Source organism: Podarcis tiliguerta, assembly GCF_965153285.1.
Source record: "Podarcis tiliguerta genome assembly, chromosome: 6".
Lineage (NCBI taxonomy): Eukaryota > Metazoa > Chordata > Lepidosauria > Squamata > Lacertidae > Podarcis > Podarcis tiliguerta.
The window spans coordinates 28,831,157-28,961,292 of NC_139539.1; the positions used below are offsets into that span (position 1 = coordinate 28,831,157).

Consider the following 130,136-nt stretch of genomic DNA (forward strand, 5'->3'; position numbering starts at 1 on the left):
GGTCAGCATTATCTGATTTAGTTTATGGAGGTTCATAAAAACAATGAGAATTCTTAATGTGGTCTGTGTTAAAACCAAGATGTACTTTATCAAGAGTACAATAATGCTGCGTGCTTATCCGGGGGGGGGGTCTGTGTTAGCCCCTAGCATCCTTGGGCAACTTCCAGGTCCTCATCATCTGGAATGGTTCGCTGCTAACACCTGGCCTGGACCCTTTTATTTTAAAAGATGAATATGCCCTGGTCCTATGAGACCACCTGGTGGCTGGGTCTCACTTCGTTCTAATTTCCCAATATGCATTCAATATAGTACCACATATTAGGGCATTGTGGATTAAACAGTGGTACTCAACAATGCTTGGCGTTCTGCTGCCACCAGGGCCCATGAAATAGATGCGGAAGGTCACCATGTGGCACTTTGTCCTGGTCCAAGAGCAAGAGAAATCTTAGTGGTCTAAGGAAACCATTCATGAATTTATTTAGAGTCTAGGTCCACCTCCTTAATTACTCTGTAATTACATTATACAAGGAGTGGCCCGTTTTCATCAGCTGAAGTATTGTGGATAAGGCATTTACCTAAAAATGTGTAGTTAGAAACAAACACAGGATATCTGACTGTAGAGGACACCCAAAGGAGTGTTCTGATCATAGATGATTGAGGGGGGTTGCTCTGTTCAGAATATAGAATTCGTCACCGGGAGCTAGTCATATTCTCTCCAACAAGGATAGTAACAGGAAACGCCTCACTCCATCTAAATACAGCTAAGTCTGGTGCCACCTAATGTGTAGCCATGTAATGACACTATCCACAAATCACAGAAGGCACTGATAACCACACCACTACTTATCTGATTGCATAAAACCCTCCATAATAGCCCTTTAAGATTTTAGGCTATCCATTTATTTTTTTGTGCAGTTTTAAGGATTGGGGCTTTAGGAGATATCTCCAATCAGGCCCAGCTTCGACACTTGGCTAATGAACTCATCCAAGAGTATGGAGTCGGTTTGTTGTCCCATATCCCTGACTTCACTCCTACAGTCCATGTTCCAGTGGTGCTCTGCTTCCCTCTCCCCCTCCCTGTCTCACAGCACAGTGTGTCTTTACTTCTAATTTGCAAAGCAGGAATCATAGCCTAGATAATTAAATCTGTCTTAATTAGTATGTGCTGCCACACGCCATTGTATTGCCAGAGACGGTTTTCTACGCTGCCACAGAATGCTTGCCACGTACCTAATGCCTCATTTCCATCACTGCAAGCACAATCTGTTGAAAGAAACATTGTAACCCATCTCAATCGGGCTCCTTTCAGTGAGCCGATTAAGTACAGGGGATTTTTATGCAAACATGCATCAATAAATTATCAAGGTAATGTAGCACAACGCATGGTGGAGCTGAGCATGAAATTAACTGTGGGATCGATTTACACTGTAGCCTTAGAGTTATTGGTGAGTCTGGGAGGTGGTGTGGAAAAGAAAGAGAAAGAGAGAGCAGGGGCCAGTGAAAAAAATAATCCAGAGGGTTAGGCACGAATAAATAAATAAATAAATAAATGCTTTTTTTAATTAAAAAAAACTAACATGCACATACTTTTGGCCACACTCTTCTTCAGCAATAGTTAGATCAACGAACCTCAAAGGAACGGAATTATTTATATATTTCTTCATATGTAAGCAATATATATAATATTTGTCTCCTTCAGGCTGCAAAAACCACACTTTATCAACCTTGGGTTCCCAAATGCTCTTGAACAACAGCTTCCATCATAACTGACCACTGTCCATGCCAGCTAGGAATGGTGGGATTTGGGAGCTGTGGTACAAGAACATCTGCGGACCCGAGGTTGAGAAAGACTGGGCTACACATTTACCTAGAAGGATGTCCTATTGTCAAGAGCTGCTGGTTCTGTATGCAGATTCCCCATGTGGTGAATCACAGAACTGCAGGTGGCATCTTTTCTGTGGATAAACTTCTGGACACGGCCTGCCCATCCAGACTGGGCATGGGACCTTTCTGGACAGGAAGGGCTACTGAGTTTTGCTTGGACAATATAGTATTCCTGTGCTCTGATGTGTTCCTGGATTTTTGGATAATCTTTAGTCCTGACATGCTCTTCAGACCTGCCTCCTGATTTGACTGTTGGCTCCCAGGGCACTTGTCGCTCATTCCAAAGTCCACCACCAGGAACTTGGGGAGAAAAATATTTTTTTCAAAATTCAAATATCTATATGGTCCAAGCAAAATACATCACATTAAAATCACGCACAAGGTTGCCCTTCTGAGTTGTGTATCAAATAACACAACCAACTGCTAGTTAGTATATCAAATACAATTTTTAAAGCAAAGTCCAATGCAAACACAGCTGGCTTAAGCTATTGTGATTTTTATTTTTATTTTTTGTTCTTTGTGTTTTGGATAATACTTTTAACAACTGAATGCTCCACTGCCTCTTTGGTCTCTTCTTTCAGAAAATTAGGGTGCTTCAGTAATCTGCAAAGAAAACCATGCCTTCTCTCATTACACCATTAAAAGGACTACTTAGAAAATAATTTCTGTCATAGTTTTGGGTCAGGGGACACGATTCAACAACATTTTTGTATTTCTGGCAATGCATCAATATACTTTCTTGTCAGTTTTTCAGTAGCCTTATCAAATATACCCATGGTTGAAAATGGCAGCTCCTACTTCAACGATCATCTTCACCAAAACCCCAGATCGTCATGGAATAATGCAATGGTTGGAGCATTCTGTGACATAAAATGACGGCCTCCAGAAAAGGCCACAGAAGTTAGCTCTATTGATCAGTGCTTGAATAGACATGAATAGACACGAAGAAGAAGAAGAGGAGTTTGGATTTGATATCCCACTTTATCACTACCCTTGGGAGTCTCAAAGTGGCTAACAATCTCCTTTCCTTTCCTCCCCCACAACAAACACTGTGAGGTGAGTGGGGCTGAGAGACTTCAAAGAAGTGTGACTAGCCCAAGGTCACCCAGCAGCTGCATGTGGAGGAGCGGGGAAGCGAACCCGGTTCACCAGATTACGAGTCCACCGCTCTTAACCACTGCACCACACTGGCTCAGACCATTTGTTTCTCTGGATGTTAATTTTGGGCTACACGGCAATTAAGCTGAATGGGCTACATTCAATTTAGTGTTTTCATTCATTACAAAACAAATGAATACAAAACTAGGTATGACTACAACAGGGTAAGGAAATATTATTTCTTTTTCTTCTGCTCTCATTATGAAGAGCTGTTGGCACATCCACATGTCTATTCCTTGTGGCATCTTGGAGATAGTTTATGTTTTAGAAAAGAAAATTTAACATTCAGACTCCAGGTCAGCAGCCAATCCCAAACTTAATATGCTGCTAAGAGGCAAAGAATGGATTTCAGCTGCTCTCTAAATATTTGAGACCTGACAGCCTGGAATCCTAATGACAGGATAAGCCTTCTTGGAGGGAAATAATAATGAGATAAAATCTAAATGAAGCCCATAGTGTTTCATTACAGTAAAAAAAGCCTGCCTGCTTGAGCTATACACAGTGTTAATTCTACATCCATCCATTAGGACCAAAACACACCTGATGCAGAAGATCCATGATCAGATCTGACTTTTTTAAACCAAGGAGCCACAGACATCTCCAAATTTGATAGGAGCAGTAACATTGGTAGTTAGTGTTCAAACCTTTCATCCAAGGCTGTGTTCCTAATTATATCCCCGCTCTCTGAAGCTGCTCTTATTCACAGAGGGTAAAAAATGCAAAGAAACAGTTTTGAGCCTGTATTTTACCTCCTGGTCACAGCTCCAATCATGCACTCTTGTAGCTATTTTAAAGGCTTATTGTTGTTGCTATGTGAGAGGGGGTCAATGGGCTGAGTCAAACATAACTCTAAACCATGGCTTAGTGTTATGTGAACAAGCCTCAGGCTTATGCAGCCACCCCGCCCCTGTCTCTCTGTCTCTCTCTCTCTCTCTGTCAAAAGGCCACATTCACCCTTGACCAGCCTTCAATAGGTTGCGCACCAGAGGTAGAAGCACGGGTGGCAGAGCATCTACTCTGCATACAGAAGGTCCCAGATCCAATCTCTATCATCTCCAGGTGGGCTAAGGAGAGACTCCTGTCTGAAACAATACTGAACTAGATGGGACCAATGGTCTGACTTGGTAGAAGGAAGCATTGTTAGAATTCCTGATCTATGATTGCAGTCATAGGATTGTTGTCTTCTTTCACTCCACAGAGTGGGAAGTGATGGAAACAGGATGTTTGTGTTATGTGTTCCGTGAACTCCCATTGGGGCTAACTTCTAATTAGACAAGTTTAGGGTTGTACTGCTAGTTGGTTTCTGCATTTTTTATTTTGCAGCTGGAAGTTTGATATGATTGATGTGGTTTTGTCCTTGCCTTTGTTTTTCTTGTTTTGGTTTCGATACTGTTTTTAAACTGTACGCTCTGCTAGCTGCTTTGAGTTATTTTACAAAGAAAAGTGGGAAAGGATCTTGTCAAATATTTATTATTATAAGAATGTTCTGAGAGCCACTCATTATTCTACCTTATGAACCAAAGTGGAGCCAACCTCAAATAAACAATTTGGTGTTAGGGAGCTCTAGGCTGTAAGGACCCGTCACACCTTTTTGTAGGACAAGTGTACACAGGAAGGCAATGCCAATTCAGCAGCCACTAAGGCTATTTTACCTGCTATTCACACCTCAGGCTCCCAAAGCCATTAACACATTACCCAGCAGATGCCAGCTTCATTCTTAGTGCATTCAAGTTAATGGAACTGTGCACTGAAGTGCCATTGTGGTTATTTGTTTAACTGACAGGAGATGGGGATATTGCTTGAGACAACCGTATAAGAAGCACTCTAATTAAATTAGTGGCAAGGGAGCAGCAGCACAGGTAGAGAGTCCTCAAAGCAGAGTGGGAGAAGACTGTCCCCTTTCACAGGTTCACATGAAAATGTTGCATCACATGGTCCTTTGAGCTGATCCGGCGGGGCTACTTTCATATTCTTATCTTCCATTTATGTAAGAGCAGCATATCCTAATTGTCCTTGCTTCCACCCAAGACTGAACCTCAAAGCAAAGAAGTAAACTCTAATGGTACAAACTCGGTGCCTAGGAAAGTGCAGAACGTAGTCCAGGTACTCTTACAAGGCAGCAATAAATCTGGTCTGAGAACAAGGCCAAGGTGCCTGAGTTCAATATTAGTAGCAAGAGTTCCAGGACTGTATGGGAGCTGCAAAGCTGTCCCAACAATTGCCCCACCTACCAGCCAAGCTTTTAAGCAGAGAGTCCCTTTCCCTGTGGGAATTCCTGCTCTGAAGATGGGTACTCTTCCTGATGATGGGAGTCTCTTTGCTTGGCGACACCTTTTCCTGGGAGACACCAGCAGGAGTGCTTCTGTCAGGTGTACGTGCAGGAGCCAGTCCCTGTGACCAATAGGACTTTGAAGAACTGGGGCCTTCCTAAGTTTGTTCTGAAGAGGCAAGGCGTGGCTTCACAGGTGAGGCTGATTGGTAACTCACAGCACCTGGTGGCAAGAGCTGGGAAGGGATATAAGGTCAGCATTTCCCGTCGGCTCTTTGCCACAGCAACACGTTCCCTGCCCTGCTTTATTTGGCTCCTTGACTCCTTGCTTCTTGATCCTCGCACCCCTGACGTCGTGACTCCTTGCTTCTTGATCCTCAGACCCCTGACATCATGACTCCTTGCTTCTTGATCCTCGGACCCCTGACTTCATGACTCCTGGCTCTCTGACCCTCAGACTCTTGGCTTGCTGACTCCTGGCTTCTGGACTCCCGTTCCTGCTCCCACCCCGCCATCTTGCCCCCGGTCCCGACGTCCCCAGCTGGGACTTCGATCACCCGTGAACCGGACCATGACAGCTTCCTCTTCTGAACTCTCCTACTCTTCCCCAGCTAGCTGGGCCCATGAGTGTCCCTCATCCTCCACAGGCTGGGAAGGGGCAGCCCCTGGGACTCCCATCTCATGTCTGGAGGCAGAAGGGGGCCTTAGCAAGAGGGCTCTGCAGCATAGTCTTCCCTCCCTTTCCTACTACTAATTGCCCTCATCCTTAGGTGCTTCCCACACCTAAGGGAGCCCAGGGGGAAAGGGAACCTTGGTGCTATTACAGGGTTACAGGGTTACAGGACTGGGGAGAAATCTCACCTGTGCAATGCTGCCCCTCTTCAGAGAAGAAGCCCTGTTGTAAAAGAAATGTGATGATCTTACTATCAACCACAAAAATCTGCAAAATCTGTACTGTGCACAACTTCTTCCCCACTCTAAAAACATTTACGCACAGATCAGTGTATTCATAGTCCTCCCATTTATATATATATATATATATATATATCCCTCTCATTTGTGCGAAATATTCTTAGTTGCTACCCATGTCAGAGCCTTGCAGGCTGTAAAATCCAATGAGGGTGCTTTTTAAAAAGAGTGTGAGAGACAATCATTGTTAATGTCTCAAGGAGCAGAATAAGGCACTGCCATTTTATTCACAAGCCAGTTAGAGGCAGAGGCAGTGAAACTGATGGAGCTTGTTCAAGCTTTATGGGTTTGACAGGCACTGCAATCGTGGCTTTAGACTCAGCAGGAGTCCAGAGTGAGAATACCTGACAAAACAAACTTTTGTGGCTGTTTAAAGCCATTTCAAATAGCAGTACCAACCAGCCTATTAAACCTTCAACTTAAAGCAGACTGTTACTTTCATCTTCAAGGTTGTTTGTTACTCGAAGCAACCCAAAAATATGCTCTTCACTCAAGAAATCATTTTTCTCACAAGAGAACTCCACACAATCAAAAAAACCCAGATACTACTGTGATACATCTGAAACTGCCACTAGACCTAGCTACAAGTTTCTTGTGTAGCAAAAATGTCTTCCATAACAGCCACTGATTGTTCACTTCGACCTGAAGGAGGATCTGAGCTTTATCTGAACCAGCAACTTTCCACTTGATTCCTCTACTCTCTCACCTGACAAAGTGACCAAGTCAGTCATTCCCTGCTATGCTGTGCATGAGTGTGTGGTTGTGACTTCGTAATGACCTCTGGGAATGAACCTGACGGAGTGTCTGAAAAAGACTTGCCTCACCGACTCACATGTTGTTTCCACCGAAGGCAAAAGGATGAGCACATGTTTTGAATAAAGAATGTTCCAGTTCAGTCCTTAGACTCTCCATGTAAAGGCTCTCGGGTAGCAAGGCCTTGGTGAGTCGTGTTCAAAGTCAAAGATGGCTCAATCGTCTTATTCACTATAAATACAACTTTCCAGTTGCAGTTGCAATGTGTGTTAAGGAGAATATCCCTTCTGTGGAGCCTGTTTCAGACAGTTGAGCAGCCACACTTGAATTACTTCCACATCCATACTTCCCCAGAGCAAATCCAAAGATATACAGAGGATGTTAACACATGCCATTTTATTGCGCAGAATATGATTTGATGTGTCACGCTTTTATAGAAGCTTTCCATACAGCATGGCCATCACTTTGAACTGCTTTGTATACCTCAAAACACATGAAGAAGAAGAAGAAGAAGAGTTGGATTTGATATCCCGCCTTTCACTCCCTTTAAGGAGTCTCAAAGCGGCTAACATTCTCCTTTCCCTTCCTCCCCCACAACAAACACTCTGTGGGGTGAGTGGGGCTGAGAGACTTCAAAGAAGTGTGACTGGCCCAAGTTCACCCAGCAGCTGCATGTGGAGGAGCGGAGACACGAACCCGGTTCCCCAGATTACGAGACTACCGCTCTGAACCACTACACCACACTGGCGTGTGTTTTATTTTTCATATGAGGTTTACCTAAATAATCTAAAAATTGCAGAACTCTCCTGTTCCACAAAAAGATCTGTTTTTCAAACCAAGCTTCACATTTCAAGGCCCTTGAGAAATCATACAGTAATGGGCAAACATAAAAAAATACAGCCAGCTTATGATCTTCTCTTTATAAAAAGAAGAACCTTCCAATACATTCTTCCCAGAGTTTTTTCCAGGATAGATAGGTAGCAAAAGTACCATACTGCCATTATAAGTAGAATTGCCACACACAAAAAGATGGCATTACTGGAACGATTGTCCTATTTCCTTCCTTTTCCCATGTTTTCTTTCTTCTTGGTAAGTTGCCTGTGGGCTGGTGAGGTGAAAACAATCCGTAGAAATCTAATCAATCAAGGATTTTTTTTAAAAAAAAACCAACAACCACCTAGAGGTTTTTTAAAACTATCATACCCGGCAAGCACAATATTCAAAAACAGAGCTAGCAGAATGATACGCACATCTTCTGCTACCTAACATCTTGGAGTCCAGGTTTAACTGGCCATGTTTTCTTCACCCTTGTCCTTATTTCTGCAGAAAGCTTCACTTGCCTTGATCTTTCTGTTGCTCTGCAGGATCCACAGATAAAGAGGATGACATTCCAATAATCACTAAAAAGGTGCAGCCCATGGATGCACAACTCTCATTTTACCTTGAGTGGCAGCCCAGTCTTGAGTGAGGGTTCAGCCATCTACTGTTCCATCAGAAAGATGCATATAAGATATACATACCAGATCTGACTTTTATGCTCTGAAAATACAGAACGGTCTCCACCACCACCACCCTCCAGAAAACCCTGCATAAGACACCCATCATTTGAGCCCCTTATCACTGGTCACTGTACAAAACCTTAGCCCCAGGATGTTTGGAGGTTCCTGTCATTATCTTTCTATTAAGCATCTTTTTTATAAAAAACAACACACAAAACACTTTTGTTATTGCGTTTTACTCAAATGTCATTTCTTGGAAATGTCAGACATCTTGTTTATTGGTGACATTTCAGAGGTGTCTGTCACAGCTGCTTCAGTGGGTGTCCTGAGGCAATATTTATTACTCTCATATCTATGTAGTTAGGGAATTTCATCCGTAATGCCAGGATTCTCACACCTGCTGCTCCTTTTCATAGTACATCCTTGCAAATGCTATGCATTCTCCTGGGCCTCAGCCTCTCTGTTCTGGGTGAAGGAGACATTTGCCCGTCAGATTATTGAAGGGGTTCTTCATTCTGTTTTGCTTTGATGTGGCTGTTTCTACTCATAGTTCCTCTGGATTTCTCAGGCTGAATGAAGCTCCAGCTCTGGGCTCTGGGTGGCGCTGTGGTCAAAACCACTGAGCCTCTTGGACTTGCCAAACAGAAGCTCAGCAGTTCAAATCCTCACGACTGGGTGAGCTCCCGTTGCTCTGTCCCAGCTCCTGCCAACCTAGCAGTTCAAAAGCATGCCAGTGCAAGTAGATAAAGAGGTACTACTGCAGCAGGAACTTAAACGGCATTTCCGTGCACTCTGGTTTCTGTCATGATGTCCCATTGTGCCAAAAGCGGTTTAGTCATGTTGGCCACATGACCCGGAAAGCTGTCTGTGGACAAACGCCAGCTCCCTTAGCCTAAAAGCAAGATGAGTGCCACACAGGGCCAGATTTAGGTTTGATGAGGCCATAAGCTACTGAAGGTAATGAGGCCCTTTATAGCTCCAGCTGTCCTTTGTCAACAACAAATTGTCACTGTTTTTTGTGTCGAATATATGCTATATGGTAATTTATGGACCTAATAGGTATCTATTACTTACATCATAGGAGCCTACACAACACAAAACACTGTTGCTGTATGTAGGTTTTATTTTATTTGTTTTTTATCTTATATTTTAGAAATGTACATCCAGGGTTTTTTTCCTTTAATTTTTTTGGGCCCCACCAAGAGAGTGGGCCCCTAAACTATAGCTTGTTTAGCTTATACATAAATCTGGCACTGGTGCCACACCCCATAGTCGCCTTTGGCAGGACTTAACCCATATATATTGAGGAGGTGTTGATGTTGTGCAGGTCAGTCAAGTCCTTCAGAATAGTGCTTGATGGTGGCTCTTTGATATCATTTCTGGAATGACTTCATACCTCTTTTATAGTATTTTATCAATCCAAGTGCATTGCAAACCACCCAGGAGCCGCATGCCCAAAGTGGGTGGGACCCAAGTTAAAAGTGGGTGGAGTTATACACACAATATGTGCGTGCATGCATGCACACACACACACAAACTTATATAGACAAACCACGCATATTGCACAAATGCAGTTACCATAAATATGGTGTGTCCACACATCATAGTTCTCTTTAAAGAATGTGAAAGAAGAACTCATGAGAAATATCTCCTAATTATGAATTTTGTGTCAAATAGAACAAAATCACTCTTACTGAGATTTGAACAATTCCTGGTCAACAGTATCTGTTTGCATAAGAAGTGAAGTTTTCACAGTTAAGCACAGAGCAGTGGCTTCTCCGCTTTTATGGAACTGCCTCCCAATGAAGATTTATCAGGCCTAAACTGTCATTTTTTAGGTGCTCAGTGAAAACACCAAGCCTTTTATGGTCCTTGAACTTGCCGTTTTATCTCTTTGTTGCTACTAGCAGCTTTAAACTTTGTAGCTTCCAATTGTGCTTGATTAATTGGCTTGTTTTATTTCTTTATATTTATTGATGCCCTGTTTCTCAAGGAAGGCAGCCTTCCCAAAGCAACTTGCAATATAACCTAATCTAGTATAAAAGCTAGTATAAATAAATTGTAAAGCAATTTTCAAATCATTTTAAAAACAATTCCTTGGTACTTCCAGATTTCATGGCTGAGAGAGACTGGCCGTGGCAACCTTGAAATTAGTAAGTGTGCGGATATGTGATTGCTTTTGAACGTTTAAAATGTGTTTTGTTTTTATGTTAAACTAGCAGGGAGTGCCCAGTGCTTCCTGGTTATTTGTAGACATGCACAGTTTGCAAAGCTCCCAGAGCAGTCAGTGAGGATTTGTTAAGGAAGTGGGATGAGCTGTCTAGCCTTGGGAAATACAGCCCTTTCCAATGATCTAGGACTTGGAAAATGTTAGCAGGAACCATGCACAGCCTAGTCCCCGACTGGTCTATGCACTAATCCCGGGTAGTTCAACATGCAGGACTTTTTGGTGGCCCTCTGCACCATTTGACATCACCCCCGCTTTCACACTGCCTTCCAAAGCTGCATAAGCAAAGCACTGGGCTTTGGGAAGGAGTAGTGAGGGCTCTGGTAGGGTCCTAGAGGCTTCCTCCCTCCTTCCCAAATTCTAGTTAGTGCTTTCCCAGCTTTCAGAAGGAGGTAGGAAGGCTCTAGGATCCTGCCAGAGCCTCACACCTACTTCCTAGCTTAGCTGGCTTTGGAAAGGCAGTATGAGGGCTGGTGTTTGGGTGGGTGGGTGTGGGTGTGGGTGTCAGATTTTGGCCTCACTCCCTGCTGCCCCTGTGCAGCCCCCCCCCCACACCACATGACATGACAATGTGTGGTCCACAGGTTCCATGTCAAAGTACTCTTGTGGCCCACTGCACTAATCCAAGCACTTTGGCAGGATGAGGTCCATGTACTGTTCCTCAGGGAAAGGTAGCCCCATGTTGAACACAATGCTCTTGAGTTTCCGCCTGATCATGGCCACCTATGAAATCTTAACTGTATTGGTGCTTTACGGCATTTGTTGTTGTTGTTGTAATCTGCTTTGAGGGCCATTTGAGGTGGAAAGACGGCGTATTGATCTATCTAGCATCACATTTGTGGCATTCCACAAGTTTGGTATGCTGATTTCAACACTGTGCTCAGTCCCTTCTTGCATAAATGGTAGCCAGCAAGCAAATCTAAGTAACAGAAATGGTAGACAAAAATCTTGGCTTTACACATTGACCGCATGCATAACTACACACCGACTGCTTCTAACTCTGCAATTCTATGATTCTATGTACTTGAACAATGATGATTGCCCTCATGTGTAGTTTTCTCAGGTCCATGACCATTACTTGTGCAACTGAGTACTGGGTACGTTTTGCTACAACCTTCCCCATAATCACTTGTCAAGATTAGACCAATGAAGAAACAGCTATACCATATGAAAAAGCAAATAAGTATAGGACTAGCCTAACTGCTTGCCTTCAGACAGGTGCCTAAAGCTTCTCATAACAAGAGAGATAGCACAAAAAAACCAGGAAGTGACAGGAAGTGAAACAGGAAGTAGATACATTGGAAATCTTCTACTCAGTCCTACAGAGTTGTGGTGTGGAATAGGATGTCAAATTGTAATATGCAATCAACGTTCGTTATGAGCCAACAAACCTCCTATGAGAATAATTAGCTGGTAGACAATTTACTCCCTGCCAAAGTCTTCCTGTGGGCTAACAGCTCTGATTAGCTCCTCATCACACGATGGATTTGCACCTGGCAGATGGCTAATATCTCATTGGTGCAAGATTATGAAAATTATTGCAAACATTTTTTGTAAATAATTTGCAAATTTTAAATGAAAATCACATCTAGTTAGCATATCAAAGTTCATTTTAATTAAGAAGATTTGAACGGCAGCTAAAACAAATAAGCAAATGAGCAAATCCTTTCTCCCCCTCCCCCGGCAAAGAAAATGGCACCAAGTTAAAATGCTCCTTGAGAAAAAGATGCCCCTATTTGAATTCTCTGTTTGTAAGCAAACACATTGATTAGACAAAATGAACATTGTCCCTTAAGGCATTTTCCTCATGCATGTTAACAATGTAAAAGTTTAAAGGGCAGAAAACTTGGCAAATAGAGGAAGAGAAGGAGGAAAAGGAGAAAAAGAAACACTGATGTTAACTCTGCTGAGGTGTAAACCTATTAATGGATAAAAAAGCAAGTGTTCAGTCACCCTAAGGGCCATCCTTTCAGGTGCTCCCTGGGGCTTTCTTATTCTGACACTCTTGCTGTTCAACGTGTCTCTCCCCAGAGAGATAATGAAACACACCAGATTAACATATCATCAGTGTGGTTTCAGCAAGGTAAAGCTGTGCCACAGTCTCACACAGTTCATTTGGGGCAATGATGAACATGATGCATACCTGCTTGCACCATTGGCCTTTCTAGCCCCGAACTGAAAGTTAGGAGGGATCTCAAAGGTCTTTTAATCCAACCCCCTGACCCTGCCAGTGCAGGAAATCCATCACAGCATCTCTGAGCGGTGGCGACTCTGTTTCATCTCTCTCTCTCTCTGTACCTGCTCTGAAAGGTAGGTGGCTAATCTGTTGTCTACTCTTACTGGCAGCAATTGTCAGATTTTATAGCATTTGATGACTGGGAGTCACTGTTCTTGGCAGCTCTTGAGATCTTGGTTGACACATCAGGTCACCCTGCCCTGAGTTGATCTGGGGACTACCACCCTGCCCTAGATCCAACCCCCTGAATAAATTTGGGGGCAGCAATAATGTTTAATTGGGGTTTTAAAATGTTAATCAAACATATAGCTAGGAACTGAGACCAGAGGTCCATTCCCAATCCCAGCCAAGACCAAGGGTGCTGAGATGCCTCCTCCTTCTCCCTCATATCAATGCCGCTGTTCAGCAGAGGGGTCAGTCCTCTGGATGTGGTCACACATCCACAGGATGTGGATGATGCTCCATGAGCAGAGGGATCTATCCTGTGTGGGTGATGGGGGTTAATCCTGAGTAGGTGATGCTCCTAAAGCAAAATCATCTGTGGACCATCACCAGCATCCCTGTAGGATCAATTCCTCCAATGAACAGCTCTTGAGTGGAGAGGGTAAATGCTGGAGAAGGAGGCTTTAGGCAGGCTGGGAGTTGGCCCTTCCGCTTCCTAGAAGATGCATGAAACAATCAGAGATAGGTCTTGGGCTGTCTGAACCCATGGCTATCTGAACCCAACTCACTGAACACCCTAGTCACTCTGAATAGGCCTGATTTGGGTTGACACTCAGCCAAATCTGGTGCACAGCCGTAATAATGTGAGTTTGTTACCCTGGGCACCTTTGGAAGGAAGAGAGGAATATGAATTGAAAAAAAGAAACAAAACAGCTAATTCTCCTCTGCCAATACCCACCTTTCCTGTTTTCATCATTCTCCCAATTTGGGGGGGGGGGAAGAGCCTCAGATGCAACGGGGTACTTGGCAGGCACAGCAGGACCAAAGCATCCCTTCCTACTGCCAATTCTTTCTTTCCCACACATTTGGGTTGGTTTGTGACCAGGCATTTGCTGAATTAACGAGCAAAGGAAAAATACTACAAAGGAAAGCAGAGGATGCATTAACTTGACCTGCTGCATGGGATCCATGTTAGCTCTGAAACCTCAGGTGAGGGATGACATTGTCTTAGCTCAGATAATGAAAATGACAAATAGACTCAGTTCTCTTGACAGAGCTTCCCACTATTTATTTATGAAGCAGATTTTGGGCTTGCGAAGCAAGGCGACATTTTAAGCCTTTGAGCATACATTGCTTGTTCCAGTTCCTCTCTTAATAGCAGCAAGTCTTGGCGCTGAGTTTAAAACTAAGTTACACTGTGGTGGGATGTTCTCCAGATCTAAATCAACATGCCAAGGAGATGTGTGTGAGCTTCTGCGTGTCTAGTTTGTTTAAACCAGTGCTATGCAAAAACAATGTACCCTGTGTTTTGTTTCATTTTTAACCATTCATCACCAACTAACAAGAAAAGAAATGACATTCAAAAATTATCAAGGAGGAGAGAAAATTTCAGTGAAATATTCAGGAATGAGATCCAGGGGTTTTGTCATGCTTACTTTACTCTTGTGATGGCCAAGGGGTATTTCTGGGCGTCCTTGCTTTTATTCTAAAAGTATCTCTGCAGCCTTCCTGTCTTCCCACACTTCAATTAAATCCCATGGGAAGACATCATGAAGCCACTCTGCCCACGGCACTCTCCCCTGACAGAGGCCTTCCCAAGTTTCTCCCACCCTCTGGAGAAGCTGAGTTTCTTGTGTCCTCTCCTTGCTTCCTAGCCGGCCTGCTTCAGATTAGCCTGGTTCTTCTAAATGTGTCTGCTCTGCACAAATCCTAGGAGACCTTGCGTGGCCTTGCTTCCTATTTTCCAGGGAGTAATCCGGAGCCGCACTTTAATTGCAAATGTATATCACCTCTTCCTAAGAGCAGCACTTTCTCAGCCCGCAGCAGATTTATTTGCGTTGTTCTTCTGTTTAATAGAGACAAAAGAGGGGTTGCAGTCTGCTTGTTAAAAGAAAGAACCGTACAAGGAAATACAAGGACACAGAGAGCAGCCAGTGTCAGTCCATCAGGAGGACTGTTCAGATTAAATAGCTGCATCTTCAAGTACCAATGCTGACTCTGAGCCAAGTTTTTAGCTGAAAGAAAAGCAAATTGATGCCTGGCTTGCAGTGGCCTAAAAATAAAATACTTTTATACAGGTCTTCCTTCTTTCCTTTTCTTTGAAAGGGGGACACCGGTGCTCCTGTAACACTTTAGCTGTAATGGATGCAGACATCTTCCTTCCAGATCATGCCAACTTTGCTGTGCACTCCGCCATGATTAAATGTTGGTCAGTAATGGCAGCAATCCATTCCCTCCACCCATCCAGCCCTACTTGCCATTAAGCTGTTCTATACACCATGCAGCCTGGCTGGCTCTGAGCTTCATGCAGGCTAGGAAGGTGACTTACATTAAGTCAAACTATTGGCCCATCTGGTTCGGGATGATCAACACCAGAAGTGCAGAGCCTTTTCCAGCCCACTTTCACATCTCCCAGTTTCTCATTTTTCCAATATGAAATCTAGTTCTTGTTACAGCAGTTTGCAATTATTATCATTTAATAAAAATCCTCATGAAGCTTCTTCACCATTTTAGTGTGCATTTTTCCTAATAAATACCTTTTCTGTGTGTGCATATGTTTTTTTTTGCAAGCGATGCCTCCTAATATAATACATGTTTGTATGTTGTTTTCACTCATGCGTTCATTTGTATACACTTTTTAAAAATTACCTAATATATGCATTTTTGTAAACACTGGAGAACCATCACAAAATCCTGACAGCTCTGAATTTCAAAGGGCGGCTGCATATTTGTTCTCATATTGTTTCGGAAGGGACAAATGATTGATTCACCTTTAAACACCAACTGGTTTGAATTTCTCCCCCATCCCTGGTACAAGGCTGTGTTCTGTCCGGGGCGTTTTTCCAGGGCCTAAAAGCCAGAGATGGAGGGAAGAGGAAGATGTAATAGCTGCTTTCTATACACACTCACAGATTCCTCTCTTTCCTCCAATGAAACAAGCAAGAGGCATCATGCGAGCTCAAGGTCATATCCCAACCAGGCAAAAACCCTCAAGGAGGGTGAAGGGTGTGGCCTGGGAGTCCCACAAGGGCCAAATAAAGAGGTCTGGAGGGCTGCATTCAACTACCAGGCCTGGGGTGCCCCATCCCTATTCTACACTGACAGACAGCAGCTCTCCAAGGTATTAAGCAGCAGCCTTTCCCAGCCTTCCTTGGAGATGCCAAAAAATGATCCTGGGACCTTCTGCATGTTCTGTGACCCAGAGCTATGGCCCTCAGGGATGTGACCAGCTGGTGCAACACTGCGGCTCCCACTGCAGTCAGTAAACAAATGGGGACTCCTGTAAAATGGAGATGCGACTCTGTGCCATCTCTTACAGGGCTGTTGCGAGGTCTAATGAGATAACGCATTATGATATGGTGGCCTTGGGAAAAGAGCAGTAGAAATCCTAAGTAATAATATAAGTGGAGGCAGGATTAGCATTAGTCAGGAAAAAGCCAAAGGGAAAGTATCAGGGTTGCTCTTTAGAGCTGAATAGACCAGGAGGCACACAATGCGTTTGCATTTGCGAGTCTATGAGCTTCCTAATTGGGTTTGTGCCCCTGTATTGTCGCCAGAGACAACAGCATCATCTTAGCAGGCAGTGATGAATGGGAATGATCTGTGCTGCCAGCCAGCGCTTTCATTTGCTTCAGCAAAGTGCCGAATGGAAGATGGCAAAGAAGTTAATGCTGATGGAGAGGCAGGGTGTGGGAACAAACATATTGTTTGCTGGCGCCATGGGAGGGGAGGCGGTCTCTCCCCTGCTTGCTTATTAAGTAAAAGCTTCACCTCCAATTTGAATAGCATTAAATTCTGAGCCACATAAAGGGGCAATCTGTACATTTGAATCAAGAGGACCCCAGTCCACGCTCTAATCAAATGCATTTTTCTTTCTTTTGCAAGCAGGTGTAGAAATCAAGTTATGGCAAGTGGTAAAGAACAATCAGGTTAACACAAGTAATAAACTTGATACCAAGATGAAGGGCAAAATTAAAGCCCATTAAATGTGACATAGAATATAGAGGTATATTATATATAAAACCAAAGGGAGCATAGATTTATAGGCTGCCTAACACAAGGGCGCACAGTGAGTTACATATACATTCATATATTAAATGCTATGCTTTAAGTATACCCAGAAGGAAAACCAGTATTGGTTCATCTAGTTCAGTATTGTCTGCTCTACAGGCAGTGACACTCCAGGGTTTGGGGCAAGTGACATTCGCAGCCCTACACGGAGACACCAAGAACTGAACCTGGGACCTTCTGAGTGGAAGACAGATGCTCTACCACTGCACTACGGGTCCTTCACATACCACAATATCTCCGCCACTTACTTCCATTCTGCTTTCCTTTATGCTCAGTCCACTCCATCTCCAGTGACAAGCAGAGCCAATTAATTTTACCATTGTCCCCATGCTCCTCTCTGTGGTGTTCAACAATGGCAGTGCTGAGACTGAGGAGGAGGAAGCAGATGGGTGATGCTGCCATCTGGGCTGTGTGTGAGAATGAAGGCTGGTGGGAGGCTGGCTAAAGGCAAAACTGTGGTTGGTGGGGCAATGCCCTATGATCCCTAATGGATCAGCCTGTGTGATTTGTTTTGGAGTTGGAAAGCTTTTTGTATGAAACAGCACTACTCTCTCATTAGGTATGAAGGACAAGCCTGTTCATCACCACCCCTGCCATCCCACCATGCATTCATATAACATATGAAAAGGGCTTTTTAAAGAACTGTTCCTGGGGCCCCATGTCCAAGTGAAACTATATTCTCAGCTTCTGTAGCAGCTGTGATTAGTTTCCAGAAAGAGGTTTAATCTGGCAGTTCTCTGGTTTGGTGTCCCATGCAAACTGCTGCTATCTCATTATTGCAATATAATGAGATGGTTCTGGGCTGCTTTCCCCAATATGGTCATCCCTCTACTGGACTGATTTCCACAGCCTTGGCTGACCTGGCTCAGCTCTTGCTGCCTTTTGATCATCTCACATGGGTAACTTGCATGCTGCATTTCCACAGCTTCAGGTTTATCAGTGTTGTGGGGAAGGAGGGAATGGGAAAAGAAAATCCAGCCATCTTCTTCAACTCCAGGCCATACCTGATATCATTGTTCTGCTCAGCCAAAAGGATGAAGCAGCTTCTGGAATGTGTTACAGGGACAGAGGGCTGGTAGCCGAGGCATCTTCTGCCTCTGGGTTAATGTCAAAAGTCACTATTTAAAAAAAAAAAATTAATCAATTTTTCGATACAAACATCAACCGCAACAAAAACCATAATAACAGTAATAACACAATTTGACAATTCAGATTTGGATACACTGATATACCTATGGCTACACCTTTTTTAACAATATTTTCCCATCTCGCTCTCCTCCTTCTACTTCCCACCACTATCCACCTTATAACTTAAATGTTTATTCCAGATTTCTTCATATTTATCCATTCATATTTTGCATCGACATGCAATGTGCTCTTATGTAGCTAATCTGTCTGTATTATCAATCCATGTGCTCAATGGAATCTATGTCAAAAGTCACTAGTGTCTGTTCACCAGTCTGGTGCCCTCCGACAATTGGGGAGGGGGGCTGGTGAGAGCTGTGGTTCAAAAGAGCAGGGTAGCAACAGGTTGGGGAAGCTGCTCAGCTGTGAAGTCAACCCACCAAGGTCTAAAACAGAGATCACCTTCTGCAGCTCTGCTACGTAAGATCATTTAACTAAATAGAGCTCCTTCTTCAAATGAACCTGGAACCTCCTGCCTACAGAGCATGTTTTCTACCACGGAGCTAAGTTCTCTCCCCTGTGTATGTGTACAAAGCTGAGGAAAGAAGATGCATTTCAATTTTCTTACAGTGATCTTACTAATTAGCCCCATGCAATTTAGCACAGGCTTGCTTTTATCTTTTGCAGGCTTTCTGAAGTGAGAGTTTGATCCAACACCCGTTTCTTCCGTGGCACAGAATTTTACTGCCCAAAAAACTGACGAAAAACAAAACAAAACCTCCAACCCAACACTAGCAGCAAGGGAAGTTGCATTTTTCATCACATCAATTCCATTTCAAAGCATTTTCCAGTACCAGCTAATCCCCATAGTGATGCCTTGGTTGTCAATAACTTCTCAGCAGGAACCTGGCTGTGTAATTCAGGAACAAATTCCTTGGGCTATCTATCTTCCAGGGGCATAAGAGAAGCAGTGTGAGCTTGAATTACAGAATCCCTGGTTCTCCCCTTCACAGAACAGGAGGGGGGAAACTTCTTGTGCTCCAGGAGGAAGCAAATGGCACAGCTGTAAAGTGGGCATAACATACAGGTTCTGGCAATGGTTCCAGGTCAGGACTGTTAAGCACAATCAGAAGGGCAGAGAGTTTCCTTTTCCCTCAGGGATGGGGTGGTAAACACATGGTTGTCCAGTCTCAGTCAGTATGGCCAGTGGTGAGGGATGATGGGAGTTGTAGTCTTACAACATCAACAGACCTACAGGTTAAGTCACACTTGCGCTAGGGCAGGGATGAGGAACCTCTGCTTCTCCAACCAGTAGATAAATGACAAGGAATTATGGGAGTTGTAGGCCAACAACATCCAGAAGGCCAGAGGTTCCCCATTCCTGCTCTAAGACATCTCTACCCTGAAATTCAGAAGCTCCAGTTCATTACGGCACAATAATTAACAGCCTATAGACATTAAGTCCTGGACTGCTAATAACTGATGCCTTGATTTGGTACAAATGAGAAATACAGAAGCAGCTGTATTTCAACGGAACTCTACAAAAACTCAGCGGAGAACTTTAAATCTGGGTGATGACAGATTTAAGATTTTAAATGAGGAGGTAGTTTGAAAGCACCATTCCTGCTCTGAAAACATGTATACATTTTTCTGTCTGGGGGAAAAAGTGGTTCTGCAAGTTCCCAGTATGCTGGGGGAAGTGTTGGGAAGCTTATGAAAGGTCCCAGGTTCAAATGGCAGCATCTCTGGGTAGCACCTGTCTGAAACACTTCAGAGTCTCTGTCAGTCAATGTAAACAATACTGAAAGAGATGGACATAAGGCAGCTTCCTATGTGGAAAATCTTTTTCCTTGAATGTGTAGGGGAGTGCATTTTGAACTCTGTCCCTTGGTTTCCTAAGGGCAGAGACTGCTTTAAAAAAGAGGGGGGAGGGAGTATTCAAACACACAACACATATCAATTGGGGTCAGGTATTTGGAACACATAATAGCTATTCTGTACCACGAGAAGAGATGTAGCTCAATGGTAGGTAAAGGTAAAGGACTCCTGGACGGTAAAGTCCAGTCAAAGGTGACTATGGGGTTGCGGAGCTCATCTTGCTTTCAGGCCAAGGGAGTCGGCGTTTCTTCACAGACAGCTTTCCATGTCATGTGGCCAACATACTAAACCACTTCTGGCACAATAGAACACCGTGATGGAAACCAGAGCACACGGAAATGTCGTTTACCTTCCCAACACAGCAGTACCTACAGTGGTACCTCAGGTTAAGTACTTAATTCGTTCCGGAGGTCTGTACTTAACCTGAAACTGTTCTTAACCTGAAGCACCACTTTAGCTAGTGGGGCCTCCTGCTGCCGCCACGCGATTTCTGTTCTCATCCTGAAGCAAAGTTCTTAACCTGAAGCACTATTTCTGGGTTAGCGGAGTCTGTAACCTGAAGCATATGTAACCTGAGGTACCACTGTATTTATCTATTGCATTGGTGTGCTTTCGAACTGCTAGGTTGGCAGGAGCTGGGACAGAGCAACGGGAGCTCACCCCATCACAGGGATTCAAATCACCAACCTTCTGTTTGGCAAGCCCAAGAGGCTCAGTGGTTTAGACCTCAGTGCCACCAGCGTCTTTAGCTCAGTGGTAGAACAGTTTCATTGCACACAGAAAGTCCCAGATTCTGTCCCTGGAATCTCCAGGTAGAGATGGGAGGGGTTCCCTGCCTGAAACCCTATGGAGCCACTGCCAGTCAGTGTAGACAAAACTGAACTAGATGGACCGATATTTTGCCTGACTTTTCCTTTGTTTTGCCTGACCAAAGGTGGCAACACTATGTTTTGGTTTTATTTTTAACTGCTATTATCTCATTCGCCCTTTTTGTTCCACTGCTTGCTCTCTTTCATGTACTTCTACAGCAGCTCCAATGAGATGCAGCAGACACAAAACTAACTCTTCATCAGTGCCTGAATTAAATCTGCTGCAGTGTTCTTGTTTGCTTTCATTTATTAAATGTTTTTATATCCTGCCCTTCCTCCATTCTGAAGCACAGGGTAATTTCAGATAACTAATCATTTAAACACCTGTTTATAACGAGGCAGGCAGTTGACAACTTTTCCTCTTATCTTCTGGAGCAGTTCTCCAGCCCTCTCCCTCCATGGTGTTCTTCCTCCAGCAGACTTTATAATAATTTAGGAAGCTGACACACAATCCAAACTTTTCTTCTGGATAATTAGCGAATCAAATGGCCGAAAGACGAAGGTAATTTTCATCCTCCTTGGAGACTTCTTTGCAACAGACATTTTATTGCATGCACAGCTCCAGTCATTACCCAGATGAGCTCTAAAATACCTGAGACAATAACAGACTCGTTGACTTGTAACAGTCTGTCAGTTACCTATAATAAGCCCCTCTGAAGTCGAGTTAAATCCCTGTGCATGAAAATGTTTGCTGATTGTGTTTGTGAATTACAGACTTCTTCCCTGAGTCTGGTCACATGTTCTACAAAGCTAGGCAGATAAGAAGAGCTTGGCTGGATGAGGCCAATGGCCCATCTAGTCCAGCATCCTGTTATCACACTGGCCAAGCAGATGCCATCATCATCATCATCATCATTATTATTATTATTATTATTATTCCCATTTATATACTGCCCTTTATCAAAAGATCCCAGGTAATAAAAAAGCATCATAATAGACAGTATCATAATAAAATAATCATAACAACAGTCTCCCCACCCACAGCATTAACAGGCCATAGTTTATTTCATGGCCAAAGGTCTGAGTAAAGAGGAATGTTTTTGCCTGTTGCTTATCCTCTAATGGGACGCGGGTGGCGCTGTGGGTTAAAGCCTCAGTGCCTAGGGCTTGCTGATCGAAAGGTCGGCGGTTCGAATCCCCGCGGCGGGGTGCGCTCCCGTTGTTCGGTCCCAGCGCCTGCCAACCTAGCAGTTCGAAAGCACCCCCGGGTGCAAGTAGATAAATAGGGACCGCTTACTAGCGGGAAGGTAAACGGCGTTTCCGTGTGCGGCTCTGGCTCGCCAGAGCAGCGATGTCACGGTGGCCACGTGACCTGGAAGTGTCTTCGGACAGCGCTGGCCCTTGGCCTCTTTGAGTGAGATGGGCGCACAACCCTAGAGTCTGTCAAGACTGGCCCGTACGGGCAGGGGTACCTTTACCTTTACCTATCCCCTAATGATGATGCCGGCAAGCCACTCTGGGGAGAGCGTTCCACAGATAGGGAGCCATCACAGAAAAGGTTTGTTCTCATCTTGTCACCCTCTGAACCTCTCAGGGATGGGGAACATAGAGAAGGGCCTCAGAGTACGTGCGCTCTGGCTTCCATCACGGTATCCTGTTGCACCAGAAGCAGTTTAGTCATGCTGGCCACATGATCCAGAAAGCTGTCTGTGGACAAACACCAGCTCCCTCGGCCTGAAGTGAGATGAGCGCTGCAACCCCATAGTCACCTTTAACTGTCCAGGGGTCCTTTACCTTTTTTTTTACCTAAGGTATTGAGGAAAACCAAAAGCAGATGCACCATGGCATTTCTTCATTCCGCTTTATGGATACACAACCCGTCTGTCTATCTGTCTGCAGGCACTGCAGTCATCTGCAAGGGATTCCACAATGAGGGCAATTAAATTTATCTCATTGCCCTCAGGGGGCAGGCAAAATTTAAACACACCCCTGTCCTTGTGTGACTGCAAACACCTTTCAGTTCAGCAGGTTTATGGGCAGGGAAAAGGATTACCAGGGTGAAGAAGGAGGAGCCAGAAAGTAAAACTGAGCCTGTTCATTTCTGCCCAGGCTGCCCAAAGCATCCCAGTCTGAGATCCCTCTGGAAATGACAACCATCCTTCCATCTTCCCAGCCAATGTAGCAGCTTACAGAGAATAACAAAAATGCTAGCAGTCTTGCCACAGCCGAGAAAGGAGGAAAGCAGAAGCCTGCATACAGAAGCAAGTGCTTGAAAGGAGGGTTGCTTCTTCCCATCATTCGCTTGCTGCTTCCCTATTCCACATCCAACATTCTATTGGCAACACTATGCTGTTTCTTCTTATTGATTGACAGGGTTTCTCTGCTGCCTTATGATACAATTGAGCTCAAGGTAATTGAGCTCAATGGCTTGTTTGGGGTTTTTTTGTTTTTTTTGTTTAGAAAATCAAAGCAACCAATATAATATAGCATGGAGAAGAACATGACAATTACAAAGGTTATATTGGGGAGGGGGGATTTAAAATCTAGATAAGAAGCACTAAAAACAGCAGCAGCAAGACTCCAGCCATCAAAGAGGTGACCAATCATGTTTTATAACTATGGCACCACTGGGGGGGGGATATATCCTGAACGGAGCATCATTTAAATCAATGAAAAGATGACACATGGAGCAGGACCTCTAAGGATGCTCTTATAGCATAGGAAATCTAATGGGAAAGTAAACAAACACCTGGTGTATGGATGAATCTCCAACTAGACTTGACAGGCTCATAGGAGCCACAACAATTTTCATCTAAAAATGTCACTTGGCCTTTTAGAAAATGTGTGATCTCATGGTCCCTGGGAGGACATCCCAGGGGCCATAGGATATAAAGGAGCAAGCGCTCGCTTTTGCTTTCGCTTTCGCGTTCTCTCTCTCTCTCTCTCTCTCTCTCTCAACAAAGGGGAGATCTGCTCCTGGATGCCTGCCCAGAGCAATGGGGAAAACGTCTCCTTTGCCATCAGTGATCCAGCACAGAGAGGGGAAAGGGGGTCATTCCACAGGCAGGTTGGGGCAGATCAGGTGAGGCTCTGGATCCACTAGATCCAAACCCCTTCCTTTGCCAGAACCCCAACCACCCACCACCACTCACACACAAAAGAAAGGGGGAGGAAATATGCCAGGTCTGAGACTGGCATATGTTACCAATAGGAGGGGAAATACGCCCCCCCCCCAAAAAAAAACACACACCCCCACCTAAAGATAAGAATGGGCAGATCAGTAATAAACGGTGGTAGAAAAGTTACAAAGTATTCGCACATAATATTTCTGCCTTGCTAATGGGAGCCCAGAGACACTTTGCATTTAGCAGTTCTTCTGCTATGGATTTCCCCTCCCCATAGGATTGCTCTGTAAATATGAAGAACTTCCAGAACACCTGGTAGACTCTAATCTGCTCCTTGTACTTGCTAGCAATTCCATGTAAAGGAACTTCAGTATCAGTAGGAACAATTAGAGTGACCACTCAGGTTTAAGATTCTCTTACCAGTATCTCCATAGGCAGACATTTCTTAAAATAGTGAAAACTTAGCTTACAGCTAAACAGGGGGGAAATGCCCAGTGAAATTAACACTGGAGCTGTCCCAGCTCTGACTTACTCAATGGGTATAATTAAGCGGTCTGATGAAGACTTGAATTAGCTCGTTAGCCTGCACATCCGTGATGAAGTTCAGAAAGCATCAGGAAAATCTCTCAGTGGAAAGTCTGTCTGTCCTGAGATTTGAAAAAGGTAGAGTGTACTCTTCTCAATCAGGCACCTGATCACCCAGTTTTCCAGGCGGTGGCCTAGGCTGATTAAACTTTCGCCTCTCTAAAACTCAGTGATGAATTATTCCATCCACTCTCAGTATCAACAAAAGAAAGGACCGAGACAGGGAATTCCAAAACCCTGCAATGGGAATAGTTGTGTAGTGGCAAATCCAGAACTGCAGGGTCCCTTTATGACAGTCACAGCCACACACCCTCATAGCCATGCCCCCTTCTAAGATTACCCAACAACTGGATAATCATACAATGATAATAATTAGGGATGCCCTGCAGCCATCACTGCATATCGACTCTTTAGAGCTACACCAATGACTGGCAATACCCAGACAGCTTTAGCAATGGAGATGTGGGCATACCCTCATCAGTGAAAAGTCTAAAGGCAGGTCAATTTAAAGCAGAAACTAAAGGGTTTGTCTTTGCTATCCAAAGCTCTGTACTTGCTGCCAGTGAACAATGACAATGGATACAGATACCTGCAGAAAATGCAAATATAAATCAAGAACAATAGAACATGGAGGTGTCTTATCCTGTACATTATATCTTATCAGATATACTGAGGTTGCAAAGCTCATTCCCGATCAACTGGATAGGAAGTACCAATGAATCAGTTCCTTACTATAAATAAACTCTTCAGCCTGTTCTTGAGGAAAATGGTTTCATTGTGTATTTGTATAAACCTAGCATAACAGATGAAACTATATATTACAATGGACTAGGCATAATTCTAGTGCACACCCTACCCCCAAATACCCTACCATAATAGATATTGCAATATTTGTCATACATAACATGTGGAGCCAGGAGAACATAGAGATTTTTTTAAAAAAATGAAAATATAACACTAAAGATAAAGCACACAGAGAAACTCAAGGTAATTCATATACACCTGGAATATTCTATCCTGTTCTGGGTGCCACAACTTAATACCTGTGGGTAAAGGGTGGTATACAAATTTAAGAAGGATAGTGACATGCAGAGGAGGGCAACCAAGATGATCACGGATCTAGAAACCAAGCTTTATGAGGAACCATTGAGTGAGATGGAATAGAGGTGGCTGAGAGGAGATATGATAGCCATTTTCAAATATCTAAAGGGCTGTCACATGGAGACGGGATCAAGTGTGTTTCCTTCTGCTCTGGAGGGCAGGACTTGAACCAATGGACTCAAGATACAAGAAAGGAAATTCTGACTAAACATCAGGAAGAACTTTCTGATCATAAGAGCTGTTTGACAGTGGAATTGAATCCCGTGGGACGTTGTGGGTTCTCCTTCCTTGGAGGTTTTTAAGCAGAGGTTGGATGGTCATCTGTCATGGATGCTTTAGTTGAGATTCCTGCATTGCAGGGGGTTGGGCTAAAAGACCCTCGGGGTCCCTTCCAACCCTACAATTCTATGATTATTAGGGTCCACTCTTGTCACGATGTCCTAAACTGCCACCAGGAGTTAGGCACAGAAGGAAAGGATCCAGCTGAGTTCTTCTCTTCCACATTCCCAGCAGAGAAGCAGCATCTCTAGAACGCAGAACTCTTGAACAAGGACAACCAAAGAGAGTTCCTCCCAAGCCAGACTCCCCTCCAAGGAACCATGTCTCAGTATCCAAGAAGTGCCTTCAAGGCTCCAGACCAAGGATCACAACTCTTGAGCCATTGGGGTGGGAGGGGGATGTCTTGGAAGAATACAAGGTGCCCTTTGAAGCTTGGATTTCATTTCCATGCATTCCTTGCCCTCAGTGACCTGTCCATGGTCCTGCAAGCTTGATGACTGATCCACCACTTTAAGCTCTCTTCCCTTTCCTCCTCCCAATCTACAGGGCAGATTCCCCTGCCTGCCAGGCTATCTGTTGGCCTCACCAACTCAATGCAAATCAATTATACAGCAGTCATGGAAGCAGAGAATAAATACTTTCCCCTCCAACATTGCAGTGCCTTCCTGTGAAGCTATTCTGAGTGCTCCAGGCCTTTTTCCAAGGGGGCATGCAGCTGATCTTAAGGAAACTTCAGTGAACCCATTGTGAATTGTTTGCTAAGCACTGTGACAACACAGTTGCTTGAATCTGTCTTGACTTGCATGCCATCCTGTGGGCAGAACAGTCACAGCTAAGTCATATTTCTTTGGATGAATTTTGGTTATTGCAGCCTGAGGATGCAGAAAAGGTGCTTGGAAAGGAATGGCTTATTATTTGGCTGCTTGCCTACCTGACTGATAATATTGAGCATGAAATGAATGACTAGATGGATCCAGGAAGAGATTAATACTGCATTATGAAACTAAGTAGTCCCAACTTGTGATGGCCTGGGATTCGGATCCGGATGCTGAACCTGAGGAATCCCAGCCTGCACAGGATTCCCCGCCTCCAGAACCAGCTGAGCCAGGGCTGGGGCATGAGCATGAAGGGTCCTCACCTGCAGTGGCGTAGCGTGGGTTGTCAGCACCCGGGGCAAGGCAAGTAATTTGCGCCCCCTAACCCGTGGATTTGCGCCCCCTAACCCTAACCCCCAGATGTTGTGCCCGGTGCGGCCGGCCCCCCTGCACCCCCCACGCTACGCCACTGCTCACCTGTGCTGGATCCTCCGGTGCAGGCACCAGCTGAGTCTGCTCTGGCTCCTGAGGGGGTGGAGGACCCATTGCCTGCAGGTGCTCCACTCTCAGCCCCGGAAGCTGGGGTTGTCTCTGGGTCCAGGAACCCTGCAAAGGCTCAGGGCAAAGAGGTGGGGGGAACTAAGTTCCCACAGGAGGAGTGCTCGCCTCCAGGCCAGGAGAGGAGAGTCACCTGAGGATCGGGCTGTCCTGTGCCTCGGGGCAGATAAAAGCCAGCCAGCCTCAGTCCCAAGTTATGGGAGCAACTTCGTTGGTTGTCAGTTCCTGCCTGAACCCTGTCCTGCTATCCTGCCGGCACTCCTGACCTCACCCGACTACCTGCCCTACATCCAGCTTCAACTTTTATGGACTGCCTCCATACCGCACCTTTGACCTTGGACTGGTTAGCCCACGGGACCAGCACACAGCTATCTAGAAGGAGGTGATAATGATATTACTTCTGAAGAAACTCTTCTGGGACCCTAAAGATTTTTCTACTCGCTTATATCCTGTACAAGGTGTTCTAAAACTCTAGGCAATCTTGGGTGACCCTGATTATGTACATCCATTTCTGCCTTTCTTCTATTCTGGGTTTGGCAATGAACCTATCCTGGTTGCCAGTGTTGGATCACTTATATGGGGAGAGTATAATCCTATTTGCTCATCCTCAACCTCTCAGGAGCTTTCAGTACCATTGACAAAGTTATTGTTCTGGACCATCTGTCTCAGCTGGGAATTGGGAGGCGTTCAAGTAAGCTTTTCTCAGAGCTGACCCACTGAAATGAATGAACCTACATTAAACAACCTAAATCAACAACTGTCTGACTTTTGGAAGACATCTGAAGGCAGCCCTGTATTGGGAAATTTTCAATGTCTGATCTTTTACAATTTTTTATATATACTGTAAGCCGCCTCAAGTGTCTGGGGAAACCCAGCCAGATGGGCAGGGTATAAATATCATCATCATCATCATCATCATCATCAATAGGTTTGCTTTCAGTAAAAATTGGCTGAATAGCACCCACTGTGTTCCATGTGAGTTTGGGTATACTGTGCAATGTGTAACAACCAACCATCTTACTATCCTTCTTTGTTGGTGCTTCAAGCCGCAAGGCCATTTACTCCCCATTCGCCATTTTGTGTAAATAAACATTGTAGATTTGTTAAGATTGGTATTTGTTGGTTCTTGCCAATTTCCCCCAAATAAGCAAGGCAATGCTGGTGTTTCTAAACTAGTGATCATATCCATTGCAATATCACCTGAGGAACACAATCACTTCCAGCAGTTTCCCCAAATTAGTTCCATGAGCATGCAGGCAAAACACAAGCTCATTTGTTTATAGACACACATGCAGATCGGAATACAGCTTTGCTTTATAGCATTGTTTTTGCTGCGGTTTCACTCAGTTTTGTTTTGTATCTTGAAAGCTTTTTTAAAAATAATAATAATAATTGTAAGCCACCTAGGAAGGGGAAAGGAGATAGTGTGGAGCCTATGTTTGTAAAATACATATAATTATAAGGGGTTCTGACTCTTGTGAAACAAAATGGCTGTGTTCAATCCTTTGCATTTGTTAATTCAGCTTAATTCATATGCAGATCTGAAAGAAGTCCCATTGAAGTTAAGTGGGAGGTCAAACAAAACAAATCCCAACTTCACCCAATGCAGCAAGATTCTCTCTGCTGCCCTGGTGATTAGTCAAAAGGCAAGATGGATAAACTGGATGAACAAGCTTTGCAAAACCTTGGTCCCAGAAACTGGAAATAATTGCTGCTGGCTGAAAATGTTTCCTAGTGGGGCAGGCTAGCACCCCTCTTTGCCTTTCCCATCATTGCTTTAAGCTTTTCTCTCTTTTCTGAATTTGAGAGAAGGGGAAAAATGGTTTTAATTAACAGAGATGACTGGCGAATTTCTCTCCTGTAATGAGACATGTTTAAAACATTAGCCTCCAATTTATGAAAATTTAATGTGCTTTAGAAGAGACATTGAAAATATTTTACAGTTGCAAACATTGCCAGGAGCTCTCCTCAGTGAGTGGGCTCTTGCCAAAAAAGATGCTGCAACGTTCCAAGTCGGTACCACTAATAGGATTCCACCCAGATGAAAGTGTAAGGGTGGCTGAGCTCACACACTGGGTATTGAAGTGAAGGCCCAAGACAGGTGTTGATCATGATGTGAGCTGCACACAGGTGGTCTGAAGCGAGCGAGCGAGCTACCACCATTCCTGTGGAGCCTCCTTTTATTGAGACAAACATGCAAGCTAGGCAAATACATTTTTGGGCTGTGACCTTTACACATCTTCCGTCCCGAAATCGTGGGGTGGTGCAAAGTTATTTTGGCACCTGTTCCACAGTGTCATTTTCCCCTTGCACAGTGTATGACGTAGGAGACAAAAGGTCTCATGGAAAAGGGTTACAGACAGGACACCGCAAACTGCTGAGATTGCGAAAGGTCAGGCAGAGGTGGAATGATGTACAGACAGCTGTGGCTTGTCTTGGGGGCGGGTTGCCCCTGCACCCCAAGGTCACGCGTGCAGGCAGACTGTGGCTGCCTGCTGGTGGGGAAGTGTGCTCCCTCCGGACCCCACTTCCCCACTCTGCGATATCCCTACAGGTATTTACTCTGGGATTATCACTCTTTGTTTACTCCCTTTCTGAGGGCATCTGTATAACATCATCCTCAAATTATTGCTGGCCTGTGTTTCCCCTGTGGTTCTTCCATATCCTTGAGACTTCTGAATGGCTTTGGGGTACAGAAAGGATTCTCCACAGGCAAAGATCGCCTGAGCACTACTGCCTTCTTGAAGAGGCAAGGTTTCAACATGCACAGTGATGTTTCAGGCAGTTCAGCCTAATGCCTCTTCATTTCAGCACAATTTTAGAGGTGCGGGGTTCTGGAAACAATTTTTAAATTTGTGCTAAAATGTTTTTCCACCTTTTTTTTAAAGTGCCCTACACACTTAAAAGAAGTATTTTAAATGCAAAATTTAAAATGGCTATGCTGCTAAAATGACATACTTAGGTGCAGTGACACATGTAGAAATGTGCAAAGAAAATAGCAGGGTGGATGCTCACAATTGTACCTGGAGTCACCGGGAATTGAACCTGTGGCCTTTTGCATGCAAAGGATATGTCTTACCACTAAGCTACAGCCCTTCTCTGCCTTAATGTGAGGTGTACCAGCAGAAATGCCCTCTTCTGCGTAACTCCAAAAGGTGCAGCAGCCATGCTCTCTTTTGCTTCTGCACTGCCACCACCCCAGCTGAGCCGTAATGTGCTATGGGTGGCATAAATAGTGGCTTCTGTATGGATATTATAGAGCAAAATGGGATTTAAGATGCTGCAGTCACTCGTACTTATAGAATCATAGAAATGAACAGTTGAGAGGGACCCCAACGGTCAGCTAGTCCACAGCTTCTGAATCCCTGCTTGATTGTGATCTAACATCTTACTGAACCCTTCCAAAAAAGTGCTCTCTCTTTCCTCCCACAGACTGTGGAAAGTCAGGTGCGCAGCCTGGGAGTCATTTTGGACTCACAGCTGTCCATGGAGGTGCAGGTCAATTCTGTGTCTAGGGCAGCTCTTTACCAGCTCTATCTGGTAGGCAGGCTGAGACCCTACTTGCCTGCGGACTGTCCCGCCAGAGTGGTGCATGCTCTAGTTATCTCTCACTTGGATTACTACAATGCACTCTATGTGGGGCTACCTTTGAAGAAGACCCGGAAACTACAACTAATCCAGAACGCGGCAGCTAGACTGGTGACTGGGGGCGGCTGCCAAGACCACATAACACCGGTCTTGAAAGACCTACATTGGCTCCCAGTATGTTTCTGAGCACAATTCAAAGTGTTGGTGCTGACCTTTCAAGCTCTAAACGACCTCAGCTAAGTATACCTGAAGGAGCGTCTCCACCCCCCCTTCTACCCGGACACTGAGGTCCAGCACCAAGGGTCTTCTGGCGGTTCCCTCACTGTGAGAAGCCAAGTTACAGGGAACCAGGCAGAGGGCCTTCTTGGTAGTGGCACCCGCCCTGTGGAACACCCTCCCACCAGATGTCAAAGAGAACAACAACTACCAGACTTTTAGAAGACATCTAAAGGCAGCCCTGTTTAGGGAAGCTTTTAATGTTTGATGCATTACTGCATTTTAATATTTGAAAGCCGCCCAAAGTGGCTGGGGAAGCCCATCCAGATGGGCAGGGTATAAATAATAAGTTATTATCATTATCATTATTATTCAGCATGCAGCTTACAGCACAAAAGCAAGGACAGGTTAGCACCAAAGGTTGGCCACCGGAAAGCAGCCTGCAAAAGGAGGTGCTATTCAGCATCTCGAGGCATTGCCTGCAAAGTAAGCGACACAACCCCATGTCCAGGACTTATCATCTATAAATTACCATTGGGCAAAAACAAGTTCAACGAGGGGAGGGAATGCTAATCGCCAAATCTGAAATGAGCCAAAGGGAAATGGGAATTACTGTTGGAGCTGACATTCATTTGTCTTTATCTGCTTCACTCATGGCTCTCCCTTCTCCATTTCCACTCATTGCCAGATATGGACATTGATTATGTCCTCCTTTTGTCCTCCTTTAATCACCCTGTTGTCCAAGAGAGATTGTTCTGAATTGTTCACTGTGAGCACATTAATTCAGCCTAACAGACCACTACAACTCTTCCTCATGTAACTTGCACAGCTGCATGAGAAATCCTTATTTGTGCATGCAGTTCATTTAACAAGTGTACGATCTGTGCACACAGATAGTTGAGCTGTACAGTCCTACATTTATTCACATGTAAATTCAACAAGTGCATAGTCGGTGTACACAGTGATTGAGTTGTACAAATCAACAAGTCTACATTCTTTCCCACAGACACTTGCACATGCAAGGTTGTCCGTGTGTTCAGCGTAATGTGTGAGCAAGCCTCCTGCTTGCTGCCATGTGCTATGCACAATCCAGGCTGGTGGTTTTTTATTTTTTATTTTATTTATTTAAGATTTCACATGGAGAGGTTGCTTAAATGAACCTGAAACCCCTTCTGCACCTGTCTCGTCTGTCAAAATGCTTATGGGGACCAAATTCCACTGCAGTCAATGAGAATTTTATGCCATTAAAGTCTAAGTTAATTGCTTTTCAACAGCGCTCTACTTATTGTTAAAAGAGGAAACATACCCCCCAAAGGCTACAATATTGTAGGGATGAACTTTCTGCTGACAGAAGCCTTGCTTTCACATCACTGTTCCTATAATTACCTGACTCTTGCAATAACACAACGCTACCCTGTACTGCTGGGAATGTACAGCAGTGTACACAAGACAGAATCCCACTGCTAAAGTGAAGGATGCTGATATACAGCCAGGACACGAGTGGCATCTACAGGTGGTTTATCAATACTGCACATGTGCTTGTCATTACAGTAAGCCCACAACCTACACACATTTAACTTGTGCACATTCTGCTTCACGCACCAGGCAACAAAAATTAAAGAGGGGGGCAGAAAGGGGAAAAAGACCTGCCCAACATTGCACCCAATGTGTTTTGACTATACACAATTTTGGCTTTAGGCGTGGGCTTACCGTATTCTCATTTTGGTACTGCAGCAAGGATGTGAGTTACTACATGGCATGCACATTCAGATTCCATCTGTATCATGCCAACCTCTGAAACCTCCCAACAGGGACCAGACCCTATTTTAGTAGGCCATACCAAAATCCATTAAATAAACCAGCTTCAGTGGGAGTTGATGAGCAAGAAATCTAACATGGAGGAGGATAACAGTCTGTTGGATACAGGTGTCTGGACCAAAAATGGAGGGGTGGCTCACCCATGCATGTTTATGATTTCAGGAGCAGAGCACCAACTTGCATGTGTGAATGATGAAGGTCACACTTTTAACACTAACGTAGTAGTTTGAAAATATTTCACTATTAAGCCAGATCTCAGATCCTTCTAAACATAATGCTTTTCATCGGAGTTGGTTCACACAAACAGCTTCAAGTAATCAAGCAAGGTGTATGACTTTGAGGAGTAGCCTCAGTGCTCATTGATAGACCAAATGTTTTGCTATCAGACAGTCCTGGGTTCAATCCTCAGCATATACAGGTATGGCTGAACCAACTGAAACTCTGGAAAGCCATCACCAGGGACAATAGTAAGCTAGATGGACCTGTAGTCTAACTCAGTAAAGGGCAGATTTTGTGAAGCTGCTATTTGCAGAGGAAAGCAAGGAGTTTCACAGCCTAAACATGACAGTACATAGTACCATAGCTAAGCTATCCCAGTCATAGAAGGAGAATAGCTTATGAATCAGCTGTAGCTGGGCACAGACAAGGAGTGTCACTAAAGCTTCAAGAGCATTCCCAAGCTATGACCTTCAAGAGAAGGGTAACACCATCCAGAACAGACCAGTATGGTCAAACCTTGGTTGTCAAATGTAATCTGTTAAGGAAGACCGTTTGACTTCCAAAACGTTCGACAACCAAAAACTGAAAGCGGAAGCCTCAATACAATAGGGAAACTCAAAATGGAAGCCATGTAGCATGTTCCACTTCTGAAAATTGTTCAAAAACCGGAGCAGTTACTTCCAGGTTTTTGGCATTCAGGAGCCAAAATGTTTCAAAACGGAGGCATTCAGGAACCGATGTTTGACTGTAACTCAACCCCATGGACCCAGGAAATGCTCCCCAAGAGTACCTTCGTCTTATCAGGTACTGTCTTTCATCTGGCCCATTATTGCCTCTAGACACTGGTTGAGCTCCTAAACAGCCTCTCCTGATTCAGATGGAAGAGAGAAGTTTGGTGTCATGCTGACGACACTGCATTCCAAAACCCCAATTACTCTCAGTGGCTTCATATAGATATCAAACAGCATTGACAGCAATATGGTATCCTGCAGGACAAGGGGCAGGGGACTGAGGAGCTTCCCAATTCTCTCTGGTATTGATGTTGTAAATAAGAGCAGAACCACCATATTACAGTGCCTCCAACACCCGGTCCACAGAGCCTACTGGTACAGAAAGATCAAGAACCAGCAAGGTTGCACTCCAGCCCACCTTCCAGTAAAGGTCATTTGATCAGGGCAACAAAGGGAAGGGATGCAGCTCAGTGGTAGATGCAACCACTTTGCATGCAGAAGGTCTGAGGTTTGACCCCTGGCATCTCTATATAAAGCTGGGAGAGACTCCCTGTCAAACCATGGAGAGCCATTGTCAGTCACTGTAAGACTATACTGCGCCAGATGAACTAACGGTCTGACCTGGCAATAAGGCAGCTTCCTACACACCTAACTATTGCAGAACAGATTGAAAATGTGCAGTCGGGAGAATTTAAGACTCCACTGTCAACACTATTTCTTGCATAGGACATAAGCATATATCAATAGCACAGATCATGTGAGTTGGTTGCCCATTGGTACTAGCCACAGTGCAGTGCAGATCATGGCAGGTAGTTGTACAAGTGCGGCAGAGGATTCAACAGATCTCTAAATTACACATGCCACTAGTCACACGTTATATTCCAGAGAGTTTCCGTGTGCTCTGGTTTCCTTCATGGTTTTTCGTTGCCCCAGAAGTGGTTTAGTCATGCTGGCCACATGACCCGGAAAGCTGTCTGTGGACAAACGCCGGCTCCCTCGGCCTGAAAGCAAGATGAGCATCGAAATCCCATAGCTGCCTTTGACTGGACTTAACTGTCCAGGGGTCCTTTTCCTTTACCTATATTCCTTGATAAAAAAATACTCCACTTGAGCTAGATTAATATACAACAGCTAATAACCTGACTCCCCTAAACTACCTATATTGAGGAACTACAGGAACATAAAAAGAAAATAATAATATATGAGCTTTCAAAATTCATCTGATTTCCTAAGGAAGTACAGATTTTACATGGAATGGTGTAAGGTTGCCACCCAGTGTTCAAATACAGGAATTTCATTTCTGTGGCTCAGTTAAGCATTCCATTGATTTGTGAATGGCCAAGGCTGAAATGCAGATGCGTACATGGACCATCCCACTGCATATCTCATGTGAAATCTTAAAGCTTAAGCATTACACAAACCATCAACAAATAAGCATCAGTGATTACTCTGAAGGCTAAAATTCCCCATTACCAACCAGCTCTGGTAAGTAAGATAAATCAAACTCTGAAAAGTGGAGAGGCAGAGAAATAAAATGCTTGGAAGAGCATACAGTGCCACAACTATATGATCTATTCTGAACAGCCATCAAATTTCATAGTAAGGAAGGAGACTCTCATATATGAGCATCAAACCAAGAATACTACTTTCCTGACAAAGGCATTGTAAACAGAGATCATGTTTGGGAGAATGATTTTCTGAGTATCTCATTATTAATTAAATTTCTATACTGCCTTCATTCAAGGATCACAGGGTGGTTTACAATATAAAACACAAAAATACATAACAAAGTAACAAACAAAAACAGTGACCACCCCACACATTTTAAAAGGCCATAGATTGTTTAAATAGCCAAAGGCCTGGGAGAAGAGGAATGTTTTTAACTGGCGCCTAAAGATATGTAACAAAGGCACCAGGCAAGCTTTCTTGGGGAGAGCACCGCAGGGAGCCAGGGAGCCACCGCAGAAAAGGCCCCTTCTCGTGTTGTCATCCTCTGGACCTCTCATGGAGGAGACATGTGAAGAAGGGCTTCAGATGATGGTCAGATGGTCCACATCAGTTCATATGCAGAGAGGCAGTCCTTGAGTTATTATAAAATATTGCGGGAAGTATTAAGAATCAGCATGTTCTTCTCTCTCTCTCTCTCTGTGCGAATCAGCTTCTATACCCTTCTGTGTGAGACTCACATCTAAATATACACTGGTAGGTTGTGGTAGTCTTCCATTTTTAGTTTACTTTTTTAAGCATTGTATTGTATTAATATTTCGGCCCTGTATACCATATGATTCATCTGTTGCTTTGCTGAGGATGTAAGAGACCGGGGGCGGGGAGAGACTACAAATGCAAGTAACTGAGCAATAGGTAAAGGTAAAGGGACCCCTGACCATTAGGTCCAGTCGTGACCAACTCTGAGGTTGCAGCGCTCATCTCGCTTTATTGGCCGAGGGAGCCAACGTACATGTGGCCAGCATGACAAAGCTGCTTCTGCCGAACCAGAGCAGCGCATGGAAACGCCGTTTACCTTCCCACTGGAGCGGTACCTATTTATCTACTTGCACTTTGACGTGCTTTTGAACTGCTAGGTTGGCAGGAGCAGGGCCTGAGCAATGGGAGCTCACCCCGTCGCGGGGATTCGAACCGCGGACCTTGTGATCGGCAAGTCCTAGGCTCTGTGGTTTAACCCACAGCGCCACCCGCGTCCCTGAGCAATACTAACCCCCAATAGGACCAGCAGATTGATCACCACACCCAAAGGCCTGCTAGGGCATAGCACATGTATTGCCGGTGTGTGTGCTCTCTATATTTTGCTGTGCCAATTCCATGCTGGCAGAGCTGAGGCACCCAAATTAGACCCATCTCAGGGGAATGGAGTAGCTTAGGATACAGAATATTCCTTGTCAGCTGTAATTTGCCCTTGCCCCATAAAGCCTTGCTATGGAGTTGTAGGTTGGCTAACACGGGTGAAAACTCTGCAGCAGAAGTGCTCCATATGCTTTCCATAGCTGCAAGAACAGAGCCTCTCTAACAGCAGGCAAGTATGCCTGCCACAGCCTTCCAGCAACAAAGATCAAAGGGTTGGAATTGCATTTGGATAGTCTATGTTCACAGTAGCTAAAGATATATAGCACATCCCTTAAGACTAGACTACATGCACCTAAACTGTATGATTTGTTTCATACAGCTCTTGATGAAGCTGTTAACAGGATGGATCTATATTTGAGAAGTACAAAGTCACTGATGTTATAGAGATGTACATTCTAGAAATGCGAAGTTGATTTTATTAAACTGTCTTACATTTGTAATCCAGAGGGAGGAGGACATGGGATAATTTAATACATTGTGCCATTTCTGTTTTTACTGATGTTTCTCAGGAAAATCAATAAAGTTATAAATTCTTTAAAAATTGCTCATATCATGTACTAGGATGAAGAATATAATCATCTATAATCTTCTACAGTCAAACCTCAGTTGAACATAATGTGTTCCAGAAGCCCGTTCGGCTTCCAAAACAGTTGACAACCAGGGCACAGCTTCCAATTGGCTGCAAGAGCTTCCTGCACTCAAGCGGAAGCTGTGTTGGACATTCAGCTTCCAAAAAAATGTTTGAAAACCGGAACATTTACTTCTGGGTTTTTGGCATTCAGGAGCCAATACGTTCTAAAACGGAGCTGTTCGGGAACTGAGGTTTGACTGTAGTAAGTTGTCTGCAAGATAACATATGAAGGGAGCTTGTAAACAAGACTTAATTTGAGAAGCCCTCCCAGCCTTTGATTGTACTTTTCCTCATAATTTTTATAATGAATTTTGTATTATTTCTATTTAAAGAGAGAATTCCAGGTGAATACAATAGTTTAGGCAAGAAAAAGGAGAAAGGAAAAGGTAGAAGAACTGTGAAAGCCATATACAGATGTGACTCTGGGACTTAGTCCACGGAAGCAGAAATAAGGGGTTTAACATATTCATTATATTGATTAGACTTATTACAGCTCTCTGGTTCAGAAGAATCTCATTTAGGCACTCTGGCTAATTTTCTAAACCCTTGCAATCACAGTCCTCAATAGGATGATCAGCTTTAATAACAGAGTGGGGATTACTGCAAGTACAAATCTACAAAAGGGACCGGCAATGTAGCGTATCGCTGTATTCCAGCCATCTTTGAAAGAGACAAAATTAGGCAATTTCCACAGGAAGCCACGTGACAGGGGTTCAAGATGACCAGACAAAATTGTAGCTACTTCAGAACTACATGGAAGGAATATATTTCACATTAAATCATACTGAGATAGACTAATTAGAATCAATGGACTTTAAAGTCCATTCATTTTAATGGGGCTACTCTGATCATAACTAGCATTGGAGTTCAGCCCTTGACTTTTGGGGGGCGGGGGTTCGCACATCCCCTATGGTGCATGGCGGCAGGGGAATGCATGAGAACATTAATTACAATTGCATAATTTACCATTCTTGAGAAAATGGGCACACAATCCTGAGGAGCGGAACATCCACAGATATAGGAAGCACAAGGACACCATTAATAGGAAACAAGGGTATGCTGAAAACAGCAGCAACCATAATGCATATCAGACTATAATCTTCAGCTATACCCCAGGGAAATTTTCAAATGAGATTTCTACCATATTATGGAGCAGAGAAACTGCCAAGACAGCTGCCTCAGCCAGCATTTGGACTAAGCCTTTCCAAAACCAATACTAAGATAGTTACTGTGGGATGTTGTGTATTTTCAGTAGCGGTTGTCTGTTTTCTTCCTTTTATACAAATACTTGGCAGCAGAGTTCCATATAGAATGCTGAAAGGTTGAATGCTGAAAAACGTATGATGTACTTATGCAGAATGAAGAGCAAAGGCCCTTCTATTATTAACCAAGGCAATGCTTCTGGCTCTGGCACAGAGTTGTTGTTTGTAGCAAATTAATGAACACCATGTGGCAAATGGATTCAACATCAGATGGGCTGACACAGCAGTAAGCTTTCAAAAACAGGCACTGCTTAGCACTATTCAAATTCTGTTCATTTGGGGGGAGGGGAGAATGTATTAGTATTTCTAGCATATACTATTCTGAATATTCAACTTAAGAACCAAAGTGGCACATACTTGGATATCTACACTTCTGCCTCGAAGGAAGACCAAAGTACCAGAGAATACCGATGTACAAATTGGGGTGGGGGAAATCCCAACAAGGTTCTCCAAGTTTCTGTTACATACATGCATAGTGAAGACATCAGACAGGTACGAAAATCAATCAAGGTATTTAATACAGTGCAAACCATAGATCCTTATTTAAAATAAACGTATGTTTGTGTCTGAATGGGAATTGGATATCACAGATAGCAATCAACATTCCAGGTGCTATGTAGAAAAATGTACAGCTAGTGTCAATTTCACCTACTTCCATCATAGAATTACTTCAACATTCCAAATCCACCTCACCAAATCCAACTGGGAACAGCGACCAAGTGAGTGTAATGCGGAGAGAGGAGTGTCAATGCCACCAATGGATATAAATAGAGACTTTAAAGAACTAAAAGCCTAAGTGATGCATTTGTACATCTAAGCATAATAAGCCAATAACGGCTTAGGACTTTTCCTTTTGAAATACTTTACAAGACTTCTAAAAGCGTTTCCATCAAATTAAGTTACAGGCTTCGTATCCCGAGTCAGATTCAGCATGGTCAGAACTCTGAAAGATGGTGATCCAGCAGTGGCATTAGCATAGTCCAGAAGCTGAATGTTGGAATTTTGCCAATAAGGTTTATTATTGAAAGTAAGTCAACACCCTAAACTGCAGGCAACTTTCTTTGGAAACTTTGTTTCCCTTGCTCAGACCATGCTATGCAGAATGCAATTCCCACAACTATGGGATTAACGAAATAAAGGCGTTGCGCTTAATGATGTCTCCCACCCATACATGCACCTGTAGCAACAGGTGAGCAGAGTCTCAATTGTTTCTCCAGCTGGGCAGCTGGTGTAGTTATATGTTTTCAGCCCAGGCTTCTAGCTCTTTCATGTCATCATCCTCTTCTTCTTCTTTCTTCTTAGCTAGAAAAAGACACAACACCACAAGATTAAGCACTGCGTTGTGATTGTATGCAGTTGCTCAATGTATTTATTTTATTTTAGGTATCTATACACCCACTCTTCATCTGGCCAATACAAGAACAGTTCCTGGCATGTAAACATAATACAAAAAATAAAATAAAATAAAAACTAACATCATCAAATATTTAAAATCACAACAAAATTATGTCACGCAAATACACACCCCATCCCAAGTAATTATTTTAGCAACCAACAAATACCTGAGTGAACAAGTACTAAGCATGTTCTGAAAATTCAAGAGTTGCTTGCCTTATTTCAGAAAAGAGGAAGCTCTACAAGGCAGTTGCCACTAAAGACCCTCTCCCAGATTGCTGCATAATGTACATCTGTGACAGTGGCACAACCAGTACAAGGATCTCAAGAAATGGAGAGGCCTAGTTGGGAGCCTAAAAGGGATGCTTTCAGGTATCCAAGCCCGAGTTCTCTAAGGATTATGTCAATAGAATCTCCTTAAATATGGCTTAGTAGCCAAATGGCAGACAGTGTTTTGAAGTGGTGCTTGCTTCCCTGGGGTGGTACGCCAGGTTATATGGAAAAATGGAGGGCATGTTTAAAAAGCTCCTTGCTGTGTTGTCCACACATGGGCAACATCTGCATGCTGCCATCAGAACAGTGCAATACTACAACACTATGGGCAAGGGAATGTAACCAGAACCACATCCATTTGTTCTCATACCCAAGACAGTGATTCTCAAACTAAAGGTATGGGGGAAGAATTTTGTCACCCAAGTTCCTTTTCTTCGAGAGAGAATTGTTCTCATCCCTGGGGGAATAAAAGCAAATGAAATATTCCAACCTGGAAACCATTGATTAGTTGGAATAGACGATCAGAGAACTGCTTATGGGGTCTAAGGTGTCAGAGATAGATCCTGAGGAAGCCCTCCCCCCCAGCTTTGAGAACCATGACTTTAGATCTGTAGATAAAGACAACTAGGGAACTTAACTGGCTTTCCTTTTGTGAAACAGATTAGTGTGTGTAAATTTTGCACAGTAGTTGAGAAATAAAATCACAAGAATGGCATATTACAATGCTTTTTTGACAAATGCACTTGTTATAAGATGCTCCTGTCTTTAGCATTTGCAAGGCACTCACCTGGTTTTGAAGGTATAGATATTGAGGGCACATTGGGAAGTGGAACTGTTTCAGGACCACTGATCTCCAGCAAGTTTTTATCCAATTCTTCCTGTTCAAGTTCCTCTAGTTCAGCCATCAGTTCATCCTATTATTGAAGGAGAGAGACAAACTGCGGTTACAGGTGCTAGCACCAGAAATCACTGTTGCCAATTTTGTAACATCATATAATTGTAAGAAACCTTCATGTCCAACTCAACACAACTGGGCATTCTAGGTGTCTCAAAACGTTTACATATCCAAATTATTCTGTTGTTCCTAAGAGCAAGCCAGAGTACTAAACTCACATTTCTGTTGTTATTTAAGATGGAAAATCCATGAGTTTGTTCTCATTACATAATATTTTGAGTCACAAGTAGTAAGTGTGTTTTGAAATCCTTAAGTTTGTACGTGTACAAACATCACTTGTCTTCAACTGTTTGGTTCTTACCTCATCAAATTCTTCACCGATTCCCACAGGCTTGGAGATAGCTGTTGAAATTTCTTCTGCTAACTCCTGCTGTTCTGCAATGTCTTGCATTAGTTCATCTACTTTGTCAATATCCCTGTAGGAAAAGGATTTAAGTTATTTGAACCATACACCTGTTTAGTCTTGGAGATCATTACAAGTCTCAATAGCTTTAAGGAAATATTCAGCTAACCACCAGGGCAAACTGATTCAAATCATCAAGAAAACAAAAATGCTGATTTAAAACAACTTCTTCCTTTGAAATCATTATTTCTTGAGCAAGAATTCAGACTAATTTAAATAAAAATTGTAACAGTAATAACTGGTTGCTCTAATAATTATAACTTGTTTGCATCTATTCAGTTGCATAATCTGGAGGTAAAATCCAAAGACTTTGACCATGAAAGCCACATGCTTTTCAAACTATATGCTGCTTACAGATAAAGCATGTCTACATGTAAAGATCCTTAGCATGATCAGTTACAGTGGTACCTCGGGTAAAGCACTTAATTCATTCCGGAGGTCCGTACTTAATCTGAAACTGTTCTTAACCTGAAGCACCACTTTAGCTAATGGGGCCTCCTGCTGCTGCTGCGCCACCGGAGCACGATTTCTGTTCTCATCCTGAAGCAAAGTTCTTAGCCTGAAGCGTATGTAACCCAAGGTACCACTGTACTTGAAAGCTTATACCACGTCTGTGCATACTTTTACAGAAACAAGTCCCACTGCACAATGTAGAATTTGAGTTACTGTGTGCAGACTGGTTTATAATAACTGTCCAGAACTATCCCAAAAAGAGGGACTATGGGCAAAGAATGAATTTGTCCCTTTGTACTGCACTCAATGAAAAGCTGGACCATTCAATGAAGCAATGATGAAGAGCATCTTACATGTTGTCGTGAGCAGCTTTCATTGCTTTGGCAGCAAATCCCATATTCTTGAGCACTTCTGTGTTGGTGTTGGCATTTTCCAGGGCTTCCCTCTGGAATTCGATTGTTGATAATGTGCCATCGATTTGTGCAAGCTGCTTCTCATACCTCTTCTTTCGTTTTAGGGCTTGAAGTGCAGCTGGACAAAAACAAGACAAATGATGATTGATATACAATGTGCATCTAAAACTGTTTCTACAAGCATGATGTTCAGAACATAAAACCACTTAAAATTTATGCTACCAATTATGCCTCTCGCATCTTTGTTACCAATAGGTGTCTTTCTCTAAGCAAATCAATTTTGTTGCTGAGTTGTTTGTCTACTCAGTATCAAACTGCAGGATCTACGGCCAACAGCCAAGTACTAGAAGCTTAGATGCTCAGCACACAAGGCATGACAGGCTTGTTGACAAATAAACCTTCATTCAATCTTTCTAATATGGTAGACTAGCAGGTAATGAGAGAGAAGGCTCAAAGAATTATTCAAACTACACAAGAACGTCAAGTAAAATGAGCACAGGAAATGCATAAAATCTGGATGTTTTGTCTTAGTCACTATGTAAGAAATGGAAGCACTTTATATGACCACCATCTAAGATACTTTGGGGGCAGGAAAGAGAAGAGAACACTCTGAGTAAGCAAGGACATATGGTACAGGGCAGGCATAAGTAGCTGCAGGAGAACCACCCCTAGGGCACCTTCTCCTCAGGGAAAAAGTGAGGCAATGAGGATCTCCCATTTCTTGGTGTCAATTAAAACTCAGCTTGGCGGGGGCACTTCAATTTTTTTTCTCAGCATTGGAAATTTCACACACACCCCCCTACAATCCTGCACTTCTTCAGAGGATGCTATGAAAGGAGATAAGCATGTTCAAGTACAGTGGTGCCTCGCAAGACGAAAAGAATCCGTTCCGTGAGTCTCTTCGTCTAGCGGTTTTTTCGTCTTGCGAAGCAACCCTATTAGCGGATTAGCGGCTATTAAAGGCTTAAGGGATTAGCGGATTAGCTGCTAAAAGGCTATTAGCAGCTTAGTGCCTTAGAAAAAGGGGGAGGGGAGCAAAAAAAAATCGCAAGAATCGCAAGACATTTTCGTCTTGCGAAGCAAGCCCATAGAGAAATTCGTCCTGCGAAGCGCATTGGAAAACCCTTTCGTCTAGCGGGTTTTCCGTCTTGCAAGGCATTCGTCTTGCGGGGCACTACTGTACTGTATTTTCTGGCGTATAAGACTACTTTTAAACCCAGGAAAATCTTCTCAAAAGTCGGGGCTCGTCTTCTACGCCAGCTACAGCAGCAGCTCCTGCAGCAACTCCCCACCAAAGAACAAAACGACAGCAAATTAAATCGGAGGACACCAAGCTCTCTAGATGAAGCAGAAATACACTTGGAAATTGGCCCCAGAAGCCTCCCCAATCACCAACAATAGAATGACCCTAACCATTCCCGGTAGTAGACCATGTGGTCCAAAATGGCGGCCTCGCATTGCCCCAGCAACTAGACACATGGCCGCTGCCTCAGCCCAAGCAGCCTCCGCAGTAAAAGAAAAGGAAAGGCTCACCACAAAGGCAGGGAATCAACAACAGCATTAAGCACAGCAGAGCGTGGCACAGCCGAAGGGGCAAGCAAAGGTAGAAAATGGCTGGGAGAGGGGAAGGAAGCCGATTATCAAGCCACGAGGGCAACGACGAAGGGAGCAGTTCGGGCAGGGGAAGCTGAGAGGGGGAGGTGGCCGGGAACAGAGAAACCTAGAAGCTTTCTCGCCACAAGGGCGGCAAAGTTGCAAAGCGAGAGCGGCAATTGAGGCAGCATTCCCCTCAAATGCCCTGCTCCCCACGCACAGTGATGGACTCACCCACTGCCAATTGATCGGGGCGTCCGATAAAGGCTTTTTTCCAGCCACCCTGGGTTGCAATGGCACCTGTCAGCTGTTCCACGTCCCAAGCAAATTCCACGAGAGCGGCTCAACGAAAGCAGTAAAAAATCCCCCCAAAATGCTTCAGCAGGTCCGACAAAAGGAATAACTGAGCGAAGTTCAGCGACGTCCTAGCGATTGAGGAAGTGAGCCAAAGAGGAAGCCCTCCAGCTCGCTCCTCTGTTTAAACGGACCCGGCCATGCCCCCCCCTCCCCGGGCCACTGGGAAGTGGAGCGGATTTCCGAGCCGGACTGAAGACTGGTTTTTCTAATTTTTATTTGGTGTGCGTTAAAAGAGGGGTAGTCTTAAACGGTGAGTATATCCCAAACTCTAAATTTTAACTGGAAAAGTCGGGGGTCGTCTTATACGCCCAGTCGTCTTATACGCCAGAAAATATAGTACTCAAGCAAGGCGTATGACTGTTTTGTCTTTCTTTCTCTGTTTTTGTTTTTATTTAGATTAGTTTCTTTTATTGTATTGTATTATGAAAAACCTTTAATAAAATCTTATATATATATAAAGGAGGCAATCTTCTGCATAGGTGTAGATTTTCTAGTTCACTCTAGCATGTTATCATAGCGGAGAACTGGAAAATGCAAGCAGGAATACTGAACAAGATACAAGAAACTAGGCTGCCTGGTACACATGGAAGCGGATCAGTTTGGGTCAGTTAGAACTGATGTAGTAATTGGTACTCAAGCAGAATTATAGCCAGTTGCAAAACTGAAATGGCTATACCAGGCTATTCACATTAAATAGTATGCAATCAGGTGTCCGTTTTTAATTTTGAGAGCTAAACATCTATAGCAAAGGAAATTTCATTATACCATTAAAATTAAGATGCAACAGTTACCATTGTCCACTGCCCACTGAAAGTTCCTAATTAAATGAATTTATCGTTTAAAACCTTAAACAGGAATTATACTGAGCAGGAATACAGCTCCGGCCATCTGCAGTTTGTGAAACCTTTTCAAGAAGTAAACAAAACCTACATTTAGAAGTTTCCCTCATCTGGCTGCCCTCTATGAATGCTGGAATTTGAGCTGCTTTCCACTGTAAAACATTCAAACTGTAGGTCAAGTGTTATGGTAGAGCCACTGCACTGTTTCTGCCAGGATGAGTTCCATTATCTTCTAAAAGCCATCTTTTCAAAGAATCATATGATGCTATTCTACAAATAGCAGCCCAGTTTGTTGCCTAACCCTATGCAACTTTACCTATTTTCAGCAACAACACAAGTTAAATTAACATATGACGCAGGCCAACACTGAAATAGATCTGTTCATATACCACCTGGGCAGAGTGTTGTTTCTGGGCATTTAAGTGTCAGGTGGCAGTAAGTCATTTTGACCATCTGAATCAGGTAATTGTGAGAATATAGTGTTCTGTTACAATGAAGTTTTCAGGCACTGAATTTTTTTACAAGTCATTTCCAGCAAAATTGTTCTTGTTATAAATTCCCACTGAGCTAAAAATTAATTGTATTTATTACCAGAGCATTATCTATCCAGAGGTAAAAAGATAACTTCTTAAGAGATGATAATAAAATTTAGCATCTTCTTTACAATATTATGAATCTGAACATTTCACTAAGCAGGGAAAACAGAAGCCTCAACATCCCAGTCATATGAAGTTATGCTCCATTATTTACACTGTATGTTTCACCAGAGATGACCCTAATCTATTATGCCTCTTAAAAGAGACTTGCAAATTAAGGAATAGCAATTCTCCTTTATAGCAAAAAATTCCTTTTAGCACTCAATAAACTTGAATCACTAACTCGCATCATCAGAAGCACTAAACTTCACTCATTAAGAACTGCATGCAGATTCTTGTGGAACTCTTAAGATTAAACTCAACGTAAACAGCAATCTGCAGTGGAAATTGGGATATTGACAACTTTAGTGCAATTCCATTCATTTTGATGGGACGTAGACAGGTTTCAAATGTGCTACGTTGCTGCTCAACAGATTCTTTCTTGCAATTGTCATTTCTGTGCAAAGGACTGAAATGCAGTTTTAAATGCACTTGTACCAAGATTTATAATCAACTGGTACCATAAAGGAAGATCAGCTTACAGTCACATTTCAGCCTATGTTTTTTGTATCATCCTCTCTAAAAATGCATCTTTATAGTATTTGAAGAATCTTCGGTATAGAGTTGTTGCTGACATCCATCCGTCTCAAGAAACAATGGACTGCACCTCTGGGGTGAAGTCAAACCGAGCACCAAAGTAACCTCCCCAGGGAACAAGCCTGGGCCGTATGTATGGAGGTCCTGGGCTGCCCAGATGACAAGATCCTCCTCTCTGCCTTGCTGATGTGGTCCAAAGAAAAGCAGAGCAATACATTTGGCATCAGCTTGGCTGTAGTTGACCAGAAGAAGGCGTACAAGGTGCCATCCCACCACCTTAGGGACTCCACTCTGGATTTGTGTAGGGTTTGCTCCTTAGCCTTTTCTTCTCCGAAGTTGTCCCACAAGGCAGTGGAGATTTAGGACCAGAGTTTTCCTTCTCTTAGATGGACTACCTTCCCAGGTTGATGAGCCCCATCTGCCCCTCACTTTCCTCTACAGCACGTGCAGTAACTGCCATCTTGACTGTGGGACACACTATTAGCTCAATCTGCTGCAGCTTTCTTCACATGAAGGGAAAGTCCTTACTCATCGAGAGTCTGAGAGTTGTATACATCAGGGAATAGGTTTTTCAAATTTTAACCTCCTTGACCTCACTGCAAATGTATTTTTTACTATTAGCAGATACAGTATAGTGGAGCTCTATTGCTCAACTTTCATAATGGTAGGCACTTGCAACACGCAATGTAGCATTGTACATACACACACCATGATTTCTGCTGAAACTGGCAAGTTTGGGGGGACAACCATAGCAATTTTTCTCTAATTCTATGCACGCTAATCAGCATGAAGGGATGCAGTAACACTTTAATTTTAAGAAGAATGACAAGATATTGCTGAAATGTACATCTGTACCTGACATTTTCCTCCTGGAGCTTAGGGAATGATTTAGATCAGGGAAATAGCATTAGATTTTTGTTTGTTTGTTTGCTTGCTTGCTTGCTTGCTCATTTTAAACACCTTTCCTAGTGTTCCTTCCCCATAGATGTTTTGAGGTTTACAAGCATACAGGAGATTCTGATCTCAGACCTTCAACATGCCCAAGCTGGCCCTCAGTCTAGTCTCAAGGTAGTATGAACTACTGTCACAGGCAAGCAAGAAGCAAGTATCTTCTCCCACACTGACTAGTGTGGTTGTTGTTGTTTAGTCGTTCAGTCGTGTCCGACTCTTCGTGACCCCATGGACCAGAGCACGCCAGGCACTTCTGTCTTCCACTGCCACCCGCAGTTTGGTCAGATTCATGTCTGTAGCTTCGAGAACACTGTCTAACCATCTCGTCCTCTGTCGTCCTCTTCTCCTTGTGCCCTCCATCTTTCCCAACATCAGGGTCTTTTCCAGTGAGTCTTCTCTTCTCATGAGGTGGCCAAAGTATTGGAGCCTCAGCTTCACGATCTGTCCTTCTAGTGTGGTACTTTAATGAAATATTCCTATTCAGAAATTATTTTGTTGTGATCTTTACAACCATCCTGCAAAGCAGACCAGCATTATTCTACGGCTACCTAATGAACAGTAAGAGTCAAACAGGGGACATCTTGATTTGTAACTCAATCTCTTTACCACAACACCACATCAGCTGTCAATAAATTGCATTACAGCATAAAGTGCAGCATTCTTTTGTAACTATACAACCAATCTAATTTCCCATTGATAGAATGAAGCATTTGCCAAATCAGCAAACTAAGCTTTTCCAACTAGCCAGATGATGAATTTAAGAAACCTATAGCGTTCTCCCTTTATTTTGGCATTTTTTACAAGTCATGATTATAAAAGCTGACAACAGAAATAAATGGTAAAGAATGTACATAAATTGTATACACAGAAACATATTCTGCTGTGGAGATAAAAAGTTCCAGTATTACTGTAAGGAGACCCTGTTGCTTCTAAATACCACAAGCATGCACAGCACACTAAATAGCAAAACCATGATAAGAATGAGACAGTGTCAATTAAAGGAAAATAGTCCTGAGCAACATAACATGAAACATATACTGCAGCTTCATAAATGAGATAAGATAAACAGCCTCTTGTTTAATATCTTTTCAATGTGCCTCAGGTTCAACTAATAAATAAGGAATACTGACCCTGACAAGAGATTAGTTTAGAACTTAGCCTCAGCAAGGAAGCCTCAATGAGGAAATACAATGTCAGTGCTAGTTTAAAGATTACAAATCACTCTGCACAAAGTGCAGGTTCCTACTTAGGTCTAGGCTTCAAATGGATGCAGCCAGGCCCATGCAGAGCTTGTCTGAGGCCTGCGGGAGAAGTCCTGTTCTTGACATGACAGCATAAGTCTGGCAGGCCCCAAGTACCCCTCTCCCCCAGCCAGCTTAGTCCTCTGAGGCCTGGGGCAAGTGTACCCAGCTGCCTCCCTGCCCTGCACAGGTCTGGATGCAGCCCCAAGGAAGCAACCCTAAACTGAGCAGCCTGCTGTATCTAGAGGCTAACCCTAAGGTACTCCCTCGCAGAATCCCACTCAAAATAACCCCAAATCTGAGTGCTACAGCAGAATTTGAAGAGCAAAACTCAAAGAGGGATGGGAAAAGAGTAAGTCCAGGATAGATGTACAGCAAATTGCTGGCGTCAAGAATTAAGTCCAAACTATAGAAACACGGCATCTGCTACCTTACACTTTTATGTGTATATAGGCCCCAAACCCCTTAGGACACGGGTGGCGCTGTGGGTAAAAGCCTCAGCGCCTAGGGCTTGCCGATCAAAAGGTCGGCGGTTCGAATCCCCGCGGCGGGGTGCGCTCCCGTTGTTCGGTCCCAGCGCCTGCCAACCTATCAGTTCAAAAGCACTCCCAGGTGCAAGTAGATAAATAGAGACCGCTTACTAGCGGGAAGGTAAATGACGTTTCCGTGTGCGGCTCTGGCTCGCCAGAGCAGCGATGTCACGCTGGCCACGTGACCCGGAAGTGTCTCCGGACAGAGCTGGCCCCCGGCCTCTTGAGTGAGATGGGCGCACAACCCTAGAGTCTGTCAAAACTGGCCCATATGGGCAGGGGTACCTTTACCTTTACCTTTTTAGGCCCCAAACCAAGAGAGTTCAAGATGCAAATGCTACTAATGGCCTGAGAAAAATGCAAGAGACTTTAACTGTAGGACAGGCACGCTGAACTCCCAAGATACTGATCTACTCACAGTATAAAAAACTGGCAGTGATCTACATTGCCATTCGAGGGTGAACCAAAGTTGTCCCAAGATTGACCAGGATCAACCAGGGCCACCCCCCAATTGACCAGTAGATCACGATCAACCTGTTGGACATGCCTGCTATAGGAGATGGGCACATGAAAACAAAGCACACCATATTTTTCAGATATACTACAATAATGTTCCCATTCTGAAAACCAGCTGCCATTTATTTCACTATATTGAATAAACTTGTACACCTCCAGTGTAGTTCACACAACAGCCCCCTTTACCTCCCCCCTCAACATCTGAAGTCTCTTTTGTGCTGAAAGCAGTGTAGAGAAAAGCCTGCAAAACTTATCTGCATGCCAAACTCACAAGAGGCCCACAAAAACAGGAATGGAGGAAGAGCTCTGGGCTGGGTACTTTTAATTACGGAACTGTAGCCTTATAACAATGATCTGGTGAGACCAGGCAGGCCACCCCAATAATGGAAATGTGTTTTGCTCCTGTCTTGTGTGTCATTTCATTGATAGTTGCTGCACGTTTAGTTTATCTATTTTGCGTTCTTAGTAGGCTGAACATTACCCTGGAGGCTTTTAAGGCAAAAATGCCACTAATTCCGCAATCTTAGGCACATTTAAATGAAAGTAAAAATCTACAGATTGCAAGGTGTCTTATCTCTGAGTAAACATACACAACATTGTGAAGCAAGCTCTTTTCCTACCTATTAGGCTGTGTTTTTACTTTGCTCTAACTGACCCCAGCACCATCCTTTCCTTTAGAAAGGTCCAAGCACCTTTCTGTCTCTACACCCCTCTTGCCACAGGTAGATTTTAGGCTGCTGTGGCCCCTTGGAGTATGTCCATCACTGGTCACGTTGGTCTGCTTTATTTATTTAGGTCTGCAAGCTTTTATTTTGTGCTCTGCTTGTTAAGTATCAAACGGAGTAACTATAATACTGAAAGTCTTTATTTACGGATTTACATCTACCTATCTCATTTTGCCTTACTTGAATGCAATTGATGTGTTCCGTAAAGTTGCTTCCCCTTCCCCGAAGATGTTACGTATTTTGACAGCGACTCCGCTATTGGTTATTACGAGGCGCTTTGGGCGCAGTTCACTGTGTGGGTGGGAAACCAGCATATAAATAAAGGGAACTTTGAAAAGAAGTCCCACCCGAGGAAAGAAGCCACCTCTTCCTCCCCCGCCCCCGCTCACCGCGCTTGTTCTTGGTGCCGTGTTTGCGGGCCGCCCCCAGCTCCTGCTCGATCTTCTTCTCCAGGAACTCCTGCTTCTTGCTCAGCATCTCCTCCGTGTCGCGAAGCCGCTGGATGGCCTCCTGGGGGGAAGGCCCCTTGCCGCCGCCCTTCCCCCCCGTCCCGAACAGCTTGCCCAGCAGCCCCGACATGGCTGGGCCGCAGGCGGAGAAAGCGGCAGCGGAGAAACGGCGGCACCCCGCGACCTCCCGGTTACGATAGGATCAACCGTGAGGGAGTGAAGCGGGGCCGGCCGAAGACCGCCGGTGCTGAGGTGCTGAGGCAAAACGCCAGGAAAGTGACACCACCTCCGCCTTCCTCCCGACCGGAGAGGCCCCTCCACCAGCAGCGGCGGCGGCGGCTGTACGGCCTCTCACAGGCCCGAGCCCTCACGGTGACCACTCCCTGACTGACACACAGATGCCACACACGCAAAGCCCCCGGCACGTCAGCCTCGGCTGCCCCTTGACTGACTCACGGCCTCCCGGTAGGACCGCCCGAGATCTCTCTCACGTCACTCCGGGCACCACGGCAACGGCGGCTCCGCCCACAGCCTTCTTCCCCATCCCTCGCTACTCAAGAGGCCGCGAGTATGTAAATAACACGCAAGGGCTGCCGGTTGCCGTAGTTTTTTCACTCAGAGGATTTCCTCTCGTTCTCTGAGGGTGACGTCACTTGGCGACGCGCGCTCGCACGAGCCTGGGTGTTTTTTTGTTTTTGTTTTTAACTCTCTCTCTGTGCTCAGTTGAACGCTGGGAGATGTAGTCCTGCCCTCCGCCAAAGCATTAGGAGATGCCCCATACTGGGCCGGCCCTACCATGAGGGAGAGAGGGGCAGGTGCAGGGAGGGGAGAGCCATAGTTATGAGAGCCATGTGCTGGGGAAGACACTGTCCAGTTCACCAGTATTGTAGTAAGATTCAACCACCAGTTTGTGGCCTTGGGGAAAGGTGCCACCTCGTCCTTCGCCTCAGGTAGCTGATATCTTGAGCCACCCCTGAGCCCACATGTTGAACCTTTCGGAGCCTCTAATAGTGACTTGCTTGAATGGTGGGTTTGGATGTGGGCCGATATTAAGTGACCTTGAGCAAGTCAGTTTCTCTTACCTAACCTACTTCATGGGGTTGTTGTGGGACTAAAATGCAACTCTCAGCACTTTGGAGGATACACTGTAATAAATGATACAAAGTAATAAATGATAACAGCAGCAGAAATAAAACATCATTGTTAAAGATTGTACTTGAAATGCCAGGTGACTCGGGCTCAGGCATGAAGCTTTTCCAAATACAGTACATTTGTTTTTCTGAGGTTCGTGGTCTGAATTTAGGTAGCCTGGCTATGGCAAAACTTGAAAAATGTAACATCAGTTCTATGGGTGGGTGAGGATGTTGTTTTAGTGAGGATGTTGTTAATTGATAAAACTGTTTAGTTAAACTTTCCCTGCTCTCGCCTCTGTCTCTCGCGTTCCTTCTCCAATTCTTCATTAGGCATTGTTGATTACACAGAATTGAGCAAGAATTGCTCATTATTTTTCTCTGCCCTTCTTCACAATGCAGTCACTAGCTGCCTATACACTTGCATTTCGGTATGTATCCTTTTATATGAGGTTGCTGCTCATCATATGCTAATTCTAGTAAGTGTATGAGGGAAAGCTCAAATTTTAACTGGACCATGATATTTGTGCAGAACTGCGTCCCTTTTCTAAATACATCAGAGTCATAGGATGTTTCCGTTAGGAGCATTTATGAATGACATTTCCAAATGGAGAACATAATGGACTTACTCCCAGTACGAAGGATTGTTTGCTTACAGCTGGAAAGACAAATTGTCCAGATACAGGGTATTGCAAATTTCAGAAAATAATTACAAATGGGGTGCACTACAATTAAAAATAAATAATCAGGTCTTGTATGTTATTTCAATGTTCTGTATTGTGTTTCTCACTGGATTCAGGAATCATCATAAATTAGGTTAACCAATAAGCATCTTTCAAAGAAAAGCATGCAACCATACCTTTCAGTGCTCCGCATGATTAATTCATCTGGATAAGGGAAGGTACTCTCAGTTTTATCAACAAAATTCTTTATGAATGCTGATCACTGCATCATGGCAGCTGAAACATACACGCACACATACACATTCCATTCATTTCCAATCTTCTGCAGCAGCATATCTCCATCAAACAGCAGAGGAATTATTTCCCCCATTAAGTCACAGTACTACTTAGTTATTCAGTAGCCTGAATGTAAACAGGGACTGCTAGCATGGCGCATGGGCTCTCCGATCCAGGCTGCAACTCGGCCAGAGCAAGGTTGGATGGAATGCCACTGCATTGGGTAGGGTTGCCAAGATCAGAGTCTGTTGCTGACACGGCCGTTGATCTGCCAACCACAATGGACAGGACTGTGTCAGACACAGGAAACTGTTCTTTATTGGGACCACCTTTCTGAGGGTTTCCTCCATCTGTGCTGTCTTTCAGTTCTGTCAAGGTCAACTGAGCTGAAACAGGAAGCCCCACTTTCCGCCCACGAGTCCCCCACTTCTTCTGGGATTTTCTGACTGGCAGCTCTTTGTCCTTGGCTGAACTCAGTCTACACTTGTGGTCCTTCATGTACTTTTGGCGTGTAAAGCCTTTGCTACATGTAGGGCAGCGGTATTTATAGTTTCCAGTGTGAGAGCGCTGGTGTTCCACCATGTGAGCTCGCCGGCTGAAGGCCTTGCTGCAGTATTGGCACTTGTGGATCTTCATCCCTAAATCAAGAAGAACACAACAGTTGCAAAAGGGCTCATGGACTAGGAACGTAAAGAGAGCCCTGCCAGGTCAGAACAAAGGCCTAGCTAGTCCAGGATCCTGTTTCCCATAAAGAGCCTCAGACATATTCTTGAGCTACACTGTCCCCGCCCTTACCTGCAGCTGAGAAACAAAAAAACAAAAAAGAACAAAGGCCTAGCTAGTCCAGGATCCTGTTTCCCATAATGGCTAATCAGATTCCAATAACCAGGACAAGAGGATGATGGCACCCTTCCACTGTAGATTCCTAGTAACTGCTATATGGCAGAATGGTACCTCTTATCTTGAAAGTTGTACATAGCCATCATGATTGGTAGGCATTGATAGCCTTATCCTCCATGAAGTTAGCTAATCCCTTTCTAAAGCTATACAAGTTAGTGGCTATCACCAAATTCTGTGGAAGCCACTATGCGTTCTGTGAAGTAGTTCTTTATGTCTGTCCTGAATATCCCACCATTCAACTTTATCTATCTACTCTTTATACATCAAGCATAATTTTATACACCCTTTATTTCCGCTGCCTTATTCACCTCTTTTCTAAACTGAAGAGCCTCAGACATATTCTTGAGCTACACTGTTCCCGCCCTTACCTGCAGCTGAGAAACAAAAAAACAAAAATATCACTGTGGTTCAATAATTAGGTGAGTGAAGAAAATTAAATGAACCTGTTTATCTGCAGCATAGGGGAGAGCATGAGCCAGAATTTGATTTACCTGAATGGGAGAGAATATGAGCTTTCAATTTGTCCGGTCTGTTGAACTCTTTATTGCAGCCTGTATGATTTCTGTGAAAATTTTTTAAAACAAATTATTTAATCAGATGTTGAATGATACAGATAGGAGTCTCAGATGTAGTTCTGTTTCAGCAGTGTGCAAGTAATGCTGGGTGTTTCTTATGATTTAAAATAGCAGAACAATCACCAGAGCTTTCTGATCTCCTTGTCATGGTACCAAAAGAAGAAGAAGAAAGCCTGCATAACATTGCAGATCAAATTGACCCGACAACTGAAAAATGCTTTTTGCTGTTTTTGCCTTTTGCATAGCTTTTGGAAAACTGGACTACTGAAAAAGAAATGCAAGTATTGTGCCAATAAAGAGCTGCAAGTTTATCCTTAATTGAAGAGTTGGAAGGAACCAAAATGACCCATCAGATCTAACCCTCCATCATCCTGCCAATTCATACCAAATATAAAGCAAATACATTAAAGCTGCATTCTGTTAAGATGCCTGTGCAGCCAATGACTCAAGCAAATAAGCCAAACGAGCCACAAAAGGGAGAGGCAAAACCAAGTAAACCCCTTTTTGCTCTAAGCAGAAGTATGGCTTGCATGATAACAAAGTTCATTGAATTGAGTATGGGCCGGGGGGAGGTTTAACCAGAAGTCTGTGTCTAAGCACCCTATGCAATGTGTGATGATGCCATCTAGAAGTGCCTTTAGAATTGCAAGGCACCACAATTGTCTGCCTAGCTCTTTCATTTCTAAACTGCCTTCCAATGAACAATGAAAAGAGAGAATGTGGTTAATCAGAAGAGGTAACAACTGCACAGAGACAAGATCCCAGAGCCAGTAAAATCAGAAGGCTTTTTCCCCTCCAAAAAGGCTATTCCCTATTCAAAAGGCCCTATGTTAGCCTATAAACAGAAACTAATCAAAGATGAATTACACTTTACATCTAATGGCTGCAAAGCCAGTGCCATTACTGGCTGCTGTTGAAAACATGATACTTACGAGAAGGGGCATTTATATTTCTTGAAAGGCTCATGGATCAGCATATGCCGTTTGAGTTTATCTTTCCTGTTGAAGGCTGAGTCACACACAGAGCATTTAAAAGGCTTTTCACCTGTGTAGTACAGAGACATAAACTCAGCAAGGGAGTTGCAGGCTAAGCTTGGCTTACAGATATTCTAATATCCCTTGCTTTGGCTGAGCTACAGAAAACAGATGCAGCAGAACCAGGCTCTTAAGTTCCCAAAGATCTCTCATCTATTTCTCCCTGTTGGCCACAATCCTTGAGAGTCATATGCCTGGATGTTAACTACTGAGAACTGTGTAGGCAGTTGGATGCATTTTAAACAGTTTCAATACTACATCTGGTGTTAACAGAGAAGTCACATTTCTGCATAAAACTTGCCTGTTTGTTCATCCAGGTGATCAGTTGCATATACAGTGACCTCCTAACCCATGGGTAGGCAAACTAAGGCCCAAGATCCGGATCCAGCCCAACTGCCTCCTAAATCCGGCCCATGGACAGTCTAGGAATCAGTGTGTTTTTACATAAGTAGAATGTGTGCTTTTATTTAAAATGCATCTCTGGGTTATTTGTGGGACATAGGAATTCGTTCTTCTTTTTCAAAATATAGTCCAGCCCCCCATAAGGTCTGAGAGACAGTGGACTGGTCCCCTGCTGAAAAAGTTTGCTGACCCCAGTCCTAACCAATAGTTGCTGGCTGCAGCTATTCAAACAGCTAAGTGAAATGCAAACAATAAAATAATGACTATAAGGGGAGGGGTCTGAATGACTTTAAAATAATGGGCTTACATTACGAAGCAGGTTGCTGATCATCACTAGAAATGGTAGCAGCACACCCCAAAGAATGAATGGGTTCAACATGCAGGAAAGCAGTACTGTGCTATTGCCTACCCGAGTGAATGTGAGCGTGTAGTTTGAGGTAGTGTTCTCGGCGGAAGAATTTTTTGCAGATCTGACATTTGAATTTCCCTCCACCCCCATGTGTAGGTAGATGACGTCGTAAGTACCTCTCACAAGGGAACACCTGGAAAAAGAAGACAACACATGACTAAGAGCACAGCCATCTGGAAGGGCAGCAGCCCTTACTCCTGGGCTAAGGGCACACGTTTTTCTAAATGACGCTCACCATAAAAGCGTGCAGTGCAACTCTCATCCGGAGAGAACGATGACTTAACAGATCTCGGAGATGCTCTTTTACTTATAATTGCATGGTCAATTCCTGCAGGTCCAAATATGGGAGGAAGAGTCATAGGACAGAACACACCTTGTTAACCAGGGGCAATGTGGCCCATGCTTAGCTCCTGTGACAGTGCAAATATTGCACAGGTCAACTGGACATTAGCATGCATCCAATATGCAACCTCAACCTTTCAGTAGGCAGTCTTGGATAAATCTATTTTCTCAGCCTAGCAGATCTCACAAAGATAGGGTAGAAAAGAAGTCTGCACAAATAAATAAGAGGTCATAGGGAAAATAGCTAATAAAACCACCAATGGCCCAAAAGAGTAAATTGACTTCGTCAAGGCCATCATCTACCTACCTTCTGACAGTGAGGACAGGGAAAGTTGTGTGTTGCTGTCTGTAAGTGATGCTCCAGGGCTTCTGGAGTAGAATATTTATTTACACACTTGACACACCTGAAGCAGGAGGAAGAAGAAAGAATGCATTGTTAGAGGACTAGGGTCCAATTTTAGTATGCATTGATATTTATTACGAATATTATTAAAGAAGAAAATGAGACAATTTATAACCTTGAGTCCCCAGTGTGGTGTAGTGACTAAGAGTGCTTGACTTAGGCACAGGAGATCTGGGTTAAAATCTCTGCTCAGCCAGACACCAGTCAGTAACTAACTCCCTGCCTAACCTACTTTACAGAACTGGGAGGTTGATTGCAAGGCTAAAGGAATGGGGAAGGACCAGGTGCTTTGCTTTGAAAAGTGCTGGGATTAAAACTGTAATAAACAGATAAATCACTTCCTCCTAATTTTCAGTTCAAAGCTGTCCCCCGCTCCCGCATTGCTTAACTGAGGTAATTTAATCTTTAAAACAATGGAGGCAGGTGGAGTGGATTGGGGGATGGAGAGCTTAAAGAAAACTTGTTCTTGTACCCCCAAGTTGACCATTGACACCAGAGCTCCCAAAAATATCTGAGTAAAGCCTAGTCACCTTTTATAATTATCTGAGAACTTTCAAGACCTGAGGGCCATATTTTATTCTCAAAATGTTCTCTAATCTGTGACTAGTGACAATGACTTAATTCAATGGCCTAAAAATCCTTTATTTCATATGGACAGTGTGCAATTTCTGTTTCTGTAAGTGGTTTTGCTTTGAGAATCTTTTCTAAATCACTTTGAGAGCCTCTTGGGGCAACAAAGTGAGGTGTAAGAATTTTAAATAAATAAACAAAGATGCAACAGTTTGTCAGTACAGAATTAGTACAAGCTTCAAACAACAGAGATTAATAGCTTCTGCTTCTAGTTTTTAGAAAACCAGAGTTTTGCTATTCCATCAGAATTGCAACAAACTATAGTTTACTTACTCTCAAACCAAAATCCCAAACCACAGTTTCATCTGATATGTTTCATCTACCTACCTAAACATTGCACCAGTGAGATCTACCTACTTAAACTATTCAATCAAAAATAGTCTCTAAGTCATCACTTGACTGCTACAAACATGTTAACTGTTTGCCCTGACAATAACAAAATTAAGCTTAAAGTCAAAAGGTATAATTGCTCCCTCCAAACATAGACAGAAAAAGCACTTTCCCAACAACTACTGTACTTGTAAATGGCAATGTCCTTCTTGGGACTGTGTTGAGGGAGCAAGCTGTGGGAATACTGATGGACACCCAGTTCATAAAGGGAGGGGAAGTCCTTGCTGCAAAGGTGACAACGGTAGCTCAGCTCCTCCTGATGGTTCTTGATGTGCTCCAAGAAGGAATCCAGCTTCTGGAATGTTTGAGCACAACTTTTCACAACACACTTGTAAACCTGCACATTAATGGTGATAGGAGAATGATTAGACCGGTAACCCTTATCATCATGAAAACAAGCAAACCCTAGTGTACTGCGAGAAATAAAATAATAAATGTAATTAAAGATTCTTGTATACTCCTATAAAGGAGGTTGCCTCCTCAATCTCTGAATGATTTATTATTCTAAACTCTCTTTCCAAGCATGCTATACTGATGGTGGGCAGAGGCTCGTTCAGTTAGAGAGAGCACAGAATGACCTACCCTTAGAGGGAGGCTACAGGTTGTATCTCTGTATGAGTTACTAGTCTCGATTTGCCTCCTTCAAGTCAGGGGACATAGAAAGATGCCTTCTTCCAAGTCAAACCAGACTGATCTAGATTAGCACTGTCTATACTGACTGAGAGTAGTTCTTTGGGGGTTCAGACTTTCCCAGCAATACCTAGAGATGCCAGGGATTGAACCTGAGATCATCTGCATGCAAAGTATGCATGAGGACACATCCAAGACAGTGGCTCAGGCAGACATAAATGAGATGGACTTTTTTGCAGGCAGGTAATTCTTACACTAAAACAAACCTTTTGGGGGAGGGGTATCAAAAGGTACCTAAGCTATAAGAAATTTAGTGAGCAATCGTTTAGCTTTGCTGTGCTTTTCCTACCCAGAAGCTTGGATAGGAATAGAGTGTATTGTCTGCAGGAGGGCTGCAGATCAGTTGTACAAAAAAACATTTCTGTGTGCATAGTGTCTCAGGTTCCATCTCTAGCATCTTTGGCTGAAGCATTTCTGAGCCTTTGCCAGCCAGGCAAGATTTTACTAGACTAGACTGATCATTGGTCTGACTCAATAAAGAAATCAACATTCTGTGCCAAATTAGCCTGCATTTTGCACAAAGAAAAACTGGGTCCTATCACCTTTGTCCTTTATGCAAATTTTGTGCATCCATTTCTTACTTCTGTAAGTCAGAGATCGGTAAAGAGTTTAGCAGTGCGGGGGGAAGTCATCCTTTGACTTTGGCACCCACCTGTTCATGTTTGTGTTGGGTCATGTGGGATTTCAACTGGAAATATGTGCAGAATTTGTTGGGGCAGAACTGGCACTGGTAAGAACTGTCTATCAAGACCACTTGCTTAGCTTCCAGTTTGCAAGCCTCATGCTCTTCTGCAGGAGGCATGACCTGTGGCTGTGGGGGGCTGCTTCTGGGAACCGCGTTCAAACCTGGAGGAAATAGCCAAGACAAATATATATTAGAGGTTCAGCTTAGGGAGTTACTAGAGTTGTTGTTGCTGTTGTTATTCTAATTATAAGAACATACAACCAAGGTCAGCCGTGCATTTTCGTACAATACCCTATCACTCATCTCAAATCACAGCCAGCCAGCTCTCCCTTCCAAAATGCAAAGCCGGGGGCAGGGGAGGTCAGCTTCTCTTCGTCTTCCCTTCCCTGTGCTTTTCACTTAATATGCATTATCATTAAGGAGTGAGATCTCCGCTCTGGGTATTTTAGAGTTTAAATGACAGAGGAACTTGCTGATCAAAGCTCTAGTTCTTGGCAAGGTTAATGTGGGCCTGGACTGTACCGCTTCAAACTGCAGGTGAGAGCTCACATGATTGAATGACCCTCAATACAACAAACCTGATGCCAGGAAGGATTATTAGCTCTGAAATACCTGTTTTCTATGTGACATATAGAAACTGTAGTTTGAAGTGGGCATAACCTAGATACACATTTATTGCATCTGTGATAACTAGGTCAAGATCTACCCTTGGTTGGCGAGAGGAGATAGTACAGTGGGAAGACCAAATGTCATTCTCTGCCAGCTAGTCCAATTAGGTTCACTGTAATTTGCAGCCAGTATTCACCGAGTTCATTTTGCACTTTCAGACTTGTTACACATGTAGCTGATCCCTTCTGTTTTGGTAAACCCATCTATAGCTGGGATGGGAATGCCCTTCCCACCCAACTAAATAGCTGACAAGGTGGGAAAGAGATTGGCTAGACAGGATGGCAAATTGCCATCTGAAGTCTGGCTCAGGGCAAAGTAACTGGACCATCATGTACAAATGATTTGGAGTGCAAGGCTCAACTAATTCCTTAAGATCAACCATGGCTAGTACCAGGGATATTTAGGATGTCAGCTTGCAATACATGAAGTCACTGGCTAAACAGGCTCTGTTCCATGGATAGTTCTCACATGAAGCAACTAAATCTTAGGAATAAACCATGTGCTTCGCAAGTACAATATACTGACTAGCATCCCTTCACCTGCCCCATGTCTGGGGATTCATGATCCCTATCTAAACACATCCAAACAAGGTCAGAGACAAAGAATTATGGATTTGTCTCCTACTGCCAGATCCCACTACTGTGCAAAGCTTTCAAATTAGGAGGGCTGGGGCAGGGGAGAGATAACATGGATGGAGAACACAAAATAATGGATTGTGACCCAGTTATAGCTTGAAAACCTGGTCCCTACATTCATGATCCAATAAATTTTGAAGTCGGTAGTACACATAAATCTACTCTCCAATCCTTCCTAGTCCCAGGGACCAAGACAGGTAGAAGCAAGTAGAAGCACAATTATTCAGAGGTTTGGGGAGCAGGTCACCAGTCAACTGGCCATCCCACCAGTAAGTAATGCACCTGCATTCTCCTCATCCTCCTGCTGGTTGGGGTTGAGTGCCATGACTTGCACAGTGACAGAGCTCCGAGAGATGGTACACCCAATTCCTGGTGGCCACACCTTATGCGTCTGCATATGCTTTTTCACGTTGGACTTTTGGGCGAAGGCACGACCACATACGATGCACTGGAATGGCTTCTCCCCTGTGTGACTGAAGGAAAAGAGGAGATTGCATAAGGGAGGGTAAGGCGGAATCTCTCCACAGGGGAATAGCCACACTGCTCCAGCTCCTTTTCGGCAAAGGTAACAGGTTTGATTTCCAAAATACAGTAAAGAGCTTTTTAAAAACAGTGTCAAAATGAAGTGGAATTCCTGCCACTAAGAAGTCTATCCAGGGAAGCAAGAAGTGGTACTGGGACGCAGGAACTAATAAATGGCTACTGGCAAGAGGAGCAGAAACTTTGGCTTGGAAGCACAAAGCAAAAACTGGAAAACAATAATGTTTAGTCGCTTTGTTCATAAAAATGACTCAACGCACTTACAGACGCAATAAAAAATACTAAAATGAATTACAATAAACATAATAAAAACCTAACAAAGAAGCAAATTGATACAAATAAAAAGGACAGTCCAGCAGATCCTGCTCTGCCAAATATGTAAAAACCCTTCAAACCAAGGATGAAAAGCCCAAGTAAAATGGAGCAGGTGGACAGACTGTTTCTAAATGTTGGGATGCAAAACGGGAGGTGAATGTGGCAGCCTAGAAGCTATTGTTCCCAGCAGGATCACTTACGACCAGTCAGGAGAGTGACTGGCAGGCCCAATTTGGCAGGATGGCAACAGGCTGTGGTATAGCCCTGCAAGACCTGGTGGCTTTATCAGCTGAGAGCTGTGGCTGAATTTAGGTTTCACAAACTACACACATTTACCCACTCAGGCCATTCTGAGGCCAATGTTGAACTTTTTGGAGACCACACTGACCTAGCAGCAAGATAGTATTGATTTTCAAAGTCTTATCCAGCATGGAAGAATGGCTCAAAGGGAAGTGACCTGTTGCTCAGAGTGTCCAGCCAATCCCTCATCCTATCCAATTAGCCATAATCTGTATGCCTCATTTGGAATGCCAACGTTACCTTCTGATATGCTGCTGCAGGTCGAAGTTCTTAGTGAACGCCTTATCGCAGTATGTGCATTTCAGTTTTGGTGACTTGGGTTTTCCTGAAATAAAGCAGTAGGAAATAATCATGAGCTCAAATTGGGGAGGCCGCTGTCATGGATTCTTACTCCCTCGCTCTCCATTGTGCTAGAACTGTATTTGGGGGCAATGTCTAACGTTGGGATGAAAGTGAAGCATGGAAACAGTTATGGTGGCCAATAATCTCAGCTAAGAAGTAGGATCCTTAGTGGGCAAAATAAGCTACTTACACCCAGTAATCACGTTGCCCCTTGTGCTTATGGAGCTGCTTCAACACTTCAAACTCTGCATTACTAGGGTGAGAAACCTCAAACCAGGAATTCCTACTTTGGATTTTCCCCATATCAGTGTTAATAATCTGGAAGCTGGGATAACACTGGCATGGGCTCCTCCTGTGTAGTCGGGGCTTCTCACATCATCTGGTGGCACAGGAAGGAACAGCACTGCAGCAACTCCTCTACCACCAGAGTAACAAAAATGACAAGCTTTAATGGACTATAAGAAACATCATAATTTCCTGAAAATACTGATGAGAAAAACAGACATTCTGATTTTCTGTAGTGGGACATACCAGCACTTGCTTAGGCAACGGCTCTGAGTTCCCACTGTGTAAATCTGCAAAATCCCACCCACCACCTGCCCCCGCAGGATATGGAATAGTGACAGCAGTCAATCCACAAGCAGACTGCAAGCTAATTCCAGCGAGGAAGGGCTTTCTGTGTAGGAATTCCGCAATGTGTGAAGCACACCTGAAAAAACACTTAGCTGCAAAAACACTCATAACAGTCCATTAAGCCCACACAAGTATTTTAATTCATTTGTCTGCATCATCTAAAATATTGATTTGTATCTTCTATCCCCCCACACTGTGGAGATATGAACAAGCTCCCAACATGGGAAAACTGCAGATGAATCACCTTAGAGGTAAAAAGGTGAAAATTCTATTTCAAATGCTATATACAGAAGTGTGGAAAAGGAAGCATGAAGCATTTAACATCCATTTGCAAATAGACAGATTCTCAGATTCTGATGCCCACCTGTGGAAAAGGTTACAGCAAGCACTGGTGGTGAGAAGCCTTACCTTCCAGCAGGCTGCTGTCTGTCTTAAGACGACGGTTCTTGGCAGCTGAAGCTGGATCAAAATTGGTCACATTTCCTCCGCAGGCATTGTTCAAGGGGGCAACGGTGTTGGGGCTTTTAGACTTAAAACCTTGCTTCCCTGGACTGTATACTGGAGGGGAGGGGTACACTGGGGTTTCCACACATTGATTGGGCACCTAAAATGGAAATTATTGAGGAAAACATGCTGAAAATGTAGCGACAACATTGACAACTCTGCAAAGATGTTTCCACTTCTAAACATTTAATATTCTGCTGAACAGGCTAGATCCAGCCTGGTGTAGTGGTTGGGTGTTAGACTAGGATCTGGGAAACCAGGGTTCAAATCAACCACAAAACTTATAGGTGACCTTGGTTCCGTCACCATCTCTCAGAGTGACCTACCTCACAGGGCTAAAATGGGGTGAAATGAGAAAGGGAAGAACTGTGTATGCTACTTTGAGCTTCTTGGGGGAAGGGTGGGATATAAATGAAACAATAAATAAAAATAAATGAAGTGTGGTCTAATTTCAAACATGTGGTTATCATCCTAAATGCAGTGTGGAAAGAGAAGTGAGTTGTCTTGGCTTCTGCTCATGGTCCTCTCAAAGGGCTGAGAAGTCAAAAGCAAGGCACAAGTGGAATTATCTAGTGAAGGTCTTATGAATTATGACTTAACATTTAGGTGTATCAAATTACCATACTCCACCCTGGTTTACAGCTCTGCAGTGCAATGGATATTTACGTTTTCTCATGTGAAATGGAACTGAACAGATTCCAGAGAAATGCCAAGTATCCAGAGCAACTGCAGACACTCTTGAACCAGAACCGAGTCAAAACATTTAACAATTTTGACTTCATGATTGCCTTATAGAACTTGAAGTCACTTTTTAGAACTTGAATGCAGAAGACAGTGGGACTTTGTTTCTCAGACAAACTGAGAGCCCTTTGAGTCAAAAGGTGGGATATAAATCATATAAAGATCTATGATTAAGATTAGAGAATACATCAAATTTATTTTACATATGCAAAGTAAAACCAGTGTTATGGTATCAGATGCATAAGTAATTTAGTGCAATGGGGTTACAGTGCTTTCTAAAGAGCCAGTCGTCTTCACTGTGGCCCCTGCTTTATCTGAGGGTATGAACTCACCAAAAACAAAATTAGGCAAAGAGTCTTGCCACATTCTTTTTTTCTGTGTAGCATCTGATTATGCTTTTTCTATCTGCAAGATTTTCATTTTACTCCCAAATCAACAGTTACGTCAAAGATAAATGTTTTGAAAAGAGCTTCAGCAGTGTGTGCTCTTCAAAGATGCAATTCCGTCTTGGACTATTGTCTTAATACTCAGGCTAGGTTACTTACTAGGCTTTCCTGGCTTTGTCCTGTTACTTCATGAACTCCATCTCCTAGTAGCTTTCTAAACAAACCCTCTGCCTCCTGGTTTAGCGTTTACATTCTTCTACTTGTTGACAACTATATGATGTTCCCTTTTAATCACACTGGGCCAGCGACACATGTTTCATTCTAGCGACCTCTCCACATCCATCGATTTCTGTTGCCCATAAATCGTTTTCCTTGTTCCCTCAACTCCCTGCAGCTGGCTGACATCTTTCTGATCACTATTTTGCTCACAGAGAAAATAATCACTGATTAGAAGACAAGCTTGTTCATCTTGCTGCACCTCTAATTACTTTGATAAATAGTATTTTGAGGCTAAGTGAATCACAGTCTTTTTATCACAGTCTTTTTGTAGCCAGAGGCCATGCGCCCTTCAGGGGGAAAGGCAGTAAGCAACACTTGGAACCATACTGCACTATGTGGGTCAAAAAAACAAAAAAACAAAATAAGCTTTACCTCCATAGGTGGGTAGGGTTGCATTCCCAGATTCTGTATCTCTACTGTGCTATTCCCAGCCATGGGGGTTGATGCACTGTACACTTCCACCACTCCATTGCTGCCTGAGTTGGCCTGACCTGGTGCTCCAAGAGACTGAGGTGCGAGAGGAGGAGGCTGAGGTGGCGGTGGTGGGGGTGGGGGTGGAGGAGGAGGCGGTGGTTGAGAAAGGTAGCCAGCTCCAGTATGCATATTCAGGCTGCTCTAAAAAGATAGGATGAGAAATTAGCAAGCTTTGGAAGAGAGCATCAGATTTCCCAGACTCAATGACTCCCATTCATAAATGAAGATCACTTTTGTGGGTAAAACTACCTGTAGCACACAAGTATCTTTCCACATTGAGTACGGTTGACATGTGATGGAAAAAAATGTTATCTGTGTTGGTATCTGCAAAGAGCCTGTTGCAATTGTAACATCAGAGTTAAAATGTTGTAATAAATTTGGATTTCCTTCTTCGTGCCTTAAATGTTGTGCTTGGTGATGTGGGCTCTGACACACAAAAGCTTGTACTGTCTCTATTCTCCAGCTTTATTTTATTTTATTTCTTAAACGGAATCACTAGAATCACACATACTTGTGCTATTTGCACACCATGGATTTCTACAGTCATTATTTCCCATTCTTTTTACAATGCTTCATCATATTCTACTTGCCTTTTTTACCACTGACATACACGAAGTTTACTATGCAATGGCAATAACGTATCTTACCTGCTTCAACAGTTACCACTAATTTAGTACTCCACGCTATGTAGATTTTGCCGTCAGTGCAGAGATGTTCTGATAAGGATGAGTCTGAAGCCAGAAGCTTAATTTTTGTGTGTCATTATCCCCACAAAATTATCTCTAACCTCTTATATACTTTAATTTGCTAGAGCGTGTATGCATCATAAAGGACATAAAAACATTCTGCTTACCTGCACAGAGGGTTGTACTGTGGACATTGGTTGGTCCAGGGTTGTAAAAGCAGACATAGCTGACATCAAGACCTCATCACTCACTAAGATATTCCCCTGGACTAATGTCTGGATCAATGGAGAGGGTGGGACGGTAATATAGGTAGAGATCTGTTAGGAGGAAGAGATTCTTTAATATCCTTTATGTTGGATCTCAGCTCAGAAAAAATAGCTTAGTTCTTGTGAACTGCATTAAAATAGGCTAGGAAAAAATCCATTAATCAATGCAATCTTTCTCTCTGTGCTAGAAAGAGTGTAAGAAGAATGGTCTAAAAACCTTGTCATGGAAATCAACAGTTGACATTTATACTACAATATGAGCATACAAAGCACTTCACAAACATTGTATCATTAAACTCTTGCGACACCTCTGTCTCATAATGAGGATATTTTACTGTATTCAGATTATATGGCTCTACTGTGACATTCATACTCTGACTTGAAATGTCTCCAGGAGAAATTTAACAGAGAACAGACAAATTTAATTAATCCAAGGCCAAAGCCGTGATATTTGTAGTCAAACCAAAGTGATATGTCTGGATCCTCAATAGGCAACAGCTCATCTAGAACCCAAGTTTCCCTTCTCTGGGGTTGTTTTTGTTTGTCTGTTGGCTTTTTTTCCCTTTTCTCGAGAAATGAAATGGAATAATCATCTGCTTGCAGTTAAATTAAAAGGCTTTATATATATATATATATATATATATATATATATATATATATATAATTTTGCAAGAACTTAAGTTGTGCATTCTATCAAGTCCACATTTCAAGGAATATACAGAGAAGGTGCTGCCACAAAACACAAACAGGGAAGATATCTGGGGCTTACTCAAGTAGAGACAATTGGATAAAATACTGGAAGAAAGAGAGTTAAAACTAACTACAATGAATTCATAAATTCATTTTAAAACTTTCATGTAGGGATAGAATGCAGGTATTTGATATTAATGCATTTCTATTGAGATCTGGAAGTTTGTCTCAAATTCACAAGATCACAGAAGCAGATGGAAAATTCTTCAAAGGTAATCTAGTCCAAGTCCACTGCTGATGCAGTTATTATCTGCCACTACTACAACATCCAAGGTGTGTTTCACGGTTTGAGGTGCAATAGGAAGTGCCACCCTGCCCTGCTGCCTCTGCCATAAGTGATTTCAGCTGAGATCTCAAGCCATTTTGGGGGCGCTCCATCTGAGGCAGTGGCCTCACCTTGCCTAATGGTTGGGCCAGCCTTGATCCAAGGTAGGATACAAAAGTTTATGCCATTGCTACACAACTGGAAGTCAGAAATCCTTGCAAATCTCCCGGCAGTTCCAAATATACTTTGTACCCTCATCTCTTCTGGACTGCTAGTGCTGGTTTAGGGTTTTATCATGCAGTTCACTGTTAATGGCACGGAGATCTCAGAGAGTTCAACATCTATACCTGACGATTTGTGGTCTGAGCCTGCTGCACTGAGGTAATGGATGGTGTGTAGACGCTGTTAGTAGCCAGTGAAACTGTAGCCAACGAGGGTGTACTGCCTTGACACTGCTCTCTTTTGTGGGTCATGAATGCAGGCAGTGAGTTGAATTGCTTCTTACATTTCCCACAAAGAAACACATCTTCATCATCTGCAGTCAAAAAGAGAGAGAAGTTATTGATCCAACTCCAGAGTCCTTTTCAATTGCTGCACTCAAATAATAAAATAGAGTTTCAACAAGAGGAAGTAAATTTGCCTTTTAGGCCAGAACAGAAGCTCTTAGTCAGAGGCAAGTGAATTGTCAAACAGTGGGATTTCTCTTCATGGTTAGCTTTCTAAAAGCAGTTTCTACCTCAAGAAAAGTCACCTGTTTATACAGCAAATCACATTTTTCTGCCTATACAAATGAAAGAGCTGCATATCGTCAAATACTAGGAAATACTGAGTGGACAAGCACTTGGAAAGCAGGGTTGGCATGCCCACTGCACATTTGGAAACAACCATTCCCATTTACACTTTGTGCACAGGAAGCAAAACACAAATGCTACATAAAGTGCTACCTGAGGCAGGTGAGCTTCCCAATTGTGCTCTTACTCTGATGTAAGAGATGAAACAACGAAAATACAGGAAAATGCTCAAAATGGCCCTGTAAATTGTTGATCAAATATTGCTGATTGTGTGCTGTGTAGCATTTGCTGATGTAAGTTTAATTGTTTTGTTACTGTTTCTATTTAAAAATAAAACCCTCTAAGCCTTGATGCAATATCATACAAGAACAGTAGGACAGCCAGATCTCACGTTTCTAATTCTAATCTAATCTAATCTAATCATTTTAATACTATTCTAATTCTAAATTCCACCTTTATAAATTATGATGGAGCTGCAATGCAGATTTACTTGGAAGAGCCAATGATGTTTAGGACCAAATTGTACATCACCAATCTAGAGTGAGAGGAAGAAAGCAAATCAAATTCTATAACCGTTTGTAGGAGAAATTTAAAACAAGCAAAAAAAACCTAATATATTCCAAGGGCATCTAGCACCACAGCCAACCCAATAAACAGCAATATGCAAATCCAGACTTCATATCACACCCTGCAGATAAGTCTCTGTAGCCCTGGCAATTACAGGATTCGGTCAATGGGAGGAAACCACAGAGGGAGAGAAGGGAAACAGGGCTAGTCCTTCAGCTCAGACCTTAGTTTATCTTCTCCCTCAACAATCACCTAGCAATGGCTGCATCATGCTGAACTGTTTCCATCCCAGCTGGTCATCTTAACATCAGTAACTTTAAAAATTGGTGCCTAAGTTTGCTTTTCCCCTCCTCCCTTTCCATCTCCCTTTCCTTTGGTGGTATGTCTTTTTCATTAAGGCACTATAAGAGCGCTTTTCATTGAAGTGAGGAGTAAAAATGCTTTAAATAAGAAAACCAAAAATGCATGCCAGTCTAAACAACAACCCTGCATCCCATATGCAAAAATGACCAGATAAAATTAATACCCTGGAAATGCCTGCTGAAATAAAAATGCCTTCACAGCACCACAAAATCCATACAAATGTTGGCATTTAGCTATCCAGAACAATTTAAAACCAACAACTTAAAACCAGCAGCTTTGTGTAGAGACAATGCACATACTTTTGTAAACCAAAAACATGTTTAATATTTTTTTTAGAAAAACAACAACAGCGATATAAAACATTAAAAAGTACAGCATCTTAATTAAATGCAGCACAGAATTAATGGGTTTACAAAATCCATTTAAAAGTCAGCACGGAATGGAACAAGCATATGTACCCTAGGAGGGAGTTCCACAGATATGGGGCTCCCACCCAAAAGTGCCAGTCTAGCACATAGGGTGGCCAATCAAAACTGGGAGCATTACAGGCGCTCCCCACCCCCATGCCAGGGTTCATAGTAACAAAATCAAGCCCCAAGAGCCTGCAGTTTGCAATTTTCCATGCTGGCTAGGGAGCAAGGGAAGTCAGCAAAGAAGCTGGGGCTGAGGAGGAGATGCCCTTCTGCATGGGCACCGTCCAAGGCCAGAGATTCTTCATCCTTGCAATAAACCAAAAGTGGGGGATGGGACCTCTGATTCTTTTCTTTCCATCTCATTTGGTATGCAGAGAAGGGCTCACCCATGGACTGGATGGTGGTGGATGTGTTGACGGTTTGTCCTGATGGATCTGTTACTGCTCCCTGGCCATCTAGCAAAGACTGAACAGCCAGAACCGTCTGATTATCCATACCTGGAGAAACAGAAATGGTGGTTAGAGGGACTGTATTCAGAAACACTGGATTTGAATTATTTTAACTATCAAGCATATCATGCATTCTGCTGCAGGACCCCCATGTTCCAACCAGATTATAATATAACCTATTTCCTTCTCCTCTACTTTTTTTTAACCTTTTGATTTACAGCCACCTATGATATCAATAAGGACATGGGTGGCGCAGTGGTCTAAACCACTGAGCCTCATGGGCTTGCCGATCAGGTGGTCAGCGGTTCGAATCCCCGTGACAGGGTGAGCTCCTGTTGCTCAGTCCCAGCTCCTGCCAACCTAACAGTTCAAAAGCATGCCAAAAAGTGCAAGTAGATAAATAGGTACCGCTCCAGTGGGAGGGTAAATGATGTTTCTGTGCGCTGCTCTGGTTTCGGTGTTCCGTTGCACCAGAAGTGACTTAGTCATGCTGGCCACATGACCCGGAAAAACTGTCTGCGGACAAATGCCAGCTCCCTCAGCCTGTAAAGCGAGATGAGCGCCACAACCCCAGAGTTGTCTGTGACTGGACTTAACTGTCAGGGGTCCTTTACCTTTACCTTTTATGATATCAATACCCCACAATTTTTAAAACCTAACATGTTTTATTACTCTATTAAAGCAACAAGATTGACAAGATTGCTAAGGCTTTCTTTCTAAGATTCTACCAGTAAAAGCAGAATGATTATTTCTAGTACACAAGTGTAGGAGTAAGTGGGTTAAAAGGCTCATCACTAAAAAGTACTAAAACAGGTGGGGAACTGGAGCAAGCCTGCTCACTTGACAATCATCTAAAAACACCATACACAGTGCTTTGAAGCCTCAACAATCCGCTGATCGTCAGTGCATGAAAAAAGCCTGGCGTGGCACTTGACATCCCAACAATGTTGATTATCGGGGCTACAAAATACCACAATCTGCTCTATGTAGCCACTAATCAGCTGCTTGTCACGGCTTCAACAACCTGTGCATGGCTATATGCAAGACCCAGTGATTGGCTGATTGTTGGGACTTCAAAACACTGTATATGGGTATTTGCAAGTGCCATTGATCAGTTGTGTTTGCATCCCCCTTTTTAGCCCAGCTGCATCTTTATGACATCAGGTGTCAATCTCACGGGGGGGGGAGGGGTGTTACCAAAAAGAAATGTTAGAAATGCATCATCTATACTCTTGCACACATTTAGATTGCAAAGCTAAACACACTTACTACCGTAGGTAGTGAGCCCCACTTCTAAAGAAATACACATATCAATCAAGGCCAGCTAAGTTTTCTGCAGGTTCATGGGAAGTATTTTACTGAATCTGAAACACGGATTAAATCTAGCAAATAAACTGTACTGGAGAAACTTCCAAAAAATCACCATAACATATATGTTATGGTCAACAACTACACTATTATATTTGAAAGGGAAGGATGAATTTTAGGGCTAACTAAACCAATGCAGATTCTGTGTCCAGACAGGATAGGATACTGCACAGAGAAGGAAGTGATCACTGTTTTTAAATGGTTACCTTGGCCCTCTTCCATGCTTACAAAGCTATGCAGTCACAATGCAAGATTAAAAGGGGTTCTGATATAGTTGGGAGTTTCCTGTGAAGAGGGCTTGTTAAACCACTTTGAGAGTTTCAGTTCTGTGATAGGAACAGGCTCCCAGGATTGGGAAGCCAGGACTGTTTAAAATGGTATCATAGTGCTTTAAATGTTTTGTGTGGCCTTAGAATTAAATTCAATGTCATACTCATAGTAAGCCCACTCAAATCAACAGAGTAAGGCAAGTCCAGTCACTTCAGTGGGTCTACTCTGAGTATGCCTAAGTTCACCCTTACCCCTGTGAGTTTCAAGCATCCTTATTTCCCATTTCTATACAAGCCGTTGAGTTCCATGATATCTTTCTTCCTGATAAATATGTTTGTGATTGCAGCTTTCATATTCTCCAAAACAGGAACCCTCTGAATTTAATTTTTGTGTTGTAAATATTACCACACAGTTTTTCTTGCTGTCTTTTCTCTCTGGCTTGCTTAAATATGGCATTCACAAAATAAAGAGACAGAACCGGCAGAATGCATTAAAAGGTATACATCATCTAGATTCTGGACAAAGAACTACTTATTTTATTTGATGTCCACTTAAGACCTTACAGTTCTTTTTTCCATCAATAGAGGAAGTAATTCTATGATCCTGAGTTGTATATTCATCTGTATCCAGTCACAACACCCCTGTGAGGTTGCTGGAATGAAGGAAGCTAATCAGGAATGAACTTTTGTGTGAGAAGATGCAGTTCTGGTACTGAAATTAGATTCCTAAGATCAAAACATTTTCAGAGGCAACCTGTTTTTTCATTCTAACTGTATGTCCTTCACATATGACTCCAGTTCACAGATTTGGGGTTCTAGTTGAACACTAAGTAGACCCAACATGCCTGAAATCTGCCCAACCTGCTCTAAAACATCAGTACCACATAACAGCATCGCATGATCACTTAAGACAATCTGTGATAGCTTTTTAGCCCTTGTTGCTCTTTTTATGAACATGTGTGATGGCAAATTGAGAACGTAATTATGCCACAGCACAGAAAAATTGAATGTTTTCACCTCTCATTATACTTGAACTCAGGGTCATCCAATTAAATTGATCAGGAAAAGATTTTGGGCAGAAAAGCACTGATTTGCACAGTGCACAATTAATTTATAGAAATCAATGCCACAAGATGTGATGGCTACTTGTTCAGGAGGCTTAGAATTAGACAAATCCATTGAGAATAATGGCTACAAATCATGATCCTATATGCACTCTTCAGGTTCAGTGGCAGTTGCTGGGGGGCGGGGGGAGAGTAGTTAGAATTATTCCTTCAGGTCTTGGATAGCCAGCTGTCATCCAGAGGGTTGGGCTAGATGTCCTCAGGGTCCCTTCCAACTCTACAATTCTATGCAGTGTTTGAAACTCCCATTGTTCTAGGCATATTTTGCGACGGGGAATTTCATTAGCATGGGAGCAGTACTGCACCTAAGATTTCAGATTAAAACTGCAGAGTGGAAGGAAAGGAAGAACCTTTTTCTGCCTCCCCACTTCCAGCTACTATCTGAAAACTGTAGAAGAGACCCTCTTAATAATATTAGGGGGGTGGACAAGGGAAGGACTAGACCATGTGAAAAATGAACATAATAGCTGCAGTTCATTCATTTTCAGCTTTGTATTCTTGTTATAAAAAACTGAAGCTAGACATTCCGTTGTTGCGCCCATAACCTAGGCTTAAGGTGCCATTTAGCCCCTTGCTTTCATATCTCTGCTTCCAACACTAATTCTATGATTCTCTGTGAGATTTCCTGAAACATCTGACCATGGTAGAAAACCAGGGTGCTGGGCGAGTCGGATGGCGTATCTGATCCAGCATGTTCTTAAAGAAGACATTTTGGCCAAGATGAAGGTATGTGAATTAAGACACTGGGAACATAAAAAAACTAATTTTAAGCACTATTTGTGTAGGAACAAGCCCTAATTTACAACTGATTAACAAGCAGCCATCCACTCTGCGGGGCAACCTATCCAAAAGCGCAATACGCTCAACCAAGTTTTAAAGTCGCAGATGTTGAAAGAATTCAACGTCTCTGGGAATGATGGCTGTCATGTCCCCCAAATCACAATAAGCTCTGCATCCTGGAAGCAAGGGAGAAACCCTTAAAACGGGGTTTCCCAAACTTGGGTCTCCAGCTGATTTTGGACTACAATCCCCATCATCTGTGACCACTAGTCCTGCCAGCTAGGGATGATGGAAGTTGTAGTCCAGCTTTGGAAAAGCCTCCTTTGGAAGGAAGGGGAAACTGAGGTATCGTTGAGGGGTGTAGGAAAGTCTTTTTCCTTAGATCCTGCAGTACAAAATCCCACCCAGAAGGATGCCTCCCTGCGCCCCCCGAGTCCGGCAGCAGCGGGCAGAGCCGCGCCCGCAGGCTGGCAGCTTTTGCTGCAACTGCTGCTCCTCCGCGGGAAAGAGGCGCAGCGGGGCCGCCTGAGCGGCTGTTCCGTGAACCCTCCCTCGGCCCCCGCGCTGCCCGGGGGCGGCCCCGCGTCGTCCTCCTCTCAGCCCCTGCCCCGTCCGCAGCGGCGGGAGGGGAGGCGCCCGGCGTGGAACAGCCGCGTCTGTCCTTGCGGCGCCTCGGCGCCTCCCCAACCAGCGCTAGGCCTCAGCCCGCCCGACTACACGCACACCCCCACCCCCACCCCGATATCGAGATGTAGATACCTTCCAGCGCCTCGAATATCGCCTGCGCCATCTTGGAGCCGAGGCAGAGCAGCCTAAACGGGCATTGTGGGAAGGAAGAGGGAGGCTCGCTTTGCCGCCAGGGGGAGCAAGAGGGGGCGGGGAGGGGAGGCCGGCTGAGGGAAGAGCCGCTCCGCCTGTGCTGAGGGCGCTGCTTTATGGAAGCGGGTGGGGGGCAACGTCCAAGCTCCGGGGGGGGGGGGGGCAGGGAGCTGCGCCTCCGTGATGTAAATAAATGGAAATACTTAACTCAAAGTAGCTTATTTGCTCCTTTTACTACAGTAATAACTGAAAGTAGAAGGATTTCGATAGATTTTTCTGAGTCAACAGAAAGTAATTCGAAACAACTCTGTTTTTAATTGTTTTCTTGGGTTACAGAAGTACACGCATTGCCTCTATTTTCAGGTCCTTTCAGTCCTTTGTACAGATTGGTTGTATCCGATGGGAGAAGACGTGTCATTCCAAATCTGCAAGACAGAGCCAGACATAGGATGATGGCAGGTGGGTGTCCATACATAAATCCTGGCTCCTATGCCCATGGTCAGAAGCGGCACCTGCTGCTTAAGAAAAAAATTTGCACGACACACGGCAGGACAGAGTCTCAAACAGAGATGGGCTCTTCCAAGCCCACATTCCCAAGCATGTTCGCACTCCTGTCTTAACTACGTCTAGGCTGGCTTAGTCATTTTCACAGAATGGACGATGCGGGATCCTTAAGGATGTGCTCTATATGGGAACCTGGTTTCTGTTGGCAGACCAACTCTGTATTACAAAGATGTCTGGAAATGTGACATGAAGGCTGTTCAACATCAACCCTGCTGTGTGGGAATCCCTTGCAGATGACCACAGTGCCTGCAGAAAAAAAGTCAGGTCATGCATCCATAGCAGGACCAGAGGAGGAATGACTGCTGGGAGGGGCGCAGAGAGAAGAAATGCCATGGTTTAAGTGCAGCAGGGTAACCAGACACTTTCATTTACCTCAGCTGCAACAAAACATCTCTCTCCAGTATTGGTCTCTACAGCCACCGAAGGCTCTGTAACCTCCCAACAGTTTGATTTCACCCGCAAAGGCGCACTGCTCCATTGTCTCCTGAGAGATGGATATCAACGGGGGAGATTCATGCGGTTGGTCCTCCTAATGGCTGTGCTGGTGCAGGTTGATGCTTTTGTGTGCATGCACACTTCTTCAGATATGCACACGAAAGCTTACACCAAGAACAAACTTAGTTGGTCTCTAAGGTGCTACTGGACAATCTTTTTTTTTTTTTTAATATATATTTTGACTGCATCAGGCCAACACGGTTACCAACCTGAATCTAGATGCATTGTAAACGTGATTTGGCTCCACACCCTCTACATCCCTTTTTTTTTTTAATGCAGGAGCAAAATCAAGAGTTTATGCTCTTTCAAAAGCAGTAGTCTTACTGTGTGTGTAAGAAGGTAGTTCTCGAAGTTTTTGAAAATGTGCTGCAAGTGAAAATATAGTTCAGAGTTATTCTATCAACAGATGTGGGGCAGATTAGGCTGGGAGTCACTTACGACCACCTTTTACACAGAATCGTTTCCCACTAGCGCTGTGTAAAATAGAAAAAAAAAAGAAACACAGTGGGGGCTGATGCCCATTTGGGATTGGTAAGGGAGAAGGCAGAGAAGACCCAACAGTAGGTGGAGCCAGAGGTGACGAGAAGCAAAGCTGTCCCGACAGGTTGTAAGTAAGAAGACAAACGAAGGTTGTCTGAGGGCAAAGTGAGGCTGGTACGGCACCGCCCCGTTCGCCCTAATCGGACCAGTGACTGAACGGAGAGAAGCCCATAGAACTCCCCCCCCCCCCCAGTTTTTGTTGCCCTTCCCTCGGTTGGGCGGAACTGTAGTGCGTGGGGTTGAGTTTTCCACACCGACGCTCTTTGCTCAAGCTCCATTTCCATGCATTCGGTGCTCTAGGCAAAACGTCCCCTCGGGTTGCGAAAGTGCCGGGATCGCTGTGCGAGCGCGAGAGAGAAGGAGAGCGCGAGAGATTCTTCGGCCATGGGGGGCGAGACGATGTTGCGGACCCTGCTCTACACCGTCAACTCCCTGCTGCAGCAGCGCAGATACCAGGCGGCGTTGGCCGTCGTCAAGGGCTTCCGTAACGGAGCAGTGTAAGCCCTGGCTGGAGAGGGACGGTCTCTCCTTTCCCCCACCCACCGCATCCTTAGTCCGGGAATGGAGGCTGAGGGGCTCCCGTGTCGGCCGGGGGCGGAGCCTTTGGGCGGGCGCCGCTCCAACGGGGAGCACTGAGGGAGGACTCGAGCCCCGGCCGGGCGGGAAAGCCTCCGGGGTAGTTTGCAAACCACCAGCTGGGGGCAAAGGACTCTCTCCAAAAAGCCCTTTCCACGGGGAATGCCGTCTCCGTCAGTGTTAAACAAACACGATTCGTGTGTGTGTGGTGGTGGGAATGAAGGCTCGCTTTCTTTCTGGCGCAGGGCCGCCTTTGAATCGCCGAGGGTTTGTGCTAAACAAAATTAACTACAGTTTCTCATAGTGGACGAGTCTTTCCCTGAGAGGATTGACAGCCACGTCTTTGACGAGGTGGCAGTAGACAAGCGTGCCAACTTGAATTAAAATATTGGGAAGAAGGAGCAAGCAAGCCCCGCCCCACATAATCGATTACAAGGGCGAGGCGCAGGCACACCGTTTGAATGGCATTGACCATCAACTTTGGGAGAGGGCCCCTCAAATATTTCAAGGGGGGAGGCAAAGGAACCTCTCGGTCCCTAGGCGTTGGCTCCTATGGCAGTAGATATGACTGCCAGGTATTTGTTTATTTTATTACGGTTCCCATGAAATGTATACACCGCTTGATTGTAGGGGGGAACCTTGAAGTGGTTTATAAAAAAGTTAAAACAATAATAGGAAAACTCCACAACAGTAGTAAATAAATAAGTTTACTACGTCTCTTTAATTTTCTGTGTGCACCTCACTTCAGTTGAAGCCAAAACCCGGATTTATGGTTGTTTTTCCAGTGACCTGAAATCAAGGTTGAGTTATTAAATATTAAATCCATGATGCCTCCTGTTGTAGAAATAGTATGTGTAAACCACACCTTTGCTATGTTCTTTTTCTTAAATGTCAGGGTGTGGCTTAAACATGCTAATCCAAAACTATTTCTACAACAGGAGGCAAAACCTATCAACATAAGACAGCCAATAAACTAATACTGTCGAAATATATTTAATACCTCAGAAGTTATTTGTTGCCGTATCATGTTGCTTTCTACTTTACACACATTTCTAAAATCAGGTTTACATGCAAAGTGGAGTTACGTGTAAAGCGAGGAAGGGGGACTGGGGTCTTTGAGGTATTGTTGAACTCCAACTGCCATCAGCCTCAGCCTGCATGGATGGCCAGGAATTAGAAGATGACCAGAGCGTTTTAGGCCAGCAACTTCTGGAAGGCTAAAGGTTACCTATCCCCACTGTAAAGTGAATTGAGCTGCCGTTAGTGTAATCTGCATACCTGCGCATATCATACAGGCGTAAATAAATGGTTCTCTCTGAAAAATTGACTACGTTATGGCTAATGAGACAAATGCAGTGCTTTCTTCGGGGGGGGGCAAGCAGGGGGACACATACCCCTAAACGTTTTGTGAATCTTTGTACTTTTGGCCATTTACTGTATTTATTTTTCCCGATTTGAACTATAAAATGGTGGTTTTCTTGAGTCTAAATGAGAGTACATTTTAAAGAAAAAAAGCACTGGACAAATGAATCAATAACTTGATTCAAAACAACATTTGTACATGTGTGCAGTTTATTCTCTTCTTTCCGTTTCCCAGGTATGGAGCAAAAATACGTGCCCCCCATGCTTTAGTGATGACATTTCTCTTCAGGAGTGGAAGGTATATTTATCAGTCCCTTTCTTTTTCATATATATGTGTGTGTGATTATTTATAAGACTATGTGATTTGATAAGGTTCAGTACTGTACAGCTATTGTCCTCTGTGCATATTGAACCCAGTGAAACAGGATCCTCCTTATTTATTTATAAGATTTATTCACCATAAGGTCCCAGAATCAATTATAACTGTACAATCTTACAGTTATAAAAAGCAACTAAAAACCATTCCAACAAAAAACAGAACATGCTCTCTCTCTCTCTCTCTCTCTCTCTCTGCATTTCTTTGGAATAGAGCAACAAGATTAGAATACAAGGAGACTTGTATGTCTTCTTGGTGTTAATGAATAGTCATTTTCTTTATTTTTAATTAAAGGCTACAAATGACATGTTTAGTGCTATCCTATGAATATGCGCTCAGAAGGCAGGTTTAGAATGGCAGCCCAACAGCACAGCATGTTTACTGGGAAGAAAGTCTTGGTTGTGACCATTGGGGCTTAGGCTGCTATTATGTCACATTTACTATGGGATCTATTCATGCCCATATTAATATAATTATTAATAGATTGGCTAATCTGTCTTTAGATTTTATTGCTTTCTGAAACCAGGATAAATGATCACTGTGACTTTCTGAAGTAGATCATAGGTTACAACTTAGTAGTTAATGTTTATTCACTTCTCTTTTAGTTGAAGAGTGTACTATCTGTAATAACAGATCTTCATTTTTTTCTCTTAGTTTAAGGGAGAAATTGAAAGCAATTGTTCGTGCCACTTACACTCATTCCAGAAACCTGGCATACTTTGTATTCACATACAAGGGCCTGTTGGCCCTACAGTCACGAATGCAGGGAAAGAAGATCCCATTTCACTCTTTCCTCGCAGCCTGCATTGGAGGCTGGTTGGTGTTTGGAGAAAATAACAATATTAACAGCCAGGTAAATGATGGTGTTGTGTGCTTCTGGGTTTATACTGCTGCCCATTTGATGCAAAGTGAAAATCAAGTGATGTTAGTGATCCAGGTTGCTTCATATTTAATTGCCCTTCAAGTTAAAACTTGAGGACAATAAAATAACAGATAACAGTGCCCCAACACTTCTGCATCTTTCTCTCTCCAAGGTGCTCTATAGAATGGGGGAAAGGGTTGTTTTAGCTCAGAATTCTATTAATTCTGTCCCATCACCAGTTTCTGCTTCTCTCAGCTGCCTGTTTTGATCAGGTTTTTAATTAAATATAAGCATTGCTTTAACTAGTGCACCAGTGACCCATCTAGCTCAACATATTGCTTTTTCCTGGAGAAATGGTTTGCCTTTGAAAGCTGCAGTTAGTGATATTTTTTAATGTTTCACAGAATTAGAAAGGTGAAGTGGGAAGAGGTTCTACAGAAAGCTGCAGTGGGAAGAGGGCTCTCCCCCCCTCCCCCCGTATGAAAAGACTAGGGTCTCTAGGTATATTTGTGTTTCTCCCTAGGTTTACTCTGCATCAGCTTTGAAAATAATAATCTTTCAACTGAGCACACAAATTACTTTTTCAAGCAACTAAATTTTGCAATGCTCGATCATACGCTGTTGCTAAAAACGACAAAAAGCCCAGCTGAGAGACTACAAAAGCATTATGTTTTTAAAAAATGATTTGACATAAAACCAACTTGGTGATTGCCTAAATTGAGGGCTGTTGGAAATAATCACTTTCTAGATATGTTCCTTGCCTAATATTTGTTTACAATTTCCCCCTACAGATAAACATGTACCTATTGTCTCGTATCCTGTTTGGCTTGTCCCGACTGGCAGTGGAGAAAGGTTACATCCCAGAGCCAAAACAAGATCCCTTTCCACTCTTTGCTGCTCTGGTTTGGGGGATTGTTCTCTGGCTCTTTGAGTACCACCGACACACTCTACAGCCATCATTGCAATCATCCATGACCTACCTGTATGATGACAGTAATGTCTGGCATGATGTTTCTGACTTTCTTGTATATAACAAAAGACCTGCTACCAATCAGTCTTGAAAGATCTTTTAGTAATGGCACATTCCAACAGCAGGGCTTTTATGCTTTTATTTGACCACACTTCACTGAAAATTGTTAACATTGGATGTTGATCTCTACATGGGTCTGGCCACATTGTTCTGTGTAGGCTTCTGGTTTCTCTGGTTAGAGCTTGAAAAGGCCATATTTCAAGCAAACCATTTTGTAATCTTTTTGTAAGCTGTTCCTCTTGTCTGTAAGAGGCTGTTTCCTTTTCAGCTGTGGGTGGAAAAAATGCACTATAAATGCACTGATCTTAAAACTTGTGAAAATAGGGTGGAAATATTTTCTTTAATACTGAAATACCAGGTGCCATAGGTAACTTTCTGCCTACATATATGCAATACAACCTTCGCTGCTTCCTCAATTAGCCATAGAAGAAATAGGTTCATTCTCATCATAGTAAATACTACATAAAGTTCAAGTTTAGGATCTTTGTGTACAGATATGGTACTGGGAAACTTTACTTCCTATATGCTTGTTTGTTGATTCATCTTTCTTACATTAACCACCTATAACAACATAAAACCAGTAAAAGTGCATTTAGAAAAAGAAGATGACTTAGTTAAGCAACTAAGAGAGGCTTTACTGCAAGCACGGTATGTACTCTGCAGCGCAAAGGGCCTGTTTTAAAATTTCATCATCAATGACTTAGATAAATGCCAAGATTTATTCAAAGAGTTGAGGTTCATTCCTCTAGACTTACAGTCTAGAGAAAGCTATGAAACAAAAGAAAAAATGGAGTAGATGGATTGGTGAAAGGGGTAGATACAGTGGTAAATGAGTGATTTGCTTCTATTTTGATGTCTTCACTGTTAGGCGTATAAATACCTGAATAGTTTTCTTTGGCCCTTGTCTCTTCTAGCTGGAACAGAGGATGCAACTATACACTCTTACAACTGTGGTTGCAGTTGGCAAAATATGGTAACGCTATGTAAATAGACCTTTGATAAAAATGTATCTGATCAAGCATCTGCTGTCCTAGAAGCAAAGATGCCAATGGATTGTTGAGGGTGTTGCTTTTATGACACTGCCTTATCAGAAAATGTTAAATATAAGGTAAGCCACTGATTATAGCACAATTATAGGAAAGTGACATAAAGTCTTGCAGCCTAATCCTCTGGGCTTGCAATGGCAGCTCTTTTTGTGCTAGTTTTGCACAGGATGGGGGAAAAGCACTTGAGTTACGAATTAAATATACATAGGCAATAGGAAAATTCTGGGTAAAGAACACAGTTTTGTTTTGTTTTTTCACTTCTTGGGGTATTGTCATTGATTTTTTATTTTATCATTGTTTGGTAACTTGTGATGGTTTACTATTTAGTCCTATCAGTTGGAGAAGTTTTTTTAAAAGAAAAACTTATAGGGCCACAAAACTGGTGTATGCTTCTTGTTCTTTTGTCACATCTTTCAGTGGTTTGCTTGTTTGGTACCAGTGTATCAGCTTGTATCTGTGAGCATCTGTCTTGATCTGGCATGTGAGCTGCCACCTTCTTTCTCTTGAATCTTTACTACCATATGTAAAATATCCTGCAAACACCCCCCTCAAATTCCCTGTCCCATCAAGTCAGATATATGAAAGAACAAACCCACCAAACACCTTCAGAACATTGTTGATATTTTAAGCAGTAACTATGTTTTGAGCTTTTCTGGTCTCTCCCCAACATTTGGTTGCTTCAATGAAAAGGCACTATCTTCTACCCCCCACCCCAAACAACAGACAGTACAGTAGCTGTTGCAAACTACAGTGTCAGCATAATCGTAACAGTGCCTGCAATATATTTCCTTAATTTACATATAACTTCTGCTGCCCTCCTGTCCCCAGAACGCTAATACTAAGCTCTTCTAGCAAACTGTCTGAGTCTCTTATCTGTCTGCAGTTCAGAGCACAAAACTGCCATAAAACACATCAAACTGTGGTCCCACCACAGCAGCACCCTTTACATATCTGTCCGTGGCAATTAACTGTGCTTTTAAAAGATTGCTCTCCTGCTGTGTAAGGATAGAATGCTATGCTACAAAGTCAGTCAATTTCCCAGGGAGGTAGCTGGAATAATTTTAAACAGAATTTAACATCCACCACTGTTCCTATAGCTCGATTGGTGAGGTCAAATCCCTTCTGCCACTAATGTGATTGAACAATGCCAGTGTGTGCTGGGGAAGCGAACTAGAAGTAATGGGTCTGTCTGAAGACTCTTGGATACATAGGTTCCATTCCTCACCCTTCCAGATCGTATTGTTCGGCAAGCTAAGTGTTCTGTTTGGTTTTCATGCTAATAAGAAAGAAACACAAACAGGAATAAGGAGACGGTTTGAAAATCCACCTCCCAAGCAGCCCGTCACATCAAAATTAAGCAAGTCCCAACCATCCCCACTCTGAAGATCAAAACAGACATGCATATGTGTTTACAACAGCTCAATTGTGGCTTCTCATTGAAGGCTCAGCTCTTTTGTGTTTTGTTCAAGAGGAGATCTTGGTTCCCAATGCTGGGGAAATGTCTATCCCTATCTGATTTGCCATAACTGTTGTGCTTGAATAACACTGCTTCCACAGCGTAATGAAATAGTGCAAGGGACATCTACAAATGTCATGCAGACTACTTAATTATTTCAAGGAGTGGAGGGAAATTGAAATAAGTAAATAGCTGTACCATTCTAAAAGTTTAGGAAATATAATGTTGAGCTCAAATTACAAAAAAGAAAAGTTAAAAACCCCATGTATTTATGGTCCTGTACTTATTCTTAATTCAAGTCCTCTAAAAACCTGGATCTACAATAAGGTATTGTTTCTCCTGCATTAATAACACTATTAGCTTGTTTTATAAAAGTTATTTACAATAGGCTTCCTAACATATATTTGGAGGTCTTGATTTGTAGACATCTGCAACAGATACTTACAAGAACAAATTAAATAGAACCAGTGACCCCTTGACAATGCCAAGAGCCCGTTTTGCTGTTTACTATTTACTATTTTTAGTGCATACGGCTCTGATTTCCTTAGGCAGGATTAGTGGGAAATAAGTGCCTTTTTGTGAAATACATATACCGTACACACCTTCATGTGGGTGAATGTGCTTCCCCGCACCTTACTGCTGTTTTCCGAATCATTTAGATTGGTAAACAGCAAAAAGCCACTGCACACCTGCAACTTTGTCTTTGTCAGAGGGAAATGTGTGCCAACATTTACTGTTGCATTTAGTTTGCCAGCTCGCATGACCCCTCTCTCTTCCCACACACTCTGTTCTTTGGTTTCTCCTGACACCCCCAGAACCAATTTCAGTGGGCATGTCAGGAGTGGAGAAACCCCATTGCACAAGCGAAATCATTGTGCAGGTTTTTATTGACAGGGCTCCTTAGGTGAATCCTGCCCTGTGCTCCCTTCCTCTACACTCATGTAGGTGTTGTGTTTGATAGGAAAGCTTGTGGTGCTGTGGTCTAAACCACCAAGCGTCCTGGGCTTGCCAATCGTAAGGTCAGCAGTTCAAATCTGTGCAACAGAGTGAGCTCCCATTGCTCTGTCCCAGCTCCTGCCAACCTAGCAGTTTGAAAGCATACCAGTGTGAGTAGATAAATCGGTACCACTGTGGCGGGAAGGTAAATGGTGTTTCTGTGCACTCTGGCTTTTATCACAGTCTTTTGTTGCACTAGAAGCGATTTAGTCATGCTGGCCACATGACCCGCAAAGCTGTCTGTGGACAAATGCCGGCTTCCTCAGCCTGAAAGCAGAGATAAGCGCCACACCCCATAGTCAAATTTGACTGGACTTAACCGTCCAGGGGTCCTTTTACCTGTGTTTGATATGCTTTGTAAAAACTAGATCTTTTGACTACATAACTGCAGGCTTTGCTTTTCAAGAATGTGGTGGTGACTAATTGCACGTTTCTACTTTTGCCTTGTAAAAATATTAATTGCTGTAACTACCTTTACCTGGCACAGACTATCTTCCTATTCATGGTGCTACATATTTCAATAATTCTCTTCCTGCCTTCTGGTAAAACAGCCTGATGCTGTTCTCTGTGTTAAGTTTTTAACAGCAAACATAAGATCAGAAGACATCCAGAGATGATGAATGCCAACTACACTTCGTTCTATGAAGCCAAAACTGCTGAAAACCTTAGGAATCATTCCACATACAAGTGATTCTTCCTGGCGAGTTATGCCAGTAGTTCTCATACAAGCAACATATAAAAATGGGCATGGCATTCAGTTTGGTTTGCTGAGTTCATAAATCACGAAGAAAGTCTTAAATCCTATTATTTGGAAATGTGTGGCTTCATACCAGGGCTTTTTTTACAGCTGGAGCTCACCAGAACTCAGTTCAGGCACCTCTCAGGTGGGTACCATTGCCATTATAAGAGAACAAAGGAGGTGAGTTCATGGTGAGTTCCAGCACCTCTTCTTCTAGAAAAATAGCACTGACTCTGATACACAAAGAGATCTGTTGAGTGTTTGGAGACTTAGGTGTGCAATACAGTATTTGGCAGCGACAATGCAGAATTTCCTAAAAGATAACAGAATGTACATTTGTAACAGACTGAAATGTTGACTTGAGTTTTTTCAGGCAAGAGTGGATGCATTGAAACATACAGTTAAAGTAGCAGATTAGCCAGACTGTTTCAAATAAACTGCTATGTACTTTAACAAAATGTAGTAGAAAATTAACCTGTTAATTAGTAAGGTCTAGCTGCCAACACAGCTTTGCCACACCTTTGGTTTGATACTGAAGTATATGGAAACAAATTAAATGCAAAATATCTGCTTTAAGATGCACTTCTGTATAATGTGTTTTTTCTCATTTTAACCTTTTTTTAGGGATCCGACACGCAGCTTGTGAGAACACCTTACATTCTGACTAGATGTTTCTGTTCCTTAAGAATGTAAAGCTAAGTTTGCAATTGTGATGGAGATCACTAAGATACTGGGCAGAAAAGGTGATTTTAAAAATAAGCCTACATGAATATATTTCTAGAATCCTTAGTCTGTAATATCAAAATATTATGAAGTTTACTTAAGCTTTTCACGCTAAAAGAAATAATAATTTCAGTATAAGGATCTTGTACAAGTGTAACATGCCTGTCAACTGTAATTTGGCATCTGCCAGCTTCATTAAAATGATATGCAAATTATGGGGAGCAATTAAATATGCATATTAGCTGCAGCTGTCCAAGTCATGGCTACATTGGCAGTGTGGCCTTCACACTGACCAAGTTGTCTACCTCTGCTCTAAATGATTTATACTGTTAATTAAACTGCAGCTTAATTAAATTCATCTTCCTAACAACATGGAAATGATTAATTATAAACAAGTAATGTTGCTATTATCCAGTATCTCATATTATCACAGAAAATATAGTCATGGGTTAAACCATATAGATTTTGAAAGTATACTGGTGTCTGCCCTGGTATTTTTGACTACCTTGGTTCTAGGGGCAAGGGTGGCACTTAAAAGTATTGTGAATAGAATTATTATTATTATTATTATTATTATTAGACCATTAAATAATTCAGAATTTTGTCATTCACAAAGCTGACCAGCTAATCCTAGCCAAACCAGTTGCTGAAACATATTGTCACAGCTATCACAAAAAAGCCACAATGGAATAAGATCTTGAGGGCTAATGACATGTTACACGTTGCCATTTTAAGGAACTGTGCCACACTATGGAACCATGTTGGGTACTAATTAATACAGCATCTTCTTTCGTCTTGTCTATATGTCAGAAACACATTAGGGGAATCCCTGACTTGCCCCAGCTCCCCACCACATGTTTTTTGCATTGTAGAAAAGACGAGAGAGAAGTCAAATATGTACTTCAAACATTAACCTGTGGATAGATCTCTTTGATCTCCAAAGAATTATTTTAAGAGCTGTATTAAGCATTATATACAGATGTATGTAACATTCTCCTGTGTGGGTTTTCTTCCTATTGAAGTAAGAAGCAGCTTCAGGAGGCTGCAAACTCGAGTGTGCCTCTTTCCCATACTTGTTGTATTTCTCCTCTGCACACACACCGCAACCATGACAGAAAAGATTTTGACACCCATGTGGGGAAGGAAGGGAGGTGCCAGAAAAAGCAGCCAGCACACAGAAAGGTTAAACAGCCTCCCTACTCAACATTACATCATTCCTATACTATCTATCTCTCTATATGATGGGAAGTTACCTGTACATGTGTACATAACATCCAGTTTGTCCTTAATGGTTTCTAACCAGTTTGTTTCACTCCTGCTTGCAGAGAGACTGAGAAATAAAAATGAGATGGTGACAGACATTAGGTCATGCTGCTCTTGAATTGTTGATTTGGTAAAGAAAACAGAGGCCTTTCCCAATATGTCTCTATCCATTTAGGAGGAACAGAGTAATGCCCAGCCTGAACACCCAGCACTAAATTGAAATTAGTTAATTAGTCATGACTCTGTAGCTGTAGATAGGAGCCCTCCATGCCTTGTGTAGGCTATTCAGAGTCATGACGACTGGTTCGATTTTGTACAAGAAGTGCCAATAAGCACTGGGAACCCTGGCTTTGTGCAATCTACTTCTCAAATGAGATGGTTTGGAGAAAGAAGTGTATATGTGAACTGGGGGAGTATCTCTGGTGGGTTGCTGTACTGAAGCTGAGTCTTGTCCTCTTCTTTTCTTTTTTAGAAGTACATTCTTGAACAGCACAAAAGTAAAGGCAGTTAGTTCTGAAGAACCCCCCTCCCCAGAAGTACCTAGCAAGGATTGGCTTTGTTCATGTAAATGTCACCTCTGTCGTTGTCGCCCCCCCCCCAACCTTTAACAGAAGGTACATCATCTTGTTATGTTAGATTGAAATACAGATTAATATTGAAAGTTGCAAATCCAGGCCTGAATGTTCCCTCTTTTGGGTGTGCGGATATCCTTTCCAGTGTCTGCATAATTTGCACTGCACTCTTAAATTAAGGTTACCAGATTTTTTTTCAATGAATCTCGGGACACTTCAACTTCCTACTAAATAGATGGATTTTCTCAGGGGACTGATTTGTAAATCTGGGGACATCTGGTAACCTTATCTTAAACACCATTTTTAACCACCTTTGAAGCAACAGAACTGTGCTATGTTAAAGAGGAGCAACCTCCGTTCCCCTGAAGTGGACAGGCTGGTGGACGGTCTGGCTACCCTCAGGGATGGAGGTGGGGGGGTTAAGCGGATCTGTTCACCCTGAATAAACTTACTCCACGGATTTGAAATTAAACTTTTTAATTCCATTTGGCATTTCTGAGCTCCCTGCCAATGGGGATCATCGCCTTGCTAAAAAAAATAAAAAATCTTTTGTGACAGTAGGAGGAACAGCTGGTGCAGCAGCTGTGTCCAAAAACTGCACACTAAGAGAGCTGCAGAGTCTCCATGGGGGAAGGGGGGAGCAGAACTCCCACAAAACTCTGCCCTACTTTCTCACAGATTGGGGGTGGGGTGGGGTGGCGCGTGAATCAAACCACAGACTGCTTCCATCTGGTCTAACTGTTGCTCAGTTTGCAATGTTACAGTAACGTTAGGATTCGATTTGGCATTTGTAAAGTATAGCAACCTTCCACTAAAGGAAGGTAAATACCCATCTCAAACTGTATCTTCCCAGAACAATGAAACCCGCCAAGCTTTTATCTCTCTGCAATTTTAACATAGTATATATATTTTAGCACCAACAGTACGGGGATAGAATACAGAAACAAAAGGATCTCTGCCAGGTATTGGTAAGACTGAGCCTTTGACATCAGGACACAGTGGCACAGGAGTTTTTTCTCTGGCTGCATACATATCGTGCATATAAAGCACACAGCTTCCCCCCAAAGAATCCTAGGAGCTGTAGTTTACCTCTCACAGAGCCAATTCCCAGCACATTAACAAACTACAGTTCCCAGGATTCAATGGAGGAAGTCATGCTTTAAGTGTATGGGGTGTGCACAGTCTTTGTGACTCCATAGTGCTGTAGGCTATGTGAGAGTAACAGAACCCTGTAAATTTGGGAGGTGGGGGGTTACACAGCCCCATCCATGCGCTGTCTCATTTGTACGCACCTGAAAGCCATGCGGGATCGCACTACAATGATGCATCTCCTATGCTGCTGCCGCTAAGTGTGGATGAGGGTCTGGCACAGCAAAGTCAAAGAGGGAGCAGATGATGCAACAGAGGAGTGAAAAGAACATGGTTGGGGGATGTAAATGTTTCCTTTACTAATACGGACAAGCAGCTTTATCTGAAAGCAGTTGCTTCTTGTTAAAAATGGATTGTTTACTCAATAGACCCCACGCAGTCACTACAGGGGAAAGAAATGCACAGTAGTTGCCCCAGAAGCTAACAGAGATGGTGCTTCATCTTCATGGAGATGCCAGCACTTTCTGACTTCATGAAATTGCCCAAAGCTCACTCTGTGAATTGAAAGAGGGTTGTCAACACAGACACCGGGAAGTAGTTTTCGACACCATTTTGAGATAAGCTGCTTTACCCATATGACAATGCAAAAACATCTGCCATGGTAAAGGTGGGAATCCTAAGTGGTATCCCCAAGACTGCAAAAAGAGGGTGGAATAACCAGGGTTAGCATTCACGACTGCGCCATGATGAACCCACTCTACCACCAGCATTACCTTTCAAATACTGTCCTCCTTACTGATCACAAAGCTTTAAGTGGGGCTGGGGAAGACATTCAATTCAGTTCACACTTAAAGGGAAACCTACCTAATTAAAACTTTCCAAAACAAAACACAACCATCCTTGGAAATTTGCACTTCTCCCAATTTTACAGTGCAGTTCTCCAGGCAAGTAATTATACAAAAATGCACATACAAGGGTAAAGTGCATAGTAATGCATATATTTGTCAAAATTTTATATAAAAATGCATTGTATTAGGAGAAATTGCTTTGTGAAAATGTGTATTAGACAAAATCACGTACTAAAATGTGTATATTGGGAGAAATTTGTACTAATGCTAATTAATTTTCATGAGGATATTGGGGTTTTTAAAAACAAAAACAGGTAGAGATTCCAACTGACGATTGGAAGAATGAGAAACTGAAACTGACATATTAACTCACCCCTAGCTTTAAAGCACTATATTTATCATAAAGCAAAAGTGCCCCGTGAAGTGCATTCGCAAGCAAAGAGTTACTCAATACTTAGCACATTCTCTAACTATCTTTTCAAATGTATGAAAATATTGATGTTGAACTCTTGCCTAGGGTTCCTCCTTTGGCTAAGGACTGAGAATACTTATTCTCTTGCTATTCCCAGTCTGCAGTAGTAAAGGAATGGTTCTAACTTAGTTTCTTCTGGCTGGCAGAGTGACCTCAAGCAGTCTAGGCTTTCAACCACAGTTCCAACCTTTATGTGGCAACCATGAGGCTGTACTAGAGAAGCCGAAATACAGGTTTCGTTTCAAACCTAATTAGTGTGTGCAAAACCTGTTTTATGAATGCAACCATTTCACCTATTAGGCTCTTTTATCGAGATTTGACTAACATATACATAGATCCTCATCCATTCTTAATGCAAACAAAATTGCCCCGCATAATATATAAACACACCACACAAACACACATATACAGAGAGAGACACTCATATATTTGACTGAATCTCATGAAGCCTCTTGTTTAATCTGATTGGCTTTGTGTTTGCAGGCTTGTGTGTTTGAACAATTCTAGTGACTACTCTTCTGTTATATCCTATGGTTAAAACATTAAAGACTGACTACTTTTATATTAATGAAGTCTTAAATCGCATTGGCTTTTTTTGCAGTCACAATACACTGCTAACTTATGTTTAGCCTGGGTCATAGAGTTGTAGAGTCTGAAGGGTCTCTGAGGGTCATCTAATGCAGTCCCCTGCAATGCAGGAATCTCAATTAGAGCATCCTTGACAGGCAGCCATCTAACCTAATGTTGTCGTTGTCTTCTTCTTCTTCTTCTTCTTCTTCTTCTTCTTCTTCCCTCTGCTTGCACCTTCCAAGGGAGTCCAGTCTACCATCAAACAGCTTTTACCATCAGAAAATTATTCCTTGTTTAGTTGGATTCTCCTTTCTTGGAACCTGAAGCCGTTGGTTTGGTTCCTACCCTCCAGAGAGGAGAAAACAAGCTTGCTTCATCTTCCATGTGACAGCCCTTTAGATATTTGAAGGTGGCTATCATATCTCTTTTTGGCAGAAGAGAAATGATGACCTGTAAAATCTTCCCTGCAGTTTCACAAGGAAATTCCTAACAAGTGCTAACAAAGGGGATAGTTAATAAAGCTGCTTCCCGAGCCCCTCCAAGCAGGGCTTTTGTGCCTATAACACGCAGAAATCCAGCAGGTGAAACATTTCCTTTCCTGTCTCCATCCTGGGAAAAGCTCTTTGGTTGGCACTTGTGTTCACCATAAAGCTGTAAAAAGCACAAGAGCCCTACCTCTAAAAAGCTACCATGTACCACATTTCATAATAAGCCAAACCATTTCAGGCATGAGCTGTATGGCAAGTTGTATTTGATGTTGAAAGCCTTGGTTTGGTGGTAAGGAAAACTGTCCCATGACATTTAGGGCTTACATAACACAAAAGTGATCCAGACTGATTCCCTTCATCAATGCAGGATGCCAGCATGTCTAACACAATTACATTTTATTTTATCTAGTACACTAGTTTATCACTTGCAAGAAAAAAGATGAAACAAAGTATGCCATGCAACACTGTAACTTTTGCTGCCTGAATTAAAAGCAAGATGGCACCTACGGAAACCAATCAAAGTGGCAGTTGAACTTTAGTTTAGCACTGGCAATGGAACAGTGCCCTCCTCTGCATGTGAAGGTAACAGGCAGGTATAGGGCAGGCAGCATGGCACACCTAGCTCTGTTCTTGGAACAGTTTGCTTCCACCCCCCTCCTCTCAGTTACCCGAAACAGCTGCCTCACTCTGCCCAATGGCAGGATGGGCCCCAGCACTACAGGGCAATCAGGCCTTATGCATGAAAGCAGACCCGGTTCACCATCAGACATACACTCTACCATTTATTATACCAGAGTCTATATTTCAATTTTTGTGAGAATCTTGTGTGGCATATCATCACAATGCACATGGAAGGGACTCCACAATCTAGACCATATTTTGTGGGTGTTCCACTGTTATCTTCTACTGTTCTGTCTTTTAAATGCTGGCTTGCTTCTTTTTCTTTTTGTCATGTGCAGCAGGAGCCTAGAATGTTTACTCAGGGCCACCCTTTTCAACAAGGTTTAACCCAAAGTAAGCATGCACAAGGGTTCTAGCTGTGGTGACTATTTCATGGAAATAAAAGCATAGTACATGCAGTACAATGGTGATCACAGAAATAACATTCAAAGGGGACAATAATAGAAACAGAAACAGAGGTATTAATATAATACATCGATGAGGCCAATTATTTTCACTGTTGCAATAGTAATAGTGTACAATGCAATGACAAAGAAAATATTACAGTCTTATATTTAACAACTACTTGTGTTGCATAAGCCACCTTATCTTACAGTCCTAGCTAGGTGGCCAACACTTACACCATTGCCTGCTCTACTCATGAATTTGTAGTTGTTTAATTACTCATTCCCATCCGCCCAGAATTATGGTTTTATGAATGTGTATCTAAACATGTACTTTAAAAACTTGGCAGAGTGGCAGCATATATCTGGATTTGACAAAATATAAATATAGGCTCACTCATCCCTGAATGTTTTCAGGTTTCCCATTTAAATCAACAGTGTTTTAATGTGCTTCACTTTAGCAGGATCATGTCCTACATAAAAACTGAATGTATGCATGTGGTGAACACACTTATTATGCAGATTCACTTGCCAGGGCTACAAGATTGACTTCAGTTTCTTTCTGCATGTAGATGTAGGGGCAAACATACATCTCACGCTGCTTAGTAATTGAAGAAAACTTTACAGCACCTGAACTTTTATCTGTAAGTTGGCTTGAGTTCCATCAGGGAAAAAGGCAGGGTATAAATATTATTATTATTATTATTATTATTATTATTATTATTATTATTTCAAAGACTACGGAAAGTCTCCGGTGGAAGTTCTACAAACATGGAGCAAATACCCCAAGTACAAGTACTCCTCTCAGGATGCTTTTAACAGTATTTTTACATTTAGTAGAAGGCAACACCTGCAGGGTATACTAACTTTTGGAGGGTCCAGAAAACCAAGCTCTGGTGCAAACCTTAATTCATCCTCTAAGCCACTGTTCCAGTGTTTGTGAAATCATTGGGTTGTGTGAATTGAAGATAACAGAATCACCCAAGTCATCATGTTTTGTTGGGAAAAGCACAACTGTCTAGGTCCAATGCTCTATTGCAAAGGAAGGGAACGTGTGGACCTCCAGTTGTTGGCACCAACCTACTCCATCAGCCTCAGTCAACATGAGCAATAATCAGAGATGGTGGAATTTAAAGTCCAGCAAGAGCTGGAGGACAACAGGTTCTTCACTGCTGCCTAACTGCATCCAGACGATGGTTCCAAAGCAAGCATGCCACTCATAACAGAAGCGGTTCTTGAGGGCACAAGAAACTGGTAGGGAAAACGGATTGTGAAAGTCGGCAAGAAATGGCGGGGTGAGGGAAAGAGGCATATTTCCTGAAGGCCAACAAACATCACTATTAGTCTTATTATTAATGTCTTCAATATCAATGAAGACTTGTTTACAAAGTTACAGTACAAAGACAGAAATTATCCTGTGGCACCTTACCAGGCACCCCAAACTATTAGTTTGCAAACTAATATTTGGAACAGAAGTGAGAAAAGTGGAAGAGGAGGGAATGGGGGTTAGAATATGTGGTTGGCCTCAGTGGGGGATGAGTACTAAGATCCTTTCAGTAGAGCTTGAAGCTGCTTTCAGCAGCAGGACTAACTCGGTTCGTGTGAATTAGTCCTAGCACGAGCAAAGTTCCTTTTCATCTTTGCCAAGGCTCAGCAATCACAACCAGCCCCCACAAGCCTGGGATTCCGAGATAAAAGGCTTGTAGGCCAGAGGGCCTGGCTCTGCATGCATCCTTGAAGCTCTGCCCCAGCTCCCGCCAACTGAGAAATTAAAGGTGCACAGACCACAGCTTGGGAAACTCGCTGCACGCAGGAAAGGCAAGGCTGCCAAGCCATGCATCGTTAGGTTAGGTGAGAGTAAAATCCCATTTACCGTGTGTGTGTGTGTGTGTGTGTGTGTATGCGTTACTTCCGAGTAAATGTGCCTGGAAGCGACCTGAGTGTTCAGAGGCCAAAGAAAAGTCGGAGGAGCTACGCTGCGAAATGAGAAGAAAGTCGGAACAACGCAGGGCAGTTGGGGTGCAGGAAAGCGGCAGAAACTAGCGAAGGATGTACCTTCAGAAAACAAGCACTTACGCTGCAGCAGACGCAAGCGCCACTGACGCGCCTTGCGCGGTCGCCGAGGTTCCCCTCACAACTCGCTCGGCAACACCACCTCCTCTCCCACGTGCCCCGCCGCAGCGTCTCCCATCCCTTTCCCCGCTCTGATTGGCTGAGCTCCGTTCCCCCTTCCGCAACCCGGGCCCTAGCCATTGGGCGGCTGTCAGAACGTTCGGGTCGTCACGACGGCGCTCCGGCGTCCTCACTCGCGCAGCCAACGAGGCGGCGGCGCGGCGTATCAATCACGGCGCAGCATCCAATGGGGAGGCGGCGTCTGCTCTTCCCCCCGCCCCCTCGCCCACCCGGAGCCGAATGTTGATGCGGGCGAGCTGACCAATGGGAGCGACGGCGCCCTGCTCGTGCTGCTTTCGCGGCAAAAAGGATTTGGCGCGCAAACGTGTGCGGGGCCGGGACCAGCTGGGAACAATAACAGTGCCTGGAGCGGAGCGCGAGCGGAGCGGACGGGTTCGGCCGAGCGCGGGAGAGAAGGGCGAGAGGAGCCCGGCTCCGCGCGGGGCCACCACACAGCCGAGCGGGGCAGGGCAGGGCGGCTGGGAAGTCGGCGCTGACCGGCCGAGCGTAGGCGGAAGGGAGCCCTGCTGTGCGCCGTAGCGCCCTGCCCTTCTCCGCGGAGACCCGCGCCTTCGTGGGGGCCTCGCAGATGACCCGGGAAGCAGCCTCGGCGCCCTCCGCTCTCGGCCTGGCCGCCGCCGCCTCCTCTCCGCTCGCGGCCCTGGCCGGCTGCACCTCCGCGGGACACCATTTCCCGGGCCTCTGCCCTTAAAGGAGGATGGGGCGTGTTCCTGGCTCCCGGCCCCTGCCATCCGGCGTCTCCCTGCACCCCCGCGGCCAGGACGGTGGCCCCCGCCCGCTGACACGGCTCTGATTCCCGGGAAGGGGGAATCAAGACGGCGGGGTGGGGTGGGGGTGGGGGAAGAGGGATCCTCCGGATTTCCTGCGGTGCGTGGGGGAAGGGAGGCGGAGGAGCGGGCAGGATCAGGCCTTTCCCTCACCCCTACCCACCCCACCCAGTCTCCTGCGAGGCATGTGAGTGCCAGCGTTTTGTACCATGTCTCTGGAGGGCCTGGGGGTGACCCAGAATGTGGCGGACCTGGAAGCCCTCTTGAGGGGCGCGGAAGCCATCCATGTGATGGAGCAGCAGATCGTGATCATTTCCACCCCAGACCAGCTCTCCGCGCCCGGAGGAGAGAGCGACGCCGAGCTGCTGCTGTTCGCCACTCCGCAGCCCGCCAGATTGGAAACGGCGACGCAGAGGCCTGCTCTGGAGCGCCCGCCGGTAATGCCACCCGCTTCCCCGCTGCTGCTGCTGCTGCTGCTGCTGCTGGCTTCTAGGAGAGCAGCAAGCTTGGCCAGCAACGAAATGTTTTGAAGCGTAACTTGTGTATAACGTATATATATATACACATATTTATATATATGCACCCGTTGTTCTAGGACTCTACGGAGATGGGCATATAATATAGATGCCCTTTGTTTACCATTGAATCGTGTTCCATCTTCCACCGGGGGCATGGTGCAAAAATGTAAAAACTCTTGTGACCAACAGCAATGTGGCAATCTTTAGACTTTACACCCAGGGTAATGGAACAAGTTGCAATCTCCATAATCTTGTAGTTGGTTTTGCCCATATGTTGGGGAATAAGTCGTTAACTTCTCAGATTGCCTCCCGGCCACCAAATATATATATTTGGAATATATATATATATATATATATATATATATACTTTCAACTTGTTGCTTCTGTCCAGGATCAGCTACCTAGTAAATTCCAGTACTGCTAAATAATATGAGAGCCATTGTGTTAGAGGCCTTTTCAATCCTTTTCTAGGTTGCTTATTTCAGTAGAAGGACACAGTTATATCTGTGAGTTGATAGTTTTCTTTTAATCCCATGTGGCTTTGTAAAGGCTTTCCCTGTGCCTGTAATTACAGGAGAGATGTGGGGAGAGTTTCAAGACTGTGACTGAAATAGTGCCTTTTAAACGTGGCATATGTAGCAATCTCGTAGGAAGGGCAGAGTGCTCATGAAGGCATGCAGAGAAATCATTAACTAGAAGGTCTAGGCTTCAAAATGTTACATTGTCGAACTTAACGCAGCAAGGTTGTCCTGTCTGACCTAGATAGATAGACACCCGGTTGTTGTTTTTCCTGAGCCTGGCTGCAGAACTTAATGGATTGTGTCGAGTCTCTTCTTTCAGTGCAAGCAGCCTGCAAATGTTGTTAGTGAAGCAGCTTAACTTCCTGTTACAGGATGTCAAGGCCCAGAGTTCTGTGCAACTTGTTCTTAACAAAGACAAATGTTTGGCTTCGGCTTTGTTGTGCAGTTGCTTTCTTTAGAGCTACATACTCTGAGGTATGCAGTGCCCAGCCTGATGTTAAACAAAAGGAAGACCTACCAAAGGGAAATTGATTGGTAATAGATTTGCCACCGCATTGCAAAGGAAGGAAGTGGCAGGAACTGTGCAACTTTGGTTTCTGTTCTATCAGGCTAGTGTCTTTAAATGTGTGTGAGAGAAGGCAACGTATGTTGTGCCCCTAAGGATGGGCAGACCAGTCTATTTCCAGTCCATGTCAATTGGGCATGAATTAACATGTAAGTCTGTCATCATTGCATTTCTTTTTCTTAAAAAATCTGCACGCGTTTTTAAATGCATATTTTATCACAAAATAAGCTACTTAAATAATGTTTCTATTTCAATGTAGGCATTTGCAAACCTATTTTATAATAAAATACAGTTTTAATGCATTTTTGTATATTGTTTGAGCCAATAAGTATTGCAGAAGTGTGCAATCTGAAGGATAATTATGCTCTTATCCACACATTAATCCAAGAGGTTTGGATCAAATTAGTTTGCACAGGAATTCACAGAATATCTAAAGCATTTCTATATGTCCCTTTATTTATGTTAGGGAGCATATGCATTTACATATATACATGAACCAATCTTAAATTAGTTTGTGGCTAACAGTTTTAGCACTGACTGACTGTGCTATGTTTTCTTACTATTGTGTATACTGGAAAAAGAGGCATGAACGCTGTAATAAAATGACACAGTTTAGGAATATTGGGACATAGTGTGTACAGAGAAATAGGCAGATCTTCAAATGGTACTGGAGAAGCTGTTGTGTGAATCAGTGTATACACTCTATAGTAAGGAGCTTCTTTCTATGTGCTGCATTGTTTATAGTATGACTGTTGACTATAGGACTTAGAGGGTTAGTGATGAAGCATGTCTAGCTAGTTGGAAGTGACAAGTACAGTAGATTATTTTGTCTCTGTGTTTCTAATATATAGCATAATCACTAGTTTTAGCATGCACTAAACATATTTGGTTTAAAAGAAATTGCTGGATTCTTAGATCCAAAACATGGGGCAAGCACATTCTCTAGTAGAGAGTGTGTCAACAGAAGTTTTAAAAAGGAACAAAACATTCAGCAAAGTGAAGCATGGGAATTTAGGCTGCTAGACCCTTTTAAGATCATGTTTAGTCTGCTTAGAGCACTCTTCCCTCCCTCTCACAGTGAACAGACCACACCATTAGTAAGTTTAAATGCTTTACCTATAAACTCCAAAGGTTAGATTATTCCATGTAGCAGCACAAAGAACAGAGGTAGAAAATTATTGGGTTTAAAAATACTTCTGAGCATACAGCCTGGGCTTGAAGCGAGCAAGCTCAGATGCGCTGCCTGGTCTGCTTCAGATGGTGGAAGAGAATGAACAAAGACACTTCACTTCACCAGACTCAGGCCTAACTGAGTCTAGGCATACAATTCTGTGGTCTTAACCCCTTCATGTGTTAACTACCCCAAGCTTGCTAGTTACATTTGATTGCAGTTTCCCACAGGATTCACTCTTCCAGATTGGTTCACTTACGTTCTAACTGTAGGAGCAGCAATTGGCAAAGAGAGGAACCTTCTTCAGGCCTTCTCCTCTGCACATATACTTCCACATTGAAGAGAGGATGGGCAGAGCCTGCTGGCCCTGTCCCAACATCCACATGTTCAGTGTGACGTATGAAAAGGGTAGCCTACACACCTGTGTTTGTTATCAATTGCATGGAGGTGCAACTGTGTATACATAGGCTCCTGTTTGCAGACATTGCTTTGAACCCATGGGTGTTTGGGGGTGGGGTACCAAATGTTGTGGGCAAAACCGGCAGTCACTGTCCCACTTCTCCATGTGTTAGTATACATTTAGAGCATAAAGTGCTTAATGTAACCCTGCATAATAATGAAAGTAGTTTACTAATGTATATCTGTCCGCCCAAACACTTTCAGTGCATGTTTGTTACTTATTTTCTCTCTCTCCTTGGAGCTTCTTGTGAACCAACATAGCAGCAATTCAACAAGCAGAGTTTCTCCATCAACGCATCTCCATGTTGCAGGAAAATGCTGGTCAAGGAACCACATCTGTAAGGGCAACGGGAAGGCGACAGTGTAGAAAGTAGGAGAAGCCTGCACAAGGAGTTTGACTAGGGCAATAGTGCTTTCCCCCCATGCCCCCCGTGGTAAAGGTAAAGGGACCCCTGACCATTAGGTCCAGTTGTGGCTGACTCTGGGGTTGCGGCGCTCATCTCGCTTTATTGGCTGAGGGAGCCGGCGTACAGCTTCTGGGTCATGTCGCCAGCATGACTAAGCCATTTCTGGCAAACCAGAGCAGCGCACAGAAACGCTGTTTACCTTCCCGCCGGAGCGGTACCTATTTATCTACTTGTACTTTGATGTGCTTTCGAACTGCTAGGTTGGCAGGAGCAGGGACCGAACAACGGGAGCTCACCCCGTCGCGGGGATTCGAACCACTGACCTTCTGATTGGCAAGTCCTAGGCTCTGTGGTTTAACCCACAGCGCCACCTGCGTCCCTTGTCCCCTGTGGTAGTTGGGGTCAAAAGAACCCCCAGAACAACATACCTGGAGGAGAACAGGGTGTTGGTTCTTTCTGGCCAGCTGAAATGCTTGTGCTGAGGCAACGATTGCCATAGCACTATGTTGAATTCCTACCATATACTGGTGCTTATACAAGTAAACACACAGGGGAGCAGGGACTACCTGCCCCTCCAATCCCAGTTGAAAGACATGAGGTTGTAAACCTGGTCTCTTTCCCTGCCTTCTCAGTTGGGTTGGCTTGTCAGAGATTAAGTGAATGGAGCCTGATGCTTAAGGGACTTACTGTCCTCTGTAATGAGACAGCTGGCAACAAAACATGGAGCCATGGTTGCCCTTGGCTATATTGTGTGGGATCCTCCTCCTACAACTGCCTGCTCCTGGAGAACTGAAGCTGTTGCTGGAGTTGGCCAGTGCAAGGGAGTTGATGGTTGCAATTCCCGTTGCTCTTTCCCAGCAGGCAGAGCAAGGGAGGTGATGCTCACAAAAGCTGCCTGCATCCTCCTCCCACAGAGGCCCTTTTCTGTTGAGAGGGGCCTGCAGTGGGCGGCCGCTTTACAGTCGGTTCTTTGTTTTAAATGTTTGGGTCGGGAATCTGTAATGAGCCTTCACTTTGTGTTGTCTCATTGGGGTGCCTGTTGTTCAGGGCAGGACTGAAGATGTCTGGTTTCCCCGCCCTGTTGGTGCTGCTGTATTCAAGCCATGTAGTAGGTTTGAGGGCATGACCTTTGTGGTTGCATGGAGGATGCCAGCACCCCCAGAACCTGGATTTGCTCAGTTTGCAGGGATCTGTCATTTTGGAATGGAAGCGAGAAAGGAAAGGCTATTTTTTAAAGAGTATTCCAAGTCAAATCTTGAAAAATATTTCAGATCCCAAGGTGTCCAGCTTTTCAGTTTTGGAGAACCAACATTAGGCTTTCTAGGCCCTCAGATTTGTTCAGGGTTTTTAGATGCCACACCTTCTAAGTTTGCAGAAACTCAGATATAATAGGCGCCAGAGGCTTTTCAGCTTTGCTAGGCTGGAATCTCATGGACACTTTGACTTTAGTGCCTCTCTTTACAGTGGGCAGAGACAAATGGGTTGTATACAACACTAGACCTACTCAGAGTAGACCTGTTGAGGTTAATGAAGCTAAACTAGCTGTGTCCTTTAATGTCAGTTGGTCTACTCTAAGTCAGACTAGAATTGGCTACAACGCATGGCCTTGTAATTGATTTGTGTCACCTTGAGGTTATTTTTCTGGGTTGCCTACTATATGTCATTGCTGATGTCATTGTTTGATTTGAACCCTGAATTTGTGTCTCTTTAAAAAAAGCCCAACATCATACAAAATTATTTATTTCTTATTAATAGTCTCTTGCTACAAAAAAGTGTCAAAGTAACATACTCCCCCCCAAAAAAGTACACAATATCAAATTTAAAATAAACTGGAAAATAAAAAGAACATTAGTAACTAAAAGTGCAAATCCTAGAACAAATGCCCTGGCAAAAAAGCCAGCGCAAAAAAACATTTTCTAGCAATGCCAGCGCAAAAAAACATTTTCTAGCAATGCAGTCAATACAAAATATTTAAAGTAATGTATTGGTAGGCAACCAGGGGATAATAAACCCACATTTTAGCACAAAATGCACACTTATGCCCACCCTCCAGCAACTGATAATACACAACCATGTGGATGTGACATAATGATGGCAAATCCGCCACAGAGTCAGCATAAGCCAAGAGAAGAACTAACCATTTCCATTTCATGCGGTAATAGCAAAGGATACATTACAAAAAAGTCCACGGTGCACCAAGACCTGCTTATGGCCACACCGTTAATGTTAATGCAGTAGCAAAAAAAGAGGAGACAGCCTACACTGCTCTCTCATCAAACTGCCAGTGGTTGTGGCTTTGCAATGCATCCTGAAGCACACTCACCTGGCAACAATGACGCAGCGCACTAAATCCTCTGGGTTGTGCAGCACCACAGTCTCAGCCACTCACTAGGCTTGATGTTTCAGGCATCTTCTCCAAGTGGTTGGAGAAGACGCTCCTCTATCACCCTTTCTCTCCAGCTGTTCTCCCATCTCTATCCTGCGCACTGGTGATGCACCAACCTGCGCTGTATGTGTTAGTAGTGGTAATAATAATAACAACAACAAGTTTATTAATATGTTTCCTGTTAGCATAAAAATACTATGGACACAGCAATCTAGAAAGGGGAATGCCTGGGTGCAAGATTTCATGATGACATAAATGTGCCTCAGGTTGACAGGAACAGGAAAGCACATTCCCAAGACCAACCAGGTCATGCACATTAAACAGAGTATTCTTTGGGACAGAATTAAAAATTAAGCTCCCTTGCTGAAAGTGCAAGTTCCAACTCTCACCCCATTTAAAAGGCATTCTTGGCATCACATGTGAAGGCATCCACAGGGCATGTCTACTCTGCAGACCTAAACTGGTTTAATTGCTATAGCTTCCCACCCAGGGCCCCTAGAAATTCTGGTTTTGCAACGAGACCAAAGAATTTCTAATTCATGCCGGATTCATGCTTCCATTTAAAGTGCCTGTACCTGAGGGATTCATTCAGGTATGGCCAACATTTACTCCTTAAAGCATTTTTAGCATGCTGCGAGTACTTTTGCAGTTAAGTGTAAATGACTCTATCGAAAGTATTTACTTGCAGGATGCATGAGAATATACTTCCTTTAGTAAGTAACACCTTCACCCCCACCTTCGTCTCGTCATTTGGTCTTAGCTGATGGGAAAGAAGCAATCTCTTTCTTTTACCAGTAGTTGGACAAGTGGAAGCAGTGGAATTTGACCTGATGATTGCTTTAGATCTTGGAATTGCCAGGTGAGATCTCTCAGCGTTGCTGCTCCCCGTAGCCAAGAAGCAAGCTGCTCACAAGTGTTTCAGGCCTTCATCAGAGGCAGAATAGTGCTGGGGTGAGCCTCGATCCCGTTAGCCTCCCATGTTGAAGGGAAGAAAACATAGAGACCATTCCTGGACAGCAAAATGGAACAATTAATAAATTGAAGCCTTCAGCCGGAGTTCAGTTTGGAAAAGAATTATATCTCTCTTCCCATGGGGTGGTTTTCAGCAAACACCAACACTGGAAAACAAAAGAAAAAACTAGATGGTAGGGTTATGTTTACGCTATGCCTAAGTCATTGGCAAAAAAATGCAGATAGTATTTTATATTTAAAACTTCGTCTATCAAGCCTGTCTTGTTAACTCCACAGGCATTGCGGATTTCCTAATGCTTCCTTTCAGAAGAAGCAATTAGGCTTCCAGAAGGCGGAATGTCCAGGCTTGCATTTGCTTTGCTCTCCAGCTCTTGTAATCTCTGGGAATGGATAGACCTGAGGATGCAATCTTGTTGTGTGGGGACCTATGAGCTGTGCGGAAATAGTACCCACAGAATAAACTAAAAGATGGGCTGAAAGGAATGGAGAAATCATTCCGTCCTTATGGTTGCAGACTGGCAACCCGTTTCAACCTAATGTACCAATTTATCATCTTGATAGTTACTCTTCTTAATCTTTTATCTACCTATACTTGCTGCAGTCAAACTTTTCTTTGTAGTGGTCATCCTTTGTAGTTTCTCCGCTACCTCCTAACTAATTTCCATCTTTGTTGTTTAGTCGTTCAGTCGTGTCCGACTCTTCGTGACCCCATGGACCAGAGCACGCCAGGCACTTCTGTCTTCCATCTACCTCCTTACTAATTTCCATCTATGTCAGCAATCATTTAATAAGGTTGAGTTGGAAAAACAGGATAATGTTGTGGGATGTTATCTTAACTTAATGATAATTTGTTGAAGCTTTGTGTCTGAATCACCAATTAAAGAGAATATGACTTGTTGCTTCTGCCACTTTTGGGAAAATGTCTGCTACTTCTACTATGGGACTGAGGAGCTTTTGGTCCTCCAGATGTTGTTGGACTGTAACTCCCAACAGTCTCATCCAGTATGTACAATGGAGTGTCAAAAGGTTTCCAGCCCTGCTCTACTAATATGACTTCTGGTCTTCTTCTTCTTCTTCTTCAACACATCAGGTTGGAGCAACTTCTCTCTCCCTCATTGAAACATCCCAACCAAGTTGGTTGCTCTGTAAATAGTAACTAAAGTGGGATTCTCAAACCAACATATTGCAATTGTGCTGTCCTTATTGGATTTTTGTTTGTATAAAAAGTCCTGCATCTTTTGCTCATTGCTAGGCAACCTCATGGAGATTTGTTGTTTGTGGAACTCTAAGTGGATTATGTGATCGACTTCTGTTAGGTCAACACTTCAGGTCTCTGTGGCCCAAGATCTTGCCAACTCTTACTCTTCTGTTTCAGGCAAGAGGTATGGAGTTACGAGAGCGTAAAGGTTTATCAGTTGTTGGTGTCGATGACTGGAATATCATTGATGCTTAGGTTCATTGAAATAATACCTGGGACTTGCAGAATATAAGCTCTCCTTACTCCACACTTTGAAAAGAAGCTGCACAGAAGGAAAACTAAAAATACGCCATGACCAGAAGGCCCTATGTTGCTGAGTTGTTGATCATGAGCAGTGAATAGTTTGGACAGCTTCCTAAGCTTTTCCTTATTCTGGGCAATAGTAGCTAGAGTGCTTGTGGATGGTTCTTGGTCAGCAAGCTTCTTCTCTATAAAAAAAATAGCAATTCCAATGGCACAATTTCTTCATACATTACTTTCTGCTATGGTTTTAGACGGTTTTGGTGATGTCTTAGGGCTCTGTCTACAGTTTCAGAGAAACTGTATGATATAGCCTTTGCTGTACCACTTCTGTTTGGAAGTGGGAGACTCTCATAATAAGAGCCCAGCTGGATCAGACCAAGGACTAAGTAGCCCAGCATCCTTTTTCCCACAGTAGTCAGCCAGATGTCCTTGGGAAGCTCACAGGGAGGGCAGGAAGTCAGTCGCTCTCTCCCAACAACTGATAATTCAGATTGGTAATTCATAGTGCCTTTGAACATGGAGATAGCACACAGCCATATAGATTTAGTCCTGTTTTTCAAAGTACCCTTGGGCTCTTTCTGCTTCACAAACTCTTCCTTGTTTCACTGCATAGCTGAAATGAAATTATAGCTATCCACCAACCTATTGCAAATCTCTCTCTCTTCTGTTCCAGGTAAAACGGAAGCTGAACTTGGAGACTGACCACCAGTACATTGCAGAGAGTGTTCATGCAGCCCGAGGAAAAGCGAAAAACCCTGTCAAAGGTGCTAGTGGCCAGAAGGGAACCCTGTTGCTTTTAATCAATCCACAGATTTTTCAAGATTTCCTTTTCCCAGTAGCTAAACAGGGCAGGACTTCCTGTTAATAGAGCAGCCTGAGCCTAGAAGGCAGCTGTAGTGCTTTTTTTTGGGGTGGGGGATAAGCAATTACAAGCCTTGTACATTGTTGGAGGGGGGTAGCCATTGGAAACAAAAACGAAGTGACCGCCCCCGTTAAAAAATAGTTATTTTTATTTTGGCAACTTACATACCCCTTAATTACAATCTTCTCTAAGCAATGTACAGGTAACCCAGCCATACATTAACGATAGAGACATCAATTACAACCATACAATCAGATTTCAGTTAAAATGGTACAGAAATAAGTGCAAGGAGACAAACGGCTGAAAGACAGAAGTGAAAGAACCACTACAAAAGAGACAAATGGAGTCAGGGGAAAATAGGAAACCAACTATGTCGCTGTAAAAATCTGAAAATACTAATAAATGATCAATAATAGTAAGTGCTGAAGCTGATGTTTGGCACTAGATTTAGAATCCTAGAAATCTGAGCATTCCTGGGTTGTTGTTTTTTTTAAAAAAATGAAAAAAGAGCAAGATTCTCACAGAATTGCAGTTCTAGAAGGGACCCTAGTCCAACTCCCTGCAATGCAGAAATCTTAACTAGATCTTATATGGCAGGTGGCCATCCAACCTCTGCTTCAAAACCTCCAAGGAAGGAGATTTCACCACCTTCCCAGAGAGTCTGTTCCACTGTTGAACAGTTCTTACTGTCAGAAAATTCTTCCTGATGTTTAGTCAAAATCTCCTTTCTTGTAACTTGAAGCCATTGGTTTGGTTCCTAGCCTCCAGAGCAGGAGAAAACAAGCTTGCTCCATCTTCCATGTGGCAGCCCTTGAGATATTTGAAGATGGCTATCATAGCTCCTCATTTCCAGGCTAAACATATCCAGTTCCCTCAACTGTTCCTCATAAGGCTTGCTTTCCAGACCTTTGATCATCTTGATCTTCCTCCTCTGCACACGCATCCTGATTAGACTGTGGTGCCTAAAACTGGACACAGTATTCCAGGTGTGTTCTGACCAAGGCAGAATAGAGTGGTGCTATTACATCCAATGACCTGGACACTGTGCTTCTGTTGATGCAGCCAGAAGACCATTCACTCTTTTTTTGCTGCTGCATCACCCTGTTGACTCATGTTAAGCTTGTGGTCCACCAAGACCCTTAGATCCTTTTCTTGTACTGTACCTAAAAAGCTGTGAAGATAGACATGAAACTATGTTGGCCCTGGCATCTGACGTCGCTGAAGGGGAACTGGGTAGGATGCTACAGGGGACTGCAAAACTCTTTGCTTGCCTTACCAAAGAAAGTTTTCTGCTCCTGCTAGCAAGAGGCAAATACTTGTGCAAATCAACCGGAAGACATGGCCAGTTCCTCTTTTGGTTGCAGTGTAATTGGTGGATGGATATCTTTCAGACTGTAGACTGATTTTTATAATGCACCTTAATGGGTCTGCAAATCTTTGCTTTTCACCATGAGCCCCTGCCGCCTCCTCTGCAAAACCCTTGGGTTAACGGGGAGGTCTTGCTGGAGCCCTCTTTGAGAAGCCACAATCTGTATATTTTATCTGGTGCCTCGGATAGCAGAATTCAAGGCATTGGGGGTTTAAATTCTGAGCCAAACAGCGTTAACTTGGGGAAATGCTGCTTGATTTGTGATGCAGCCAAGCATCATGAGCTGGACAAGTTCACATTCCAAGCCATGCAGTGGCAAACCTTCAACAACGTTGCTAGTTGTAATGAAGTCATCATTGATCCTCAGGGGTGAAGTCTCCTGGAGAGAAATCCCGCTATGAAACCTCCCTGAATCTTACCACCAAACGTTTCCTGGAGCTGCTGAGCCAATCGCCTGATGGTGTTGTGGATCTCAACTGGGCTGCAGAGGTGTTGAAGGTGCAGAAGAGGCGGATCTATGACATCACAAATGTCCTGGAAGGTATCCAGCTGATCACCAAGAAGTCCAAGAACCATATCCAGTGGTTGTAAGTAGAATGTCACCTGTTCTTTTGGGTTGCCCTATTCTGGTTGTATTGGTTTTCCGAATTTCTCCTGGCCTTAGGAAGTAACCAACCTCTTGCATTTGCTGTAGGAGACTTGCCTGGTTGTCTTTTTGGAATGTGTCTCTTAGGAGAAAAGCCTTTGTCTTCATTTCTTTTGTATGAAATGAAGTTTGGCGTGGATAAGGCTTTCTGTATTGCGCAAAATTAATAGGGTAACACTTGAAGATGAGAGTGATAACTGTACTGGACTTAATACAGCTCCTTTTGTTAATAGTTCTCATTTACAAGCATTCTTCTGTGAGTGAATGTCATCACAAGGACTATATATGGAGTCAAAGGCTTAAAGAAACAAAAGACTACATCAAGAAAACTTGAACATGGTGCCAGAAAAACTGAATTCGGCAATCTATGTAAACTACAAAATGAAATGTACATACTTTATGGAATGTGCGTAAAATGTGCTGCTTGTCATAGGGATGGGCAAACAACTTTGCAGGGCAGTGAAATCCCATCTCCTGAACCACTGGGAGTCCTGCTGTAGAGTGTACTTGCACCTCTGCTCCATCTGTGCTTTTGAAGCTGCACCAGTATTTATTATTATGATTTGAATAAAATGTGCTTTTCTAGGTATGTTTATTGAGAACCTAGCCTCTCACCACAGAAAGGTCCTAGTTCAATATTGGAGCATCTGCTTTGCATGCAGAAAACCCCAGGTTCAACCTGTGACATCTCCAGGTAGCACTGGAAGAGGTGTCTGTCTGAAACCCTGGAGAGCCACTGCCAGACATTGTAGACAAAACCGAGCAAGATGGACTAATGGTCTGATGATATAAGGCAGCTTCCTATGATCTTATGACAAAATTAAATGAGGCTTAACTCCCAAGTAACTGTGCATAGGATTGCAGCAAACCCCGTGGAACGAAATGGGACTATCTTATGAGTAAATGTGGCTAAGATGATGCTGTTAAGCCTGACAAGCTAAAAAAACCTGCTCTTCTGTCCTTTTGAATATGTTTTATTCCCCTCCTGCACAGAAGAGATGATCTTACAAAAAAGCCTGCGTATATAATGTAATGCATGAAGTGTGGCATGAATGTGTTCATCTGCAATGTATGCTTGATCCATACCATGCTGTAGAAAAATGTGTGCTACCTCCCATCCTGATGTGGGGATTATTTGAAAGTGGAGAGATGGTTGTATATAAACATTCACCAACGTTAAATGAATAGCAGATGAAAAGTAGTATCGGATAGAGTTGACCAACTTTCAGAGTTGGCCCAATGTGACTTCCATGTTGCTGCACCATAAAACGTCTAATATAAGTACCTGGGCATTCACTAACCCTGCACTGGATCAGTTTTGACAACAACAACAATAATAATAATTTATTATTTGTACCCTGTCCATCTGGCTGGCTTTCCCCAGCCACTCTGGGCAGCTTCCACAAAGACCAAAAATACACTAAGATGTCACACATTAAAAACTTCCCTGAACAGGGCTGCCTTAAGATGTCTTCTGAATGTCAGGTAGTTGTTTATCTCTTTGACATCTGATGGGAGGGCGTTCCACAGGGCGGGTGCCACTACCAAGAAGGCCCTCTGCCTGGTTCCCTGTAGCTTTGCTTCTCGCAATGAGGGAACTGCCAGAAGGCCCTCGGTGCTGGACCTCAGCGTCCGGACAGAATGATGGGGGTGGAGACGCTCCTTCAGGTATACTGAGCCGAGGCCGTTTAGGGCTTTAAAGGTCAACACCAACACTTTGAATTGTGCTCGGAAACATACTGGGAGCCAATGTAGGTCTTTCAAGACTGGTGTTATGTGGTCTCAGTGGCCGCCCCCAGTCAACAGTCTAGCTGCCGCTTTATGGATTAGTTTTAGTTTCCAGATCACCTTCAAAGGTAGCCCCACGTAGAGTGCATTGCAGTAGTCCCATGTGGGACTATAGAACATGCTGTCTGTTCCTCTTTTTAATATGCCCCCTGATGTTAGGAGACAGCAGGTCGCTGATGAGACCGTTCCATCTTGACTTGCCCTGTTTCCTTTAGGGGAAGCCGGACTGCTGTGGGGAGCGCCAGCAAGAGCCAGGGGTTGGTGAAGGAACTCCAGGATCTTCAGGCAGCAGAACAGCAACTGGACAGCCTCATCCAGATGTGTACTACTCAGTTCAAGCACCTCACGGAGGACCCAGAAAACAAGCAATATCCTTGTGTGGAAGGTGGAGGGGGGGTTGGGTGCTTTTAGCAGACCGGAAGATGCAGAGTTGGGCTCCTAGCAAGCAGGTCCTAAGCATTAGCCAAGTGCAGCAAGAGTGCCTTCTTCCAAAGAGGTAGTTGCACCCCTGACATTCCAGGACTGGGTGTTGGTGTTTTAATTTGTACTTCCCCACCCTGTGAGCTAATGGAAAATCCCTACCTGGCTGCTGGTTAAGACACTGCATTGTCAGTGGAACGGAGAGCTGTGTGAGGGTGGCGTTGAGTCAGTCAGATGTTGCTAGCTGATTTTTGCCTGGCAGCTCTGTAGCCGAGCCTGTTCCTGATAATGCGACTTGGATCCCACCCTCTGTGATGGGTGCAGTGCCGCAAATGTGTCACAACTGTCACATTTAACTCAGTTTCAAAGTATTCCTTTGCAATCCATTAAAGTTTGGCCAGGAGGCACACAGCTCATCACCAACACAGCCCACACTTTATATATAAGCAAGTGGCTTTTCTTCAGGAAGTAGCTGAATTGATTATCTTCATGGTCCTAAGGATTAGGCTGATGGGCTTGCTGTCCATTTTGAATCATCCAGGTGATATCAGAGAACAATGTGGAGCAGAAAATTGCCCCTCACTGTCTCCCAAAGTGTTAGCATTCTTCTCCAAGAATGTATACAGTTAAGAAGGAATTGATTGTAATGGAGGCTGACACCTGTGTGAAGCCATTATAGTGCAGAATCCACTGGGAAATTGCACAGGCAGACTCTGTGATGCTGATCCATGGATGTACAATGTCCATGTTTGGGAGGCAGAGGAAAAGGTGCCCAAATGTTAATGATGCTTTAACAACAACAACAACAACAACAACAACAACAACATGCAGTTTTACTGGGGGGTTCTATTGCAATAACAAATGATTTCTTGCTGTGTGGAAAAGCTATATGTGCCATCCCACACTAAAGCAATTCAACAACAACAACAACAACAACAACATGCAGTTTTACTGGGGGGTTCTATTGCAATAACAAATGATTTCTTGCTGTGTGGAAAAGCTATATGTGCCATCCCACACTAAAGCAATTCTATCATTTTGTATCTTCCCCACAATGTTTGGTAGCTGAAGGATACAAGCATATTATGCTGCGTTCAGGAGAACAGTGGGAGTCTTTGTTTCCCAAAAGCTAGTGATTTGGGCTTGGTAACTTAGTGCTTAGCATGTAGTCTGTCATCCTTCTCCTGGCAAAACTTAACTGGGCACACCTCAGCTTACGTGACATGCCAAGATCTGCGCAGCATTGCAGACCCTTCTGAGCAACTGGTGATGGTGATCAAAGCACCCCAGGAGACGCAGATGCAAGTCTCTGACCCGGCTGAGGTAACTCTTCCTGGTCGCTACAGGGCCATTGTGCACAGAATGCTTTCTGCACCAGCTCCTACCAGCTGAACTGGTCACTCCCTTTGCAGGAGTCTGTGGTGACTGATCCAGCTATAGCCAACCCTGAACCAATGGTATGGCTAAGAAATCCAGTCTTCAAGAATCATAGGCCAATAAGGATCCCTCCTCGCTTGCCTATCCAAGGCAGGATTCTCCATGCATCATACTGATCCCAATCATGTCATCTCCAGTAGACAGATCTGGAGGCAAGAATTGGAAATACATTAAATAGTTCATGCAGCTACAAACTGTATGGAAGGGTGGAGAGGGGGTAGCCAGTAGCTTCCCTTTAACTGTCTTAGCTGATAATGGTGAGTAAGAATCAACATTCATTCACTCACGGAGCCTTGTTAATACAGCGGTACCTTGGGTTACGAACTTAATTCATTCCAGAGGTCCATTCTTAACCCAAAACCTTCTTAACCTGAGGCGCTCTTTCATTACTGGGGCCTCCCACACCACCAGTGCATGATTTCCCTTCTCATCCTGGGGCAAAGTTCGCAACCCGAGGTACTACTTCCGGGTTAGCAGAGTTTGTAACCCGAAGTGTTTGTAACCCAACGCATTTGTAACCCAAGGTACCACTGTAATAAATTGTTGACCTCCAAAAAAAGGCAGCTCAGGCAATGTTGTCTCTGTCCTTCCAAATACAATTGGTGAGCTAAGGGGGAAATTCCCATGGACGTAGTAGACAATGTGAAGATAATGCTGCACATTTGGGGGGTAGTCCTTCTTGGAAAAAGTTACTGCTCTATTATTTAGCCCCTGTTAGTTAGAGCCAAGAGTAGTAAGACTGTGCATAGCTCCCCCAATCCAATCCAGGTTTTGTAAAACCCTAATTAATCCTAATGTCCACCTGTTAATCCCCACATCACTGGAATATAGGTTAAGTTCCCACCATGTTTTGACCATAATCTCTTCTTCAGGGGAACAAGCTAGTAGGGAGATTTTCCACTACAGAAAACTATTCATTTGTGTATATGTCTCCTCAGATGTCCACTTCTTCTTCTTTTCCAGGCTTTCCAAATTGCTGTGAAGAGCACCCAGGGCCCAATAGATGTGTTTCTGTGCCCAGAAGAGAGCTCTGGAGTCTGCAGCCCCACCAAGAGTCCATTGAAGGTGGCTTCCGAGGAACCTTCCCCAGGGTCTTCGCAAGCAGCAGCAGCTCCTGCACTTCTGCGACCCTCCCAGGAAATGAACTCGCCGTTGCTGAATGCAGACCAAGGTATGTGGATGGGGGAACAGGGCACCTGAAGGTCCCTTTGGAGCATGTTGTGATTAGAGGCTGTATCAAAGCAGGTCAGGATCTGAGCCTATAACGTTCTGAGCCTATAATGTCTCCTATAAGAGTGCGAGAATTGCCTTGCTTGGTCTGACCATGGCCCATCTAGTCTGGGTTTCTGTGTACAGCTGGGCCCAACCAGGTACATTGAGAAGCTTGCAAGAAATCCATGGTTGTGCTGGCTGTCCCTTTATTTTGTCTGCAGCAGCTGATACTCCAGCCCCATCGCACCATAGGTTATGAACAGGATGCAGAGTGGAGTGTGGGAGCAGTTTGGGGGCTTGCAAGGGCAGGCTTGGTTTGTGGACTGTGGACAGATCATCGGTACACAAACACAGAAGATATTGTATTTTCTCCATATGAACCGACCTAGACCCTGCACCCGGCAACTTGAGAATGGGACTTTTCTGCAATGGCTCTCTGCTTGTGCTCTCCCCAGGGAGGCTTTCCTAGCGCCTTTGTTACATATCTTTAGGCGCCAGGCAAAAACATTCCTCCCCTCTCAGGCCTTTGGCTAATTAAACAAGACCATAAACTGGTGTGGGTGGGTGTGTAATTGTTTTTGTTTGTTACTATGTTATGTATTTTTGTGTTTTTATGCTGTAAACCACCCTGTGATCCTTGGATGAAGGGCGGTATAGAAGTATTATTATTATTATTATTATTATTATTATTATTAGTCTCCCTCCCCCCCATAATTAGATACATCTTCGTGTTGAAAGCTGTAACAGGACGTAAGATTTAATTAAAAGGAATGTATTTCCAGACCTCCAGTAAAAGCAGCCTAGATCTCCACCAGGGATAGGAAACCAGTAGCTCTCCAGATGTTGCTGGACTCACAACTCACACCAGCTCCGCAATGATCAAAGGTTAGGGATGATGGGATTTGTAGTCCAGAAACATCAGGAGGGCCACAGGTTCCCCTTCCCTGATCTAGACTGAAACCCAATCACTTGAGAACGATATGCTAGGATCAGAAGCATCATTTTTGTGTGGACTTTCATCTTTTTGTGCTGTGTGTTGTAAGCCAGTGGGAGGGAATTGATTCCTGTGCTCCCCATCTTAGCATTCCCTTCTCATAGCTCAATAGATTTCAGCCACTCTGGTTTTCTGATGAAAAAACCCAGAAGGGTCTGCCTAGTGTAAACTCTGTTAGCAGCAAGAGATCCAAGAATTCCTCTCTGTCCAGTTGTTTAATCTAAAACCTGCTCACCCCAACTTAATGGGTGGAGTTGCGTGGAAAATATGTATTTTGTGCCTACTGAAGTCTCCGTATAATCAGATCAGGAATGTTAGGTAGGGCTTCAAGTGGTCAAAGGGGAAACATTCTGTTCTTCCTCTTTCCCTCCTGGCCCTACCCAAGCATTACTGCACACACTCCTAATGCTGGGCTTTCCTTTCCATCACCCAGATATAGGAAGCTGCTTTATACCAAATCTAACTCTGTACTGTCTACACTGACGGGAAGCATATCCCCAGGGTTTCAGGCAGGGGTTTCTTCCTAGCACACCTGGAGAAGCTGGGCATTGAGCTCTGGCCATTCCCTATGAGAGGCTAATCTCAACAGGTTCCTTGTGCTTTAGGCCTGATGGTTCACTGTGGCTCCTAGTGATGGTTGACAGGCACTACTAGGGCAGTTGTGCTTAAAGGAGGAAGTATCCACCCTAACTTTTCTTCTAAACCTGGCTTTTGCCCACACATTCCCTACTTTTCCTTGCCTGAACTGACCTGTGGCATTTTGGAATAGATTTCTGCCTCAAAAGAGCAGAACACAGTCTTAAACATGCCCTTTTCTGTCACGGTGGCCTCTCTTAAGAAGCTACCATAATCTCATCTGCTTTGTTGCTGGGCTGCAGGTTTCCTTTTTCCTTTTCTTTCTTTGCTGAGCCACCTGCCTTCCCCATGGCAGTGACAAAGCACAATACTTAGCATTGCTTGGGATGCTGCATGCAGCAGCCTGGGCTGGGGTTCCCTGCCTATGGGCTGAGTAGAAGTCAGACCGCAGGCTGAATTTCTGGGGAGGCACATGGAGAGACAGTGTGGCAAGGAGGTCGGTGTCATGACTCAGCAGTTGTGCCTGGTGCCTTTGTTTCATGCGTTGCCTCTGCTCGGGAGGGCTAGATAAGGAGTCCATAGGCATGTTAGGCGTATCAGAAAGGTACTGACAAGATTGGGAGTCAAGGTTGTTCATCTTTTGCAAGTCTCTGACAAGGGAGACTGCAAGTTAATGTGGCTGCGTACACACACACACACACACACACACACACACAGAGGTGGAAGATGCACTGCCAAACTTGAGTACCAGATGATCAATGGCCACAATGGTTGTGTTCTGTCTCCACTGAATACCAGTGCCTGGGGCAAATGTTATGGCACTCAGGTTTTGCTTACAGGCTTCCCATAGGCATTTCCATGGGAAATGAGCATCATTGGCAAGAGTAAAAGCTTTTAATTTACTCAGGCCTTTGGGATATAGGGAGCATTATCACTGACTCTGCTGCTGTCAGTTGTTCAAACTGCTGCTGGTGGTGTCCAATTCAGTTCTTGTTTTATTATTGCATTTATGTTGTTAGCCGCCTTGTGCTCCTTCAGGAGGAAGGGAAAGATATAAAACTGATGAGTGGGAGTCCAGTAAGTTGCTGCATGCATGGAACAAGTTCTGTTCATGCAGTGACACTCTCCATGCCCCTAAATATTCTCTGGAGGGTTGGAGGAACCCTAGAACAGGTTTAGGGTGAATGCAAGAAGTGCACGGCGAGGGAGGAAAAGATTGGGGTAGGAAACATCCCACTGCATGAGCAAACTTTGTTCCTCACACACATACCCCACTTAGTGCTATGTTGAATTTCGTTCAGTGTAATGAAATGAAATAAACGGTGGGCAGGCACCATGTGTTGCCTGAACTGACCTGTGGCATTTTAAATGCACGCTTTAAAAGTTCATTCTTCATTACCCAGAGAAGTTGATTGTGGCGTGATTAAAAAATAGAAGTAATGAATGAAACCCATGTGTTTTGTCTTTTGCAGAGCTCCTGTTGTCTAGAGAGAGCGCGTTGCCACTGAAGTGCCCTGCGGATGACGTGAACCTCTCGCCACTGGCGTCCGTGGATGCTTTGCTCCAGCAGGGCAAGGAGGACTTCTCAAGCTTCCTACCTGCCGAATTCATTGCGCTTTCGCCGACCCAGGACTATCACTTTGGGCTCGAGGAGGGCGAGGGCATCAGCGAGCTCTTTGACTGTGATTTTGGAGACTTGACTTCCTTGGATTTCTGAGCATCCTCAGGTGGGGTGGGGTGAGGAGCGCCACTCAGCTGGCCCTGCTCCACCACGGGGCATCCTCTCAGAGCTGACATCTGAATGTAATCGCAAGGCCAGCTGCAGCCTCCTTGGCCGATGTGCTGCAGAGAGGACTCCAGGGGAGGAAACAGAAGGCAGCAGTGGCCGGGGTGTGATTCAATTCTTGGCTTCCAGTCGCCAGCCGCCTCGCTGCGGCTGAAGAAGGTGGCTGTGAAGCTAATGGCTGCTGTGAATGTTGCAGGCCCCTTTCTGTGGCCTTCCAGTGGGCCTGCTGCATCCAGGCCCATAGTAGTAGTGTCCAGGGCCATCTTGATTCTCTGGTGCCATGTTTTGACTCTATAGGGGCAGTCCTAGTAGTTAATGCTGTCGCCCTAGCAACAGCTAACTTAACTCTCGCTCAACCACTCATTTCCCCAATTCCTCTAAACTGAATTTTGCTGTGGGCAAACCACCCCACCCCGTGCCAGCTGTTTGTCGCTCCTTACTGTGAACAATTTCTTCTCTTGCCTTGGAAACCGTGACTGTCAGAAGAGTTTCTGAGAAGACACGCTCCTCCTTCCCTTCTGTCAGCAAAGTCTCTGGGGCGTAGGGCAGTAATGGCCTGGATATTCATTGCGAGAGGGGCATCTCTCTCTGCCAGCCAGCTGTGGAAGAAAAAAAGGCAAGAACAGTACTTCTAAGTAATAATTGGTGATAACCTGACACCCCATTGTCCTACAGACCAGGTCATTCTGGTTGGCTGGCACTGAGACACCAACAATTTGCAGTTTGAGGATCAGAGGTGATGGGGGGAGTGGTAGGGGGAGTTCTTTTTGCCGGCAAGGTGTAAACCTGAGATTTGTAATCCTGAGGTGAAATAATGGCCATTTTGAGGAAAGGAAGCCAAGTGTGTAGAATTGTGCAGGATGGCGCTGAGGGAACCTTTCAGTAATTCTTTCTTGGCCGGGGGGGGCGGAGCTGCTCAAAGCTAGTGAAACAAAATAGATAATCAGATGTGCCTGAAGAGTTGCTTCTCCCCCATAGTTGTTTATATATATATATATACTGGTTGCAAAAGAAAAGTGAATATAAGGAAGCCAGGAATGATGGGCTGAGTTGTTTCTGGATATTAGCCTGGGGCATGAGGTCCTACTCATGATAAAGCTTTAAGGAGGATTCTATATAGATTATTTATTTATTTTGGGCTCCCCTCACCTCACCTTTTTTATTTTTTTTTGAAGGCCTCTGAGTCTCCCCACCTTTGTGTGTAGAAGAAGTTCTTTTCTGGGGGTGGGTTCGGTGCGACTTTTTTTAAAAAAAAGAAGTAGTGGGCTAGATGGCCATTGAATTTAGCTGTCGCTTCTCTTTTGATGAGCACAAGGCCAGGAGGGGATGGTGATTAAGGTGAGGTCAGCCAAGAACGTTTTGCTTCATCAGGAGGGAAGCAAAATGTGGCTTGTTAGTCTCCAGAAAGGCAAGGAATTCTGTTTTCTGGCTGTGGTGCAGTTAATAATTTAAAGCCATATATGACAAATACCTTTTAATTTTTATTTTATTTTATTTTATTTTATTTTATTTGCTTGGAGACCTGTTTGACCCTCCCCTGCGAAGCAAAAGGTGTGGATACTGATTTGCCTTCAGTCTGTGCACTGCCCGAACACCCCCCCCCTCCCCCTGTGCTAAGCACTATGGGGTTTTCTCCAGAAATCATGAATTCATACTATTTATTTATTATTTATGTGGGCTCCATCCAGTGTTTCTGGAAGGTTAAAGGGCAAGTAAAGAGGAGACTGCATGAAGTGGAACTCTGCATGTCCAGGCATGCAGGGAAAGAGGCCATATTGTATCCTGGTAGAATAGCTAGCCTAGCAAAATGAGGAATGGAGGAAGAGAGTTTGAGAAATGAGTAGCCGGCGTGTTGTAGATGAGCTGTTGGGGTCTGGTAGGACGAGGTTGCTCTTGTGTCCCATCCGTGTGGTGGGAGGTGTGGCTGGTCAATATTGTTGTGCTGAAATGCTATTTATTGGTAGAAAAATGAACGGCAGGTTCATCTTGTACAGGAATACTCCGTGTTGAGGAGGAAGGGAAGGGGGAGAGACACACACAGCGTTAGTTACAGGAGTCTGAGGAAGGACAAGCATCATCCTGGGCTTGTCCATTTTGGTAAGTACCTTCAGTTGTTGGGAAGCAAGGATAAAAAGGGTGTGAATGTTGCCGGCTGGATAGCATATGACAAGGCAGCTCTCGGTGCTGTCCCCTAGGTGCCTTCCTTTTTCATTAGCCTAGCAAATTTCAATTACTAGGACTCACCAAAGTGTTCCCCTGCTTTGTAAGGGTCCCTTGCTTCACAAAAAAGGCAGCTGGGTGGGTGAGTGTGTTTGTGTGCAAAGCTTTATTACTCAGCAACGTTGGTGCCTGTAGGAGCCTTTGTGGTGTCAGTACATTTGTGGAACAGCCCTATCCATTTGGGCTAGTTTTATAAGAAAAAGAAACTGTGTATGCCTGTTAGAATGAGAGGGCTACGGACCCTGGAATGCATCGTGGCACTGGGTCGCACATAGCCTAAAACCATGCTGGAAGTTCTTCTTCTGTCCGAGGGGGAAAGTAAGAACAATGCCTTATTCCCTTCCCATGACTACAATTCACAGAGTCCCCTTCGAAGAGGGATTGAGTGTTAAACCCCACTCTGAGAACTGTAGCTGGATGAGGGGAATAGGGGTCGCCTAGCAACTCTCAGCACCCTTAACAAACTGCAGCTCCCAGAATTCTTTGGGGGAAGCCAGGGCGGTTTAAAGTGGTATCATACTGCATTAAATGTATGGTGTGACTCTGGCATTAAGCTTTGTAGGGTCTGTGAGTGTTGCCCTCTCCTCTTCCAGCCATTATTCATTCAGAGTTAAGGTGTGTAGGGATTCTAACAGTGGGATGCAGATCGAATACCTTCCATTGGTATCTCTGATTTCCCAGGGTTCCCAGTTGCCTGGAGGTTGCAGCTGTGTCCTGCTGAACATGGTTAGAATCCCCCCTCAGGCCCTCTGTGCAAAAATGCACAAAGAGCAGATGAGGAAAGGGCAGAGGCAACATGTACATACCTCTGCAGAGTATGAGCTCTTGGGCGTTCATCCACGTGCCTGAAGATCCCTTTGCTGGAATTGGGCAGCCCATGATTTTATAAAGGTGGAGACACATACTGCCAGTCAGGCAAATATTATGCCTGCAACATGTGTTCTTCCCGCCTACTGTGTAGGTCACAGTAAAGCTGAAACAACCAATACTTCAGAGTAACCATCCTGTGCCTAGGCTCTGTAGTCATTGCAAAAGGAGAAGCAGCTAACTCTCCTAGCCGTCTGGTCCCCTGCAAGTAGTCCGTCTTGAAGCAAATGTTAGGAGTTATATTTTCCACAGAAAATACACACAAACACAGACACACGGGTGCCATGGTGTGTTATTTTAAATATCTACCATTTTCTACTTCAGATCAGAACTAGCATTGCAGGACTTGGATCGCTTGAGCTTGAGCTGCTTTCCTGTGCTACAGCTGTCCACAACCTGTCGCCCTCTATACGCTTTTGGACTACAACTCCCACCATCCATGGCTATGAGGATGATGGGAGTTGTAGTTCAAAATGTCCCCAAGGCAACAGGTTGTGGGAAGGCTGCTCTATTAGGTTAGGTGCAGAAGACTCAGGTCTGATTATCTCTCTTCATTAAGACGTGGATACCTTCTAGGGAATTCTGTTCCTTCTCAGCAAAGGCCAGTGCTTAGACCAACAAGCTGTTGCCATAATGTGCCACTGCTTCCAAATGGCTTGTTGAGATGAGCTGTTCCTCTTGGTGTGCCTGTTCCATGTGCTGCTTTGCTGTTCTTGGTGGGGGACGGTCCTTTTCCAAGGGTTTCCTGACTCAGAGCATCTTCCTTGATTTCTACAAAGTGCCTGATGTTTCCATACCATAGCACGTTTCAGAGGCCTTTTGAGGTTTTGATACACTTAATAAACTTTTCCCCAAACCGGTGATTGCAGAAGCCAGGAACAAACCAGTATCATAAAGCATCCTTCTGTTTTATTTATTAACCTTACATCCACTCTTCCGCCCAACATTTGCCCTGTTGACACTTCTTGGTTTTGCTGATGGAACCCATTTGTTGTCGCCTGGCGAAAAGTTACGATGGGTAGCACAAAGGAACAGCACCTCGCAGCCTGTGAGATGTTGGTGTGTGCCGTGCAAGTTGATCTTGCATGGTGGAAGAGTGTGTGTGTGTGTGTGTGTGTGTGTGTGTGTAATATTTGCATAAAGTTCAGCAGAGCCTCTTTGGTTGAAATGGTGGCCTATAGGCCTACAGAACTTTCAAGGAGTTGACAAGGGGGAAACCAGCCACTTAACTGTAGTGCTTAATATGTATTTTTGGGGATCCAGGTAAACGCACGAATAAAAGAGCTAATGAATCGGGGCTGTTTTGAGAAAAGTCCTATATCTGATATTCCAGGTATCTTGAATTTAAGCATGGATGTCTAGCTACAGAAAGTTCTACTGGTATCGACCCGCGAACCTGTTGTGAGAAGTGGCAGCAGATTGGGGAGGGGGAGGAGGATGGGAGCAGGCTCTCTCCCTCCCTGTTTTTTTCCTAACCCAGATGAGAGCACTTATAGAACACATATACCAATAGCTTTGAAAAGCCTTTATTTACTGGAGCAAAGAAGTAAAAGCCTAGATTGTGTATGATTCTTCTTCTCCTTCCAGTACGTCTCAGTTACTACTTCCAGTGAAAAGTATGGGCAAGTTCAAGTAGAGATTGGCTTTTGTCATGTTGTTTTATTAAAATTGGAAGCACAGCAGAGGAGAGAGGGTGTCTTCTGCCTCGGCAAGAAGGTGTGTGTAGTTTGTCTTGGAGGTGGGTGCTTAATGCATTTTCAGAAAGCGATGCCATTCAGTTTGGGCGGCTAAAGGTTGCTGGGATATTGTGGTGGTTCTTAAGGATTGCACCTTTTCCTGTAAGTGCCAAGCCAGGAACTCTGGGTCCTTCAGCAGCCAAGCACCTAAGTGCATTGCAAAAACTCCAGCAAATCCCAGTGCCTGAACATTGAGGGCAATGCACCTCTGTGTGCCTTGTTCATTATCTGTGCTTTTAGTTTTAATAAATACTTCTACTTCATTTTCTCTTTGCAGTGTCTCTTGTTGTGATTTTTAGAACCCTTGGTGACCTCTGTGGGGTATTTTAAATAAAGCCTTTTGTCTCAAGAGAGGGCTCCACTGTTCTGAACACCTCTGGGTTCTCTGCTGCATTCAAAAGTTCATCTGTGGAGTGAACACAGATTCAAAAGACGCGCACCTGGAAAGCCCACAAACAATTTCCTTTAGGACTGTTTTCAGCAGGAGAAAGGTTTTGCAATTTCACATACATTTATTTGCCCAATATTGTGATAGTCACAGAGCTGGGTAAAGAGCATTGCAGAATCCTGAAACTATATCACTAGCAATCATATTCTGGGGCCCTTGCTTCTGTCTCCTGAACTTTTCACCAGTCATTCCCCTCATATTTTCAAGTTCTCCTCACAGACTTAACAGCTAGATGCTTGCTTTCCCCACCTTTCTTTTTTTAAAGCCTGACATTTTGGGGATATTTCCTGTCTTCTGCTTTGTCCTGTAAAACTCAACATTTTAACTGCTGCTGTCTTCCACTCCAGGTCACCCTTTTTAATTGCTAATTCTCATTCTGACTAAATCAATGTTCCTAACTTAAATATGTCAGCTGGGAATGAGCCACTAACGATTCTGGGGAGCTTCATAGCAGAGTGGATTATTTTCAGAATCTTGTATGTACAGTTTTGTTGGCTTAATTCCCCTTGGAAAATAAGCATTCGGTTGATCACGTAGGTACTCAGAAACACACTTGCCGCTGCTTGATAGCTTTCTGCTAAGTCTGTGACAATGCCGAAGCTACGAGGAATAATCTACATTTCACCTTTCAGTTCATGAGCATGTGATACTGCCTTATAATAGTTCAGAGCTGTCCTTCATCTTTCCCAGGGGTACACACCTCAAACCACTCTGAAGGCCTGTCAGGGATGCCAGTTCCCTCAGCCTCCCCTGGGCAACCACAAGTTTAGGTAACACTGCTTTAAATTTTTTTGCTCCCACCAATTTACTCAGAATATTTTAAAGGCCTCCTAGCAGCTGATACGGGAGGCTTAGGTGTGAGATGAACACAAGCCGTAGAGACGGGATGAATTTTAAGATTATAAAGAGTTGCTATGCACATATGGACTTATACCGAGGTCTTAAATGTGGTGGTTGACTGGTTCTGAAGGTTCAAGTGACATTGTCACTAGCCCTATCCTCTAAGTGGCTTTTACCTCAGGCCAAGCCCCCCAAACTTCCACCCCAACCAGTTAGTTCCACAGCTCAGTCCATCTAGTGGGAACAACCTGCCACTTTACCTCAAAGCTCCTCTAGTTGTACCAGAGGTGAGAAACAGGAGTCGGGTATCTTTGGTCAAATATGAAATAAAGTAAGCAGCTGAATGAAAGAATGTCGTAGTGTTATATTTACAGTATATAAATGCTTGAATAGTTCCTGTTATGCACGCATCTCAAGGCGATGTGCAAAAGATCATAACGTACAGGTCAAATAATCAAATACAGTAAATAAAATGAAGTGGTTAAAAACAAAACACATAGCCAGCAAAATCATTCATTCAAGTACAGTAGACTTGGAACTTGCACCAGGATTACGTACTGGGGGATTTCATTTAAAGTGTAGAGTCGGAATCGCTTCCATGTGACCATCCCTATCTTTCCAAAGATAATTTGTGTGATTTCAGCTGGCCAGCCGTCAAGCTACGATCCCACAAGTTTCGGGTCGGCTGTTCTTACTCGTTCTGTCCTCCTAATGTAATTAATGCACTTCTCAGGGTGGCTTGCATCTTACTCAATATAACTTCATGCAACCAACAAAAACAGTTACAAAAATACAAGAGAGTGAGGTGCAGGCACATTTTCAGGCTGACCATGGACGACTAGGCAACACAAGTTTCCCCCAGGGATCAATCAGGTTCTTAAATAAGAGTTGCCTACTCTACAAACACAAGATACAATTCTAATGAAACGAAGGTGCAGTATGTGTGCAGCTCCAGCAGATGTCAGCATTTGGAAGCGAGGGAAATCAGCAAAGGGGAGAAATGGGTTTAAAGTACTGCGGCGAGCCTAAACCACAGCATTCATTGAATGTCTTCTAATGCTTGGTGGACTCAAGGCTGTGCTTTTTGTGGGCTCTGTGCTTTTAATTTGATTCCCGAGTGCCAACTTCTGGTGGGAGTTTTCTGAACCACAGGTCAAAATACAGACTTGTAAATCGAAGCTGTAAGATTCCTAAAAGACCTGCCCTAAGCATTTTTGAACTTTAAGAAGTGCCCTTTGTCAGACCGTTTGCCCATCTAGCTCAGTATTGTCTATTTTGACTGGCAACAACTGCTGAGGAGGTCTGGGACACTCAGAGGTCTTTCCCATTGGAAGGGCCATAGCTCAGTGGCCGAGCAGCTTTTTTAAACACAGAAGGTTCCATGTTCAATCCCTGGCGTCTCCATGTAAGGCTGGGAGAAACCAAGGAGAGCAGCTGCCGGTCAGTGTAGATAATACTGAGCTATATGTAGGGCTGGGCAATATCTGGTTTTCAACATTGCAATATATCACCAGCTAAACATCGCAATATATTGATATATCACAAAAGGATGGAGCTATGTAGAAACATTGGCTGGCTTCAGGGTTTTTCCCACATTGTGATTTTTGCATAGTGCACTCACACACACACACACATCATGACTGGTAATATATTGCCGGGTCAAAAATTATGAAACCGGTATTACGATATGGACTTCAAAGTGGTTTTGGATTATATATTGATACATCGCCTAGCCCTAGCTCTATGCACTACTTGTCTGAGTCAAGCTGTGTACGTGCCAGAATGTTAATGTGCACATGGGCCACACTAAACAGATTGTTCCATGTTTTCTTTTGTGCACATGTGTATCTCAGTGTTTCCAATCCACGCTAGTGGTGGTGCTTTATGAGATGAATTTGCACTTTGTGGTGCTGTCCCCTCCTCTCGGGTACAGTCGTACCTTGGAAGTCGAACGGAGTCCATTCCGGAAGTTCATTCGAATTCCAAAATGTTCAGAAACCAAAGCGCGGCTTCTGATTGGCTGCACCATGGACTGCACCAAAGCCACTTAAACTGCCATGTGTACACAACCACTATAAGGCAGTTCCCTCTGTTCAGCACCTGCTAGTTGAGCCTTTTAACTAGAGATGCCAAAGATTAAACCTGGAACCTTCTGCAAGCAAAGTGCATGTTCTACCAGCAACCCCTCCTTTTCTACATTTGCATTCATGAATTTTCAACTATGCACCTTTAGGTAGGAGAAAAAAACACAGAAATTCACTGGCGCATCTTTTTAGTTTAGGGATACTGGGATGGGGAAAGCTTCATTCTATGTTTTTTGGCAGGGCTAGCAAGCCTTACCCTATTTGAATACAATTCAACAGGTGTTCTAACGTTTATTATTATTATTACAATTTATTGCCCACCCTTTACCTCAAGGTGTCAGGGTGGATTACAATTAAAACAGCTTAATGCAAGCATTCTCCATTGTATAGTCGACCTGCAGGATCTCCAAACCAGACCTGTGCTTAGATTTGACAGCAACGTTTGCAATAACAGTTGAATTTTTGGATTGAATATTTGCGATTCTAGAACTTCTGAATCTTGCCCTGATGCCTGTCAATCAATCTGAAAGACACTGTACTTTTAATTAATCTGCTGCGCATTCATTGTGAGCCAGGATGTGTTTATTGCTGTCAAGGCTTGCGCTAATGAGCACAATTCATCTGTATTCAAGTGTTTTCATGCCAAATCATCTTCTTTAATCAGTGAGGCTTAAAGTAAAATATACATGTGCAAGATTGAGGCTGAACTTCAAAGCACGCTTCGAAGGAAGCCCTGAGCTGGGCTTGCTGCTTAGTAAATATGGTCAGTTAGAGTCACAGTGTAAAGTAGGTTAGGATTGGAACCTTAAAACTACAAATGCAAAGGTGTATCATGTCTGCAAACAAAAAAAAAAGCATGCATATGCATGAAGATGGTTGGGGCATTCAGCTGGTGTGGACAACTGATGTATTGATGGCCTGGCAATGCAAACAGAACCAGGAGAAGTTGATATTAGAAGGTTAATTGCTGTGGTGGAGGAGCCCTCATATTGCTTCTGTTGAAATATAGCAACTGCACCAATGTGTGGCAACTGAAGATAATAGAGGGGAAATCCAGTTTTATTTTCTGCCTGGAGAAAGCATGTCACTCCAATATAGGGGGTTGTGGATAATAAAACCATGGCTTTTGCCGTAAGAAGAGCCCTACTGGATGAGACCAAAGGCCAATCCAATTAAGTATTCTGTTCTTACAGTGGCCAACCAGATGCCCATGGGAAGCCAGCAAACATGAGCATGGCAGCACTCTTCACATTTGTACTCCCCAGCTCCAGAGTAGATCAGGCACTTCTCTCACCTGGCAGAATTTGAATATATTTTGAATTGTCCCAGCCTTTGGAAGGGAATAGGTACATTTAGGCACATTGTCATTATTGGATACGGTTTTGTTGGGTTTTATGTTGTTGGCCTCCCTGCGCACTCTTTGGGGAGAAAGGGCAGGATAGAAATTTAATAAATAAACACTAGTCTCTGGTTTGGATCACTAGCAAAGCCAGATACTTGTGATGTCTCAAGATAGCCACACAGCACCATAGAAAGAAAAGGCTAAGCAGTAAACCCTACAGAAATCTGGAGTGGAGTCCCTAAGACAGTTGGATGGCGCCCTGTATGCCTCCCAGCTGGTGCCAAATGTATTGCTCTGCTTCCCTTTGGACCACATCAGCAAGGCCAAGAGGGGTTGCGCTTGTCATCTGGGCATCCCAGGAGCTCCCTACGCACTGTTCAGGCTTGCAACGCAGAGAGGTCACTTTGGTGCTGCTAATGCAGCAAAAACTAGGGAGGCAGCGGTTATGAGTGACTGGTCTCTGCAGCCACAGCAGGTGCTGTGATTCTCCAGCAGTTTGACTTCACCCATAGAGACGCACTCCATTGTCTCTCGAGAAGGATAGACGCCAACAATAAAAAGAACAAGCAACTGGTATTCAGAGTCTGCAACACTGGAACCACCTAGGAAGTTACCATTGGTTCATCTAGCTCAGTATTGTCTACAATGCAGTAGCTCTCCAAAGTTTCAAACAGAACAGCTGGAGACGTCCTGGAGAAGTTGAGGATTGATGCTCTACCACTACATCTACAGCCCCTCTCTAAAGGTAGCTCATAGCCATCTTGACTCATAGTCACTGATGGCTTTATCCACCATGAATTTCAGACATGGAAGAATTCAGCACCATCCTTATCTTCAGAGCTCTTTATTGTCCATGAAACTCTGTGATATGGCATGGACTTAGATTTCATAAAGAAAAGTAAACAAGCTACAGTGGATGCTCAGGTTGCGAACACCGATCCATGCGGGAGGCATGTTTGCAACCCGCAGTATTTGCAACCCACAGCCTCGCATCTGTGCATGCATGGGTCACGATTCAGCGCTTCTGCAAAGAGCGCAAAGAGCGCCGAAACGTGGAAGTAACCCATTCTGCTACTTCTGGGTTTGGCACAGTGCGCAACCCGAAAACGCACGACCTGAAGCGTCTGTAACCCGAAGTATGGCTTATTTGATTTTCTGAAATTCATCTTCAAGACGCTGCAAGACTTTTGGTAGTCTTCTCTAACTCTTCTACTTCAGAGTTACCATTCTGGTCACTGGCAGACCATTGCAATTGGGGAGGTAGTTTTCTGTGTTCTCTGTATCCCGTGACTTTCACAGAAGGATCCTGTGGTATGTTCAAAAGGCACACTATGAAATGTGGTCATCAATAATGAAAGCTAAAAGACAGCTGAGATAATGAATAAACCACGAGTGCTTTGTGATGTACACTCCTTGCTGCACTGCTCTGTCTGATAGCCTCCCACAATTTTGCCTATGCTCCTGTGGAAAAAAAAGGATATTGCTGAAGTATCTGAGAGCATTTAGCCTTACATGAGAATAAGTGCATCTTTTGTTCTCTGTGTTATGTCAGAAAGGAATTTGTTCTATCCATAAAAGAACTGAAGGATGAAAAGTGATTTCCTTGGGCATGTATGCAAGGTGTGTGGCAGAATAACATTTAAAGAGCTTCTACAATGGTTGGGAAACTTTTTTTAGGTCAAGAACCACAGTCCCTTCTGGGCAGTTTTCTGAGGGCCACATGCCAGTGAGCGGCAGGGCCGGAGGTAGAAGTGGGTAGAGCAACCTTTGTACAATAGGCTAATTTCTACATACACTTGCATGCGCAGCTCTGTCCTCCAGACAAGCAAAAGTCATTGTCAAGGACACATTCCAGCCAGGCAAAGGCACTCAAGGATGATGAGAGGCAATGCTGGTGAGGAGTGGCCCCTTTAGGAGAATTCCGTGGGTGCCTAGATCCAAGTTTGGGGCAAGTACTCTTTGGTGAGACTGCCCCAGCAGAGATTTAAAATCACAAAACATGCAGCAAAGTAAAATGTGGAAAAGTAGGCTGCTAGACCTTTAAAATATCCTCTTCTAAGTATCTTCCAAACATAGAAAGTTCGGTAAGTTTAAGAAAATGGTTTACTTACAAACTCTTCACAAGGTCAGATTCATGTGCTTTCCCATATAGCAGCAAGCAAAGGCAGGCAGTTCAACTTAGTTTCAAAAATGTTTCTAAATTATTTGTATAGGAAACCAAAGATGGCTTGCTAAGGCCACATGATCTGGGCTTGGAGCAACTAACCCAGGCATCCTTACTGGCTGGTTCACACAGTAAAAAAGGGGGTCTTGGTGGAAAGAACAATGAGTTTGGTAATCCTACCTCCCAATGTGAGGGTATGTGGCCTAGTTAAGCCTGGCAGGAGTGCATACTCTATGGTCTTAACCTCTTCATGCCTTAGTTGTTAGTCATGTTGGTTATATGAGGCTGATTTATATCACATAGGCAGCACCACTTGCTCCCCCAAGCCTGAGGTTCCGCATCCTGGTTCTACATTGTCAAAACTTTCCACATTCTAAGAGACAAAGCTCATCCTCAGCCATGCACATGAAATCACAGAATGACTTTCATCATATAGAAATTCACCTGACATGGAGGGATGGGGATGTAATGCAGGGAATGAGCAGGTGGATTTATATGCTTCGGACTTTTGTCAGTCCCATTCAGTTGTTTCTCTGTATCTGATTGCTCTATTTACCTATTTTGTCCCATGCTTCCTTAATTCATATATTCCAATGCTGGCCCTAGAAAAACTAGTGCTAGGTCAGATTTAGACCAGCTTTGCTATGTGTGACAATATTTGTTCCCGAGTGCAATCAACCAGTCACACTAAATCAAATTATTATTCTGTTTTTCCCTGCTAGAAAAAAAGGAAGGGGAGAGAAAACTACCCATAAATGTTTAGAAACTCATCTGACTGCATCTGCAGATGGTACAATGATGCACACAGAATTCTAATGAATTTTATATAAATGATGGAGTTTCCTCTCTCTGGTTGTTTTAAAAGCCACAATATTTAAGGTTGTGGAGGAGGAAAAGCTCTCAGCATTTGCACCCTTAGTTATGGGGGGAACTACTGGTGAGAAAGCATCACCCAAAACATTCAGTGGCCAAGTAAGTTATTACATTCAGGGTAATCATATATATATATTAATTAATTAATTAATTAATAGGCATTTCACGTCTGGACTCCCATTTCTACCTGGTCACCTATGGCAAGAGAAAACTGCTTCCAGGAGACCAAATAGAGGCACTGGACAAAGGTTGATCTCTTTCTTTTACTCACACAAATGAGTGTCAGGGGTATGAGCAGGCAGACAGGCTACTGCTACACTTTTGTGGTCATATTTTCAAAGCTGAACTGACCAAACAGCAGTTGCACAGAACACACGGCGAGCTCATTGGCAGTCTGGCCATTCCTCTTCTCTCATGCTGAAGAGTCGAAGGAATACCTGAGAGCTTTTAGAGTTCTGTCATCCCTTACTCAGGAGGACTTCAGTCTCTGTGGCTGAGTGCTTTCTATGCTTCTGTTAGCGCTGGGGCAGCTATCTGCTTGTTTGCATACGACTTTCCGCTTGTTATTATTTAATCAATCTGATGAATATTTCACTCCCGGCTCACTTATGTAAGATTCCTAGCGGTGCTTCAGGTTTCACATCTAGTTGGGAGTCCTAATTTTTTTTTATTGCAAGCTGTTATTGGGTGGCCTATAACTGTCACAAACAAACAATTTTCTGTCTGCGTGGAAAAGAGCTTAAGTGTGTCCAGCGCAGTCTCAGGAAGGAAGCCAGAGGAAACTCAGCAGGATTTCTCTCAAGTGCCATTGTGGCAGAAATAGAAGGAAGCGTCTACTACATTAGCTAGAGCTAGTCTAGATGGAGCTTTTGTGGAGGGAAGGTGCTGGCTGCATGCCTGAGACCTAATTCCTGGACCCAGCATGGATCCAACTCTTGGAATAGCCAGACTAGTTTCCTGGTGAGGTAGCAGCCTAAGTATGGGTCATTAAGGTAACAAAGGAAGTGACTCTGTGCAAGAAAACCAATAGGTGGGAGCCCCTCCCTCAACTGCCTGGTAGTTAGAAAGACAAAGGTGAGAGTTGTGTGGAAGCTGGCAGGCTGGGCAGCTTGGAGCCAGAGCTATGTCTGATTGCTGTTGGAATTTAAGGCTGTGGCTATGGGACAAGCAAGATTAGTTCTTCATTATGGTTGCTAGTTTAACAATCTAAGGCCTTTTAAACAAAGAGGGGTATTAGTTTGTTTGTTATTATGTTATGTATTTTTGAGTTTTTATATTGCAAGCTGCCCTGCGATCCTCCAATGAAGGGTGGTATAGAAATTTAATAAATAAAATCAATACATTTTTTCCATCATACCCACTGATCTGAAATAATCTCTGTGTGCATTTCCCATACCCTCAGGCTTCACACTTCTGTGAACTTATAAATTTTATTATTTAAAACACTGAATTTGTGCAGTTCTACCCATGCATGGCCGCTAGCCTTTCCAATACATTTTATTCCAGCGTACTGAAAAACCAGGGAAACCGATTGCTGGGGATCGAGATGTAGCCAAGGAAACAAGAGAAATAAGCTACTGCCACAAATTTTGTAGGACAGTGAAGTGTTTGAGAGATTTGATCTCTACCATCAGTTTTCCCATACTGTCCTTGACAGCTTGCGACCATGTCTAAAGAAACAGGCTACTTGCACGTGTGAATTTCTGTGAACCAGTCTGAATATTGATTTTTTATTTTTTTTAGGTGTACAGCCAATACATGTGTAAATGCAGCAACTGGGTGTTTGACAATGCATGCATTGTGCAAGTATGCTTGTCAGAGATATGGGGCTGGATGTGGCTCCACGCTGAGCATACAGTTGCTGGCAAAGTTGCAATTGCTGCCGTGCATTGCGCGCAGGAGTCAACAAATTTTGGCTGGCCTTGGTAGCCAACCCAAAATGTGTGGTTACCTGAATCCTGCAGAAGATCAAGGGCAATTCCCTCTCCCCAGCTCCCCGGGGGTTGGAGGCTGTAAGTGAGGCTTCCTCAACCTTGGCCTTCCAGATGTTTTGAGACTACAATTCCCATCACCCTGACTACTGGTCCTGCTAGCTAGGGATCATGGGAGTTGTAGGCCAAAAACATCTGGAGGGGTGAGGTTGAGGAAGCCTGCTGTAAATGAACATCTGCTCCTGAGGTGCTCAGAGGGCTTCAGTAGCACAGTGCAACTGCAGGGGTGATGCCATCTCCCCCCCCCCGCCCCCAGCTTCACAGTCAGGGAATAAGTCTGAGACTTGTAACAGGGACATGTGGCAAATGGAATTGCAGACCCTTGTTGATATGTAAAAGAGCCCTGAGGACCAAGTGTCTTAGACCAGCGCAGTGGTAAATTACTGGTACCTCTTCCTCCACCCCACCCAGAGTATCCTGCATCCTTAATGTGCTTATCCTCCCCTGTTGCAGAGGTCTGCCTGACATCTACGATTGACTGCTGATTGTCAGTCTCCAGAGCCTACGGTCTGACACTTTTCATCAGCAGTCAATCCGCTTAATTTCAGTTTCCAAAATGTGTCTCAATTTTCTCCAGCGTGTTGGACACAGTCGACAGAGCCTGCTCTGTTTGCTTGAGGCTTGGCAAGTAATTAAAACAGGGAATGTGATAAAAAGGGATTTGAGTATTCGCTCAGAATTATGAGGAAGTACTAGAGGGGGCAGCCCTGCCAGCTACAGGAAGCAGAGGAGATAGGCTCTGGGCTTTTGGTATTTGTTATGCAATAGAAGCTGGCCCAGTGCAAAGTGCAGACTGAGGGTTTGATTTCCACTTCTCCTGAACTGCGTGAGCACAATTACTTTAGCCACATAAACTTTAGGCTTAAAAAGGTGTTTATCCTGCAGATAATGCAGAAACAAGACAGACTTATGAACAAACATAGGCATGGGCTGAAAATAAACTGATCCATCCAGCCCTGTCTATCACTAATATTATTAACAGTGTTTGCCTTTGCTGTTTGAACGCTATCCTTGTTTCAGTTTAACAATATTTATAATGCTTTGTTCCTTAAGAGCCCTTGTAAGTGTAGTGAGCAGGAGATGCAATTCTAAATGAATAAAACAAGTTCTGCAAGTACAATTCTGCCTTGGAGGCTGATCGGTTGGTAGGTTTTGCTTCCCAGTTATCTATTCTGTGCATTGCAGAGCAGTCTCTACACACCCACTTCCTCATTGTGCTGAATTTGGGGGTCTAGTGCTGGTCAGAGACTGGTATAACAGCAAGGAATTAGCCATGAAGCAGCTGAAATGGGCAAACAAATAACAAGCTTTGAGCAGACTCTGAGCAATAATATTGTTCCCCTCCAGCACTCTCTATAAATCAAATATTTAAACTGTCAAGACAAATTTGGTTCGATGCTGATCTCCTAAGCCGCTAATAGAGGGATTTACAATTGAATTCCATGCTCCTGTGAGAGA

At 43.7% G+C, this 130,136-nt stretch overlaps 4 protein-coding genes and 3 long non-coding RNA genes across 10 annotated transcripts; 4 read left to right on the top strand and 3 right to left on the bottom strand.

The window, feature by feature from the left end:
• The first annotated feature begins 22,822 nt into the window (after nt 1–22,822).
• LOC310679236 lies at nt 22,823–39,942 on the top strand. The gene is made up of 3 exons (XR_014512171.1): nt 22,823–27,140; nt 27,865–29,579; nt 30,058–39,942. It is a non-coding gene; the product is annotated as an uncharacterized lncRNA (long non-coding RNA).
• On the bottom strand, nt 39,324–51,794 carry CHMP4B (charged multivesicular body protein 4B). The gene is made up of 5 exons (XM_083444099.1): nt 51,096–51,794; nt 42,663–42,840; nt 41,755–41,869; nt 41,286–41,412; nt 39,324–40,132 (listed from the first exon to the last, which is right to left on the bottom strand). Exons 1-5 carry the CDS (start codon nt 51,283–51,285, stop codon nt 40,065–40,067), a joined length of 678 nt encoding a protein of 225 aa, XP_083300225.1. The 5' UTR covers nt 51,286–51,794; the 3' UTR covers nt 39,324–40,064.
• LOC310679235 lies at nt 43,908–52,350 on the top strand. The gene is made up of 3 exons (XR_014512170.1): nt 43,908–47,872; nt 48,148–49,388; nt 49,771–52,350. It is a non-coding gene; the product is annotated as an uncharacterized lncRNA (long non-coding RNA).
• A 507-nt stretch (nt 52,351–52,857) lies between these two features.
• Nucleotides 52,858–74,525, bottom strand: ZNF341 (zinc finger protein 341). 3 transcript variants are annotated; one of them, XM_083443996.1, is made up of 16 exons: nt 74,373–74,525; nt 70,010–70,120; nt 67,837–68,024; nt 66,376–66,525; nt 65,421–65,663; nt 63,547–63,742; nt 62,404–62,488; nt 61,291–61,481; nt 59,672–59,865; nt 58,458–58,666; nt 57,214–57,310; nt 56,565–56,697; nt 55,652–55,763; nt 54,636–54,706; nt 54,453–54,518; nt 52,858–53,882 (listed from the first exon to the last, which is right to left on the bottom strand). In XM_083443996.1, exons 1-15 carry the CDS (start codon nt 74,401–74,403, stop codon nt 54,475–54,477), a joined length of 2,055 nt encoding a protein of 684 aa, XP_083300122.1. In that variant the 5' UTR covers nt 74,404–74,525; the 3' UTR covers nt 52,858–53,882; nt 54,453–54,474. The 3 variants fall into 3 exon arrangements, with proteins under 3 accessions (XP_083300122.1, XP_083300121.1, XP_083300123.1); XM_083443995.1 differs by lacking the exon at nt 54,453–54,518; XM_083443997.1 differs by lacking the exon at nt 54,453–54,518 and having other exon boundaries at nt 65,421–65,658; nt 74,373–74,449.
• Nucleotides 74,526–76,077: 1,552 nt separating this feature from the next.
• Nucleotides 76,078–87,129, top strand: PXMP4 (peroxisomal membrane protein 4). Of its 2 annotated transcripts, XR_014512150.1 has the most exons (6): nt 76,249–76,528; nt 78,205–78,267; nt 79,000–79,198; nt 79,999–80,189; nt 85,099–85,217; nt 86,933–87,129. XR_014512150.1 is itself a non-coding variant. In XM_083444100.1 (4 exons), exons 1-4 carry the CDS (start codon nt 76,416–76,418, stop codon nt 80,266–80,268), a joined length of 645 nt encoding a protein of 214 aa, XP_083300226.1. In that variant the 5' UTR covers nt 76,078–76,415; the 3' UTR covers nt 80,269–85,056. The 2 variants fall into 2 exon arrangements, 1 of the variants encoding a protein (XP_083300226.1); XM_083444100.1 differs by lacking the exons at nt 85,099–85,217; nt 86,933–87,129 and having other exon boundaries at nt 76,078–76,528; nt 79,999–85,056.
• LOC310679227 lies at nt 80,302–93,738 on the bottom strand. The gene is made up of 2 exons (XR_014512158.1): nt 93,640–93,738; nt 80,302–80,505 (listed from the first exon to the last, which is right to left on the bottom strand). It is a non-coding gene; the product is annotated as an uncharacterized lncRNA (long non-coding RNA).
• A 279-nt stretch (nt 93,739–94,017) lies between these two features.
• On the top strand, nt 94,018–119,199 carry E2F1 (E2F transcription factor 1). Its single transcript, XM_083444067.1, has 7 exons — nt 94,018–94,960; nt 103,697–103,787; nt 105,622–105,841; nt 107,904–108,056; nt 109,317–109,431; nt 110,509–110,716; nt 113,800–119,199. Exons 1-7 carry the CDS (start codon nt 94,733–94,735, stop codon nt 114,042–114,044), a joined length of 1,260 nt encoding a protein of 419 aa, XP_083300193.1. The 5' UTR covers nt 94,018–94,732; the 3' UTR covers nt 114,045–119,199.
• Nucleotides 119,200–130,136: the final 10,937 nt, after the last annotated feature.

Excerpts from the sequence above, each read along its gene's own strand:
- CHMP4B (XM_083444099.1), bottom strand. The coding sequence starts at position 51,285 with ATGTCGGGGCTGCTGGGCAAGCTGTTCGGGACGGGGGGGAAGGGCGGC. Across the intron at positions 42,841-51,095 it reads CGGCACCAAGAACAAGCGCG|CTGCACTTCAAGCCCTAAAA; the intron begins GTGAGCGGGGGC and ends GTTTTTGTCCAG. Across the intron at positions 41,413-41,754 it reads TCGGTGAAGAATTTGATGAG|GATGAACTGATGGCTGAACT; the intron begins GTAAGAACCAAA and ends CTTCAATAATAG.
- PXMP4 (XM_083444100.1), top strand. The coding sequence starts at position 76,416 with ATGGGGGGCGAGACGATGTTGCGGACCCTGCTCTACACCGTCAACTCC. Across the intron at positions 76,529-78,204 it reads GGCTTCCGTAACGGAGCAGT|GTATGGAGCAAAAATACGTG; the intron begins GTAAGCCCTGGC and ends TCCGTTTCCCAG. Across the intron at positions 79,199-79,998 it reads ATAACAATATTAACAGCCAG|ATAAACATGTACCTATTGTC; the intron begins GTAAATGATGGT and ends TTCCCCCTACAG.
- ZNF341 (XM_083443995.1), bottom strand. The coding sequence starts at position 74,403 with ATGGCGCAGGCGATATTCGAGGCGCTGGAAG. Across the intron at positions 66,526-67,836 it reads CTCAGACCACAAATCGTCAG|ATCTCTACCTATATTACCGT; the intron begins GTATAGATGTTG and ends TCCTCCTAACAG. Across the intron at positions 59,866-61,290 it reads GGAGGATGAGGAGAATGCAG|GTTTGAACGCGGTTCCCAGA; the intron begins GTGCATTACTTA and ends TATTTCCTCCAG.
- E2F1 (XM_083444067.1), top strand. The coding sequence starts at position 94,733 with ATGTCTCTGGAGGGCCTGGGGGTGACCCAGAATGTGGCGGACCTGGAA. Across the intron at positions 103,788-105,621 it reads AGCGAAAAACCCTGTCAAAG|GGGTGAAGTCTCCTGGAGAG; the intron begins GTGCTAGTGGCC and ends ATTGATCCTCAG. Across the intron at positions 110,717-113,799 it reads GTTGCTGAATGCAGACCAAG|AGCTCCTGTTGTCTAGAGAG; the intron begins GTATGTGGATGG and ends TGTCTTTTGCAG.